This window comes from Oncorhynchus keta, chromosome 37, assembly GCF_023373465.1.
Source record: "Oncorhynchus keta strain PuntledgeMale-10-30-2019 chromosome 37, Oket_V2, whole genome shotgun sequence".
In the NCBI taxonomy this organism is placed as follows: Eukaryota; Metazoa; Chordata; class Actinopteri; order Salmoniformes; family Salmonidae; genus Oncorhynchus; species Oncorhynchus keta.
In genome coordinates, this window is record NC_068457.1 from 399576 (window position 1) to 543754 (window position 144179).

General features: G+C 42.5%; 2 protein-coding genes across 4 annotated transcripts; both read right to left on the reverse strand.

Moving 5' to 3' along the window:
- Positions 1 to 10660: 10660 nt before the first annotated feature.
- or90a1 (odorant receptor, family 90, subfamily A, member 1) lies at positions 10661 to 11786 on the reverse strand. The gene has a single exon (XM_035755269.2). It carries the CDS (start codon positions 11784 to 11786, stop codon positions 10785 to 10787), a length of 1002 nt encoding a protein of 333 aa, XP_035611162.1. The 3' UTR covers positions 10661 to 10784.
- A 25343-nt stretch (positions 11787 to 37129) lies between these two features.
- Positions 37130 to 99671, reverse strand: LOC118370033 (matrilin-4-like). Of its 3 annotated transcripts, none has more exons than XM_052498955.1 (13): positions 99420 to 99671; positions 94610 to 94751; positions 94188 to 94390; positions 93477 to 93867; positions 92937 to 93059; positions 92346 to 92468; positions 77613 to 77735; positions 73984 to 74106; positions 44137 to 44259; positions 42586 to 42990; positions 42130 to 42282; positions 41725 to 41829; positions 37130 to 38274 (listed from the first exon to the last, which is right to left on the reverse strand). In XM_052498955.1, exons 2-13 carry the CDS (start codon positions 94680 to 94682, stop codon positions 38216 to 38218), a joined length of 2004 nt encoding a protein of 667 aa, XP_052354915.1. In that variant the 5' UTR covers positions 94683 to 94751; positions 99420 to 99671; the 3' UTR covers positions 37130 to 38215. The 3 variants fall into 3 exon arrangements, with proteins under 3 accessions (XP_052354915.1, XP_035610681.1, XP_035610683.1); XM_035754788.2 differs by having other exon boundaries at positions 99410 to 99671; XM_035754790.2 differs by having other exon boundaries at positions 94188 to 94363; positions 99410 to 99670.
- Between the last annotated feature and the right edge of the window lie 44508 nt (positions 99672 to 144179).

Genomic DNA, 144179 nt, shown 5'->3' on the forward strand with positions numbered 1-144179 from the left:
GTCAATAGAAAAGGAGAAACAAGAAAGGCGTGCTTCCGATCATGTGCTGGCTTCATGTCTGGAAATTTCCACTGTACACTCATTGAAAGTACTGTATTTCCCTCATTTTTCAGAGTAAAAGCCTGAAACAATGCCTAAAGACTGGCCACATGTAGAAGAAGCCACAGAGATCGTGAACTGGGTCCTAAATCTTTGTATGGTGGATAGGCTTTCAATGGAAAAAAAGCCTTTCAAACTAATAGTACTTTCTGGATGGATCTTCCTCAGGTTTTCGCCTGCCATATCAGTTCTGTTATACTCAGACATTATTCAGTTCTGGAAAGTTTAGAGTGTTTTCTATCCAAATCTACCAATTACATATCCTATCCTATGCATATCCTAGCTTCTGTAGCAGGCAGTTTAATTTGGGCACGCTTTTCATCCAAAATTCCGAATGCTGCCCCCTACCCTAGTGAAGTTATTAACCTGTTGGTACTAGGGGGCAATATTTTCATTTTTGAAAACTGTAAAGATATTGTCTGTGAGTATAACAGAACTGATGTTGCAGGCGAAAGACTGAGAAAAATCCAATCCGTAAGTGCCCCAGGTTTTGAAAGCGCTGCGTTCCAATGAGTCCCTATTCAGAGCTTACGCTTTCTACGTATTCCCCAAGGTGTCTACAGCATTGTGACCTAGTTTTAAGCATTTCTGTTGAAGAATAGCCGTAGGCGGCCACATTGCGTAAGTGTTCACATGGTTGCTCCGAGAGAGATTCTTGCGTAAAATACAGAGGTAGACATTACTCCAATCGGTCCTACTGAAAAACGAATTGTCCCGACAGATATTTTATCGAATAGATATCAGAAAAACACCTTGAGGATTGATTATAAACAACGTTTGCCATGTTTCTGTCGATATTATGGAGCTAATTTGGAATATTTTTCGGTTTTGTGGTGACCGCAATTTCCGGGCGATTTCTCAGCCAAACGTGAAGAACAAACGGAGCTATTTCGCCTACAAAAATAATATTTTGGGAAAAAATTTACTTTGGGTATCTACCTGGGAGTCTCGTGAGTGAAAACATCCGAAGTTCATCAAAGGTAAATTATTTAATTTGATTGATTTTCTGATTTCCATGACAAGGTTGCCTGCTGCTAGCAAGACATAAAGCTATGCTAGGCTATCGATAAACTTACACAAATGCTTGTCTAGCTTTGGCTGTAAAGCATAGTTTGAAAATCTGAGATGACAAAAGGCTAAGCTCTGTCTCAATATATTTCATTTGTGATTCAGTACAGGTGGATCAAAGCTGGGACCGAGAAGAGACTGAAAAACAACTGCTGCTGCCCTATATATATAGACTTGAAATCACTGGTCACTTTAATAATGGAACACTAGTCACTTTAATACACTTTACACTTTACTTTACTTTTTGCTTTACTCATCTCATATGTGTAAATACTGTCTTCTATTCTACTGTATTTAGTCTATGCCACTCTGACATTGCTCATCCTAATATTGATATATTCCTTAATTCCATTCTTTTACTTTAAGGTTGTGTGTATTGTTGTGTATTGTTAGTTCATAATTAATTGTCCATGTATTGTGGGTACAGAGATGAGGTACATTGAGGTACATTGGTTCCTCCTTGTAACTTCCGGCGCCGACAGAGATGGCCGCCTCGCTTCGCGTTCCTAGGAAACTATACAGTTTTTTTTTTACTTGTTATTTCTTACATTAGTACCCCAGGTCATCTTAGGTTTCATTACATACAGTCGAGAAGAACTACTGAATATAAGATCAGCGTCAACTCACCATCAGTACGACCAAGAATATGTTTTTCGCGACGCGGATCCTGTGTTCTGCCTTACAAACAGGACAACGGAATGGATCGCATGCAGCGACCCAAAAAAACGACTCCGAAAAAGAGGGAAACGCAGCGGTCTTCTGGTCAGACTCCGGAGACGGGCACACCGTGAACCACTCCCTAGCATTCTTCTTGCCAATGTCCAGTCTCTAGACAACAAGGTTGATGAAATCCGAGCAAGGGTAGCATTCCAGAGGGACATTAGAGACTGTAACGTTCTGTGCTTCTCAGAAACATGGCTCACTGGAGAGACGCTATCCGAAGCGGTGCAGCCAACGGGTTTCTCCACGCATCGCGCCGACAGAAACAAACACCTTTCTGGTAAGAAGAGGGGCGGGGGCGTATGCCTTATGGCTAACGAGACATGGTGTGATGAAAGAAACATACAGGAACTCAAATCCTTCTGTTCACCTGATTTAGAATTCCTCACAATCAAATGTAGACCGCATTATCTACCAAGAGAATTCTCTTCGATTATAATCGCAGCCGTATATATCCCCCCCCCCCAAGCAGACATATCGATGGCTCTGAACGAACTTTGTTTAACTCTTTGCAAACTGGAAACAATTTATCCGGTTCATTGTAGCTGGGGATTTTAACAAGGCTAATCTGAAAACAAGACTCCCTGAATTTTAACAGCATATCGATTGCGCAACCAGGGGTGGAAAAACCTTGGATCATTGTTACTCTAACTTCCGCGACGCATATAAGGCCCTGCCCCACCCCCCTTTTGGAAAAGCTGACCACGACTCCATTTTGCTGATCCCTGCCTACAGACAGAAACTAAAACTAGAGGCTCCCATGCTGAGGTCTGTCCAACGCTGGTCCGACCAAGCTGACTCCACACTCCAAGACTGCTTCCATCACGTGGACTGGGATATGTTTCGTATTGCGTCAGATAACAACATTGACGAATACACTGATTCGGTGTGCGAGTTCATTAGAATGTGCGTTGAAATATATATATAAAAATATATGCCATTTAGCAGACGCTTTTCTCCAAAGCGACTTACAGTCATGTGTGCATACATTCTACGTATGGGTGGTCCCGGGGATCGAACCCACTACCCTGGCGTTACAAGCGCCATGCTCTACCAACTGAGCTACAGAAGGACCACGCAACGATTAAAATATTCCCTAACCAGAAACCGTGGATTGATGGCAGCATTCACGTGAAACTGAAAGCGCGAACCACTGCTTTTAATCAGGGCAAGGTGTCTGGTAACATGACCGAATACAAACAGTGCAGCTATTCCCTCCGTAAGGCGATCAAACAAGCTAAGCGTCAGTACAGAGACAAAGTAGAATCTCAATTCAACGGCTCAGACACAAGAGGCATGTGGCAGGGTCTACAGTCAATCACGGACTACAGGAAGAAATCCAGCCCAGTCACAGACCAGGATGTCTTGCTCCGAGGCAGACTAAATAACTTTTTTGCCCGCTTTGAGGACAATACAGGGCCACTGACACGGCCTGCAACGAAAACATGCGGTCTCTCCTTCACTGCAGCCGAGGTGAGTAAGACATTTAAACGTGTTAACCCTCACAAGGCTGCAGGCCCAGACGGCATCCCCAGCCGCGCCCTCAGAGCATGCGCAGACCAGCTGGCCGGTGTGTTTACGGACATATTCAATCAATCCCTATACCAGTCTGCTGTACCCACATGCTTCAAGAGGGCCACCATTGTTCCTGTTCCCAAGAAAGCTAAGGTAACTGAGCTAAACGACTACCGCCCCGTAGCACTCACTTCCGTCATCATGAAGTGCTTTGAGAGACTAGTCAAGGACCATATCACCTCCACCCTACCTGACACCCTAGACCCACTCCAATTTGCTTACCGCCCAAATAGGTCCAGAGACGATGCAATCTCAACCACACTGCACACTGCCCTAACCCATCTGGACAAGAGGAATACCTATGTGAGAATGCTGTTCATCGACTACAGCTAGGCATTCAACACCATAGTACCCTCCAAGCTCGTCATCAAGCTCGAGACCCTGGGTCTCGACCCTGCCCTGTGCAACTGGGTACTGGACTTCCTGACGGGCCGCCCCCAGGGGGTGAGGGTAGGTAACAACATCTCCTCCCCTCTGATCCTCAACACTGGGGCCCCAAAAGGGTGCGTTCTGAGCCCTCTCCTCTACTCCCTGTTCACCCACGACTGCGTGGCCACGCACGCCTCCAACTCAATCATCAAGTTTGCGGACGACACAACAGTGGTAGGCTTGATTACCAACAACGACGAGACGGCCTACAGGGAGGAGCTGAGGGCCCTCGGAGTGTGGTGTCACGAAAATAACCTCACACTCAACGTCAACAAAACTAAGGAGATGATTGTGGACTTCAGGAAACAGCAGAGGGAACACCCCCCTATCCACATCGATGGAACAGTAGTGGAGAGGGTAGCAAGTTTTAAGTTCCTTGGCATACACATCACAGACAAACTGAATTGGTCCACTCACACAGACAGCATCGTGAAGAAGGCGCAGCAGCGCCTCTTCAACCTCAGGAGGCTGAAGAAATTCGGCTTGTCACCAAAAGCACTCACAAACTTCTACAGATGCACAATCGAGAGCATCCTGGCGGGCTGTATCACCGCCTGGTACGGCAACTGCTCCGCCCTCAACCGTAAGGCTCTCCAGAGGGTAGTGAGGTCTGCACAACGCATCACCGGGGGCAAACTACCTGCCCTCCAGGACACCTACACCACCCGACGTTACAGGAAGGCCATAAAGATCATCAAGGACATCAACCACCCGAGCCACTGCCTGTTCACCCCGCTATCATCCAGAAGGCGAGGTCAGTACAGGTGCATCAAAGCTGGGACCGAGAGACTGAAAAACAGCTTCTATCTCAAGGCCATCAGACTGTTAAACAGCCACCACTAACATTGAGTGGCCGCTGCCAACACACTGACTCAACTCCAGCCACTTTAATAATGGGAATTGATGGGAATGATGTAAATATATCACTAGCCACTTTAAACAATGCTACCTTATATAATGTTACTTACCCTACATTATTCATCTCATATGCATACGTATATACTGTACTCTATATCATCGACTGCATCCTTATGTAATACATGTATCACTAGCCACTTTAACTATGCCACTTTGTTTACATACTCATCTTATATGTATATACTGTACTCGATACCATCTACTGTATCTTGCCTATGCTGCTCTGTACCATCACTCATTCATATATCCTTATGTACATATTCTTTATCCCCTTACATTGTGTATAAGACAGTAGTTTAGGAATTGTTAGTTAGATTACTTGTTGGTTATTACTGCATTGTCGGAACTAGAAGCACAAGCATTTCGCTACACCCGCATTAACATCTGCTAACCATGTGTATGTGACAAAGAAAAATTTGATTTGATTTGATTTTAGAAGTTGTGAGCTTACAAAATCTGACAGAAAACCTCACAAGAAATAGACTACACAAAAGTACCTGCTCTATCCAGAATAGCCTACTCTCTTTGACAGCTGGGCCTGTTATCTTTTCACCCTCCTCCAAAAAATGCTAATGTTTGCCATTATCAAGAGTGGCACTGGGGCTAAAACAATATCCTACATAGTGTGGGAGGACTGCACCTAAAAAGGCTGGAGACTCATAACTAATCGAAGAGCATGCATGTATATGTCCTGACCAAAAGATGAGGAGTCAGTGGTACTGTAGGGTTCACTTGACTTTGCAGCACAGCAATATTCTCAGTACACCGGGAGCATGGGACGTCAGGAACAATGACCCCATTGTCAGTGTTTCCAGATTCCAGATTATCCTCCTGATAAAAGAAGGTCCTCCACCTGCTGAATAAGGAATGCTCAAAAGAAACAAATCTGTATTAGTGGCGATAAATTTGGCAGCAACAGGGGCTTGATAGTCCAGTGAAAATGGCTGAGTGTTTATGTGGTGTAAATCTTAAAATTAGCAGCTGACAAAACAAGGTTTTTTAAATTCATGCATGTGAGACAGGTTCCATGTACAACAAGACAGGCAGAGAGGAATAGAGAAAAAGAACACAGAACAGTTTAATTAACTCTGGTTACAGCCACTTTTTCCAGCAATAAAGCTTCCACGGCCTGTTCCTTGTACAGTGAGCATACATCTGGCAATATCTACATTTTTGACCCCTTGATCAGCTCGCACACTGAAAGTAAAGAAAATAGCTTTTTTTTGTAGATATGAAAACAATAACTGAGATATGACTATTCAATCTAAAGCAGCAGATGTCATTTTCAGGATACTTCAGCACAAAAAGCTAGTATTGTGGTTTTTCATTTGGTGATGGGAAATATGCAATATGCATACAGGGGGAGCAGGGACAGAGTATTTTTGATGAGCAATGCAACAAAGCTGGATCATTCTGGCAATGATACCTGCACCATCTATACGCTGCAAAGACTCCCTAACTCTTCGCCATTGTACACGAGGGCCCATTGCTTGGAGACCATTCTAAAGACCGCATGGGACATCTTGCTTTAATGGCCTTGACTTTCTGGTCTAACTCTTCATCTGACATATCAGAATAGCATTCTCTGGCAGACATATTGTGTTCTTTCATCCTTCTGTAAAAAAAGCTAACCGTTACACTGTCATGAAATATGATTATACATCGACTATGAAACAAATAGGACATCGCCTGCTTATGAGTTGCCATGAAAGAAAGTTAGATGAATTGAACTGAAAATGGAGAGAACAGTCGTTCGTAGCTAAATGTTTTTGGTGAGCTTGAGAATAATAATTGCATGATTTATCATTCTACAGTATGTATGTATCTATGTAATATAGTAGAATGTTATGAACTGGCACTAAATCGTAGGAGCTAACTACTAGCTATGTAGAAGTTGGACGGAAGAACTCCCAGTGCTGCTTACCTGAGATGCCATCATCACACAGTCCTTCGTAAGTGTCTGTTATGACTTCCTTTGTGTTGGAAAGAAAGGCTGAACAATATTGGTTGTAACCAAACTGACACTCAAAAAATTGCCAAAATGGAGGGTGGTTGATTGCAAAATTAAAGTTTTGTTTTCATATACATGTTTTGTTCTCTAAATATTTTTGGCAAATACATGCAGTTTTACGCTCTATTACAAAATATTTGATTGCAAAAAAATGTTTTTCATTTGAAGCCTCGCTTTTGCTTTCAGAACAATTATTTTTGATTGAAAATAAAACCTTTCTTTCAGAAAAATTATTTTTGATTGAAAATAAAAAAGTTTTGCTCTGGACAACAATATATCAATTTGTTGCTAGTTGGGGAGTGGGGCTTATAGCTGAACAATGGACTATTCAACCTTTACTAAAGCATAGTAAAGCATAGCATCTTATCACAGACCAGATTTGCCCTAACGACCAAGGGGAGTTAGAGCACTGATTATGCTTTTGGGTCCCAATGCACTACTGTGTCTCCAACTGACAATGAATGTGCAATATAAACCAAATAATAAACTGATAATTGTGCACGACTTTGAATAAAACAAGCAGGCAGCAGGTTTCGAACCCTCAACCTTCTTGCCCGAAGTCCAGCGCGCTATCGACTGTGCACCAAAAGCGTGCTCAAGCCGCAGAGTCGATACAGCGCGTCCTTGCGATAGCTTGTTACTCAATGTAATAAATTTATGACTTTTCAAATAAGTTACCTTACAATTTATGTTGGCTGACAATTTGTTAGCTACGCTGACCTTACGAACCACATAGCATATCATTACAGCAGTATGTAAGCTATCTACCTAACGCTGATAGTTTTACATCAAACTTGACAGCATATTAACTATAGGCTATCTAACTACCCAATGTTTATTGACTTGATTATTTCTGTCATTCTTCCTCCCCGTCGGGGAATTGAACCCTGGTCCCCCGTCCGGTCCGAAAATTAATTAAGCAAGTTCCAGTCAAAAGTTTGGGCACACAAACTCATTCCAGGATTTTTTTATATTTTACTATTTTCTACATTGTAGAATAATAGTGATGACATCACAACTATGAAATAACACATAACGAATCAGTTAAGAACAAATTCGTATTTACAAGGACAGCCCTACTCCTTCCTCCCCGTTGGGGGATTGAACCCCGGTCTCCCGTCCGCATGACACAGGAATTCTTTAGCTAAATAGCCCAGTACTGTACTTCTGACCATCACGTTGTACAGCGCCATATTTTCTGTTCCATCCTAATGGAAACCCAGGAAGTTTTTAATTTTTCTTAGAATAGAAACACCATAGAATAATAGTGATGACATCACAACTATGAAATAACACATAACGAATCAGTGAAGAACAAGTTCTTATTTACAAGGACAGCCTACTCATTCCTCCCCGTCGGGTAATTGAACCCAGTCTCTCGCGTGCCCTCCCCGTCTCTGGTAATAACAATATGGAAGACTATCAAATGCTTCTCAGAGATGCCCTCTGGTGGTCAAACTAGCACGAACTTGAATTAGCAGAAAAATGGATGACAATTAAATGACGTGCCATAGTATGACGCAAATTTTAAAGGAGGAACCACTGTAGTCATTCAAAAATCATGTTGAACCCTATTATTGCACATACATTGAGTCCATGCAATTTATGTGACTTGTTAAGAAAATGTTTACTCCTGAAGTTATTTCGGTATGTCATAAAAAGGGGGTTGAATGCTTAATGACTCCACACATTTCAGCTTTTCATTTTGTTATTAATTTGTAAAAAATAAAAATAAAAAATAAATCCACTTTGACATTATGGGGTATTGTGTGTGTAGATAAGTAACAACAAAATGTGTAACAATTCAATGGGTGTGAACACTTTCTGAAGGCACTGTACATGCAGTTATTCATTTAATTTAACCTGTTACTCCTACCCCCTACTTTTTCGAACATTCTGTTAAAAATCGCGCAACATTTCAGTGCCTTGTTACTCAGGCCAGAAATATAGTATATGCATATGATTAGTATGTGTGGATAGAAAACACTCAGACGTTTATAAAACTGGTTAAATCACGGCTGTGACTATAACAGAACGTGCGTTTCATCGAAAAGTGCAGGAAAATCTGATCACTGAAAATGGAAAAATATATCCATCCGCCACTTCAACCCATTGTTATGGGCGAACGACATTAAATGGGGCTGACGTTGCAGTACCTACAGCTTCCACACGATGTCAACAGTCTTGTCATTTACCAATTCTTTGTTTCTTGGTCAAACGAACAAGAGACAGGCTTTTTCTTCAGGTCTCCAACCGGATATTTTGGTTGAGAAATACCCGGACATTATTTCCAGACGGACCCCTATAGAAAACACTTCCTCTCGTGATTAATTTGATCACTTATTAACGTTTACTAATACCTAAAGTTGCATTTACAAAAGTATTTCGAAGTGTTTTGTGAAAATATAACGTCGACTTTTTGAATTTTAAAAAATGACGTTACGTTATAAGACGCTATTTTTTTTAGTTTATCACACAGTCTTCATAGATCGATATCTAGGCTATATATGGACCGATTTAATCGAAAAAAAGACCCAATAGTGATTATGGGACATCTAGGAGTGCCAACAAAGAAGATGGTCAAAGGTAATGAATGTTTTTATATTTTATTTGTGCGGTTTGTGTAGCGCCGACTATGCTAATTATTTTGTTTACGTCCCCTGCGGGTCTTTTGGGGTGTTACATGCTATCAGATAATAGCTTCTCATGCTTTCGCCGAAAAGCATTTTAAAAATCTGACTTGTTGCCTGGATTCACAACGAGTGTAGCTTTAATTCAATACCCTGCATGTGTATTTTAATGAACGTTTGAGTTTTAACTAATACTATTAGCATTTAGCATAGCGCATTTGCATTTCCAGATCTCTAGATGGGACGCCTGCGTGCCAGGTAGGAGTAAGAGGTTAACCGTTATTTTACAAGGTAAGTTGACTGCGAACATTCTCATAAATACCAATTACCTGGGGAATAGTTTGAGGGGAGAGGAAGGGGGATGAATGAGCCAATTGGGAGGGCCAGATTGGGAAATGAGCTAGGACACCGAGGTTAACGCCCCTACTCTTACGATAAGTGCCATGGGATCATTAATGACCACAGAGTCAGGACACCCGTTTAACGTGCCATCTGAAAGACGGCGCCATACACAGGGCAATGTCCCTAATCACGGCCCTGGGGCATTGGGATATTTTATTAGACCAGATGAAAGAGTCCCTCCTACTGGCCTTCTAACAGCTTCTGGTATCCCATCCAGGAGCCAACCCTGCTTAGCTTCAGAGCCAAGCCATCCGTGGGGTGCAGGGTGATATGCTGCTGATGTAACTATATGTAGTCATCCACACACTGGCAATTGTATGTGCATTCATATGCATTGTCTCTCAAGCTTGAAAACTACAGTATCGGTATATTGTTTAGGGAAAGCTATTTTAAATGAGCCAAACTTTTCTCTAGATACAATCCAAAGATATTATGTTGTGGGATCAATAGCAGTGAACCATCCCCCCAAAAATGACTACGCAATTTTCAATTTGAACAAACTACCTCAATATTGTAATTTTTCTTGCATTGCAAGTGACTCGCAATTTTGGATAATGTGTTTTCTTACATTATTTTAACAAAATCTTCTTGGTCAAATATAATGTTTTTTCTATCATAGAGAACTTGAGAGATGTTAAATTCCACATTGGGCAATGGTAAAAACAACAAGTGAAGTACTGAATCAGTATTTCACAATTCAAATAATCATTATTTATTTCAAGTGTTTCTAGTGTAAACTCATTGATATAGTACCACTGATGAATGCATTTAGTTTATTCAACAATTTATTAGAAAAGAGAGAAAAATAACAAAAATCATAATTCTATTCCTATACAAAAAAGTCATACAAAGTTTATATTTACAATACAGTGCAATTCCCTTTAAGTTTATATTTTTAAATATTTATCATATACTGTAAATTGTAACACTACCTACTTTTTATTTAAACCTGCTTTATTTTCTCCCTCTTCACTATGATTGACTCGATGCGACATCCCCTTACACCAGTTACTAACAAAATACCTTTTCAGATACTTCCGGAACTCCTTGTCCCGGACACCATAGATGATGGGGCTGAGGAACCTGGGGAGGATATAGACGATAAGGTAATTTGCGAAGCGAATCTCCAGGATGTGTCCGGGTAAGAGGAAACGCAAGACAGTCTCCACGGTGGGGGAGGTGTAGGACATCATGCACATGAGGAGCTGCCCTCCGTGGAGCAGGATGGTGTTCCTGGCCCGCTGGGCAGACTGCTTCTCTGAGGACAGAACCCTGGCAATGAACAGGATCCGGAGGTAGGTGTAGACCAGGGTGAAGAAGACACAGGAGAAGTAGATGGTGTCGAAGGCTTGCCTCTTGTAGGTCAGAATGGGGTCCTTGAAGACGTTCTGCCTCAGACAGAACACACGTGTGTGGAAGAAGCTCAAAGACTCAGTGGCCAAGGTCACAAAAAGGTCGGTGATGTCGGGCACCACACAGATGAACCAGATGAAGCCGATAAGGGTGTAGGTGCGGCGTGCCGTGCAGATCTGAGCGTGGCGGAGGGGGTTGCAGATGGAGATGTAGCGCTCAATGGCCATGCCAGCTAGGTTGACTGGGGATGTCCTGGTGGTAAAGACAGCCACAAGGATGAAGAAGCAGCAGAAGGACACGTTAATGGTATAGAATATGTAGCTCAGCACGAACAGGGTGATGGTGACAGTGAGCTGGATGGCATCGTTGATGACCATGTGGATGAAGAGGATGTAGCGCGGGTTCCCGTAGAACACACGGTTCATGAAGAAAGTGGCCACCACGATGCTGTTGATGTAGCTGAGGCTGAACCACACCAGCACCATGATCAGGTTCTTCATGAAGGCAGTGGTGAACGTGTCTCTCTCAAATATCTGCAGGGCATAGCTCATATTTCCTAGTAGACCGGCCGATGAGTTCATTGTTCCTAGGCTGGGAACACAGAGAGAAAGAAAGAGAGAGGGATGAGATTGGAAAATCCTTTCAAAAATAATGAATACATTTTATAACCTGTAGAAGTCAAATAACCACAGAATGTCACCTCATTGGTCAGTCCAAACCGTTTGAAATGTCATGTCTAAATACAAAACTGTACAAATTCTGTCATGTTTTTAATCACTATGCCTAACATAGGCTAAATAAACATTGAAGTGGAAACTAGTATGAGTCCTTTTTTAAAAGTTTCTCTTTACTTTTTTTTTTTTACAGCCAATACAGAGCATAAATGTTGAAAATACACACGCATTGTCACGTATGCGCCCTCTCCGGCACCCGAGGTCGCCAGGCTGCTCATTATTACGCACACCTGTCACCCACCATCGTTATAGGCATCATCAGACTCACCTGGACTCAATCACCTGCCTGATTACCATCCCTATATACAGTATGTCACTCCCGTTGGTTCTTTCCCTAGGTGTATTTGTTTCTGTTTTGTTGTTTCATGTCTGTATGCTACTCGTGTTTCTTTGTTTTGTTCCTTGTTATTTATTAAAAGTCACTCCCTGAACTTGCTTCCCGACTCCCAGCGTACACGTTACAAGCCTGTCCTAAAGAACACAGAAGTTTTGGACTAAGAATACGACGGCTTTGAACACTTGCTTCAAGGAAAACAGTTATTGGCATTAAAAATTACATTTTCAAAAGGTCTCACTACAGCAAGGTACAATACGTTGCTGTTAATGTCAAACTATTTTGAAAAGTGACACTAAGCTCCAAATTCATTAGTAGTCATAACAATAATCCAAGTAACGCAGTGTATTTTAAAGCAAATGTTTTTTTTACTGCATTGCAGTACAGGTTAACATCCCTCAGCTTTTTACTGGGGTAAATGCTTTATTGTTTTAACTGCAGATTGCCCACACAACAATCATATAATTGAGGAAAAATTACAGCCTTTAAGTATTCATATGAAATTGAAATCTATGCATATCATACATTTCATATCATACTCCTGGGCCACTGTTTATATAATGGGTTGAACCTGTTTGAAATATCACTGAATACAATTTTTTGCGCTTTAAGTCCCATAATTACATTTGGAATTAATGGCTGCGTTTACACAGGCAGCCAAATTCGGATATTTTTCAAATAGTATTTCGACCTTTCAGATCAGCGCGGATGTGATTGGTCAAAATACCAATTACTGGGGGAAAATAATCAGAATTGGTCTGCCTGTGTAAACGCAGCCAAAGTTACATATTTAGATGCCAAAAAAGTACCTAATTGCAGGTGTATATGCTGAAAGTCACATTCTTTATGGGAAATAAAAGTAATATTGTGGCTTAAAGGCAAAGCTTTGTCATTCAGAATAATGTAGCAGATTGGTATAGACCTGAATGTACATATGAATAGACCACAAATGCTTAGATTGATATTAAATGAGCTTATTTAAGGAAATGGCTTTCTCACTGAATCACAAATTGTATAGCAAGTAAATCTGTGTTCAACATACACAGCACAAATAACAACCTTACACCTCACCTTAGTATCTGTGGAAGGAAAATGTGTATAGTCTTTCATTCCAAGAAATGTCCACTTACCTCATCCAACTTTAGTTGCATAGGTACCAAACAGGTAGGAGCTGTCTTATAAACACTTAATTCTGATGTCATCATTGAGTAGGTAGTAGAGAAAAAACAATCCATAATGCATGTCCAGGGATTGGCTCTGATAAGCATAACCTTAGGAATGTTGCACAACAAACTAGGTGTGCAAAACAATTAAGGCTAAATATAGATAGTTGTTTGAACTGTGTTTGGAATGACAATTGCCATGGAATATGTGAGGAGGCAAGCATTGAAGTTTGTCATGCAGTGAATCTGTGTTTGAAAGCTCCCTTGACGGGCCTTACAGATAATTGTATTTGTGGGATACAGAAATAAGGTAGTCATAAAAAAATTACGTCAAACACTAAGATTGCACACACAGTGAGTCCATGAAACTTATTATGTGACTTGTATTTTTACTCTAGAACTTATTTAGGTTTAGATTAACAAAGGGGTTGAATACTTAATGACTCAAAACATTTCAGCTATTCATTTTTTATAAATTTGTCAAATTTGCGGTATTGTGTGTTAGGCCAGTGGCACAACAAATCTCTTTATCAATTTTAAATTCACACATTAAAATGTGAAAAATTTAAGGGGTGTGAATACTTTCTCAAGGTACTGAAGGTACACTGAAGAACATGTGGCAGCGATTACAGCCTTGAGTCTTCTTGGATATATCGCGACAAGCTGAGCACACCTGTATTTGGGGAGTTTCTCCCATTCTTCTTTGCAGATCCTCTCAAGCTCTGTTAGGTTGGATGGGGAGAGTCGCTGCACAGCTATTTTCAACGTCCAGAGACGTTTATTCAGGTTCACGTCCGGGCTCTGGCTGGGTCACTCAAAGACATTCAGAGACTTGTCCTGAAGCCACGTAAAAAGTAACACAATAACATAACAATAGCGAGGCTATATACAGGGGGTACTGGTACCGAGTCAGTGTGAGGGGGTACAGGATAGTTGAGGTAATTTGTACATTTAGGAAAGGGTGAAGTGACTATTCATATATAATAAACTGCAATTAGCAGCAGTGTACAAAACAAATGGAGAGGGCTATTTGATTCATTGTTCAGCAGTCTTATGGCTTGGGGTAAAAGCTGTTAAGGAGCCTTTTGGTCCTAGACTTGGCGCTCCAGGTATCGCTTGCCATGTGGTGGCAGAGAAAACAGTCTATGACTTGGGTGACTGGAGTCACTGACAATTTTATGGGCTTTCCTCTGACACCACCTATTATATAGGTCCTGGATGGAAGAAAGCCTGGCCCCAGTGATGTAGAGGGCCATATGTTCTACCCTCTGTAGCGCCTTACGGTCAGATGCCAAGTAGTTGCCATACCAGGCGGTGATGCAACCGGTCAGGATGATCTCAATGATGCAGCTGTATAACGTTTTGAGTAACTGGGGACCCATACCAAATCTTTTCAGTCTCCTGAGGGGGAAAAAGGTTTTCTCGTGCCCTCTTCAAGAGACGGTCTTGGTGTGTTTGGACCATGCCTAGGTATATATAAAACAAGAAGATTGTTTGTTGATGATGTTGACACTAAGGAACTTGAAACTCTTGACCCAGCTCCACTACAGCCCCGTTGATGTTAATGGGGGCCCGTTTGGCCTGCCTTTTTTCAGTAGTCCTGGCACCACACTTCCAGTTCTCTGACCTCCTCCCTATAGACTGTCTCATCGTTGTCGGTGATCAGACCTTACCACTGTGTGTCATCAGTAAACTTAATGATGGTGTTGGAGTCTTGCTTGATCACGCTGTAGTGGGTGAACAGGGAGCACAGGAGGGGACTAGGCACACAGGATCAATACGGGGGCCCCTTACCACCTGGGGGTGGCCCATCAGGAAGTGCAGGATCCAGTTGCAGAGGAAGGTGTTTAGCCACAGGGTCCTAAGCTTTGTGGGCACTATGGTGTTGAACGTTGAGCTGTAGTCAATGTGGACATACAGTACCTGGATTGTCCACCCTCGCCGCCGACCATGGCCTAGTAGTCCTCACCCAGAACCCCCCGCAGATCGGGACTGAAGGGCAGCTCGGGACTGAGGCAGCTGGGGACTGAGGGAAAGCTCGGGAGTGAGAGAAAGCTCAGGAGTGAGAGAAAGCTCGGGAGTGAGAGAAAGCTCAGGAGTGAGAGGAAGCTCAGGAGTGAGAGAAAGCTCAGGAGTGAGAGAAGGCTCAGGAATGAGAGGAAGCTCAGGAGTGAGAGGAAGCTCAGGAGTGAGAGGAAGCTACCAGATCCTGGCTGGCTGGTGGTTCCGGCAGATCCTGGCTGACTGGCAGATCCTGGCTGACTGGCGGATCCTGGCTGACTAGCGGATCTGGAAGATCCTGGCTGACTGGCGGATCCTGGCTGACTGGTAGATCCTGGCTGACTGGCGGATCCTGGCTGACTGGCGGATCCTGGCTGACTGGCGGATCCTGGCTGACTGGCAGTTCTGGCGGATCCTGGCAGACTGGCGGATCCTGGCAGACTGGCGGATCCTGGCAGACTGGCGGATCCTGGCCGACTGGCAGTTCTGGCGGATCCTGGCTGACTGGCGGATCCTGGCAGACTGGCGGATCCTGGCTGACTGGCGGATCCTGGCTGACTGGCGGATCCTGGCTGACTGGCGGATCCAGGCTGACTGGCAGACTGGCGGCGCTCGGCAGACTGGGGGCACTGGCGGCGCTGGGCAGACTGGCGGCGCTGGGCAGACTGGGGGCACTGGCGGCGCTGGGCAGACTGGGGGCACTGGCGGCGCTGGACAGACTGGCGGCGCTGGGCAGACTGGCGGATCCTGGCTGACTGGCGGATCCTGGCAGACTGGCGGATCCTGGCTGACTGGCGGATCCTGGCTGACTGGCGGATCCTGGCTGACTGGCAGACTGGCGGCACTGGCGGCGCTCGGCAGACTGGGGGCACTGGCGGCGCTGGGCAGACTGGCGGCGCTGGGCAGACTGGGGGCTCTGGCGGCGCTGGGCAGACTGGGGGCACTGGCGGCGCAGGGCAGACTGGCGGCGCTGGCGGCGCAGGGCAGACTGACATCTCTGGCTGATCCATGCAGACTGACTTCTCTGGCTGCTCCATGTGGGCTGACAGCTCTGGCGGCTTCTTACAGACTGGCAGCTCCTTGCAGACTGACAGCTCCTTACAGACTGACAGCTCCTTGCAGACTGGCAGCTCCTTGCAGACTGGCAGCTCCTTGCAGACTGGCAGCTCCTTGCAGACTGACAGCTCCTTGCAGACTGGCAGCCCTTGCAGACTGGCAGCTCCTTGCAGACTGACAGCTCCTTGCAGACTGACAGCTCTGGCTGCTTCATGCAGACTGACAGCTCTGGCTGCTCCAATCAGACTGACATCTCTGGCTGATCCTTGCAGACTGACATCTCTGGCTGCTCCAAGTGGGCTGAGCTCTGGCGGCTTCTTACAGACTGGCAGCTCCTTGCAGACTGACAGCTCCTTGCAGACTGGCAGCCCTTGCAGACTGGCAGCTCCTTGCAGACTGACAGCTCCTTGCAGACTGACAGCTCTGGCTGCTTCATGCAGACTGACAGCTCTGGCTGCTCCATGCAGACTGACATCTCTGGCTGATCCATGCAGACTGACATCTCTGGCTGCTCCAAGTGGGCTGAGCTCTGGCGGCTTCTTACAGACTGGCAGCTCCTTGCAGACTGACAGCTCCTTGCAGACTGACAGCTCCTTGCAGACTGACAGCTCCTTGCAGACTGGCAGCTCCTTGCAGACTGACAGCTCCTTGCAGACTGACAGCTCCTTGCAGACTGACAGCTCTGGCTGCTTCATGCAGACTGCCATCTCTGGCTGCTCCATGCAGACTGACATCTCTGGCTGCTCCATGCAGACTGACAGCTCTGGCTGCTCCATGCAGACTGACAGCTCTGGCTGCTCCATGCAGACTGACAGCTCTGGCTGCTCCATGCAGGCTGACAGCTCTCGCTGCGCTGAACAGACAGGAGACTCCAGCAGCGCTGTAGAGGAAGAAGGCTCTAGCTGCGCTGAACAGGCGGGAGACTCCGGTAGCGCTGGAGAGGAGGAAGGCTCTGATAGCGCTAGACAGGCGGGAGACTCCGACAGCGCTGGAGAGGCGAGGCGCACTGTAGGCCTGTTGCGTGGTGCTGACACTGGTGGAACTGAACCGAGGACACGCACAGGAAGCCTGGTGCGGGGAGCTGCTACCGGAGGACTGGGGTGTGGAGGTGACACAGGATGGGCTCAACCGTGAAGGCGTACTGGAGATCTTGAGAGCAATGCTGGCACAGGACGTGCAAGGTTAGGGATGTGCACAGGAGGCCTGATGCGTGAGGCTGGCACCAACTTCACCAGCCGACTAACTCGCACCTCAGGATGAGTATGGAGCGCTGACCCAGGTGCCATCAAATCCCCGACACGTTCCGTCGGGCGAATTCCATGCAAAAAGCACCAACACAGCAACTCCCTCATTTCTCTCTCCTCCAATTTCCCCATTAACTCCTTCACAGTCTCTGCTTCGCTCACCTCCAACACCGGCTCTGGTCTCCTCCTTGGCTCGTCACGATAAACAGGGAGAGTTGGCTCAGGTCTGACTCCTGACTCTGCCACAATCTCCCTGAGCCCCCCCAAGACATTTTTGGGGCTGACTCTCAGGCTTCCTTCCGAGTCGCCCTGCTGCCTCCTCATACCGGCGCCTCTCCGCTCTCGTCGCCTCCAGTTCTTCCTTGGGGCGGTGATATTCTCCAGGCTGAGCCCAGGGTCCTTTACCGTCCAGTTCTTCCTCCTCTTTGGGCTGCTCCTGTTGCCTCTTCTCCTGCTGCACCTTTGGGCAGCTACACTCCCCTGGTTTAGCTCAGGGTCCTCTCCCGTCGAGGATTTCCTCCCATGTCCAGAAATCCTTATTGCGCATCTCCTCTTTGGGCTGCTCCTGCCTGTTGACACGCTGCTTGGTCCATTTAGGGTGGGTGATTCTGTAACGGTTTTCTAGGTGTGGTGAAGGAGAGTCGGACCAAACTGCAGCGTGTAGATTGCGATCCATGTTTAATGAACAAAAACGTAACACGAACACTACAAAACAAAGAACGTAACGAAAACCGAAACAGCCTATACTAGTGAAAACTAACACAGACAGGAACAAGGACACTAAGGACAATCACCCACGACAAACTCAAAGAATATGGCTGCCTAAATGTGGTTCCCAATCAGAGACAACAATAAACACCTGCCTCTGATTGAGAACCACTCCAGACAGCCATAGACTTTGCTAGATCACCCCACTAGCTACAATCCCAATATATACATACCAAAACCCCAAGACAAAACACACCACAATACAAAAACCCCATGCCACACCCTGGCCTGACTCAATACATAAAGATAAACACAAAATACTTCGACCAGGGCGTGACAGCTAGAGAATGATGATAAATGCTGCTACGTTGGCTAGTTTGTTATCTGATTGTATCATTGCAATCCGAGATACTTAGCTAGATAGCTAGTTTGCTAATGTTATATGATTTAGCTGGCTAGCTAACAACTTATCCACATCGATGGAACAGTAGTGGAGAGGGTAGTAAGTTTTAAGTTCCTCGGTGTACACATCACAGACAAACTGAATTGGTCCACCCACACAGACAGCATCGTGAAGAAGGCGCAGCAGGGCCTCTTCAACCTCAGGAGGCTGAAGAAATTTGGCTTGTCACCAAAAGCACTCACAAACTTCTACAGATGCACAATCGAGAGCATCCTGTCGGGCTGTATCACCGCCTGGTACGGCAACTGCTCCGCCCACAACCGTAAGGCTCTCCAGAGGGTAGTGAGGTCTGCACAACGCATCACCGGGGGCAAACTACCTGCCCTCCAGGACACCTACACCACCCGATGTCACAGGAAGGCCATAAAGATCATCAAGGACAACAACCACCCGAGCCACTGCCTGTTCACCCCGCTATCATCCAGAAGGCGAGGTCAATACAGGTGCATCAAAGCTGGGACCGAGAGACTGAAAAACAGCTTCTATCTCAAGGCCATCAGACTGTTAAACAGCCACCACTAACATTGAGTGGCTGCTGCCAACACACTGACTCAACTCCAGCCACTTTAATAATCGGAATTGATGGGAAATGATGTAAAATATATCACTAGCCACTTTAAACAATGCTACCTAATATAATGTTTACATACCCTACATTATTCATCTCATATGTATACATATATACTGTACTCTATATCATCTACTGCATCCTTATGTAATACATGTATCACTAGCCACTTTAACTTTGCCACTTTGTTTACATACTCATCTCATATGTATATACTGCACTCAATACCATCTACTGTATCTTGCCTATGCCGCTCTGTACCATCACTAATTCATATATCTTTATGTATGTCATGCATAGGTGTAATAGGTGGCAGGGAAGTCAGGCGCAAGAGAGTCAAATGGAGTGTAAAATGGAGTCTTTTAATAAAGTCCACGGAGTGTGCTCCATTACACTAAACGTACATAAACAAACAAACATGGGTACGAGGACCCGACGCGCACCTATACAACAATCACACTACACTGACAATAAAACAATCTCTGACAAAGACATGAGGGGAAACAGAGGGTTAAATACACAACAGGTAATGAATGGGATAGAAAACAGGTGTGTGGGAAGACAAGACAAAACCAATGCAAAATGAAAAAAGGATCAATGATGGCTAGAAGACCGGTGACGTCGAACGCCGAGCACCGCCCGAACAAGGAGAGGCAAAGACTTCGGGCAGAAGTCGTGACAATGTACATATTCTTTATCCCCTTACACTTGTGTCTATAAGGTAGTAGTTATGGAATTGTTAGCTAGATTACTTGTTGGTTATTACTGCATTGTCGGAACTAGAAGCACAAGCATTTCGCTACACTCGCACTAACATCTGCTAACTAAATTTGATTTGATTTGATTTTATGTTATATGTGCATTTAGAGGAGAAAAATGACCTTTATTTATGTAGCTAATCTGGTGTGTCTTTCAATTAGGGCAATTGCCAGCTCCAGCATCGTATTCACCACAGCACCATGTGGATGTGATAGCCACGGAGGTATGCACGTTACATTCACTTAGGAAAGTGAGACTTTGCTTATCTGTTCTTTCTTGCATAGTATTTACTTAATTTCAATGTAACATTATTGTTTCAAATAGGGCTAGGAGTGAGACACTACAGTGCCAAATTTGGGCAGCAGATATGAAGGTAAGAACATAACTGTTACCAATTTAAATGTAAATACTTATTGGAAATATCTGCCTTTACAGACTGTCAAAATAAATGTACAGTGTGGAAAATATGTTAACATCGTGTGTTCTTTTTCTTCTCTTGAATTTTGTAGATTAGGTTTCTAGCTGTAATGCCAAGGACCTGAAGTTGACAGTGTAGCAGATGCTACCTTGCATTTTAACCATTCTGTTAAACTGTATTGCCATCGCCACAACCTGGACTGCGTAAGGCCTGTTTCTGGGACTTGTTTCTGAAAACCATTCTTCACAGTAAGTTGTGATATTATTAAATATAGTTTTTGTGACTGCACTTGAAGAAACTTTCAAAGTTATTGAAATGTTCCGCATTGACTGACCTTCATGTCTTCAATAATGATGGACTATCATTTCTCTTTGCTTATTTGAGCTTTTCCTTCCATAATAGGGCTATCTTCTGTATACCACCCCTACCTTGTCACAACACAATTTATTGACTCAAACTCATTAAGAAGGAAAGAAATTCCACAAATTAAAACCACCTTCCGGAGACACCTGAAACCCCACCTCTTTAAGGAATACCTAGGATAGGATAAAGTAATCCTTCTCACCCCCCCCCCCTTAAAAGATTTAGATGCACCATTGTAAAGTGGCTGTTCCACTGGGTGTCATAAGGTGAATGCACCAATTTGTAAGTCGCTCTGGATAAGAGCGTCTGCTAAATGACTTAAATGTAAATGTAAATGTAAAAATAACTTTTTACTTGTTAACAACTTAATATGCTATTTAACTGTATTGCAAAATTATATTGAATTGTGTTTGGTTGTCAACGCAACCAAATATCAAATTTGAAGGAGATGTGTCTTTTGTGCCACTGATTTAGTAAGGCACATACTCCAGATTGTCTACAAATGAATAATTTATATGTTGGATTTCTCCATCTCAATCAAAAATCTAAGTTAAAGAATAGGACTAAATCAAATAAAACTTTATTTTTAAGTGCATTTAAAGTTTGATTTGATTTCGTCCTATTCTTTAACTTCACTTTTTGGTTGAGATGGAGACGTGAATCCAACATTAATTATTAACTTGAAGATTACATTATAAATCAACCAAAGATTAAAATCCTAGGCTTATATGTATTGCTTATTTTTAGTTGAACCCTGGATTGAATTTAAAACAATAGCTGTTGATGACTTTACAAAATCTACATACAGTTGAAGTCGGAAGTTTACATACACCTTGGCCAAATACATTTAAACTCAGTTTTTCACAATTCCTGACATTTAATCAATGGTAAAAATTCCCTGTCTTAGGTCAGTTAGGATAACCACTTTATTTTAAGAATGTGAAATGTCAGAATAATAGTAGAGAGAATGATTTATTTCAGCTTTTATTTCTTTCATCACATTCCCAGTGGGTCAGAAGTTTACATACACTCAATTAGTATTTGGTAACATTTGGTAGCTTTGTCCCCATGTGTAGTGGTAAACCGTAGTCTGGCATTTTTTATGAAGGTTTTGGAGCAGTGGCTTCTTCCTTGCTGAGCGGCCTTTCAGGTTAAGTCGATATAGGACTCGTTTTACTGTGGATATACATACTTTTGTACCTGTTTCCTCCAGCATCTTCACAAGGTCCTTTGCTGTTGTTCTGGGATTGATTTGTACTTTTTGCACCAAAATACGTTAATCTCTAAGAGACAGAACGTGTCTCCTTCCTGAGCGGTGTGACGGCTGCGTGGTCCCATGGTGTTTATACTTCCATTCTATTGTTTGTCCAGAAGAACGTGGTACCTTCAGGCGTTTGGAAATTGCTCCCAAGGATGAACCAGACTTGTGGAGGTCTAAAAATTTTTTTCTGAGGTCTTGGCTGATTTCTTTTCATTTTCCAATGATGTCAAGCAAAGAGGGACTGAGCTATGAAGGCCTTGAAATACATCCACAGGTACACAGGTATAGGTACACCTCCTACTATACACCTCCAACTGACTCAAATTTTGTCAATTTTTGTATACCACCCACTACTGTGACCTGTATGCTCTCGTCGGCTGGCCCTCGCTAGAAATTCGCCGCAAAACCCAGTGGTTCCAGTTCATCAAGAAGGCTTTGCTAGGTAAAGCTCCGTCTTATCTCAGCTCACTGGTCACCATAGCAACACCCAGCCGTAGCACATGTTCCAGCAGGTATATCTCACTGGTCATCCCCAAAGCCAACAACACCCCCTTTGGCCGCCTTTCCTTCCAGTTCTCTGCTGCCAATGACTGGAATGTATTGCAAAAATCGCTGAAGTTGGAGACTTATATCTCCCTCACTAACTTTAAGCATCAGCTATCTGACCAGCTTACTGATCGCTGCAGCTGTACACAGCCCATCTGTAAATAGCCCATTCAACTACCTGCCTCATCCCCATATTGTTTTTATTAACTTTTTTTTGCTCTTTTGCACACCAGTATTTCTACTTGCACATCTACATAAATTTGCTAAATTGTAATTACTTTGCTACTATGGCTTATTTATTGCCTTACCTCCTTTTGCCATTTGCACACACTGTATATAGTTTTCTATTGAGTTATTGACTGTACTTTTGTTTATCCCACGTGTAACTCTGTGTTGTTGTGTTTCATCGCACTGCTTTGATTTATCTTGACCAGGTCACAGTTGTAAATAAGTTTTTTTCAACTGGCCTTCCTGGTTAACAAAAGGTGAAATAAAAAATAAAACAATAAAGCCATGACATAATTTTCTGGAGTTTTCCAAGCTGTTTAAAGGCACAGTCAACATAGCGTATGTAAACTTCTGACCCACTGGAATTGTGATACAGTGAATTATAAGTGAAATACTCTGTCTGTAAACAATTGTTGTAAAAATTACTTGTGTCATGCACAAAGTAGATTTCCTAACCGACTTGCCAAAACTATAGCTTGTTAATTAACATGAAATTTGTGGAGTGGTTGAAAAACTAGTTTTAATGACTCCAACCTAAGTGTATGTAAACTTCTGACTTCAACTAAATATTATCATTGATGGTATAGGACTTATAAATTTGATTTGATTTACCCTGTTAAACCTACATTTTGGGATGGCAACATTTGAACAGTGAATCTATTTCGTTTCTAATAAGTCTCATGACTGCACATTGGTTGTAGTAAAATAGATATATCAAAGCAGGGCTAGATTAAAACCCTGGATGGGAGACCAAATGTATAGCCTCAGATAGATTAACTCTCCAGTAGGAGATAGTGGATATAACGTTAAAGTTCTGAAGTTATTTCAAAGGTAAAAGTCAACATATTTTATAGAAGGTTTGTCTTTGTTGAAAGTTGGTTACCATGATGACATAATCCTGTGGCTGAAATGTCACCCTCAAAACAACAATTTACGACTTTTTTCAAATCCAAAGTATTTTCCACATAAATTCCACGTCACAATGCATTGACAAAATACCTTGAAACAACGTTGATTCAAAAATGTTTGTCCCCAGTGGGATGAGACCATAGGTCTACTGATAAAATGCACATGAGGGGGCACCTCAGGGGTACAAAAGGTTGGGAACCACTGGTCTACACAGTATCAAATGCCTTTGTTAAGCAAATGCCTTTGTGTTATTTAGAGTCTAAAGCACTGATTATATAAAACTTTAATGGAGCATTATTTTATTTTTGTAGTTTTTGAGGAGTCACTACCCTTTTAGCAACTAATACAGTAAGTGATTTTTCCAGATTCAGGTACGTCAAGAGACTTGTTGTTAAAATAAAGTATAAATTAAACAATATTTTAAACAATGTGCCTTCAGAAAGTATTCACACCTTGACTTTTTACAAATGTTGTGTTTCAAGGTAGTATTAAAATTGATTTAATTGTCATTATTTGTCAACAATCTACACAAAATACTCTGTCAAAGTGGAAGAAAAATTTGACTTTGGTAAAAAAAATATATATATATACAGTACCAGTCAAAAGTTTAGACACACCTACTTATTCAAGGTTTTTTATTTATTTTTACTATTTTCTACATTGTAGCCAGCATTAGCTAACTAGCTAGAATACTCTAGTCTAGTCCTAGTCCAATGGAAACCAACCCTGCTGGCTACATGGCTAACTAGACGAGTGACAGTGAGGTCCATGAGATTCAAGGCTCTAATAAGTGCCATTGTCCAGAAATAGCTAATTAAATACTGTTTGATGAGCTAACTCAGTTAGCTCGCAAGGTATACTAGTGGGTGAAGCCAGAATCAGCAGTGGGGTCAATCTGTGAACCCAGTTCCTACATTTGAATATGATATGATTTTATCAAACAAAACTATGCTACATTTTATCTCTGAGGCCCTCATGGTGACAAATCAGAGCAATATAACTGAGTGTAGTGCATTATTTACCTTCAGAGGTGAATGTATCAAACCAGTTGCCGTGATAAAAGTGTTTTGTTGTTGTGCACTATTTACAAAATATAGCATGGTATTGTTCTGTGCTTTTACACCTGCATTGTTTGCTGTTTGGGGTTTTAGGCTGGGTTTCTGTACAGCACTTTGAGATATCAGCTGATGTACGAAGGGCTATATAAATAAATTTGATTTGATTTGATTTTGATTTCTGCTCTAATAGCTACTGTAAATTGGACACAGTTAGATTAACAATTAATTTAAACTTTCTGCCCATATAAGACATGTCAACGTCCTGGAATTGGCTGTTGTTTACAACGCTATTCTAGTCACATTATCGCATATTGAGCAACAACTGTCCTGATTCTGGGACACCGGATCTCCAAATATACCAAACATTAAAGTTAAAGAATAGGATTAAATCAGTGGCTTAGATTAAACTCCCAAAGCATTAGATTCATCACTTTTAAATGTTGATATTTGGTTGCATTGTCAACCAAACACAATTTAATATTACCTTTGTAATACAAGAAATAGCCAAAAGTTAAGGATATCTGACAAACTAATGTACCAATAATTATTAACTTCTTATGACTCTCAAACAAGGATCCGGGTGCGTAATCATCGCCTCAAACTAATTAGCATAACGCAGCGGACATAAATCTTCCTAGAAAATCTTCCTATTCATGAAAATTAAATATATTGAGACACAGCTTAGCCTTTTGTTAATCACACTATCATCTCAGATTTTCAAAATATGCTTTACAGCCAACGCTAGACAAGCATTTGTGTAAGTTTATCATGGCATAATGCTATGCTAGGGTCTGCTAGCCGCAGGCAACATTTTCACGAAAACAAGAAAAGCAATCAAATTAAATAATTTACCTTTGAAGAACTTCGGATGTTTTCACTCAGGAGACTCCCAGTTAGAAAGCAAATGTTCCTTTTTTCCCAAAATATTATTTTTGTAGGCGAAATAGCTCCCGTTTGTTCTTCACGTTTGGCTGAGGAATCGACCGGAAAATGCGGTCACTACAACAGCAAACTTTTTTCCAAATTAGCTCCATAATATCAACAGAAACATGGCAAACGATGTTTAGAATCAATCCTCAAGGTGTTTTTCACATATCTATTCGATAATATATCCGTCGGGACAATTGGTTTCTCATTAGAAGCGATTGGAATAATGGCTACCTCAGTACTTTACGCAAGATTTTCTGAGGGAGCCATCATGTGACCACTTGTCAATGTGGGCCCTTACGGCTATTCTTCAACAAATGCGTAAAAAGACGTCACAATGCTGTAGACACCTTGGGGAATACTTAGAAAGCGTAAGCTCATTCGTAGCCCATTCACAGCCTTATAAGGAGTCATTGGCATGAAGCGCTTTCAAAAAATGCGGCACTTCCTGATTGGATTTTTATCAGGGTTTCGCCTGTAACATCAGTTCTGTTGCACTCACAAACAATATCTTTGCAGTTTTGGAAACATCAGAGTGTTTTCTATCCAAAGCTCAATTATATGCATAGTCAAGCATCTTGTCGTGACAAAATATCCCGTTTAAAACGGGAACGTTTTTTATCCAAAAATGAAAATACTGCCCCCTCGTCGCAAAAGGTTAATTGAGACATTTTGAGGTTGCTGTAACTATAAATATCTTATGTAATATTAGAAAGCATATATGTTCAACATAGCATGCAAAAGTCACAGGTCTGTGCAACTCACAATTGCTATAATAATATGCGCAGAATCTCAAACAGCATTGCTCACCTGCACTATGTACTTTTAATGTAATCTCATATGCAATCCAGGTCATTTGGTTGTGCTATTAGATGAAGCACAGCGACAACACATTCAATTATTGTGTGAATACAAAATATCTGTCATTGTATTCCCGTTTGAACTGTGTTGTGCATTGGCTATTCAACAAACTTCTGGTTGTCCTTTTTGAGTGGGTGAAGTAAGGTTGAAATCTCATTGATCAATGTCTCAACCAAATATTACCCACATTTCTATTTTGATTTGAGTCTTCTCAAGTACCCCCTGTTGATAGGCCTAGTACCCCTGGTTGGGATACCACTGTTAGTCTACACCTGTTGTTTAGGAAGGACAATGACACTTCCAGGCTGTGTAAGGGCTATTTGACAAAGAAGGAGAGTGATGGAGTGCTGCATCAGATGACCTGGCCTCCAGAATCACGATCCTCAACCGAATTGAGATGGTTTGGGATGAGTTGGACCACAGAGTGAAGGAGAAGCAACCAACAAGTGCTCTGCATATGTGGGAACTCCTTCAAGACTGTTGGAAAAGCATTCCAGGTGAAACTGGTTGAGAGAATACCAAGAGTGAGCAAAACTGCCATCAAGGCAAAGGGTGGCTTCTTTGAAGAATCTCAAATATGAAATATGTTTGTTTAACACTTTTTTGGTTACTGCATGATTCCATATGTGTTATTTCATGGTTTTGAGGTCTTCACTATTATTCTACAATGTAGAAAATAGGGCTTTTCCAGATACATCATAAATTAAGGCTAAAGTTTCAAACATTCTGCCAGCTCAGTAGACCGGTAGTTTATGTAAAATATTTGACAGTATGGATATAGGCCACAGTATTGCCGTGCGATAGGAGCTCGACATTATAGCCTATTTAATCTCAGAGCCTATGCTAAGGAAGGACATACAGTACATGTCAATAGTTTGGACACACCAACACACGTTTTTTATTTATTTTTAATGTGTCCTTTCTGAACGAGAAAATAACGGGAAATTGTCATGTACCTGTCAGCATAACATTTGAATTCAACTGTTTTATACCCACCTAAATATGATGGACTCGGATGGATGCGGATGCTTAAACATTGTAGGGCAGGCTACAATTTTTTTTTGTTAATTACAGTACTTATTACAGTACTTACAGTTCTGTTTCTCATATGTTTTTGTTTTATTTAACTTTTTTATTTAATTGTTATAGTACTACCGATATTCATTACTGCATTGTTGAGAAAGAGTAAGCAAGAAAGGCATTTCCCTGTACTTACTTGTGCACGTGACAATAAAAACTTTAAACTTGACACATAGGCCTAGTTCAATGTAAAATATCAGTTGCAAAACTTGAAATACATATAGCCAACTATTCACTAGATCCAATTAAATGAGAGATGAGCTTATTTTAGATTCTAAGAATAAAAAGCTCTTCTCAATGGTTTATATGTTTTCCTGTTTGTAGTTTTTTATGAATAAGCTTTTCATCATATCTCCCGTTTGCACATAATACTGTACTTACTTACCAGCTTGCAATGCAAATATTTCAATTGAAAACTGCCACCTACACATATTGGGGTATATTATGTACATATGCACTGTTTATAAATGAAGCCCCAGGGGCCTCATTTGTAAACATTGCAAATGAACAAAATATACTGCAAAACCTGCATGTGCCAGTTTTCACGCAAAAGTTGGCATTTATAAAAACTGAACTTGATGTGCTTATCCTCCCACAAACTTCTAGTGGTTGAAGTATTCTTTTGCATTGCAACAAGGAAAAAGTTGCCTAGTAGCCTTGTGCAAATTAGGAATATATGGTGATTTATTCGTAACAAATAAACAGGTAGATAAATATAATAGCAATATGCAATAATTTGCTGTTAGTGAGAAGAGCGAAAGGATATTCATTTTATCTTTGCATCCTAAAATAATTAGTAATTTATTTCTTATTATTTCTTATTATTTATTTTATTTCCATGATCATTGCAGAATTACATTCCTCACCTTTTCTGACTGTGATGATTTCATACTCCCGAAAGAACAATGTTCAGCTTTTTCATTGATGTTTGTAGGTATAATGCTCATTCACATGCACACAGTTATACAGCAGGTCTGATTTACACTGGACAAAAATATAAATGCAACACGCAACAATTTCTAATATTTTACAGTTCATATAAGGAAATCAGTCAATTGAAATTATGCCCTAATCTATGGATTTCACATGACTGGGAGTACAGATATTCATCTGTTGGTCAGAAGATATATACAGTATATAAAAAAAAGTAGGGGTGTAGATCAGAAAACCAGTCATGCAGCGCAACACATCTCCTTCGCATAGAGTTGATCAGGCTGTTGCTTGTGGCCTGTGGAAAGTTGTCACACTCCTCTTCAATGGCTGTGCAAAGTTGCTGGATATTGGTGAGAACTGGAACACGCTGTCGTAAACGTCGATCCAGAGAATCCTAAACATGCTCAATGGGTGACATGTCTGGTGAGTATGCTGGCCATGGAAGAACTGGGACATTTTCAGCTTCCAGGAATTGCGTGCAGATCCTTGGGACATGGGCCCGTGCATTATCATGTTGAAACATGAGGTGATGGAGGTGGATGAATGGCACAACAGTGGGTCTCAGGATCTGGTCACGGTATCTCAGTGCATTCAAATTGCCATCGATAAAATGCAATTGTGTTCGTTGTCCGTCGCTTATGCCTGCCCATACCATAACCCCACTGCCATTAGGGGGCACGTTGACATCAGCAAACTGTTCGCCCACACATTTTAAAACGGGATTCATCCATGAGGTGCACGCTTCTACAGCGTGTCAGTGGCCATCAAAGGTGAGCATTTGCCCGCTGAAGTTGGTTACGACACTGAACTGCAGTCAGGACAAGACCCTGGTGAGGATGACGAGCATGCAGATGAGCTTGCCTGAGATGGTTTCTGACAGTTTGTGCGGAAATTATTTGGTTGTGCAAACCCACAGTTTCATCAGCTGTCCAGGTGACTGGTCTCAGACGATCCCGCATGTGAAGAAGTCAGATGTGGATGGTCTGGCGTGGTTAAACGTGGTCTGCAGTTGTGAGAGTGGTTGGACGTACTGTCAAATTCTCTAAACGACATTGGAAGCGGCTTATAGTAGAAAGATAAAACATTCAATTCTCTGGCAACAGCTTTGGTGGACATTCCAACAGTCAGCATGACAATTGCAAGATCCGTCAAAACTTATGACATCTGTAGCATTGTGGTCCCCAGCACAAGGTCCACCTGTGTAATGATCATGCTGTTTAATCAGATTCTTGATAGGCCACATCTGTCAGTTTTTTTTAAATTTCACCTTTATTTAACCAGGTAAGGTAGTTGAGAACAAGCATAGCAGTTCGACACATACAACAACACAGAGTTACACATGGAATGAACAAAACATACAGTCAATAAGTTAGAAAAAAAGTAGAAAAAAAGAAAACAAAGTCTATATACAGTTAGTGCAAATTAGGTAGATAAGGCAATAAATAGGCCATGGTGGTGAAGTAATTACAATATGGCAATTAGACACTGGAATGGTAGATGTGCAAAAGATGGATGTGCAAGTAGAGATACTGTGGTGCAAAATGAGCAAAATAAATAAATACAGTATGGGGATGAGGTAGATAGATGGGCTGTATACAGATGGGGTATGAACAGGTGCAGTGATCTGTGAGCTGCTCTGACAGCTGGTTCTTAAAGCTAGTGAGGGAGATGGGAATCTCCAGCTTCAGTGATTTTTGCAGTTCGTTCCAGTCAGTGGCAGCAGAGAACTGGAAGGAGAGGAGGAATTGGCTTTGGGGGTGACCAGTGAGATATACCTGCTGGAGCGCCTGATACGAGTGGGTGCTGCTATGGTGACCAGTGAGCTGAGATAAGGCAGGGATTTACCTAGCAGAGACTTGTAGATAACCTGTAGCCAGTGGGTTTGGCGACGAGTATGAAGCGAGGGCCAGCCAACGAGAGAGTACAGGTCACAGTGGTGAGTAGTGTATGGGGCTTTGGTGGCAAAATGGATGGCACTGTGATAGACTACATCCAGTTTGCTGAGTAGAGTGTTGGAGGCTATTTTATAGATGTCATCGCCGAAGTCAAGGATCAGTAGGATGGTCAGTTTTACGAGGGTATGTTTGGCAGCATGAGTGAAGTAAGCCGATTCTAGATTTAATTTTTGATTGGAGATGCTTAATGTGAGTCTGGAAGGAGAGTTTACAGTCTAGCCAGACACCTAGGTATTTGTAGTTATCCACGTATTCTAAGTCAGAGCCGTCCAGAGTAGTGATGCTGGTTGGGCGGGCAGGTGCGGGCAATGATCGGTTGAATAGCATGCATTTAGTTTTATTTGCATTTAAGAGCAATTGGAGGCCACGGAAGTAGAGTTGTATGGAATTGAAGCTCATCTGGAGGTTAAAACCTCTTAAGGATAGGCGGGACGCAAATGTCTCAACTGGCCAATTGCCAGGGGAAATGCAGAGTGCCAGATTCAAATAAAATGCTATAACATTCAAACTTTCATTAAATCACACATGTAAGATATTCAATTAAAGCTACACTCGTTGTGAAACCAGCCAACGTGTCGAATTTTAAAAAGGCTTTTCGGCGAAAGCAGAAGAAGCTATTATCTGATAGCCTGCACCATCTGCACCAGCAGTGAACAAAAGAGCTAGCAGGCGCTACACAAAATGCTGAAATAAAATATAAAACATGCATTACCTCTTTTGTTGGCACTCCAATATGTCCCATAAACATCACAATTGGTCCTTTTGTTCGATTAATTCCATCCATATATATTCAAAATGTCAATTTATAAAGCGAGTTTTATCCAGAAAAAAACTGCTTACAAAAACGCAATGTCAGTACAAAATATTTCAAAAGTTGCCTATAAACTTTGCCAAAATATTTCAAACTACTTTTGTAATACAACTTTAGGTTTTTAAACGTTAATAATTGATCAAATTGTAGACAGGGCAATCTGTATTCAATACAGCAAGTAAACAAAACACGCAACATTTTCCCTCTTGTGTAACTATCAACAGTGTAACGTTGTTCCAGGATGTACCTCTTCTTCGTTGCACCAATGATTAACTCCAACCCAATTCCAAAGACTGGTGACATCCTGTGGAAGTCGTAGGAACTGTAAAGTGGGCGCTATCAAATTTCCCTTGGCAAAGACAACTGAGGGAACGGTCAGAGGAAAAAAATAATAATAATCTGAACAGTTTCTCCTTGGGGTTTTGCCTGCTACATAAGTTATGTTATAGTCACATACATGATTGAACCAGTTTTAGAAACTTCAGAGTGTTTTCACAGTGTAATCATATGCATATAATATATTCATGGCATGATTAGCAGGAAGTTGAAATTATGCACACTATTTATCAAAAAGTGGAAATGCTGCCCCCTATCCTTATTAAGGACCTTGAGCGTGGCTGAGGTGCACCCATGACCAGCTTGGAAACCAGATTGCATAGTGGAGAAGGTACGATGTGATTCAAAATGGTCAGTAATCTGTTTGTTAACTTGGCCTTCGAAGACCTTAGAGATGCAGGGTAGGATACATATAGGTCTGTAGCAGTTTGGGTCTAGAGTGTCTCCCACTTTGAAGAGGGGGATGACCGCAGCAGCTTTCCAATCTTTGGGAATCTCAGACGATACGAAAGAGAGTTTGAACAGGCTAGTAATAGGGGTTGCAACAATTTCGGCAGATCATTTTAGAAAGAGAGGGTCCAGATTGTCTAGCCCGGCTGATTTGTAGGGGTCCAGATTTTGCAGCTCTTTCAGAACATCAGCTATCTGGATATGGGTGAAGGAGAAATGGTGGGGGCTTGGGATGGTTGCTGTGGAGGGTGCCGGGCAGTTGACCCGGGTAGGGGTAGCTAGGTAGGGGTAGCTAGGTGGAAAGCATGGCCAGCCGTAGAGAAATGCTTCTTCAAATTCTCAATTTTAGTGGATTTGTCGGTTGTAACAGTGTTTCCTCGCCTTTTACGGTTGCAGAAGTCAACAAATGAGGGAGCCTGGGGGATGGGAGTGGAGGTTGACACAGCAGGCCCTGGATTAACCTATACATTACCAGAGCAACAGAGGAGGAGTTGGATAAGGGTACGGCTAAAGGCTAACAGAACTGGATGTCTAGTATGTTCAGAACAGCGAGTAAAAGGAGCAGATTTCTGGGCACGGTAGAATATAATCAAGGCATAGTAGGATGTGAATACAGTGGGGGTAAACCTGTACATATAGTGATAATGAAAGAGATATTGTCTCTAGAAATAGCATTTAAACGAGGTGATGTCACTGCGTGTGTGGGAGGTAGAACTAAATTGTTAGCCGAGGCGTGTTGAGCAGTGCTAGAGACTCTACAGTGAAATAAAACAATAGTTACAAACCAGAACAGCAATCGACACGGCATGGTGACGTTAGGGAAAAGCATGCGTAGCCGGGTGATCATACAAGTCCAGTGCGTGGCTTCAGGCAGCTAGCGGGACGGGGCTAGCAGGCTAACAGAAAGGCCTTAGAGGGATGACGCGACGGAGGAAAGTTGTGGCTCCCTCGTGCAAGATACATCAGCGGACGGATCAGCAGGGCTCCGTGTGGTAAACCAGGCCAATTGGCAAAATATGTATAGTGGCCGAAGAAATATGTCCGAAGGGCCTCTTAAGCCAGCAGTCCAATGTACTTTAGATAGCTAGCAGGCCGCAGATTAGCGGCTGTGCGTTCAGGGGTCGTTAGCCGCTATAATTCCAGGTGGGGATTTTTTTTTATCATAATAAAAAAAATAAAAAAATAGGTTCAGAGCTTGCAGTAGGAATCCGGAGATATGGAGAAGAATAAGTTCGACTAGCTCTGGTTTGAGTCGCGCTGTACAGACTGGCGAGAGTTGTCCGGGATAAAGGTAGCTGATGACCGCTAGCAAAGGATAGCTGACTGCTAGCTAGTGGCTTCGGAATGGATTCGATGGGCCTCGTAAGCCAACAGTTCCTTGTGCTCTAGACAGCTAGCATTCAGGGGACGTTTGCTGCGAAGGTCAGAAGGTGAGAAGGTTCAGAGCTTGCGATAGGAATCTGGGGATATAGAGAGAAAAATGGGTCCGGTATGCTCTGGTTGAATCACGTTGTACAAACTGGCAAGAGCTTTCCGAGCTAGGGGTTAGCTGATGACGGTTAGCTGGCTAATTTATGTTGAAGAGATTCCAGTAATAGAGGCAGAGAAAAATACAGGTCCTTACCACATTGGGTGAGGCGGGTTGCAGGAGAGTATTTTGAAGTAAGGATTTAGAAAAATATAAAAAGATATGCGAAGAAAAATATTTGCAAATATATATACATGGGACACGACAAGACGAAGGACAAATACGTCTGACTGCAACGCCATCTTGGATTATCAGGTGGATGGATTATCTTGGCAAAGGATAAATGCTCACTAACAGGGATGTACAAAAAAATTGTGAACACATTTGAGAGAGGGATCTTTTATTTCAGCTGATGAAACATTGAACCAACATGCTGTGTTTTTGGTTTTGTTCAGTTTTTAAGGAAACATGCGTATGTATGGCATGCGCCAAGTTTATAAATATCAATATTTTTGTGCTTGTGCAGTCTTTTCAGAAACAGCGCAGCAGATACTAGTGTAAAATGTATGCAACGATTATAATTGAGGCCCCTGGGTGGTAGACTTGTTCTCACTGAAGTGCAATACCCCTCATATACCAGTAGGAGGCAATGCTCAGGAATCGTTGGACTGTAACTTCCCATTTTATTACAATAAACATATTTATTTAGGTTGGTAGCATGACATTGAAACAATGAATTTGATTTAAACATAACATTTTACTGTCAACATTTAAACAAGGTGAAATAAAATATGTCTAATCAAGTACATAATTCAACATCATTTCAACCACCAAGTAAGTATATACAGTTGAAGTCGGAAGTTTACATACACTTAGGTTGGAGTCATTAAAACTCATTTTTCAACCACTCCACAAATGTCTTGTTAACAAACTATAGTTTGTCTACATCTACTTTGTGCATGACACAAGTCATTTTTCCAACAATTGTTTACAGACAGATTATTTCACTTATAATTCACTGTATAACAATTCCCACCGGGTCAGAAGTTTACATACACTAAGTTGACTGTGCCTTTAAACAGCTGGTAAAATTCCAGAAAATGATTTCATGGCTTTAGAAGGTTCTGATAGGCTAATTGACATCATTTGAGTCAATTGGAGGTGTAGTTGTGGATGTATTTCAAGGCCTACCTTCAAACTCAGTGCCTCTTTACTTGACATCATGGGAAAATCAAAAGAAATCAGCCAAGACCTCAGAATTTTTTTTGTAGACCTCCACAAGTCTGGTTCATCCATGGGAGCAATTTCCAAAAGCTCGAAGGTACCAGGTTCATCTGTACAAACAATATTACGCAAGTATAAACACCATGGGACCGCGCAGCCATTATACCGGTCAGGAAGGAGATGCGTTCTGTCTCCTTGAGGTGAATGTACTTTGGTGCGAAAAGTGCAAATCAATCTCAGAATAAAGGACCTTGTGAAGATGCTGGAGGAAACAGGTACAAAAGTATCTATATCCACAGTAAAACGAGTCCTATATTGGCATAACCTGAAAAGCGGCTCATTAAGGAAGAAGCCACTGCTCCAAAACCGTGATAAAAAAAGACAGACTACAGTTTGTAACTGCACATGGGGACAAAGATGGTACTTTTGTCCTCTGGTCTGATGAAACAAAAATTGAAATGTTTGGCCATAATGACCATCGTTATGTTTGGAGGAGAAAGGGGGAGGCTTGCAAGTCGAAGAACACCATCCCAACCGTGATGCACGGGGGTGGCAGCATCACGTTGTGAGGGTGCTTGCTGCAGGAGGGACTGGTGCACTTCACAAAATAGATGGAATCATGAGCAAGGGAAATTATGTGGATATAGGTCTTCCAAATGGACAATGACACCAAGTATACTTCCAAAGTTGTGGCCATCACAAAGCCCTGACCTCAATCCCATAGAAAATTTGAAATTGAAAAAACGTGTGCGAGCACGGAGGCCTACACACCAGCTCTGTCAGGCGGAATGGGCCAAAATTCACCCAACTTATTGTGGGAAGCTTGTGGAAGGCTACCCGAAACATTTGACCCAAGTTAAACAATTTAAAGGCAATGCTACCAAATACTAATTAATATATAATAATAATATAATAATAATAATAATAATATATGCCATTTAGCAGACGCTTTTATCCAAAGCGACTTACAGTCATGTGTGCATACATTCTACGTATGGGTGGTCCCGGGAATCGAACCCACTACCCTGGCGTTACAAGCGCCATGCTCTACCAACTGAGCTACACAAGGACCACATAATTGAGGGTATGTAAACTTGTGACCCACTGGGAATGTCATGAAAGGAATAAAAGCTGAAATACATCATTCTCCCTACCTTTATTCTGATATTTCACATTCTTAAAATTAAGTGGTGATCCTAACTGACCTAAGACAGAGAATGTTTACTAGGATTAGATGAAACTGAGTTTAAATGTATTTGCTTATGGTGTATGTAAACTTCTGACTTCAACTGTATATTGAATATAGGATGAAAAAGATTTTCTTTGTTTCTTTATGGAATTCTCTACAGAATTTCAATATATACTGTACATAGATACTTTTTTCAAAACCAATGTATTTTCCACATTGATTCCATGACACAATACGTTAACAAATTACGCTGCAACAACGTCGATTCAACCAGTGTGTGCCCGGTAGGTTGCTACTATGCTGTGTGCCAAAACATCATTGTCTGAGCTCCTCTGTTTCCTGCGCTCACTTGACAATGTTACATCAGTCTGAAAACTTTAGAGGCAATTTGTTGTTGAAAAGCATTTGCTTATGTTCTTCCAAAGCTTCGTGTGAGAGTCGAAGGCCAGGCTACCTTTTGGGACAATTAACATTTCTTCACCAAGGCTTGGGGGGGATCATCTGGCATTTCACATTCTCCAGAGTCTTGGCTAGAAGTCAACAAACACGGCAATGGAAAGAGGAGCTCACCCCCATTAGCCTTAATTAGAAGGTACTTACAAAGGTCATCCATGGTGGAACACTTGTTGTGAAAAGAACACAAGGTATCCCAGGGACTTATTAGACCCTCTATGGAGATAGGAACTGAAGTTCATCATCATAAAGTATGTCTCTGTTTGATAACGATAATGAAGAAAGATCCCATTACACATCACTCGTAAATTTAGTCCCTTGGGGGTACACACCATAACACATCTCTGATCAATTACAGGGTGACTGCTCTCAGGTTGCAATGATCCTACGATTCTGTTTAGAGTTATGAAGAAACAACACAGCGAACAATTTAGTCTTTATTGCCGTCTGTGCCAGAATACAGAGAGCCTTTGAACATAACAAAAAAAGGTTATTAGAAATATACAAAAACTACAGGTAACCAAATATAGGGTTATAAATCTTTCCATCACATGGTCGTTTAATACAAGACTAAACAAAGAATAACAAGAAACTTAAAAGGCCCTCTTGTTCAGTTACATATCTCAGTGACATTCTCTCTGTCCCTCAAACATGCAGTAAAATGCATAACAGAGAGGGATAATTCATTGAACTGTAAAAAGCTCAATCGATTTAAAATTAAACCATAGCAAAAGGTGGGGTATAAACTTCGCTTTGTTTTTGGTGGTATTTTGATTTCACATAATATATCATCAGTAAAGTCATTACCTAATTCAATGTCATACATAGTTCCCCTGTAAGACAATTAATGTGATCAAGTTAATACAGTACTTGATCTCATCCTCTTGACAGTCATGTTTTGATCTGGGTAATTGGGTGATGCTTGGTTTCACTTTTGTAAATCCAGGAACCATTATTTGTACTCTTTTTGATGCTGCTATTGTTCATTCCTCTACAAATATTGCATTATATTACTTTCTACGAATCACTGATTGGTGCTTTGAATTGACCTAGGCTAGATCATAAGGACTGCTAATATTAACACTTCTTAATTTCTCTTTTCTCAGATATCTACTGCCGGTATAAAATATGGCTATAAATACATCACATTTAACAAACTATATAAAACAGATCAAGTATAAATAGGGCACAAAGAAACTGGTATCTGGTGTGTCAATGGAAAAATACTGTGTTTAAGTTATAAACAATGGCTGTACTTTCTAGTTGCCTGTGCTTACGTCTACAGTAAGTAGTGTGCCAACTGTTCCTATTGATGTGTTTGACATGACTTAAGTCCAGTGCATTCATGCTCTGATACGAGATACTCTACATGAAATATTGTTTTGGGTAATTTACATCATGGATATTCAACATTGACAGGACTTGTTTTTCCCATTACATTCTTGACAGGAAGAGTCCTCTATACTCAATGCATCTCCACATCCTTGTTGGGTTACATGGTTGACTCTCCTCATTTCCGTGACAGCAGCTGGTTCTCCAAGTCCTCCAATCGAGCAGTCATCCCCGCCAGTAGAAAAGGGTTAAGGAAATAAACACATCATTCCATTTTATGGTCAAATGGGCTGAACGAATGAAGTTGAGCTGAGTTGAATGATATTGTAGTAGAAGAATCATATGGCTTTTTTTATGGGATTAATTTTGGTCCGAATCCTAAATGTGTGCACTAAACTTGGACTTTGGCATAAATCATGGATTGATGTTGATGGGAAGATCTGTGCAAAAACTTGAGTTACAGACACTGACGTATATGGGCCAACAGTATATCACTTAAATGCATATATATATTAGGTACCTAAAGTATAGTGCCTTTGGAAAGTATTCGGACCACTTTACTTTTTCCACATTCTGTTAGGTCAAAACTTTATTCTAAAATTGATTAAATTGTTGTTGATTTTTCGATTCAATCTACACGCAATACCCCATAATGACAAAGCAAAAACAGTTTATACATTTTTGCTAATTTATAAATAATAACATTTCTGAAATATCACATATACATAAGTATTCAGACCTTTACTCAGTACTTTGTTGAAGTGCCTTTGGCAGTGCTTACAGCCTCGAGTCTTCTTGGGTATGACGCTACAAGCTTGACACCTGTATTTGGGGAGTTTCTCCCATTCTCCTCTGCAGATCCTCTCAGCTCTGTCAGGTTGGATGGGGATCGTTGCTGCACAGCTATTTTTAGGTCTCTCCAGAGATGTTAGATCGGGTTCAAGTCCGGGCTCTGGCTGGGCCGCTCAAGGACATTCAGAGACTTACCCCGAAGCCACTCCCATGTTGTCTTGGCTGTGTACTTAGGGTAGTTGTCCTGTTGGAAAGGGAACCTTTGCCCACTTGTCTGAGACCCTGAGTGCTCTGGAGCAAGTTTTCATTAAGGATCACTCTGCACTTTTCTCTGTTCATCTTTGCCTCAATCCTGACTAGTCTCCCAGTCCCTGCCACTGAAAAATATCCCCACACTATCATGCTGCCACCACCATGCTTCACCGTAGAGATGGTGCCAAGCTTCCTCCACACGTGACGCTTGGCATTCAGGCTAAAGAGTTCAATCTTGGTTTCATCAGACCAGAGAATCTTATTTCTCATGGTCTAAGAGTCTTTAGGTGCCTTTTGGAGAACTCCAAGGGGGCTGTCATGTACCTTTTATTGAGGAGTGGATTTCGCCTGGTCGCTCTACCATAAAGGCCTGATTGGTGGAGTGCTGCAGAGATGGTTGTCCTTCTGGAAGGTTCTTCCATCTCCACAGAGGAACTCTAGAGCTCTGTCAGAGTGACCATCGGGTTCTTGGTCACCTCCCTGATCAAGACCCTTCTCTCCCGATTATTCAGTTTTGCCATGCGGCCAACTCTAGGAAGAGTCTTGTGGTGGTCGTTCCAAACTTCTTCCATTTAATATCGATGGAGGCCACAGTGTTCTTGGGGACATTCAAAGCTGCAGAAATGTTTTGGTACCCTTCCCCAGATCTGTGCCTGGACACAATACTGTCTCAAAGCTCTATGGATAATTCCTTCAACCTCATGGCTTGATTTTTGCTCTGACATACAATGTCAACTGTGGGACCTTATATAGACAGATGTGTGCCTTTTAAATATCATGTCCAATCAAGTTGTAGAAACATCTCAAGGAAACATCTCGAGGATGATCAGTGGAACAGGATGCACTTGAGCTCAATTTTGAGTCTCAGAGCAAAGGGTCTGAATACTTTTCTAAAAACCTGTTTTCGCTTTGTCATTATGGGTTATTGTGTGTAGATGATTTCGAAAAATGTAATCTATTTTAGAATAAACCTGTAACGTAACAAAATGTGGAAAAGTCAGGGGGTCTGAATTCTTTCTGAAGGCACTAACAACTTTATGGTTTAAAAACACATTTATATAAACTACATAAACTATTTTGTTATAGTAATTGTTATCACAAAACTGTAAAATGTTAGGACAAAATAAGGTACTATCTGAAATATCTGGATCAATAGCCATCAGTAAATCTAATCTACTAGCACAAATGTTATAATGGGCGCTGCACAAAAAAATATGTTCTCCCAATGAAAAGTAGCCATGTGCACAGTCAATCAAAAGATACTTATGTGCAATAGCATGATGGAGACTGACGAGGAATTCCACTGCAACAGAAGTGCCATTGTAACTCCTCATCACCTCTATCCCTAAGCATTTACAAGGAAAAAAACAATTGGTCTTTGAAACGTTGTCCTTTCAGATAGTGTTCCCTCTTTGGACGAATCTGTTTCTAGAGCCTTTGAGTAAACAGTGATCCACTTTACACAGTGATGAATATATTAGGTATGCTACGCTTAAGTTAAAAGTGATAGTTTACCATGTAGACCAGAACAGACATGGTCATGCTTTACTGACTCAGAACTGATACATGTTTTTTCATGAATGTTACCTTTTACCGTTTATGAAAGTGATAAGAATCCAACACAAATATATACATATGAGTTTAACCAAATCTTTCTTTTCATTTTGGGCTGGATTCCCGGACACAGTTTTAAGCCTAGTCCTGGAATAAAAAGCATGCTTAATGAAGAATCTCCATTGAAAAACATTTTAGTCTAGTACTAAGCTTAATCTGGGTCCAGGAAACTGGACATTAATGTATATGTTGATAACTGTTTTGAGTATTCATTGTGCCCTTTGATGTCCAATCATTTTTAATATTGTCCAGAGAGCTAAGTAATAATTTAACCAGGGACAGCAAACACGGGTTGATTTTATTTTCAGGCCAATTTTCTGTCTTTGTGGAGACAAAAACAAATGTATGTGGACCACACCACACATAGTGGGGGGAAGATTGTGGCAAGTGCAAAATAAAATAAATAGACTAGAGGAACAGGCACCCTGACAAGTATAAAATGAACAATATTTGGGTGTGTGTTAGCTTTGTCTCAACTACGAGTGTGTATATAAGTCATGCTTATATACTATTCTGCCTGCGGCTATGGAATCCTGACCTGTTCACCGGACATGCTACCTGTCCCAGACATGCTGTTTTCAACTCTCTAGAGACAGCAGGAGTGGTAGAGATACTCTTAATGATCGGCTATGAAAAGCCAACTGACATTTACTCCTGAGGTGCTGACTTGCTGCACCCTCGACAACTACTGTGATTATTATTATTTGACCATGCTGGTAATTTATGAACATTTGAACATCTTGGCCATGTTCTGTTATAATCTCCACCCGGCACAGCCAGAGGAGGACTGGCCACCCCTCATAGCCTGGTTCCTCTCTAGGTTTCTTCCTAGGTTTTGGCCTTTCTAGGGAGTTTTTCCTAGCCACCGTGCTTCTACACCTACATTACTTGTTGTTTGGGATTTTAGGCTAGGTTTCTGTACAGCACTTTGAGATATGAGCTGATGTACGAAGGGCTATATAAATACATATGATTTGATTTGCCACAAAGTTCACCTTAAATTAACAGGAACTGTATATAAAAGGATATGTTTTGTTGTCAGCTGCTCCAGTGTGGTCATTGTGGCTTGCTGGAACTCAACCAGACTCTCACAGGCACATGGGTTTTTTACCTCAATCTCTCCCTGGCTCTCCTCTGAAAACAAACATTTACAGAGCAACTCATTCATCCCACCCCTTCCTGGTACCCAATGGGAATCAAACCCACAACCCTGGTGTTGCAAGCGCCATGCTCAACCAACTGAGCCACAGGGGATCACATACACATTGTGAAAAAAAGTAACTTTCTCTCCAAATGACGAAATGTAAGGAGGTGTCTATTCTGTAAAAAGTATTTAACCTCATCTTCTCGATCAATCTTTGCCTGACTAGATGGTGCTCTAAAATAACACGTTCTGATTATGTTGTGATTTGCTTTGATCATAGAATAGAATACCTGCACAGATGTTGAGCTTGAGGTTCTCTGCTATCTGGTTGATGAAAGTGAAGTCAGTGGTATAAAAGAAGTGCTTGTCGTGTGGCTCCGAGGCAATCTCGCGCAGCTCATCCTCCACGGCCTTCCCAACGCCAACAGCATACATAGTGATACCTGGCACACAGGACAAAGCAGTTTCTCACTGAAGGGGTGGATGAAGTCCTGAATTGTATTTGATTGCAAGCACTGTTTTGTTGAAACATCCAGCCACACACCAAAGTAGTGAATGGCAGTCGATTTGGACATGATTTGTTGTCTTTAAGTAGTAGGCTTTCACATTTCATAACCATGTTATATGAGCTCTCATTATAGAAAGATAATCAAATCTTAATGTTCTTGGTCTTATGGAAACATGACTGCAGAAGCTTTATGATACATTAGGCAAATAAATTACAGCCCTTGTGTCATCTACAGTACCTGCTTCTTTGGCTTTCTTGGCCCACTCGGTGATGTCATCTTGAGAGCGGCCGTCAGTGAAGACCAGGCCCACACGAGGGACATTCTTGCGGGCACCCTCGGCCTCTGAGAAGCTGTTCTCTACCATATGCTTGAGAGCTAGGCCCGTCATGGTGCCCTTCTCCATGTACTCCACATTCATCACCGCCTTCTTGATGTCAACCGCCGTCTGGTACATGTTGAGGGAGAACTCGGTTCGTACGCGACTGGAGTACTGCACTAGGCCCACTCGTGTCCCGTGTGCCGACACGTCCAGGGAGTCCACCACCTGGTTTACAAACTGCTTTACCAGCTCAAAGTTCTGGGGACGCACACTCTTGGAGCCGTCGATGAGGAGGACCAGGTCAATGTTGGCTGATCTGCAGGCTGGGTGGGACAAGGGGCGAATCAGGGTACTTTTCATACAGTAACATGCCCTTGTTGCATTTACCATGCATGGATTGTTGGTCTTTCATAAAACACTGTGGGATTCATCAGAAACAACAGCTCCTTTGGCAGTGTTCTCTTGATGAAGAAAAGGCTTTTTAAAAATATTTTTCCCTGTAAAAATTAACAAACTTACAAAGAGGGAAAGACGTAGGAGGGCTATTCGTACCAAACTTTAAATTGTATTTCCAGGCAACATTTCGCCCCATCCTAATTTGGTTTAGAGATGATTCTTCTGCCCCCTTGCTGAGTATAGAGAGACATGGAAGAGGTGTTCATCACTGATATATCCCTTTAACAATGTAAACTATGCTTTGGTCCTATTAGTGCTAACACAATTTCAATTGGTGCAAAATGAAATGCTATGCTCCGCTATTTGACAATAATGCTTTGTGGTCTGGAGAGCAGTATTTTGCATCCCCCAAATAGTCCAAATGTGGAATCCGTACCCTTGCTGATATCATGGACAGCAATGGTTTGAGAACATTCCAAACACATTACAAATCAAATAATTTTTTCTGTATTTACAATTTAGGTCAGCTATGCTGGACTATGGAGTCCCTTGGGAAACCCAACTACTGACCACCCAATGACGGGATTTATAAATACATTATCTGGGATGGTGACATGTTGGCTGGGCGGGGTTGGGAGAACGAGATGAAAGGTTGGGGGTAGAGGCCACCTTCTTTTTTATTTTCCTGTTTATACTGAATTTATTATTACTTAAACTTTTGAGTGGTAGCCTATGGGTAATGGATCATGTACCTGTAACCTACCGAACAAAAATAATACACTGTGGAATGTGCAGTTATTATGCATTTTAACAGGTCCTTACTGTAAAACTTTCTCAATTACTTACATGGCTAAATATTTTATTTTGCAAGAGGTTTTATTTGTAGGTTATGCAATTCCAGTCCTAGTCCTGGAGCACATTAGATATTAGATATGATTTTCTAGATACTACAGAGGGACAACTGAATGGTAGTAGTTGTATAGAGCCATTGCATCCTGGTGAACCACAGGAGTTTTAGAGGGTATTAGAGGATATTCATTATTGTATTCAGTGGGTGTGTGAGGTATACTTACTTCCGCAGCCTTTGCCATCCTCCGCCAGTAGCTGTGCCTCAGGACAGATGCAGTAGTAGGATCCTGGTGTGCTGACACACTGGTGCTCACAGCCATGCACCACTGTGTTACACAGGTCAAGATCTGTGGAGGACAAACACACATGGAGAGACTGACAAACTGAGGGGCAATGGATGAGAAGTGTGTAGTGTCATAGGTTATGTCCGGGATCAATGGAACACGATGGGTTCAAATAAAATGTGTATTGTTAGGAATACTTTAGTTGCTTTTGATTGAGCTTGCTTGGAGCACTTCAACCAATGACCAATCCCAAATGTGCAAACTGGCACTCCTGACAGGCACAATCAAGTGCTAAAAATATTACAAAGAAAACACATACTATTTGAACCCAGGTCTGATCAAAAATATCAACAAAATCCTGTTGTGTGCAAGTAATAAGGACAGCAAATATGTATTTTGAGCTTGATAAGTACAGGATAGTATGTAGATTTGTTGAGTTTGCAATGTTCACCACAAATCTCACGCAGCAGCCGCCTTAAATACGCTGTTGTATACATATGTCCCTATGTATTCTACTGTTTGGCCTGATGATGGCCTCACTAACTTGAGTTTGAAGTGTTGCATTCACAGCTGAAGGTGCATGGGGAGGCGATACAGATCTGCTTACAGTCATGCACGCATGTCTATCATTGTATCATACAAACAGATACATTGATTACAGCTTGAAGGGAAGGTTGTGGTTTCATGCCCAGGATTCTTCTATTGTTTGAGACGTTCTATACCAACTTGGACTCTCAAGTATTCCTAAGGAAGATCATACTTCTTGGGGATTGTTTTGCCAGGGTCGGCCAGGACCACAACATTTGAAGAGGCATGATAAGAAGGAAGGTGTCAGCAATACCAACTCAAATGGAGTTATTCTCCTAACCAAATTTGTAGAATATGACCTTGTCATCTTGAATCAAAAAAACAAATTCAAAACATCCTGGATGCATCCACACAATGGCATATCATTGGCTATGTCATTGTCTGAGGTAAGGATTGTTGTGTTGTGAACATCCCAAGAGCGATGACGAGTCCCAGCAACTTTTGGAAAGTACAGATCATCCCTTGATCCGCTCCATTATGTCCAGTAGACTAATGAATAAAAAGGGTGAAAATTAGGGCCAAGACGTCTGAGAGATACCAGCAAACTGCAACACCTCAGGATGCACCTCTTGGTGCTGAATTCCCCAAAGAATAACCTGAGGATATCGAAACATACTGGAGCATGCTCAAGTCCACCATGCTCAACACCTTCAAGAATACCATTGTCTATGAGATCAAAAAGCACAAGGACTGATTTGATAACATGACCGAACTTGTATAACCCATCGACACAAAACCAATAAACGTTTGCGCTTGACAGAATGACATAAGATTTTAAGCTAAAAGAGAGACTCACCGCAGAGCGAAGGTAAATGTCCATCCTTGAGTGAGGAACTCAAACACAGGAAAGGCACTGGAGATCCTAAATCTGATGGACCCTGTCGATACCAGAGGCTTCTTCCATGCCACCAAGGCATTATACAAACCCAGTTACTGTAGCCTAAACCCATTCCGCTCCAAAGATGGACATAAGCTGCTGAATGATGATGAATCAATGAAATCCTGGTGGAAAGAACACCTAGAAGCACTCTTCAAACCGAAGTACAACCGTTGAGATGTAGATCATCGACCAAAACCTTCAGCAACTCATAAAGGTAGACATGGGTGAATCACCTAGCAAGCAGGACGTACAAGATGCCACCCAGAAGGTAAGAAATGACAAGGCCACATACATGATCCTGAGAGCTCTTACACCACATACTGTACATGCCTTGCTCTGGTACGGGAATATCATTCCCACACAAATCAAGGACACCCTGATTGTTACCATCTTTAAAACGGAGGTTAAGAAAGTGTGTTCTTTCTCCTTTACACCAGTAGGAAAATAAAGACTCCTACTCCTCCCAGAATCGCATTGCGGCTTTCGTACAACCAGAGGCACAACAGACATGCGAGGAGCAAAAGCAAACAATTTACATGGCCTTTATGACCTTACAAAAGTATTTGAATCTATGAACTATGATGCCCTTTGGCTGACAAACTCACCAGGGTACTGTGATCATTAACAGTGGTGCTAAAAGGTCATCCTTAAAGATGAAACCTGGGGTGAAACTGGATCATTGTCCCCACCCATTCTTCATTGCTGCCATCGTTCACCCTACAGCTCAAATCTGTTTCAGGGAGTCCAAACCTAAACAAATTCAAGACAAACAGCAAATAGGTTTTCATCATGGAGCTCCGGTATGCACATGACAATGCCATATCTGCCCACTTGGAAGAACACATACTGGGCATCCTGGATGCCTTCGCAAAGATGTACACAGTCCTAGTTCTGGCACTAAACATAAAAAAGACACCAAGCCCGACCTGGCAATACCAGACAAGACAACACAGGCCACAACAATATATATTGACAATATCACCCCCGTAAATGTGGATCACTTTCAATACCGTGGCAGCTTTCTCTCAATACCGTGGCAGCTAAATTAGCTGTGGAGCATTTGCCAGACTGTGGAAATTAGTGTTTGACTATGGTGATATTCAGGTCACAACTTAATAATTAAGTCCTCATCTACAAAGCTGTAGTTCTTCCAACCCTACTTTATGGGGAAACCAAAACCACGTACAGTAAGCACCACCAAAGATTCCTCTGCAAAATCATGAAGATAAGATGGGAAGACAGGTGCACCAACACCTGTGTCCTGAAGGAGTGTGGTAGCAGAATCAGAATTAGTTAGGTAACATTGATAAATAAGATGTCTATTTATATAATAATGCTTATGTGATATATTTGTCATTAGAATGTCTTCTTTTGGATAATACTGTTGGCAGTTTGCAGTAATCCCTTCTCTGCTAGGGCTTAGTCACTTGGGCCCCAGAGAGGGGAGAGGTCAGGCTTGTCTTCTTATGGGAATGTGTCTGTAACTATTACATGTCCCCTCTGAGGTTGCCCTTATCTTGATTTAGTATATGACCTAAGAGGCTCACTGTCTTTTCTGATCTTGTCCAGGAGGGGTGTATTTGATATACAGTGGGGCAAAAAAGTATTTAGTCAGCCACCAATTGTGAAAGTTCTCCCACTTAAAAAGATGAGAGAGGCCTGTAATTTTCATCATAGGTACATGTCATTTTCTGGATTTTTTTCTTCTCATTTTGTCTGTCATAGTTGAAGTGTACCTATGATGAAAATTACTGGCCTCTCTCATCTTTTTAAATGCGAGAACTTGCACAATTGGTGGCTGACTAAATACTTTTTTGCCCCACTGTATGCCATTGGATGGGGTAATGTTTTTGGTTCTAAGTGGTACCAAGAACGAGATAATAACTTAGTTTAGGAGACCAAACTGAACGAAAATGTATAGTCAATGCTGTCTGGCTATGTGTGTCTTTGCTATAAAGGATCTCAGTTGCCAATATGTAAGCACTCTCTGAGAATTAATTTATAGACACCGAATTGATCTGAGAGTCACAGGGCTTTGGTGAAGCTCATATAATTAAAGATGGACTTTATGATAACTCTGACTTGTGTGTGGTTTGCTCTCATGATTTGGTAACACAGGAAAGTTCCTCGACAGGAGGCAAACATAAACACTTCTTGATGCACCCATCCCATTAGCGGGATAATTTTCGTCAACATCCGCTGAATTGCAGAGCGCCAAATTCAAATTAAATTACAAAAAATATTACATTTTCATGAAATCACAAGTGCAATATAGCAAAACACAGCTTAGCTTGTTGTTAATCGACCTGTCGTGTCAGATTTCAAAAAAGCTTTTTGGTGAAAGCATACCAAGCGGTTATGTAAGGACATCTCTCTCAGCAGACAATACATTACAAACAGCTAGCAGCCATCTTCGGATGTTTGCACTCACGAGACTCCCAGTTACCCAATAAATGTTCCTTTTGTTCCATAAAGATTATTTTATATCCAAAATGCCTCCATTTGGTTGGCGTGTTAGGTTCAGCAATCCACAGGTTCGAGCGGTCACGACCGTGCAGACGAAAATTCCAAATAGTATCCGTAAAGTTCGAAGAAACATGTCAAACGTTTTTTATAATCAATCCTCAGGTTGTTTTTACAATATATAATCAATAATATTTCAACCGGGCTGTAGCTTCTTCAATAGGAGAGAGAGAGAAAACGTCTGCTCCAAGCTGTTGCACATGCAAAATGCTGCTGGCACCCAGCCATCCAATGACACAATGTGATCTTTCTCAAAATAAAAGCATGAAACTATGTCTAAAGATTGTTCACACCATGTGGAAGCCATAGGAAAATAATCTGGTTGATATCTCTTTAAATGGAGCGAAGGCAGGCAACGGAACAGAGAGCTTTCAGGAAAAACAGCACTTCCGGTTTGGATTTTGGTCAGGTTTGCGCCTGCAATATCAGTTCTGTTATACTCACAGACAATATTTGGACAGTTTTGGAAACTTTAGGGTGTTTTCTATCATTATAATTACATGCATATTCTAGATTCTGGGCCTGAGAATTAGGCAGTTTCATTTGGGTATGTTTTTCATCCAAACATCAAAATACTGCCCCCCTACACTCAACATATTAAACCCTTGTAAGTCTAAACCCTTGGTTCACAATATCTACTAAGCTAACATATGGAATTGTTTTAAGATGGTCATATGATGGATCATTTAGCTATTTGATCAGAAATTTTAGGACCCCTGTAGGTATATTTAAAAAAAATAAAAAAATAAAAGGCCTTTACTGTCATAGCCCATACAAATGTGAATAACACATTTATAAAACAGACAGTAAAAATAATAACAATGAGGAATAAGGTTTTGAAGTGTCTGTCTTATGTCTAGGAGATATATATACAGTATAAGCAACTCAGGATTTTTTTTTTGACCCAAATTTGACCCAAATTTACCCACTTTGGCTATGGAACTTCTTACACCTTATTCACATTGTGCCATTTATATGGTCCGGTACTGGGTTACCGAATGACGACTCCCCTGAAGGTTGTGTGCGTCGTAGAGCAAAATAAGTGAGTGCTAATTGTTACTGAGAGTCATACCTGTCGGTGTTGTTGTTGCTCAAACATTTCTGTCTGGACAGTCAGTTTCCAAAATTAGGTCGTAGGCATCAGAAAGTTCAGACAACTGCCGTAAAGCTTGTGGATGTTGTAGAGCAAAAATAACAACATGGGGTGATGAGTTGCTAGCTCAAACGGTTCGGGTTTACCAGACAATTTCGTGATGATTGTGTTGTTCAGATCAAATCAAATCAAATCAAATGTATTTATATAGCCCTTCGTACATCAGCTGATATCTCAAAGTGCTGTACAGAAACCCAGCCTAAAACCCCAAACAGCAAACAATGCAGGTGTAAAAGCACGGTGGCTAGGAAAAACTCCCTAGAAAGGCCAAAACCTAGGAAGAAACCTAGAGAGGAACCGGGCTATGTGGGGCGGCCAGTCCTCTTCTGGCTGTGCCGGGTAGAGATTATAACAGAACATGACCAAGATGTTCAAATGTTCATAAATGACCAGCATGGTCGAATAATAATAAGGCAGAACAGTTGAAACTGGAGCAGCAGCACAGTCAGGTGGACTGGGGACAGCAAGGAGCCATCATGTCAGGTAGTCCTGGGGCACGGTCCTAGGGCTCAGGTCCTCCGAGAGAGAGAAAGAAAGATAGAATTAGAGAGAGCATATGTGGGGTGGCCAGTCCTCTTCTGGCTGTGCCGGGTGGAGATTATAACAGAACGTGGCCAAGATGTTCAAATGTTCATAAATGACCAGCATGGTTGAATAATAGTAAGGCAGAACAGTTGAAACTGGAGCAGGAGCATGGCCAGGTGGACTGGGGACAGCAAGGAGTCCTCATGTCAGGTAGTCCTGGGACATGGTCCTAGGGCCCAGGCCAGTTGAAACTGGAGCAGCAGCATGGCCAGGTGGACTGGGGACAGCAAGGAGTCATCATGTCAGGTAGTCCTGGGGCATGGTCCTAGGGCTCAGGTCCTCCGAGAGAGAGAAAGAAAGAGAGAAGGAGAGAATTAGAGAACGCACACTTAGATTCACACAGGACACCGAATAGGACAGGAGAAGTACTCCAGATATAACAAACTGACCCTAGCCCCCCGACACATAAACTACTGCAGCATAAATACTGGAGGCTGAGACAGGAGGGGTCAGGAGACACTGTGGCCCCATCCGAGGACACCCCGGACAGGGCCAAACAGGAAGGATAAAACCCCACCCACTTTGCCAAAGCACAGCCCCACACCACTAGAGGGATATCTTCAACCACCAACTTACCATCCTGAGACAAGGCCGAGTATAGCCCACAAAGATCTCCGCCACGGTAACCCAAGGGGGGCAACCCAGACAGGCCGACCACAACAGTGAATCAACCCACCCAGGTGACGCACCCCCAGGGACGGCACGAGAGAGCCCCAGCAAGCCAGTGACTCAGCCCCCGTAACAGGGTTAGAGGCAGAGAATCCCAGTGGAAAGAGGGAACCGGCCAGGCAGAGACAGCAAGGGCGGTTCGTTGCTCCAGAGCCTTTCCGTTCACCTTCCCACTCCTGGGCCAGACTACACTCAATCATATGACCCACTGAAGAGATGAGTCTTCAGTAAAGACTTAAAGGTTGAGACCGAGTTTGCGTCTCTGACATGGGTAGGCAGACCGTTCCATAAAAATGGAGCTCTATAGGAGAAAGCCCTGCCTCCAGCTGTTTACTTAGAAATTCTAGGGACAATTAGGAGGCCTGCGTCTTGTGACCGTAGCGTACGTGTAGGTATGTACGGCAGGACCAAATCAGAGAGGTAGGTAGGAGCAAGCCCATGTAATGCTTTGTAGGTTAGCAGTAAAACCTTGAAATCAGCCCTTGCTTTGACAGGAAGCCAGTGTAGAGAGGCTAGCACTGGAGTAATATGATCAAATTGTTTGGTTCTAGTCAGGATTCTAGCAGCCGTATTTAGCACTAACTGAAGTTTATTTAGTGCTTTATCCGGGTAGCCGGAAAATAGAGCATTGCAGTAGTCTAACCTAGAAGTGACAAAAGCATGGATTAATTTTTCTGCATCATTTTTGGACAGAAAGTTTCTGATTTTTGCAATGTTACGTAGATGGAAAAAAGCTGTCCTTGAAATGGTCTTGATATGTTCTTCAAAAGAGAGATCAGGGTCCAGAGTAACGCCGAGGTCCTTCACAGTTTTATTTGAGACGACTGTACAACCATTAAGATTAATTGTCAGATTCAACAGAAGATCTCTTTGTTTCTTGGGACCTAGAACAAGCATCTCTGTTTTGTCCGAGTTTAATAGTAGAAAGTTTGCAGCCATCCACTTCCTTATGTCTGAAACACATGCTTCTAGCAAGGGCAATTTTGGGGCTTCACCATGTTTCATTGAAATGTACAGCTGTGTGTCATCCGCATAGCAGTGAAAGTTTACATTATGTTTTCGAATAACATCCCCAAGAGGTAAAATATATAGTGAAAACAATAGTGGTCCTAAAACAGAACCTTGAGGAACACCGAAATGTACAGTTGATTTGTCAGAGGACAAACCATTCACAGAGACAAACTGATATCTTTCCGACAGATAAGACCTAAACCAGGCCAGAACATGTCCGTGTAGACCAATTTGGGTTTCCAATCTCTCCAAAAGAATGTGGTGATCGATGGTATCAAAAGCAGCACTAAGGTCTAGGAGCACGAGGACAGATGCAGAGCCTCGGTCCGATGCCATTACAATGTCATTTACCACCTTCACAAGTGCCGTCTCAGTGCTATGATGGGGTCTAAAACCAGACTGAAGCATTTCGTATACATTGTTTGTCTTCAGGAAGGCAGTGAGTTGCTGCGCAACAGCCTTCTCTAAAATCTTTGAGAGGAATGGAAGATTCGATATAGGCCGATAGTTTTTATATTTTCTGGGTCAAGGTTTGGCTTCTTCAAGAGAGGCTTTATTACTGCCACTTTTAGTGAGTTTGGTACACATCCAGTGGATAGAGAGCCATTTATTATGTTCAACATAGGAGGGCCAAGCACAGGAAGCAGCTCTTTCAGTAGTTTAGTTGGAATAGGGTCCAGTATACAGCTTGAAGGTTTAGAGGCCATGATTATTTTCATCATTGTGTCAAGAGATATAGTACTAAAACACTTGAGCGTCTCTCTTGATCCTAGGTCCTGGCAGAGTTGTGCAGACTCAGGACAACTGAGGTTTGGAGGAATACGCAGGTTTAAAGAGGAGTCCGTAATTTGCTTTCTAATAATCATAATCTTTTCCTCAAAGAAGTTCATGAATTTATCACTGCTAAAGTGAAAGTCATCCTCTCTTGGGGAATGCTGCTTTTTAGTTAGCTTTGCCACAGTATCAAAAAGGAATTTCGGATTGTTCTTATTTTCCTCAATTAAGTTAGAAAAATAGGACGATCGAGCAGCAGTAAGGGCTCTTCGGTACTGCACGGTACCGTCCTTCCAAGCTAGTCGGAAGACTTCCAGTTTGGTGTGGCGCCATTTCCGTTCCAATTTTCTGGAAGCTTGCTTCAGAGCTCGGGTATTTTCTGTGTACCAGGGAGCTAGTTTCTTATGAGACATTTTTTTAGTTTTTAGGGGTGCAACTGCATCTAGGGTATTGCGCAAGGTTAAATTGAGATCCTCAGTTAGGTGGTTAACGGATTTTTGTCCTCTGGCGTCCTTGGGTAGGCAGAGGGAGTCTGGAAGGGCATCAAGGAATCTTTGTGTTGTCTGTGAATTTATAGCACGACTTTTGATGTTCCTTGGTTGGGGTCTGAGCAGATTATTTGTTGCAATTGCAAACGTAATAAAATGGTGGTCCGATAGTCCAGGATTATGAGGAAAAACATTAAGATCCACAACATTTATTCCATGGGACAAAACTAGGTCCAGCGTATGACTGTGACAGTGAGTGGGTCCAGAGACATGTTGGACAAAACCCACTGAGTCGATGATGGCTCCAAAAGCCTTTTGGAGTGGGTCTGTGGACTTTTCCATGTGAATATTAAAGTCACCAAAGATTAGAATATTATCTGCAATGAATACAAGGTCTGATAGGAATTCAGGGAACTCAGTGAGAAACGCTGTATATGGCCCAGGAGGCCTGTAAACAGTAGCTATAAAAAGTGATTGAGTAGGCTGCATAGATTTCATGACTAGAAGCTCAAAAGACGAAAACGTCATTTTTTTTTTTTTTTGTAAATTGAAATTTGCTATCGTAAATGTTAGCAACACCTCCGCCTTTGCGGGATGCACGAGGATATGGTCACTAGTGTAGCCAGGAGGTGAGGCCTCATTTAACACAGTAAATTCATCAGGCTTAAGCCATGTTTCAGTCAGGCCAATCACATCAAGATTATGATCAGTGATTAGTTCATTGACTATAATTGCCTTTGAAGTAATAATAATAATATATAATATAATATATGCCATTTAGCAGACGCTTTTATCCAAAGCGACTTACAGTCATGTGTGCATACATTCTACGTATGGGTGGTCCCTAGAAAGGGGATCGAACCCACTACCCTGGCGTTACAAGCGCCATGCTCTACCAACTGAGCTACAGAAGGACCACCCTCTAACATTAAGTAGCCCTATTTTGAGATGTGAGGTATCATGATCTCTTTCAGTAATGACAGGAATGGAGGTGGTCTTTATCCTAGTGAGATTGCTAAGGCGAACACCGCCATGTTTAGTTTTGCCCAACCTAGGTCGAGGCACAGACACAGTCTCAATGGGGATAGCTGAGCTGACTACACTGACTATGCTAGTGGCAGACTCCACTATGCTGGCAGGCTGGCTAATAGCCTGCTGCCTGGCCTGCACCCTATTTCATTGTGGAGCTAGAGGAGTTAGAGCCCTGTCTATGTTGGCAGATAAGATGAGAGCACCCCTCCAGCTAGGATGGAGTCCGTCACTCCTCAGCAGGTCAGGCTTGGTCCTGTTTGTGGGTGAGTCCCAGAAAGAGGGCCAATTATCTACAAATTCTATCTTTTGGGAGGGGCAGAAAACAGTTTTCAACCAGCGATTGAGTTGTGAGACTCTGCTGTAGAGCTCATCACTCCCCTAACTGGGAGGGGCCAGAGACAATTACTCGATGCCGACACATCATTCTGGCTGATATGCACGCAGAAGCTATGTTGCGCTTGGTGATCTCTGACTGTTTCATCCTAACATCGTTGGTGCCGACGTGGATAACAATATCTCTATACTCTCTACACTCGCCAGTTTTAGCTTTAGCCAGCACCATCTTCAGATTAGCCTTAACGTCGGTAGCCCTGCCCCGGGTAAACAGTGTATGATCGCTGGATGATTCGCTTTAAGTCTAATACTGCGGGTAATGGAGTAGCCAATGACTAGAGTTTTCAATTTGTCAGAGCTAATGGTGGGAAGCTTCGGCGTCTCAGACCCCGTAACGGGAGGAGTAGAGACCAGAGAAGACTCGGCCACTGACACCGACCCGCTGCTTAATGGGGAGAACCGGTTGAAAGTTTCTGTCTGCTGAATGAGCGACACCGGTTGAGCGTTCCTACAGCATTTCCTTCCAGAAACCGTGAGAAAGTTGTCCGGCTGCGGGGACTGTGCCAGGGATTTATACTACTATCTGTACTTACTGGTGGCACAGACGCTGTTTCATCCTTTCCTACACTGAAATTACCCTTGCCTAACGATTGCGTCTGAAGCTGGGCTTGCAGTACAGCTATCCTCGCCGTAAGGCGAGCACAGCGGCTGCAATTAGAAGGCATCATGTTAATGTTACTACTTAGCTTCGGCTGTTGGAGGTCCTGACGAATCGTGTCCAGATAAAGCGTCCGGAGTGAAAAAGTTGAGGAAAATAAATAAATATATGAACGGTAATTAAAAAGTGAAACCCGTAAAGTTGTCAGGTAGCAAAATAGGTTGGCAACAAAACGCACAGCAATTCGAAAACAAGCCTGCAAGTTGTGACCGGAAATGACGTCGACCAATAAAGGACTGGGAACTATAGGCTGATCCTCTCATGTGTAGAAAAACACAGCTTTCACAAGCTCCATGTTATGGAATTGTCACGAATCCCGCTTCCTGAGTCTGTGTTTGCCTGTGTTTCTGTCCTGGAGTGTGTTTCCGGTGTCCTGGAATGCACCCTGTCTGGTTGCCGGGCGAATTAGCTTGTTGGGAGATCGATGTTCACCCGCACCTGTATAATATATATATATAAAAATCCCATCAGTAATCTGCACACCTGTCCTGATCAGTCACCTCTCCCCTTCAAAAGCTCTGACCTGACATCCATTCCCTGCCGGATCGTTAGCCATGAACAGTATGTTGTGCCATAGAATCAGCCTCAAGTTGGATAGAATTTGTTTTGTTGTTTTTTACATATTGCTTGCCTTAAACTTACCTCCGTTTGTTCTGTCTTCAGTTACTCACCCGGATCATTTACCCCATTCCCGCCTGGTCGTCGGAGGATTCCGCTACCCCATTGGATCCACCTATTTACTCCCATCAACTCACCCCCGCTGCCCGCTACGCCACCTGGATATATCTACCCATTCACATTCACTTGTAAATAAATACTCACCTTCTTCCTACTCTCCTTGTCCTGGTCTGCTTCTGGGTTCGATTTTGAAAAGAATGTGACAGGAATGGGCACAAGCTTTATATCGATGGAAAATGGGTATTGAGCTGCAGCCACCAAAATAAACGATAAGTCTCTAACATAAACACACAGGAAGCTATTCAATATTCAAAATGACGTGAAGTATTGACTCGTGTTTTTTGAAAGCATCACCACTACCATCACCAGCTCACTAGTATAAGTCCTGTACTCCCAGCTAACCGTAAAGCAATTTGGTGGACAGAAGAAACGCTACAAGTACCAACCTGAAAAAGTGCCCTGTCAACACCACTAATTAGGAGGACAATGCATAGGACAGAACCACATGGCGGAAGACGGTCAACAAGGGAGTTACACTACAAGAACTCTGCCACTCCACAGAAGACAAGTGACAACAATGTAAGGAGAGCTTTACCTCCAAGAAGGCCCACCAATCATCCACCACCATCACATACCCTTGGCCACACTGCAGAAAAATCTTGCATCTCTTGGATTATCCTCTTCAGCTATCTGAAGACCCACAAACAGGAAGCAACAGGAGGACAATAATTCTCAACCTACAGTGATCGTCTATAATGGTAACTTGAGTTGCTTTTGATTGAGCTTGGCCAGTGCAATGGAAGCAATGATATAGTCCAAAAAGTACAATCCATCAATCCTACACTCCAGGTAGGCTGAATCAGACAATCAAAAGTATAAATCATACTATTTGAACTCAGTTCTGCTGAGAGATTTGAACAGAATCCTATTGTGTAGAAGTAATAAGGATGGGGAAAAAAATATATTTATGTTCCTTTAAAGCTACAATATATAACTTTTTGGGCAAATGTGAGTTATAGCTCTGTCATTCTCATTGAAAGCAAGTTTAAGAACTGGTAAATGTTCTGTGTGTGCTATTTCTATGCTTCCCCTTCTTAAGTTTAGTTTTTTACGTCTTTTACATTCGGTTTTGTACACCAGTCTCAAACAGCTGAAAATATAATATTTTGGGTTAAATTAAAATATATATTTCATAGTGGTTTAGATGGCACAATGATTCTCTACATAAATTGCTTGTTTGGTCACAAACTGAAATTAGGCAAAATAAATTTAGCAACCAGGAAATTACAGAGAAAGTTATAATATTGCACATTTCATTTGTAAAAACGTTGTTGTTGTTGTTTTGAAGCATGGATTTCCATTATTCCAATTTTAAAGATGGAGCTCGAAATGGATTAATACAGAGTAAAATGTAGATTTGTTCCACTTGTAATGATCACAACAAAAAATCTCACCCAGCAGCTGGCTCAAATACGATGTTGGGTAATTCTGCCACTAGCTAAATGCATTATATTGTTTAGCCTGATGATGGCCTCACTAACTTGTGCAGGTCTTCTTGTCAGCGAGATTCTGAATTACCTTCTGGAGCTTAAGTTCCTGGTAGGGTCACCCGTAGCGGTAAGGTCGGATGTTACAGGCAAAGTGTGATAGAACAAAGACCTTAACTGCAGAGCAGGCAGAATATAATGGTCACAATGATTGTAAAGGTGGAGGAAGACTGCAGTAGCGAGAGGTCACCAGTCGTTATGGGCTGCATGCCATTGGAGCTGCCAGTAGGATCACCTCTTTAAGGTCAGAAAGCAAACGTTTTAATTTTGGAGCATGGAACGTGCAAACTCTGATGAACAATGCAACCAGTGATCAACCGGAGAGATGAACTGCGATCATTCCAAGAGAACTGAGTTGATATTGGATTCACAGTGCTGCCCTCACCGAAACCCAACTGGCAGATGAAGGGCATTTGAAGGAAGACAAAGGCAGCTAAACCTTCTTCTGAAAAGGTAAACCAGCTGATTAACCAGGAATTCGTGGGGTTTGGCCGGGACCACAACCGTTGAAGATACCAACTAAATTGAGTTATTCTCCTAACCAAATGCAATACACTCTTCTGTCAGATGAATTATGAATTAATGAATGAATCTAATCCTGGTGTAGAGAACTAATTACATTGTTTTGTTTACCTCCATTTGCTTCTCTGTAAACGCTCTGATGGCGATGTGGTTAATGCTAAGAATGTTTTATTTTAATTAACCTTTATTTAACCAGGTAAGCCAGTTGAGAACAAGTTCTCATTTACAACTGCGACCTGGCCATGATAAAGCAATGCAGTTTGACAAAAACAACATCACAGAGTTACACATCGGATAAACAAACGTACAGTCAATAACACAATAGAATTCGTTACAGTCATTAGCAGCAGAGAACTGTAAGGAAAGGAGGCCAAAGGGTGTTGGCTTTGGGGATGACCAGTGAAATATACCTGCTGGAGCACCTACTACAGGTGGGTGTTGCTATTGTGACCAGTGAGCTGAGATAAGGTGGGGCTTTACCTAGCAAAGACTTATAAATGACCTGGAGCCAGTGGGTTTGGCAACGAATATGAAGTGAGGGCATACAGGTCGCAGTGGTGGGTAGTATATGGGGCTTTGGTGACAAAACGGATGGCACTGTGATAGACTACATCCAATTTGCTGAGTAGAGTGTTGGAGGCTATTTTGTAAATTACATCGCCGAAGTCAAGGACCGGTAGGATAGTCAGTTTTTTGAGGGTATGTTTAGCAGCATGAGTGAAGGAGGCTTTGTTGCGAAATAGGAAACTATCTAGCCAGACACCTAGGTATTTGTAGTTGTCCACATATTCTAAGTCAGAACCGCCCAGAGTAGTGATGCTAGTCGGGCGGGCGGGTGCGGGCAGCAATCGGTTGAAGAGCATGCATTTGGTTTTACTAGGATTTAAGAGCAGTTGGAGGCCACGGAAGGAGTATTGAATGGCATTGAAGCTGGTTTGGAGGTTTGTTAACACAGTGTCCAAAGAAAGGCCAGAAGTATCATTGATATATACAGAGAAAAGAGTCAGCCTGAGAATTAAACCCTGTGGCACCCTCATAGAGACTGCCAGAGGTCTGGACAACAGGCCCTCCAATTTAACATAATGAACTCTATCTGAGAAGTAGTTGGTAAACCAGGCGAGGCAGTCATTTAAGAAACCAAGGCTATTGAGTCTGCCGATAAGATTCCGGTGATTGACAGAGTCGAAAGCCTTGGCCAGGTTGATGAAGACGGCTGCACAGTACAGTCTTTTATTGATGGCGGTTATGATATTGTTTAGTACCACGAGCGGCGTGGCTGAGGTGCATCCATCACCAGCTCTGAAACCAGATTGCATAGCGGAGAAGGTACAGTGGGATTCGAAATGGTCGGTGATCTGTTTGTTAAATAACTTGGCTTTCAAAGACTTTAGAAAGGCATGGCAGGATAGATATGGGTCTGTAACAGTTTGAGTCTAGAGTGTCTCCCCCTTTGAAGAGGAGGATGACCACGGCAGCTTTCCAATCTTTAGGGATCTCAGACGATACGAAAGAGAGGTTGAACAGGCCAGTAATGGGGCTTGCAACAATTGCGGCGGATAATTTTAGGAAGAGAGGGTCCAGATTGTCTAGCCCAGCTGATTTGTAGGGGTCCAGATTTTGCTGCTCCTTCAGAACCTCAGCTATCTAGATTTGGGTGAAGGAGATGCCGGGGGGTATTGGGCAAGTTGCTGCGGGGGGTGCAGAGCTGTTGGCCAGGGTAGGGTTGGCCAGGTGGAAAACATGGCCAGCCGTAGAAAAATGCTTCTTGAAATATTTATCGGTGTCCAAAGAAGGGTCCAGTGTTTCCAGTGCTTCATAGCCTCAATGGACTTTACAGTGTCCCACATCTTTTGGGAATTTGTGCTACAGGATATAAATTTCTGTTTGAAAAAGCTAGACTTTGCTTTCCTAACTTCCCTGAAAAGTTGCATATTGCGGGGGCTATTCGATGCTAATGCAGTACACCACAGGATTTGTTTGTGCTGGTCAATGGCAGTCAAGTCTGGAGTGAACCAATGGCTATATCTGTTCTTACATTTTTTGAATGGGGCATGCTTATTTAAGATGGTGAGGAAAGCACTTTTAAGGAACAACCAGGCATCCTCTACTGATGGGATGAGGTCAATATCCAGGTGGATTAGAAAGGCCTGCTCGTTAAAGTGTTTTAGGGAGCGTTTCACAGTAATGAGGGGTGGGCGTTTTACCGCTGACCCATTACGGACGCAGGCAATGAGTCAGTGGTCGCTGAGATCCTGGTTGAAGGTTGAAGACAGCAGAGGTGTATTTAAAAGGCAAGTTGTTCGGAATGGGATCTATGAAGGTGCCCTTGTATTAGGGTTGTACCTGATAAATTCCTTGATAATTCCTGTGAGATTGAGGGCATCAAACTTAGATTGTAGGATGGCCAGGGTGTTAAGCATATTTAGGTCACATAACAGTACGAACTCTGAAGATAAATGGAGGGCAATCATTTCACATATGGTGTCCAGGGCACAGCTTGGGGCTGAGGAGGGTCTATAACAAGCGGCAACAGTGAGAGACTTATTTCTGGAAAGGTGGATTTTTAAAAGTAGAAGCTCGAACAGTTTGGGCACAGACCTGGATAGTATGACAGAACTCTGCAGGCTAACTCCGCCCCCTTTGGCAAGTCTATCTTGACGGAAAATGTTGTAGTTTGGAATGGAAATTTCTGAATTTTTGGTGACTTCCTAAGCCAGGATTCAGACACTGCTAGGACATCAGGGTTGGTGGAGTGTGCTAAAGCAGTGAAAAAAACAAAGGAGTCGTCTGATGTTAACATGCATGAAACCAAGGCTTTTACGGTTACAGAAGTCAACAAATGAGAGCGCCTGGGGAATAGGTGTGTGGTACTGGAGGCTAACCTCTACATCACCAGACGAGGAGTAGGATAAGGGTACGGCTAAAGACTATAAGAACTGGTTGTCTAGTGCGCTGGGAACAGAGAATAAAAGGAGCAGATTTCTGGGCATTGTAGAATAGAATCAGGGCATAATGTACAGACAAGGGTATGGTAGGAAGTGTGTACAGTAGAGGTAAACCTAGGCATTGAGTGATGAGAGAGATTGCATCTCTGGAGGCACCAGTTAAGCCAGGTGAGGTCTCCGCATGTGAGCGGGACTGGGGGGTCTACAGTGAAATAAAACAATAAATACTAACTGAGACAGCAGTAGACAAGGCATATTGACACAAGAGAGAGGCATAAGCAATCACGGGTGTTGATCGGGAGAGCTTAGATAACACCTCGTAAATGGCGATGAATGGGCAGAGAGGGTCAATTAGTTACGCACAGGACCTGAGTTTGAGGCTGGAGCTGACTGATAAACAGAAAGAGGTACCGCGTTAGTGAATTTTCCAACAGGCATGAGCTGTGTAGCCGAATGATCATAGAGTCTGATGAGTCAGAGAGCCGTTCGGTAGTCGCTCTACGCTTGGCAAGCGGGAGACAACGGTGTTCAGAAAGCTAGCAGGCCGGGGCTAGCAGATGGGTCTTTGGCGACATCACAACGGAAAAGCCTGTTGAAACCACATCTGACGATTACGTCGGCAGACCAGTTGTGATGGATCGGCGGGGCTCCATGTCGACTATAAGGGTCCAGGCCAATTGGCAAAAGAGGCATTGTAGCCCAAGAAGTTAGCTGGTATATGGGCCGAACTCTAGGCTAACTGGTGCTCCGTGACAGAGGCGTTATCTAATAGTAGCCACTCGATTGCAGCTAGCTAGCTGCGATGATCTGGTGTAATGGTCTAGAGCTTGAGGCAGGAATCCGGTGACGTGGTAGAGAGAAGCAGTCCGATATGCTCTGGGTTGATATCATGCTGTGCAGACTAGCAGGTATTGTCCGAGCTGACTGGTGTCCGAGCTATAGGTGAAGACCGCTAGCCGTGGCTAACAAAGACTGATAGCTAGTAGCTAGCTAGCTCCTGATGGAGGTTCCAGTTATAAGGAATAAACAAAACAGATCCGTACCACATTGGGTGAGGCGGGTTACAGGAAAGTATATTTAGTTCATAGATAGAGTGAGATTAAAATATATATGAAAAAAAACTATTTACACAGGATAAGACAAAGACAAACACACGTCCGACTGCTACGCCATCTTGGTATGATCATCTTGGTAGGTTAATTAGTTACAGTTGATAATATTTAAAAAAATGACAATAGTAGGCTTATTAAATCATTATGGAGCAGACCAAGCCGTAACAGTTTGAACCCGATGGTTAGTGCAGACAATAGATAGTGTACACTCTTCTCCCTATTATAATTCTATGTGCACTAATCTTCCAACATTACTATTGGTTGTAGAACTGAATTTCGCAACTTTCAGGATGAATCAAACCACTGTATTTTATTCATCAGTATGATTCATAAATATTTGTCTAACTCTAAATAATTTACATGATCAGAGTATTTGTAGATCTACCATTTGAAATGGACACGAATGTGCATATATTTCGATAGATTTTTTCCATTGATCCATAATATTCGGAACCCGTTCTCTCGATATACAGTGTATTCTAATGAGTCTGTCAACAAATTCTAACTAAAAAGGTACACCGTATTTAAAGTGATGGCTTAAGATACAGTACCAGTCAAAAGTTTGGACACACCTACTCATTCCTGTCACGCCTTGGTCTTAGTATTTTGTGTTTTCTTTCATTATTTGTTCAGGCCAGGGTGTGACATGGGGTTATTGTATTTTCGTATTGGGGTTTGTAGTATTTGGGATTGCGGTTGAGTAGGGGTGTTGTATAGGTTTGGCTGCCTGAGGCGGTTCTCAATCAGAGTCAGGTGATTCTCATTGTCTCTGATCGGGAACCGTATTTAGGTAGCCGGGGTTTCACTGTGTATTTCGTGGGTGATTGTTCCTGTCTCTGTGTAGTTTCACCAGATAGGCTGTAATTAGGTTTCACGTTCCGTTTGTTGTTTTTGTATTTTTGTATAGTTTTTTCATGTGTCACTTTTTCCATTAGTCATGAGTAACCACCACGCTGCATCTCGGTCCGACTCTCTTTCTACAAACGAAGAATGACGTTACAATTCCAGGGTTTTACTTTAGTTGTACTATTTTCTACATTTATAGAATAATAGTGAAGACATCAAAACTATGAAATAACGCATATGGAATCATTTAGTAACCAAATAAAAATATATTTTATGTTTTATGTTCTTCAAAGAAGCCACCCTTTGCCTTTATGACATCTTGGAGACTCTTGGAATTCTCTCAACCAGCTTCATGAGGAAGGCTTTTCCAACAGTCTTGAAGGAGTTCCTACATATGCAGGGAGAAGGGCACAACGCAGCACTCCAGGCCAAGGGCACAACGGCCACTGGCCACAAAAGGGTGCATTATGGCCACAGAAAGGGGATGCCGCCGTGAAATTCAGGGCATTATCAAGTGCATGTCAATTTGTGAATGAGTGACTGATGAAGTGTGTACAGCCTTCGCCAAAAACTAAGCAAGAACTCATGACTTTCAAGACACTTTTTTCAAATCACTATTAGAGTCGCATAATGCATCCTTCCAATGTATTAAAAATCAAAACATAAATTACATTTATAACTCTAAATTAAGCATATAGGAGTAACTATTTATTGGTTAACTGCTCAACACAGAATAACCGCATGTGCGCACTCTCTCAAATCATTTGGAGAAAATATCCTTTCACTTTTATTCAGATTTATTCAATTTTGTATTCTTCATACTATAAAAAAAATATAAAATAATGCCATGGAATTCTAAGCAAATCATGTCTGCTAAATTAACTAATGTAGCCCACAGCCTTTTGGCATAGCCAGATCCGGACCTAACATAAGGACAACTCAGAGTATGCTGTTCTGTTCTTCTGAAATAGACTACATTTTCTTCATATCATGTTTCTTTAGACCTGTCTAAAATAAATAATGGATTTATTGTGATGGTGTAGACTATATTACATGGATTTATTAGACTTTTAAAAATGTAGTTCCAAAGGTCTGCATCAGTGGTGTGTAGGCTGTGTGGAAGCCAGGAGATGCTAAATGTGTTTATGTTAATTGCAGTCGATTACCGTGAGACCGACAGTTATTTGCTTGACAGTCACCTGCGGAATACATTTTGTGATCGCCACAGCCCTACCCCTAACCTTAACCCATAACCCCTAGCCTAGCTAAAGTTAGCGACCTAGCTAATGTTAGCCACCTAGCTAGAATTCGTAACATATCATACGTTTTGAAAATTCGTAACATATTATACGTTTATACGCAGATCCGAATATACACTGAGTGCACAAAACATTAGGAACACCTTCCTAATATTGAGTTGCACCCCTTTTGCCTTCAGAACAGCCTGAATTCGTTGGGGCATTTTACTCTAAAAGATTTCAAAAGGGTTCCACAGGGATGCTGGCCCATGTTGACTCAAATGCTTACCACACTACAGCGAGTGAAATCGCTGCAAAACTTAACAAAGATCTGCAGTCAGTTTCAGAATGATTGGCAAGAAATAAGTTAGTCCTAAATTAGTCCTAGCTAAAAGCATTTTATTTAGGACAAACTATTCAGTAAACCCTAAACCTCAACTACATATTGTAATAAATAATGTGGAAATTGAGCAAGTTGAGGTGACTAAACTGCTTGGAGTAAACCTGGATTGTAAAACGGTCACGGTCAAAACATGTTGATACAACAGTAGCTAAGATGGGGAGAAGTCTGTCCATAATAAAGCAATGCTCTGCCTTCTTAACAACACTATTAACAAGGCAGGTCCTACAGGCCCTAGGTTTGTTACAGACTACCGTCCAGTCGTGTGTTCAGGTGGCACAAAAGAGGGCACAGCTGTCCCTTAAATGTACACGGAGCGCTAACAATAATATTCATGTCAATCTCTCCTGGCTCAAGGTAGAGGAGAGAGTAACTTCGTCACTACTTGCATTTGTGAGAAGAATTGACATAAATGCACCAAGCTGTCTGTTCTTAGGGCTAGGGTTTATTTTCCTGAATAAGCCTCGTGACTGACGTGCCCAAAGGAAACTGCCTGTTATTCAGGCCCAGAAGCCAGGATATGCATATGGATAGAAAACACTTTGAAGTTTGTAGAAATGATTAAATAATGTATTCGACTTTAACACAATTGATATGGCAGGCAAAAATCCAAAGATAAACCAACCAGAATTATTTGTTTTGAGCTCCCAGGCTCTTATAATGGAAAGCTATGGGTTCTATGTAATTCCAGCTCCCAGATTGCAATTCCTATGGCTTCCACTAGATGTCAACAGTCTTTGTCCATTGTTTCAGGCTTGTTTCTTCAAAAACAAGCAAGAATTTTTAGTTTTTGTACGAAGAGTCCCAGTTGAAAGTCAGCTAATTTTACATTTCTATTGATGGCGTTAAACAGTTAAGTGTTAGGGGGCGCTATTTTAATTTTTGGATGAAAAACGTTCCAGTCTTAACTAAACAGACTTTTTGGGATATAAAGAAGGATTTTATCTAACAAAACGACCATTCATGCTGTAGCTGGGACCCTTGGGATTGCAAACAGAGGAAGATTTTCAAAAGTAAGTGATTTATTTAATAACTATTTGGGATTTTATGAAGCCTATGCTGCTTGAAAAATATGTTGTGGGGCACCATCCTCAAACAATTGCATGGTATGCTTACGCTGTAAAGCCTATTGTAAATCGGACAATCCAGTTAGATTAACCAAAAACGTAAGCTTCTAAACGATATAAAATACATGTATGTTCATAAATGTTTAATATTACAATTATTTATTTGAACTGCGCGCCCTCCAATTTCATCGGATGTTGTTGACAGGTGTCCTACTAGTGGGACGCCTAGCCTTACTAGCACACAGCTCAGACACCCATGCATACCCCACAAGACATGCAACCAGAAGACTCTCACAATCCCCAAGTCCAGAACAGACTATGGGAGGCACACAGTACTGCATAGAGCCATAACTACATGGAACTCTACTCCACATCAGGTAAATTATGCAAGCAGTGGAATCAGATAAAAAAACAGATATAAATACACCTTATGGAACAACAGGGACTGTGAACAGACACACCCAGGCACAGACACACACATACTAACACATTTACTATACACACACTCACACATGGATTTTGTATTGTAGATATGTGGTAAAGGCCTGAGGGCACATACTTAATGTGCTGTGAAATGTAATTTCATGTAATATTTTTTATTGTTTATAACTGCCTTAATGTTGTTGCACCATAGGAAGAGTGCCAATTAGGATCCTTAATACTGTAGCGACCCGCACAGACAGTCTGTGGCTATCAGTTGGTGGTGTTGTACTTACCAGTACCCAGTGTTTACGGGGTCCGACATGCCAATCAACCTGCTATCTGCCAATCACGGGAATGCCTGGAATGTTGGTGGTTGGCGGAGTGGCGTGAAGGGGGGTTGGGCAGGGGTATGGAGCATTGGAAGTTAAGACCAGGTTTAGCCATTGTTCTCTCTTTTACGTCTGATCTTCACAAGAGAAGCTCACGGGTGGTTTATAGGGTATTATTTGGCGTGGGCTACGGCCAAACAGTAGCCTGTGTGAATTTGGGTTAAACAAACATCCTGGGGCTCAGAATGTATACAAACATGGTGGCTCCCAGTTCCCGGTTGCATCCGTATCTGTTAAGACCCCAAAGTATTCCGGTAAGCTTTTCATGCTCAGTTTAAACTGTTAGCTAATTTTGAGGGGTCGTCGAATGAAGAAAGGGCACTGCAGTTGGCTTTGTGCCTCACAGATGATGCTCTGGCCTGTTTGATATTGATTAGCCCCGAGGACAGATGTGATTATGGGGCTGTAGTGGGAAAAAAGCCCAGGCTGCTGCGCTCCGAACTGAGTAATAGACGCAGGCAGCCTGGATAGCCACTATGGGTGCTAGCTAATGACATTGAGAGCCTCTCTCGGCAGGCATATGCTCACATGCCCCCCTCCTTGCAAGCGAACTTGCGAGCTAGCACGGGACCAGTTCATACATGCACTTTCTCCTATGGAGCTGAGCATACAGACCCAGCTGGCTCATCCTGAGTCATTTCAGACGGCTTTGGAGAAGGAGCTGGTGTGGGCTGAGGCTTCAGCTGGGGCTTTGATGGGGGTGCAGGGAGACAGACCCACTGTGCTGGTCTGCATGGGTGGCTGAAATGACTGAACTAATTCGTGCTGTGTCGCTACAAGCGACAAGAAACACACGCCCTGGTCCCAGGGTCTGCTGGGGGGTGTGGCCAACCGGCCATCTGCACCGGGATTGCCCCATGTCCCCCAGAGCTCAGGGAAACGGCTTGGGATCCGCATAGACAGGGTAGTGCAGACCCCTGGCTTTCTTGCCAAACCACCATCATCTTCAGGAGGAGCCCACCGGCACAGACGGGGAAGCAAGGCTCCACTTACCCCAGAAGCAGACAAGGGCAAGCTGATGGAGCCTGTTGTGGTGGGTCGGACCTGTGTTGGGGACTTTTGTCATGTCGCTGTCACTGTGGAGGGGGTGCCCTGCTCTGCCCTGGGGTACACCGAGTCCACAGTAACCCTGGTGAGGCCGGATATTGTGCCAGGTTGGACTCAGTGTGAGCTCACAACTGTGCAGCTCCACACAGTCACAGGGGACCTGGCAGCCATGAAAGGGAAGGGAATAATGACTCTGACAGTAGGGGGCAGGTCTGTCTGTCATCCTGTGTGGGTGCAGCTGTGCAGGACCCTTGTATCCTGGGATTAAAACAGGCTGCCAGTTAGACCTAAATGGGGGCACACTGAGCTTCCAGGGAGGCCCGGCAGTCACCATGGCTCCCCCTAATTTCACATTCACTCAACCCAACATACCCTTTACTCCAACAGTTAAAGCAGCAGAGACTCATGACTGCCCCCCCTCCTCCACATCTGTCTGTGCCTTTTCCCCAGCCCCCCTGTCACCTACGGCTGTGTGTTACATGCCCCCAGCTACCTCCACAACACATCCCTCCGTGAGCCCGGGCCACGCCACCATAGCCCAGCTACCCCAGATGGTAGAGGAGAGGACACTGTCTGCAGTGGAACTGTGTTGGTGTTGACCACGAGCAGCAGGAACGGTTTCTGTTTGGATTCAGAGACAGCTTTGAGGAAGAGGTGGGTCAGACTCATCTGGTGCAGCATGAGATCGACACAGGTGATGCTCGACCCATCAAGATGCGTCCACACCGTATCCTGCTGGCACGCCAGGAGGCGGCAGACGAGGCTGTGTTGGAGATACAGCGGGCAGACTTCATCGAGCCCTCAGACAGCCCCTGGGCGGCGAAAGTCACCATGGTTCCTAAAAATGCGGGCAAGCTGAGGTTCTGTGCGGACTACAGGCGGCTGAATGAGGAAACCAGGAAGGACTCATACCACGTATCGATGAGTCGCTGGACCTGGTTAGGGGTCCTCCTGGTTTTCCTCACTAGACCTCCACAGTGGCTACTGGCAGTTGCCCCTCTCCCCAGAGTACAGAGCCAAAACTGCGTTCTCCGCTAACCGAGGACCCTGGCAGTTCAAGGTCCTGTGCTTCTGCCTGTGCAACGCTCCAGCTACTTTTGAGCGTTTGATGGACAAGGTGCTGGATGGCTTCCCCCGACAGCCGTGTCTGGTATCTCTCAATGACATCCTGGCCCATGGCAGCTCCTTCCAGTCAGCCCTGGTGGCGCTACGGCGTGTGCTGGAGTGCGTGGCGGCCGCAGGTCTGAAGCTCCACCCAGAGAAGTGCCAATTCATGAGAGAGGTGTCCCTCTCGGCCCACCGAGTGGGGAAGGAGGGCATCAGCACCATGGAGGACAAGGTGAGGGCTGTCTGAGACTGGCCAACCCCCACCGACCAGCGTCAGCTGAAGAGCTTCCTGGGTCTGGCCTCATACTAGAGGCCTTCAACACCCTCAAACGTGCACTGATCGAGGCCCCCCGTGCTCGACCCCCCTGACCTCACCTTGCCCTTTATCCTGGACACATTTGGGCCAGAGGGGGAGAGAGTGGTGGCGTACTACAGCAAAACATTTGACAAACATGAGCGTCACCCGGCAGGAGCTCTTGGCTGTTGTGGCTTCCATCAAACACCTCAGGTACTACCTGGGTGGCCTGTAATGACTGACCACTCTGCTCTCCCGTGGCTCATGTCTTTCAGAGAGCCAGGTGGCACGCTGGTTGGAGGAGCTTCAGCCATATAACTTCACAGTGGTGCACAGGGCAGGGGCACGCCACTCTAACGCCGACGCCATGTCCCATCTGCCCTTTACTGCAGATGGCTGCCTCCACTGTGAGCGGAGAGAGGGACGTGAGAGAGAGCTGTGTGCAGAGGAGGGGCTCTGTGCCACAGTCTGTCGGACGAGCGGGCCTGTCTGCTGTGAGCTGCAGACTGTCAACGTGGCTGAATGGGGGCAGCAGCAGGGACAGGACACAGACCTACAGCCAGTGCTACAGTGGGTTGAGTCACAGGTGAGGCCACCGTGGGAAGAGGTGACAGCATTCTCACTCGCGACCAAAGGATTGTGGTCAAAGTTTGAAAGACTGTGGCTGGCTGATGGCGTGATACAGCAGGCATGGAAGGAGTCAGCTACAGGAGAGTTGAGGTGGTACGTATGTAAATAAGTTATTTTTGTTTTTTTTATATTCAATAACTTTCGAAACAGTTTTTGCTTTGTCATTATGGGGTATTGTATGTAGATTGATGAGTAAAAAAAAATATTTATTAATCAATTTTAGAATAAGGCTGTACCGTAACAAAATGTGGAAAAAGGTCTGAATACTTTCTGAATGCACTGTACACAAGTGGCGGCTCCTCAGAGGAGGAAAGGGAGGACCATCCTGAATTTCAGAAGAAAATAAATTGTGAAACATTATCCTTTTTAGATAAAACTATACTACATATATTCACATCACCAAATAATTGATTAAAACACTGTTTTTCAATGGTCTACAGTAGCCTCAACGGCACTCTGTCGGATAGCACCATAGCGTAGCCGGAGACTAGTTTCCATCCTCCTCTGGGTACATTGACGTCAATACAAAACCTAGGAGGCTCATGATTCTCAACCCCTTCCATATACTTGCACAGTAATTATGACAACTTCTGGAGGACATCCTCCAACCTATCAGAGCTTCTGCAGCATGAACTGACATATTGTCCACCAAATTTAAGGGTCAGAGAATGAATCTAGTACTGAAAGCATAAGCTACAGCTAGCTAGCTCTGCAGTGCATAAAATGTGGTGAGTAGTTGACTTAAAAAGAGAGACAATAGTCAAAGACAATAGTTTAACAGTTTTGAACAAAAAATTAAGGAAAAGCAAGAGATACCTAGCTATATTAAAAAAAAAAATTAATCAGCAAGCTAGCTTAGCCTACTCAAACACCCGGCTCAAACAGAGAGATTGGTATGCTATGTTACCAAGCTGGTTATGGCTATCCAGCACTGGAACTCTTCCAAGTCAAGTTAAGCTTTTAGTTTTAATAATTTATTGCTACTGGGACCCACCAGTGTAACTGCTAAACTGCTTGCTAACTGTGCACTGTACTTACTGCATGATTGTAGCGTGTTTACTAATGCGTTAGTTCTGTTAGCTTATACTAGTTAGCTTATACTAGTAGTAGTATAAGCCACCATATTTGGTGATGATGTAGGCTGTGTGTAGCAGTTTAGCAGTGATGATATGAAGGTTTGTTAGAAAGGTTTTTTCGCCTGGTCACAGACAGCTGATTAGTTGTGCACTGAAGTCCACAAGCGAAGGGAAGAGGTGAAAAGAGAAGAGCGCCTAGATGCGAGAAGGAAGTATCCAATGATCAAAGGGATCATACAGTTTGTATGTGGCTGCTATGACACTGAACTGTGTTTGTGTGTGATCAACGGTGTATTCATTCCGCCAATTTTGCTGAAAATAATGTATTAAACAGAAGCAAACTGAACGAAATGGGGATAAACAATAGGAACTCTTGTTTGCAAGTGTTACACTTATGATTACACCCTAGATCAGCTAGCTGCAGACAAGATGGTGCAAGGCAGTATTGAATGTGTCAATGTCTGTCACCTTGATTACTCAAATTTCGTTGGACCTGTGCACATATGTTGTAAACTTTCATTCATAGGCTAGGTTGTAGTAACCTCATGCTGGGTATAAGGAACATTTTAGTATCATGTAGTAAACCTATTGATGTTAATTTGAGCTGGGTGAATGGAATATGACAGTCATCCAATATGCTGTAATAGAAATAAATCCATGCTCATAAAAAAAATAAAAAATTGTCCTCCCTCATTTTAAACGGCACCGTCCGCCACTCATATACACCATCGCAGAAGCGCAAAAAGCTCGGGACTGAAGTACATTTTCTTAAAAATATAACTTTGCCCTGTGCTTCTACGAGCATGCTCTTCATATAGCCTAGGCCTATAGTAAGTCATGGATATTGTACACCCAGCAGAAAATCAGAGATGAGGGCCGTCATCGGACACACATGAGATACTATGATAAGCAACTAATTCTCAAACCCTGAGCAATATAACATTTAATCGATTACAAATTACATAACCCTCCCCTGGACTAAATAAAAAAAATACTAAAACCTCCCCTTGACTGAAATTGAAAAAGCATGACCCTCCCACATTTTCCTCTGGGTAACTATTGTTTACATTTTTATCTCTCGCTAGCGATTTACTTTGACTATATATCCATAACACATTCATTACACATCCGTAAGCATTTCAGGTACGTGTTACAACAGATCCAAACCACATTATTAAAAGGTTGAAATGAAATATATGTATTTATGCTGCAGTAGTTTGTGTCGGGGGCTACGGCCGTTTGTTATATCTGGAGTACTTCTCCTGTCTTATCCGGTGTCCCTGTGTGAATTGAAGTATGCTCTCTCTAATTATCTCTTTCTCTCTTTCTTTCTCTCTCTCTCTCGGAGGACCTGAGCCCTAGGACCATGCCTCAGGACTACCTGGCATGATGACTCCTTGCTGTCCCCAGTCCAGCCATGCTGCTGCTCCAGTTTCAACTGTTCTGCCTGCGGCTATGGAACCCTGACCTGTTCACCGGATGTGCTACCCATCCCAGACCTGCTGTTTTCAACTCTCTAGAGACAGCAGGAGCGTCAGAGATACTCTTAATGATCGGCTATGAAAAGCCAGCTCCTCCTGACTTGCTGCACCCTCGAAAACTACTGTGGTTATTATTATTTGACCATGCTGGTCATTTAAGAACATTTGAACATCTTGGCCATGTTCTGTTATAATCTCCAGCTGGCACAGCCAGAAGAGGACTGGCCACCCCTCATAGCCTGGTTCCTCTAAAGGTTTATTCCTAGGTTTTTCCCTTTCTAGGGAGTTTTTCCTAGCCACCGTGCTTCTTCACCTGCATTGCTTGCTGTTTGGGGTTTTAGACTGGGTTTCTGTACAGCACTTTGATATATCAGCTGATGCAAGAAGGGCTATATAAATACATTTGATATGATTTGATATTAATACAACCTTTTCCAGTACACAACACACTGACGTCACACACAGATGCGCGAGACTCTTGGCTGCAGTAAGAAAACCATCGCCATCTGCGCCCATTCAACATAGTCTAGATTTACATTTTATTAATTCTATAATGCTTGAACAGTCTCTAAGATTATATTTAGTTGTGCTCTTTACAAAATAACTATCTGGAATGCAGCAGTTGTTAGTTGGAATGCTAACGCTCATTGACATAGGCTGTATCAAAAAAAGCTAGCCAAAGAGCCATTGTACTGGTTGAAGTTTATTATTAAGCAGGACAATCATACGAGCCTTAAAATCCAATTATAATCCAAAAGTAGTGTGCAATGCACTCATAAGCAACATGTAAATAGAGGCTTTTTTTGCTGGCGTTCTATAAGAACTACTGTGTTCTTCCACCACGAATCGCCCTCATATGGCAAAAACTAATGTAGACATTAATACATGCATTTCTAAAGCTTCCCCCCCAAAATTGAAAATGGTAAGGGGAGATGGAGACACTGTGGCTTCAACACAGCGCCTATCAGTCATCTAGTGTATATAGTTTATAAATGATTGGTCTCGTTCCGACTCCCTACCATGGGACACAGTGCCCCCTATCAGTCATCTAGTGTATTTTGTTTATAAATCATTGGTCTTGTTCCGTTTATTACTATGGGACACAGTGGAGATCGAATTTCAAAATTGATGTTGCAAATTATAATGTCTAGATGCTTTTTACAGTGGTGATTAAGTTTATAAATTGCATGGCTGGGCAGTGGGTCTGTAAAAGTAGAAGTAGAAGTAGTGCTTGCTTGGTAACAACGTAAATGATGGCACTTTTTCTGAATGTACTCGCCATGTGGATGGTATTTAGTGTATCATGGGCATGATAAACAGATGTTTTATTATCACATACACCAGATAGGTCTAGTGAAATGTGTTGTCTTACAGGGTCAGCCGTAGTAGTCTGGCGCCACTGGAGCAAATTAGGGTTAAGTGCCTTGCTCAAGGACACATCAACAGATCAGTGTTGCCAACTATTTTTCAGTGAGATCTGCTGTTGGCTCCTTGATTTGTCCCAGAAGTCACTAGATGGCATTTTGAATTTGTTGCTAGAGTCTTTTACCCATAAAAGTCTCTGGAGGGGTCTGAAAACTCACCAAATATAGCAACTAAGTTGCTAAATTGGCAACACCGCAACAGATTTTTCACCTTGACGGCTCAGGTATTCAAACCAGCAACCTTTTGGCTACTGGCCCAACACTCTAACCGCTAGGCTACCTGCTGCCCTAGACTATAATGGGAATTCCAAAACACCCGTTGTATAAATAAGCATAATTTTTGGCATATACGATAACAATGGTATGGCAGAAGCACACTTTTCAGAACAGTCATAATGATGACACTACTTTGTCATTGTAACGATGCATCTATTAAGATGCCTAAATATGAACTCTTGCATAGCATGATATGAATGCGCTATAGATATGCTATGGATATTTTTCATTAATCTTTAATAATGTGGTTGGGACATTTTCATTAAACACTTATAGATGTGTAATGAATGTGTTATGGATATATAGTCAAAGTTAATTGTTAAATATCATTTTGATTGATTGACATTTTAGAACAGATTTTCACTCTTCATATTTTAAAGGCGGGTCTCGGGCTTGACCAATATTGAACAGTATGTAGATTTGTTGTGCTCACAATGATCACCGCAAACCTTAACAAGCAGCCACCTTAAATATGCTGTTGGATAGATCTGCTCCCAGCTAAATACATTTTACTGTTTGGCCTCACTAACTTGTACAGGTCTTCTTGTCATTGTTGAGAGTGTAGCCAGCGTTGCAGTTGCAGGTGAAGACGCCTGGCGAGGCGATACAGATCTGCTCACAGTCATGCTTCCCCTCACCACACAGGTCCATCACTGTGTTTCATAAAAAACAGAGACACTGATTACGGCATGGCTGTGGTTTCATGTACAGAATACAGTTCATTAAGGTCCACACACATGATGCATTATCATGCAGTAAGGAGTTATGACAGTCTTAAAATGTCTTATCATTCCATAATGATCCTGAGGTAAAATCTTTTAAGTCGTGTTGAAAAATTGCCAAAGACAGGAGATATCATGTGTTGACTGTAAAACAGTATGAACTCATACATGCTTATAAGTAGTATTAATGTATTACGCGTGTGCACCTTAGGTGAAGTGATACCCATTTACTTCATACTGGCAGTCCAGCTTACTACTGATCATCCTAACCATCTTGAACGTTATGCAGATTTGAGGATCAGCTGAGAAAAATATTCCGGCAGTCAGTCTAATGTACTTTCTGACTGTTTACCGTTTGAGTTATTGTATTTATCATTTACAACTGCGACCTGGTAATACCAATGATGCAAAAGTATTCATCCCCCTTGGCGATTTTCCTATTTTGTTGCATGACAACCTGTAGTTTAAATCAATTTTATTTTTATTATTAATTTTATTTGGATTTCATGTAATTGATATACACAAAATAGTCCAAATTGGTGAAGTGAAATGAAAAACAAATACTTGTTTAAAAAAATTCGAAATAATAACAAATCGGAAAAGTGGTGCGTGCAAAAGTGTACACCCCCTTTGCTATGAAGCCCTAAATAAGATCTGTTGAAACCAATTACCTTCAGAAGTCACGTAATTAGTTAAATAAAGTCCACATGTGTGCAATCTAAGTGTCACATGATCTGTCATATCATCTCAGTATATATACCCCTGTTCTGAAATGCTCCAGAGTCTGCAACACCACTATGCAAGGGGCACCATGAAGACCAAGGAGCTCTCCAAACAGGTCAGGGACAAAGTTGTGGAGAAGTACAGATCAGGGTTGGGTAATAAAAAAAATATCAGAAACTCACGGAGCATCATTAAATCCATTATTAAAAAATAATAAAATGGGAAGAATATGGCACCACAACAGACCTGCCAAGAGAGGGCCACCCACCAAAACTCAGGGATCAGGCAAGGAGGGCATTAATCAGAGAGGCAACAAAGAGACCAAAGATAACCCTGGAGGAGCTGCCAAGCTCCACAGCGGAGATTGGAGTATCTGTCCATAGGACCACTTTAAGCCGTACACTCCACAGAGCTGGGCTTTACGGAAGAGTGGCTAAAAAAAGCCATTGTCTAATGAAGAAAGTAAGCAGACACATTTGGTGTTTGCCAAAAGGCATGTTGAAGACTCCCCAAAAATATGGAAGAAGGTACCTCTGGTCAGATGAGACTAAAATTGAGCTTTTTGGCCATTAAGAAAAATGTCATGTCTGGCACAAACCCACCACCTCTCATCACCCCGAGATATCATCCCCACAGTGAAGCATGGGGATGGCAGCATCAGCATGATACATGTGGGGATGTTTTTTGTCGGCAGTGACTGGGAAACTGGTCAGAATTGAAGGCATGATGGATGGCACTAAATAAAGGGATATTCTTGAAGGGAACCTGTTTCAGTCTTCCAGAGATTTGAGACTGGGACAGAAGTTAACCTTACAGCAGGACGATGACCCTGTCACGCCCTCACCATAGAGAGCTCTTGTTTCTCTATGGTGTAGTAGGTCAGGGCGTGACTAGGGGGTCTTCTAGTTTAAATTTTCTATGTTGGTGTTTCGTATGGTTCCCAATTAGAGGCAGCTGGTAATCATCATTATTTAAGTAGCCATTTTTCATATTTAAGTAGCCATTTGTGGAATATTGTTTATGTTTAGTTGCCTGTGTGCGCGTCATGACTTCACGTTTAGTTGTTTGTTTCACGGAGATTAAAAATACGTGGAACTTTACTCACGCTGCGCCTTAGTCCGCTCATTACGATGATCGTGACATACCCTAAGCATACTGCTAAAGCAACACTCGAGTGGTTTAAGGGGAAACATTTAAATGTCTTGGAATATCCTAGTCAAAGCCCAGACATCAATCCAATTGAGAATCTGTGGTATTACTTAAAGATTGCTGTACACCAGCGGAATCCATTCAACTTGAAGGAGCTGGAGCAGTTTTGAAGGGACAATGATCCCAGTGGCTAGATGTGCCAAGGTTATTGAGACATACCCCAAGAGACCTGCAGCTGTAATTGCAGCAAAAGTTGGCTCTACAAAGTATTGCACGCTCAAGTTAAGTTTTTTTGTCTTATAATAAAAAATAATTCAAAAATATTTAGCATTTTCAAAGTGGTAGGCATGTTGTGTAAATCAAATGATACAACCCCCCCAAAAAATCTATTTTAATTCCCATGTTGTAAGGCAACAAAATAGGAAAAATTACACGGGGGTGCATACTTTCGCAAGCCACTGTAATTGTAGACACGTCTGGCACAAATAAATAACAAAACAGTACAAAAATATTGATATGGCAAGTAAGCATTACCAGGAGATACTCACAAACATTTATGCAAGTATGCATGCGTGCATGTGATGTACCAATTGGAGAAATAACCAACATACTTTTTTTGGCACGTGTATGATGATGAATGAATAAATGAATAAAGGCTTTGATATTATGTTTGGCGGTATAGTCATCCATGGATGTGGCCTGGGGAAAATAGAAGGTTTCACTTCATGGGAACCATCTGTCAAAGAATAGATTGATCTTGGGATTTTCTTGAATATTTCTAGGCAAGTGACCATATCCAGTTGAGTCCAGTGTATATTATTATTGGATAACAAAGGCTTGGCTGGATAGCTTTTTTTGTTTGTTTGTTTTTAAGTAGAGAGGAGTAACTACTGTAGCTCATACCACTTATTAAATTAGTGTTTATTAATCTAATTTTTGTTCATTAGATTAACAGTACACACAGATAATGGTCACCACTTTTTATGAAAATCCAATTTAGAGTATTTTTCCCCCCATGTAAAATAAAACAGTTGTACACCCAAATGGCTATGTGTAGACTAATGTAAAAAATGTTTGTGAATTAATCTTACATAGACTTCAATATTTGGGTTCAATAGCTGAAGCGTGCTCCTGGCTTTATAAAGATTCAAGCCTCTTAAAGGCCCAGTGCAGTCAGAAATGTGATTTTTCTTTGATTTATATATATTTCCACAATGTGAGGTTGGAATAATATTGTGAAATTGATGATAATGCCCTTTTAGTTGAATAGAGGTTTGGCCTGCCTGTTGACATCACCTGGCAGTAAATTATCTAATAGATAAATAAGAGAGTTCCAAACCTCTGCCAATAACAGCTAGTTTTCAGTTTTCCTTTCCCCACTCAGACCACTCCTAAACAGTCCTAGCAAAATACTTACTTGAGAAAATGCTCTTTGCTGTTTATTTTTTAACCATTTTAATTGAAAACAATCACAGTAAGGAACTGTACTTAATTGTTACCCAGAAATGATTTGATATTGAGATAAAAGCAGCTGCATTGGCCCTTTAAAGAGTGTAGAAACTTACTCTGGCAGGTCTTTCCATCCTCTTGGAGCATGTATCCCTCAGCACAGCGGCAGAAATAGCCATTGAGTACATCCACACAATCATGCTGACAGCTGTGATTCCCAAACGAACAGTAGTCGATCACTGAAGGAAGGAAAATGCAAGAAAATTATATGCTTATAGAAATTCATTTATAATGCATAATATTAAATAGTATTCAATAATGCTCTTGATTGTATTTGTCACATACTTATGTAGTGCTAATGAAGGCTTTATGAAGGCTTCATAAGTTGCACGTCATTTAAAGCAGGGCCCTTAAGTCTATGGGAAATATTGTTTTAATTGTGACTAGGGGGCAGTATTTGAATTTTTGGAAAAACAACGTTCCCATAGTAAACGGGATATTTTGTCCGGACAAGATGCTAGAATATGCATATAATTGACGGTTTAGGATAGAAAACACTCTAAAGTTTCCAAAACTGTAAAAATATTGTCTGTGAGTATAACAGAACTGATGTTGCAGGCGAAAGCCTGAGAAAAATCCAATCCGGAAGTGCCCCATGTTTTGAAAGCGCTGCGTTCCAATGTGTCCCTATTGAGCAGTGAATGGGCTACCAACCAGATTACTCTTTCTCCGTATTCCTGAAGGTGTCTACAGCATTGTGACGTAGTTTTACGCATTTATGTTGAAGAATACCCGTACACAGCTACATTGCGCAAGTGGTCACCTGATGCTCCCAGAGAGATTCTCGCGTAAAATACAGAGGTAGCCATTACTCCAATCGGTCCTACTGAAAAACTAATTGTCCTGATGGATATATTATCGAATAGGTATTTGAAAAACACCTTGAAGATTGATTATAAACAACGGTTGCCATGTTTCTGTCGATATTATGGAGCTAATTTTGAATATTTTTTGCCGTTTTCGTGACTGCAATTTCCGGGCGAATTCTCAGCCAAACGTGAAGAACAAACAGAGCTATTTCGCCTACAAAAATAATATTTTGGGAAAAAATGAACATTTGCTATCTAACTGGGAGTCTCGTGAGTGAAAACATCCGAAGCTCATCAAAGGTAAACAATTTAATTTGATTGCTTTTCTGATTTCCGTGACCAAGTTACCTGCTGCTAGCTGGACAAAATGCTATGCTAGGCTATTGATAAACTTACACAAATGCTTGTCTAGCTTTGGCTGTAAAGCATATTTTGAAAATCTGATATGACAGGGTGATTAACCTTTGCGACTAGCAATCCCGGATCTGGGAGCGTAATCATAGCCTCAAACTAATTAGCATAACACAGCGGACATAAATACCAGTAGAAACTTTTCCAATTCATGAAAATCGCAAATAAAATATATTGAAACACAAGCTTAGCCTTTTGTTAATCACACTGTCATCTCAGAATTTCTAAATATGCGTTACAGCCAACGCTAGACAAGCATTTGTGTAAGTTTATCATGGCATAATGCTATGCTAGGCTCTGCTGGCAGCAGGCAACATTTTCACGAAAATAAGAAAAGCAATAAAATTAAATAATTTACCTTTGAAGAACTGTTGAAGGAATTCTAAATTCCTCTGTTTTAAGGTCAGTCAGTGTAGATGAGCATTCTAGACAGTCTGGAGATAGTCCGTCCCTGCCATCTGGAGATAGTTCATTCATTTGTACCAAGGCATTGTTCTAAACTCCTGACTATATTATATACAATTGGGAATGGGAGCAAGAGAGAAAATTCATACATGTACAGTACATAATAGCATTTGGACTAGTCAGTCCTGATTGAATTTTATACATAATTAGTCATCATTGATAAAAATTCCCTTAACAAGAACATTGGATGTTTTCACTCAAGAGACTCCCAGTTAGATAGCAAATGTTCCTTTTTTCCAAAAATATTATTTTTGTAGGCGAAATAGCTCCCGTTTGTTCATCATGCTTGGCTGAGAAATCAACCGGAAAATGCTACCACTACAACGCCAAACTTTTTTCCAAATTAGCTCCATAATATCGACAGAAACACAGCAAACGCTGTTTAGGATCAATCCTCAAGGTGTTTTTGACATATATATTCGATAATATATCCTTCGAAGCAATTGGTTTCTCATAAGAAGTGATTGGAAAAATGGCTACCTCAGTATTTTACGCAAGATTTTCTGCGGGAGACACCATGTGACCATCTGCTAAATATGGTCCCTTACGGCTATTTTTCAACGGAAATGCGTAAAAATACGTCACAATGCTGTAGACACCTTGGGGAATACGTATAAAATGTAAGCTCATTCGTAACGTGGCAAACGTTGTTTATAATTAATCCTCAAGGTGTTTTTCAAATATCTATTCGATAATATATCCATCGAGACAATTAGTTTTTCAGTAGGACCGATTGGAGTAATGGCTACCTCTGTATTTTACGCGAGAATCTCTCTGAGAGCATCAGGTGACCACTTGCGCAATGTAGCCGCTTACGGGTATTCTTCAACATAAATGCGTAAAACTACGTCACAATGCTGTAGACACCTTTGGGAATACGGAGAAAGAGTAATCTGGTTGATAGCCCATTCACTGCTCAATAGGGACGCATTGGAACACAGCGCTTTCAAAACATGAGGCACTTCCGGATTGGATTTTTCTCAGGCTTTCGCCTGCAACATCAGTTCTGTTATACTCACAGACAATTTTTACAGTTTTGGAAACTTTAGAGTGTTTTCTATTCTAAACTGTAATTATATGCATATTCTAGCATCTTGTCCTGAAAAAATATCCCGTTTACTACGGGAACGTTTTTTTTCCAAAAATGAAAATACTGCCCCCTAGTCACAACAGGTTTGAAGTGTTCTTCGTCTTCATTAAAAAGTATGTATTCATCTTACGCTGAGCCTTGGTCTCCTCCATTCGACGAACGTGACACATGAGTTGGGATTATGGCTCATTGTTAGCTAGCTACACGTGAACAAAAGACTCTCATCTGAGTTTGCCAGATCGCTGAATTGACTAATGCTCAAAACCCGCTGAATATGGCCGGTGTCAGTAAATGTTGGCCAAAAATCGTAATTACATTGTTGCCAGCAGCACAGTTACAATCCCCAACGTTCTAGATAACATGAAAACAACCAAACCAGCTCTGCTATGGCGATTAAAATGGTCAGAGTGGGGTGTTCTCTCATTTGTGTCTGGAAGTAGCTAGCAAGCTAGCCAATGTTAGCCAGTTAGCTTGGGTGCTTGACTGCCGTTGTGAGGTCAGAGTGTTCGGATCAACCCTACTCATTGGCAGACAATCTGACAGCACAGTTGCACTCACCAACACTCTGGATAACATATCAGCCTAACCAGCTCTGCTAGTGGGAGTTATGTTCAGTGAGCTGTTCCCTCATTTTTGTCTGAAAGTAGCTAGCAAGGTCATTTGGGTGCTTGACTGCTGTTGTTAGTACAGAACACCTGCATCTACTCTTGGTTGTATGGCATTGAACTCCTACTACTCCTATTCTTCACTTGAAGAGGAAGAGTCATATCCGGTCACAACTTGCAGGCTTGTTTTCGAATTGCTGTGTGTTTTGTTGCCAACCTATTTTGCTACCTGACAACTTTACGGGTTTCACTTTTTAATTACCGTTCATATATTTATTTATTTTTTCCTCAACTTTTTCACTCCGGACGCTTTATCTGGACACGATTCGTCAGGACCTCCAACAGCCGAAGCTAAGTAGTAACATTAACATGATGCCTTCTAATTGCAGCCGCTGTGCTCGCCTTACGGCGAGGATAGCTGTACTGCAAGCCCAGCTTCAGACGCAATCGTTAGGCAAGGGTAATTTCAGTGTAGGAAAGGATGAAACAGCGTCTGTGCCACCAGTAAGTACAGATAGTAGTATAAATCCCCTGGCACAGTCCCCGCAGCCGGACAACTTTCTCACGGTTTCTGGAAGGAAATGCTGTAGGAACGCTCAACCGGTGTCGCTCATTCAGCAGACAGAAACTTTCAACCGGTTTTCCCCATTAAGCAGCGGGTCGGAGTCAGAGACCGAGTCTTCTCTGGTCTCTACTCCTCCCGTTACGGGGTCTGAGACGCCGAAGCTTCCCACCATTAGCTCTGACAAATTGAAAACTCTAGTCATTGGCGACTCCATTACCCGCAGTATTAGACTTAAAGCGAATCATCCAGCGATCATACACTGTTTACCCGGGGCAGGGCTACCGACGTTAAGGCTAATCTGAAGATGGTGCTGGCTAAAGCTAAAACTGGCGAGTGTAGAGAGTATAGAGATATTGTTATCCACGTCGGCACCAACGATGTTAGGATGAAACAGTCAGAGATCACCAAGCGCAACATAGCTTCTGCGTGCATATCAGCTAGAAAGATGTGTCGGCATCGAGTAATTGTCTCTGGCCCCCTCCCAGTTAGGGGAGTGATGAGCTCTACAGCAGAGTCTCACAACTCAATCGCTGGTTGAAAACTGTTTTCTGCCCCTCCCAAAAGATAGAATTTGTAGATAATTGGCCCTCTTTCTGGGACTCACCCACAAACAGGACCAAGCCTGACCTGCTGAGGAGTGACGGACTCCATCCTAGCTGGAGGGGTGCTCTCATCTTATCTGCCAACATAGACAGGGCTCTAACTCCTCTAGCTCCACAATGAAATAGGGTGCAGGCCAGGCAGCAGGCTATTAGCCAGCCTGCCAGCATAGTGGAGTCTGCCACTAGCATAGTCAGTGTAGTCAGCTCAGCTATCACCATTGAGACCGTGTCTGTGCCTCGACCTAGGTTGGGCAAAACTAAACATGGCGGTGTTCGCCTTAGCAATCTCACTAGGATAAAGACCACCTCCATTCCTGTCATTACTGAAAGAGCTCATGATACCTCACATCTCAAAATAGGGCTACTTAATGTTAGATCCCTTACTTCAAAGGCAATTATAGTCAATGAACTAATCACTGATCATAATCTTGATGTGATTGGCCTGACTGAAACATGGCTTAAGCCTGATGAATTTACTGTGTTAAATGAGGCCTCACCTCCTGGCTACACTAGTGACCATATCCCCGTGCATCCCGCAAAGGCGGAGGTGTTGCTAACATTTACGATAGCAAATTTCAATTTACAAAAAAAAAAATGACGTTTTCGTCTTTTGAGCTTCTAGTCATGAAATCTATGCAGCCTACTCAATCACTTTTTATAGCTACTGTTTACAGGCCTCCTGGGCCATATACAGCGTTTCTCACTGAGTTCCCTGAATTCCTATCAGACCTTGTAGTCATTGCAGATAATATTCTAATCTTTGGTGACTTTAATATTCACATGGAAAAGTCCACAGACCCACTCCAAAAGGCTTTTGGAGCCATCATCGACTCAGTGGGTTTTGTCCAACATGTCTCTGGACCCACTCACTGTCACAGTCATACGCTGGACCTAGTTTTGTCCCATGGAATAAATGTTGTGGATCTTAATGTTTTTCCTCATAATCCTGGACTATCGGACCACCATTTTATTACGTTTGCAATTGCAACAAATAATCTGCTCAGACCCCAACCAAGGAACATCAAAAGTCGTGCTATAAATTCACAGACAACACAAAGATTCCTTGGTGCCCTTCCAGACTCCCTCTGCCTACCCAAGGACGCCAGAGGACAAAAATCCGTTAACCACCTAACTGAGGATCTCAATTTAACCTTGCGCAATACCCTAGATGCAGTTGCACCCCTAAAAACTAAAAAAATGTCTCATAAGAAACTAGCTCCCTGGTACACAGAAAATACCCGAGCTCTGAAGCAAGCTTCCAGAAAATTGGAACGGAAATGGCGCCACACCAAACTGGAAGTCTTCCGACTAGCTTGGAAGGACGGTACCGTGCAGTACCGAAGAGCCCTTACTGCTGCTCGATCGTCCTATTTTTCTAACTTAATTGAGGAAAATAAGAACAATCCGAAATTCCTTTTTGATACTGTGGAAAAGCTAACCAAAAAGCAGCATTCCCCAAGAGAGGATGACTTTCACTTTAGCAGTGATAAATTCATGAACTTCTTTGAGGAAAAGATTATGATTATTAGAAAGCAAATTACGGACTCCTCTTTAAACCTGCGTATTCCTCCAAACCTCAGTTGTCCTGAGTCTGCACAACTCTGCCAGGACCTAGGATCAAGAGAGACGCTCAAGTGTTTTAGTACTATATCTCTTGACACAATGATGAAAATAATCATGGCCTCTAAACCTTCAAGCTGTATACTGGACCCTATTCCAACTAAACTACTGAAAGAGCTGCTTCCTGTGCTTGGCCCTCCTATGTTGAACATAATAAACGGCTCTCTATCCACTGGATGTGTACCAAACTCACTAAAAGTGGCAGTAATAAAGCCTCTCTTGAAAAAGCCAAACCTTGACCCAGAAAATATAAAAACTATCGGCCTATATCGAATCTTCCATTCCTCTCAAAGATTTTAGAGAAGGCTGTTGCGCAGCAACTCACTGCCTTCCTGAAGACAAACAATGTATACGAAATGCTTCAGTCTGGTTTTAGACCCCATCATAGCACTGAGACGGCACTTGTGAAGGTGGTAAATGACATTTTAATGGCATCGGACCGAGGCTCTGCATCTGTCCTCGTGCTCCTAGACCTTAGTGCTGCTTTTGATACCATCGATCACCACATTCTTTTGGAGAGATTGGAAACCCAAATTGGTCTACACGGACAAGTTCTGGCCTGGTTTAGATCTTATCTGTCGGAAAGATATCAGTTTGTCTCTGTGAATGGTTTGTCCTCTGACAAATCAACTGTACATTTCGGTGTTCCTCAAGGTTCTGTTTTAGGACCACTATTGTTTTCACTATATATTTTACCTCTTGGGGATGTTATTCGAAAACATAATGTAAACTTTCACTGCTATGCGGATGACACACAGCTGTACATTTCAATGAAACATGGTGAAGCCCCAAAATTGCCCTCGCTAGAAGCATGTGTTTCAGACATAAGGAAGTGGATGGCTGCAAACTTTCTACTATTAAACTCGGACAAAACAGAGATGCTTGTTCTAGGTCCCAAGAAACAAAGAGATCTTCTGTTGAATCTGACAATTAATCTTAATGGTTGTACAGTCGTCTCAAATAAAACTGTGAAGGACCTCGGCGTTACTCTGGACCCTGATCTCTCTTTTGAAGAACATATCAAGACCATTTCGAGGACAGCTTTTTTCCATCTACGTAACATTGCAAAAATCAGAAACTTTCTGTCCAAAAATGATGCAGAAAAATTAATCCATGCTTTTGTCACTTCTAGGTTAGACTACTGCAATGCTCTATTTTCCGGCTACCCGGATAAAGCACTAAATAAACTTCAGTTAGTGCTAAATACGGCTGCTAGAATCCTGACTAGAACCAAAAAATTTGATCATATTACTCCAGTGCTAGCCTCTCTACACTGGCTTCCTGTCAAAGCAAGGGCTGATTTCAAGGTTTTACTGCTAACCTACAAAGCATTACATGGGCTTGCTCCTACCTACCTCTCTGATTTGGTCCTGCCGTACATACCTACACGTACGCTACGGTCACAAGACGCAGGCCTCCTAATTGTCCCTAGAATTTCTAAGCAAACAGCTGGAGGCAGGGCTTTCTCCTATAGAGCTCCATTTTTATGGAACGGTCTGCCTACCCATGTCAGAGACGCAAACTCGGTCTCAACCTTTAAGTCTTTACTGAAGACTCATCTCTTCAGTGGGTCATATGATTGAGTGTAGTCTGGCCCAGGAGTGGGAAGGTGAACGGAAAGGCTCTGGAGCAACGAACCGCCCTTGCTGTCTCTGCCTGGCCGGTTCCCCTCTTTCCACTGGGATTCTCTGCCTCTAACCCTGTTACGGGGCTGAGTCACTGGCTTGCTGGGGCTCTCTCATGCCGTCCCTGGGGGGGTGCGTCACCTGGGTGGGTTGATTCACTGTTGTGGTCGGCCTGTCTGGGTTGCCCCCCTTGGGTTGTACCGTGGCGGAGATCTTTGTGGGCTATACTCGGCCTTGTCTCAGGATGGTAAGTTGGTGGTTGAAGATATCCCTCTAGTGGTGTGGGGGATGTGCTTTGGCAAAGTGGGTGGGGTTATATCCTTCCTGTTTGGCCCTGTCCGGGGTGTCCTCGGATGGGGCCACAGTGTCTCCTGACCCCTCCTGTCTCAGCCTCCAGTATTTATGCTGCAGTAGTTTATGTGTCGGGGGCTAGGGTCAGTTTGTTATATCTGGAGTACTTCTCCTGTCCTATTCGGTGTCCTGTGTGAATCTAAGTGTGCGTTCTCTAATTCTCTCCTTCTCTCTTTCTTTCTCTCTCTCGGAGGACCTGAGCCCTAGGACCATGTCCCAGGACTACCTGACATGAGGACTCCTTGCTGTCCCCAGTCCACCTGGCCATGCTCCTGCTCCAGTTTCAACTGACCTGAGCCCTAGGACCGTGCCCCAGGACTACCTGACATGAAGGCTCCTTGCTGTCCCCAGTCCACCTGACTGTGCTGCTGCTCCAGTTTCAACTGTTCTGCCTTATTATTATTCGACCATGCTGGTCATTTATGAACATTTGAACATCTTGGTCATGTTCTGTTATAATCTCTACCCGGCACAGCCAGAAGAGGACTGGCCACCCCACATAGCCCGGTTCCTCTCTAGGTTTCTTCCTAGGTTTTGGCCTTTCTAGGGAGTTTTTCCTAGCCACTGTGCTTTTACACCTGCATTGTTTGCTGTTTGGGGTTTTAGGCTGGGTTTCTGTACAGCACTTTGAGATATCAGCTGATGTACGAAGGGCTATATAAATAAATTTGATTTGATTTGATTTGATTTGATTTGATGAATTTGCCGGAGGAGATGGCTTCCGTTTTAACCAATTGTGCTATTGTGTGTTTTTTCACGTTATTTGTAACTTATTTTGTACATAATGTTTTTGCCACTGTCTCTTATGACCGAAAGAGCTTGTGGACAGCGATTACTCACCTCGTACTAGACAAATATTTTTTATTTTTATTTAACGAGTCAGACGTGAAGGATTTACTTCAGACGATGGACAAGGCCCAAATCCCCGCCATTCGCATGAAGAAGAGACTGAGATATTGGGGACATAGGTTGGGGTGCCTTGTAAGGATCTGACGGCGAGTGAGTAATCCCCCTCTACCATCAGTCCTATTAGCCAACATGCAATCAATTGATAACTAAATGGATGAGCTACGATCAAGACAATCCAAGCAATGGGACATTAAAAACTGTAATATCTTAAGTTTCACAAAGTAGTGGCTGAAGCCGACATGGTTAACATACAGCTGGCTGAGTTTTTGGTCCATCAGCATAATAGAACAGCTGAACAAAATCTAATATTAAGGAAGTCTTAAGGTTTTGCTCATCTGAGGTAGAGTATCTCATTTATATATTTTTATTTTATTTATTTAACTAGGCAAGTCAGTGAAGAACAAATTCTTATTTACAATGACGGCCAAACCCTAACCCGGATGATGCTGGGCCAATAGTGCGCCACCCTATAGGACTCCCAATCACGGCCGGTTGTGACGCAGCCTGGAATCGAACCAGTGTCTGTTGTGACACCTCTAGCACTGAGATGCAGTGCCTTGGACCGCTGAGCCCCTCTGGATCAGTGGAATGATAAGCTGTATACCACACTATTTACTTCAAGAGTTTTCATCTATATTTTTTCGGAGTTGTCTATTTACCACCACAAACCGATGCTGGCACTAAATGAGCTGTATAAGGCCATAAGCAAACAAGAAAATGCTCATCCAGAGGCGGAGCTCCTTGTGGCCAGGGATGTTCATGCAGGGAAACTTAAATCCATTTTACCTAATTTCTACCAGCATGTTAAATGTGCAACCAGAGAATAAACAACAACTCTAGACCACTTTTACTCCACACACAGAGACGCAGAACAAGCTCTCCCTCACACTCCATTTGGAAAATCTGACCATAACTCTATCCTCCTGATTCCTGCTTACAAGCAAAAACTAAAGCAGGAAGTACCAGTGACATGCTCAAAAGGAAGGGGTCAGATGACACAGATGCTAAGCTACAGGACTGTTTTGCTAGCACAGACTGGAATATGTTCCGGGATTCTTCCGATGGCATTGAGGAGTACACCACATCAGTCACTGGCTTCATCAATAAATGCATTGATGACGTCATTCCCACAGTGACAATAAGTACATGGATGACAGGCAACATCAGCACTGAACTAAAGGGCAGAGCTGCTGCTTTCAAGGAGCGGGACTCTAACCCGAACGCTTATAAGAAATCCCGCTATGCCCTCTGACAAACCATCAAACAGGTAAGAGCATCAACTGTTCCGGACGACTGTGTGATCACTCTCTCCGTAGCCGATATGAGTAAGACCTTTAAACAGGAAAATATTCACAACGCTGTAGGGCCAGATGGATTACCAGGACATGTACTCTGAGCATGCACTGACCAACTGGCAAGTGTCTTCATTCACATTTTCAACCTGTCCCTGACTGAGTCTGAAAATACCGACCGGTTTCAAGCCATGTAATGCTATGAGAGGCTGGTCATGGTTCACATCAACACCATTATCCCAGAAACCCTAGACCCACTCCAATTTACATACCGCCCCAAAAGATTCACAGATGATGCAATCTCTATTGCACTCCACACTACACTTTCCCATCTGGACAAAAGGAACACCTACGCGAGAATTGACTACAGCTCAGAGTTCAACACCATAAAGCCCTCAAAGCTCATGACTAAGCTAAGGACCCTCGGACTAAACACCTCCCTCTACAACTGGATCCTGGACTTCCTGACGGGCCGACCCCAGGTGGTAAGGTTAGGTAACAACACGTCTGCCACGCTGATCCTCAACACTGGGGCCCCTCAGATGTGTGTGCTCAATCCCCTCCTGTATTCCCTGTTCACACATGACTGTATGGCCAAGCACGACTCCAACACCATCATTAAGTTTGCCGATGACACAACAGTGGTAGACCCGATCACCGACATCAATGAGACAGCCTATAGGGAGGAGGTCATAGACCTGGCAGTGTGGTGCCAGGACAACAACCTCTCCCTCAACGTTATCAAGACAAAGGAGATGATTGTGGACTACAGGAAAAATAGGACCGAGCACACCCCCATTCTCATCGACAGGGCTGCAGTGGAGCAGGTTGATAGCTTCAAGGTCCTTGGTGTCCACATCACCAACAAACTATCATGGTCCAAACACACCAAGACAGTTGTGATGAGGGTACGACAATGCCTATTCCCCCTCAGAAGACTGAAAAGATTTGGCATGGGTCCTGTCATGGAAAATTACATAATTAGTCACAATGCTATCCTGTGTTTTACTGCTTAAAGAATAGTCTCTTGTTATATGCTAGTGTTTTTTCTAACCTGATTCAAACTTGGATTGGTGTGACTTAGTCATGAGACATTTGGGTGCAAATCCCATGGGTTTACTATCTACAGAAAGTCACATGCATGGAACCTTGCAGAAGGGAGTACAATATAGTGTTTGTTGTTGTGAATGCAGTTAAACGGTTGAGCCCTCGGCTATCAAACTTGTGCTATCTTAACTTTAGACAGACAACGGATGACCTTTTAGACACTATCTGCTGACTGCCACGTATACAGAAAGGGGTTGTATGTATTTTCTCTATAAAAGCATTGAACCGGCACTGTTCGTTGATCTTTTCAACTATCACTGCTGAGTGGGTAGTTGATTCTCCATTTGTACAAATCTCATAATAAAGTGTTGTTTGAAAGAATCAGAAGCCTCTCTTCCATTTGATTAGATATTCCCACAACAGTCCTCAGATCCTCAAAAAGTTATACATCTGCAACATCAAGAGCATCCTGACTCGTTCCATCACCACCTGGTATTGCAACTACTCTGCCACCGACTGCAAAACACTACAGATGATAGTGCTTGTGACCCAGTACATCACTGGGGCCAAACTTCCTGCCATCCAAGACCTCTATACCAAACAATTGCCAGCCACCCTAGTCATAGACTGTTCTCTCTGCTAGAGGTACCGGAGTGCCAAGACTAGGTCCAAAAGGTTTCTTAAAAGCTTCTACCCCCAAGCCATAAGACTCCCGAACAGCTAATCAAATGGCTCCCCGGACCACCCCCATTTTTACGCTGCTGCTACTCTCTGTTTATTATCCATGCATAGTCACTTTACCTCTACCTTCAAGTACATATTACCTCAATTACCTTGATTAACCGGTGCCCCAGCACATTGACTCAGTACCGGTACCCCATTTATATAGTCTCGCTACAATTATTTTATTGTTACTCCTTTATTGTTACTCCTCCCCCCAAAAGTCTAAACGAAGTTTATTCTGAAGTGTCATGAAACCTTTTTTTTGTATGTATTTAACCTATTATTTTAGGTTCTAAACTATCTCCATATACAGTGCCTTGCGAAAGTATTCGGCCCCCTTGAACTTTGCGACCTTTTGCCATATTTCAGGCTTCAAACATAAAGATATAAAACTGTATTTTTTTGTGAAGAATCAACAACAAGTGGGACACAATCATGAAGTGGAACGACATTTATTGGATATTTCAAACTCTTTTAACAAATAAAAAACTGAAAAATTGGGCGTGCAAAATTATTCAGCCCCTTTACTTTTAGTGCAGCAAACTCTCTCCAGAAGTTCAGTGAGGATCTCTGAATGATCCAATGTTGACCTAAATGACTAATGATGATAAATACAATCCACTTGTGTGTAATCAAGTATCCGTATAAATGCACCTGCACTGTGATAGTCTCAGAGGTCCGTTAAAAGCGCAGAGAGCATCATGAAGAACAAGGAACACACCAGGCAGGTCCGAGATACTGTTGTGAAGAAGTTTAAAGCCGGATTTGGATACAAAAAGATTTCCCAAGCTTTAAACATCCCAATGAGCACTGTGCAAGCGATAATATTGAAATGAAAGGAGTATCAGACCACTGCAAATCTACCAAGACCTGGCCGTCCCTCTAAACTTTCAGCTCATACAAGGAGACGACTGATCAGAGATGCAGCCAAGAGGCCCATGATCACTCTGGATGAACTGCAGAGATCTACAGCTGAGGTGGGAGACTCTGTCCATAGGACAACAATCCGTCGTATATTGCACAAATCTGGCCTTTATGGAAGAGTGGCAAGAAGAAAGCCATTTCTTAAAGATATCCATAAAAAGTGTTGTTTAAAGTTTGCCACAAGCCACCTGGGAGACACACCAAACATGTGGAAGAAGGTGCTCTGGTCAGATGAAACCAAAATTGAACTTTTTGGCAACAATGCAAAACGTTATGTTTGGCGTAAAAGCAACATAGCTCATCACCCTGAACACACCATCCACACTGTCAAACATGGTGGTGGCAGCATCATGGTTTGGGCCTGCTTTTCTTCAGCAGGGACAGGGAAGATGGTTAAAATTGATTGGAAGATGGATGGAGCCAAATACAGGACCATTCTGGAAGAAAACCTGATGGAGTCTGCAAAAGACCTGAGACTGGGACGGAGATTTGTCTTCCAACAAGACAATGATCCAAAACATAAAGCAAAATCTACAATGGAATGGATCAAAAATAAACATATCCAGGTGTTAGAATGGCCAAGTCAAAGTCCAGACCTGAATCCAATCGAGAATCTGTGGAAAGAACTGAAAACTGCTGTTCACAAATGCTCTCCATCCAACCTCACTGAGCTCGAGCTGTTTTGCAAGGACGAATGGGAAAAAATGTCAGTCTCTCGATGTGCAAAACTGATACCCCAAGCGACTTACAGCTGTAATCGCAGCAAAAGGTGGCGCTACAAAGTATTAACTTAAGGGGGCTGAATAATTTTGCACGCCCAATTTTTCAGTTTTTGATTTGTTCAAAAAGTTTGAAATATCCAATAAATGTCGTTCCACTTCATGATTGTGTCCCACTTGTTGTTGATTCTTCACAAAAAATACAGTTTTATATCTTTATGTTTGAAGCCTGAAATGTGGCAAAAGGTTGCAAAGTTCAAGGGGGCCAAATACTTTCGCAAGGCACTGTATATGGAGATAGTTTAGAGCCTAAAATAATAGGTTAAATACATACAAAAAAAAGGTTTCATGACACTTCAGAATAAACTTCGTTTAGACTTTTGGGGGGACTGTCTGTTTATCCATGTAAGAAGCTGTTATTCAAAGTGTTTCTATGGGCTAATAGCAGCAAGGCCAAATTCAGTGTTTCACAATGCTGGGAAAATACTTTTGCCCATACTGCAGACGTTATATCGGTCTGCTAATACAGGACTATTAATAGCCCAGTGCACTACTTTTGTGAGAAAAAAATGATAATAATAATAAAAAAAATCTAAAAATAAATAATTACATTCTGGCTAAAACCAGCGCTGCAGCTGCAATAAATGAGTATAGCAATGTGTTCCTATAAATTAATTATTATGCTCACTCAGCTGTGCCTCGGAAGTAATAAAACATATGATTTAGGTATATACCTAAATTTTTTGAAAATAATGTCTAAATGGTCTGAGAAGAACAACATTGGCAGGGTAATTCAAGCATAGCCAATATGCAGTGATAATGTATTCGGCCTATTGCCTACTGCACAAACCTCATTGTTACATAACTGTTTTTAATTGGTTAATGTTTCATAGGCTTTTAAGTAATGTTTAAAAAAAATCTGAGCAGTATATCCCTGCTTGCAATTTGACTCAAACTGTTCTTGACCAAGAAAAGGTTGGTGACCACTGGTCTATGGATTTGGATGGATTATGCTATGATGGCCTCACTAACTTGTGCAGGTCTTCTTGTCGTTGTTGAGGGTGTAGCCAATGTTGCAGCCGCAGGTGAAGGCTCCAGGGGAGGAGATACAGCTCTGCTCACAGTCATGCTTTCCCTCAGCACACAGATCTATGGCTGTATCATACAAAGAGACAAAAATCACGGTTGATGGTAAATCAGTAACTGCTGAATCCTAACTTGACCTAGGGCTCTATTCAATCGGAATCGTTTCAGATTCTGTGATAAAAATGTGAAGATAATTTCCATTTGAGATGACATATGCAGCGCTTACCGTGAATTCAGTCCCCACTTAAGCTAGAACATTGCCTTTAAATTTCAATGACGCTGTAAAGCTGAACTTCCACAATGCATATTGAATAGATACATGGCTACATGCTCACAATTAAAACTTTCTTACACATTTCCCATTGGCATATACAAGAACCAGGCCCAGTTACTGTTAAATTCAAGTGATGAAATTAAATTCAAGTGATGAAAATGAATACACTAGAGTTATGCATTCACTTGACTGACATTATATATCGTTAATTAATTTTAAAAAATTATTAAGTTGTCTCATGTCTAGCCCAATGGACAGCCTACCTATGCAGGTCTTGGAATCCTTGTTGAGTGTGTACCCTGGCCGACACAGGCAGTGGAAAGAGCCAGGGGAACTCTCACAGAGGTGCTCGCAGCCATGGTCAGACTCCAGGCATAGATCCATCCCTGGAACCCCAGCAGGTGAGCAAAGAAATCTACCTTCAATCACTCTCATATCATTGACATTAGGAAATATCAAGGATTTGCTCATACTGTTTTGGAAGATGATCAAGTTCCCAAAAGCTAGAATTAGAATTAAATTCTTGATATTGTGCTGCCAAGGATGTAACTTATAGCGAGAGCTGAAAATGAGTTGAGTTTATGAGGACAAATTAACGGATAAACGTTTTACAAGCTTTAAGTCTCAGGTACGAATACATACCTTTGTGAACACTGATGACCTTGACACTTCAGCAACAGTAAAGTGTGATTTTCTCAATTTGATTGAAACTGAGTGGTATCTTGATAATTGCTTACATCGCGCATATTGCTGTACACACGTTTGATGATAATTCAATAATATTACATATCAACCCAACCCACCGCAGAGCTTGTCCTGGAACTGCAGGCCAAACTGGTGGATCAGGTCAAAGGACTCCACCAGGAAGACATGATCCTCGAAGGGTGGCGATGCCATGGCGCGCAGTGAGGTCATATCCGCCCGGGCCACGCCTACTGTGTAGATCTCGATGCCCTTGTCCCGAGCCTCGGCCGCCACTTCCGCCACACGGTCCTGGGGCCGTCCGTCCGTTACAATGACAGCTACATTGGGCACCTTGGGTCTGTCACCCTCAGCTGCCGTGAAGGCATGGTTCATGACGTACTTGATGGCCAGGCCCGTCATGGTGCCCTGTGCCAAGGGGATGATCTCATTGATGCCTTTCACCATGCCCTGCAGCTTTGCGTGGGTCTTGAGAGAGAATTCGTTTTGAACCTAGAGTCATAGAAGCATACAAAGTATCAGTCACCTCTTCATCTGCAGGGTTTGCATGTCTAACTATCTATATTTAGGTACAACTGAGTGAAAAAAACTTTTCAGTTAATTAAACCCTAGGAAAAAAAACATGTGCATCGCAAAAGCTTTTAGCCTTTAGTAATAGTTCTCTAGACTTTGTGGAGTTACAATAACTACGATTGGAAATGGAAGACAAGATAAGAAATACATGCCAAGAACTATCTTCCCTCTCCAAGCGTAGTCCTTCACTAAGGTGTAAAAACACAGATAAATTGAGAATTAGAAAAGAGGTTGTGGACCTGGCTGGAGTACTGTACCAGGCCCACCCGGGTAGCGTTCGATCCCACGTCCAGGGTGTGGATGATGTCGATCATGAATTTGCGCATGGTCTCAAACTCGTGGGGTCGCACACTGCGAGAGCTGTCAATAATGAACACCAGGTCCACTGGGCCAGACTTGCACTTCTGCTCCGGTGCTGGATTGGAATTTAGTTGAAAATCAGCTGCAAATTCATCACAAGCTACATGAATATGAAATTATCTACGGCATAAGCATACAATTAAACAGTCATTTTGTTTCAATTTCATTAACTTCCTTGCAAAGCCAGATCTCATTCTAATTGAATCTGACACAACATTTTGAGGTAAGAAGCAATTGAATGTGTGCCGAACTGCAATGCATTCATGGTAATTTTATTACTTCACTGTTGGATTTGGCTAACCTGCTTTTGGCCTAGCCACAGCCAGGGTGGCCAAGACTAGCAGAACAGATACACAGACACACAGCTGTCTCATGTTTAGGGTGCTGGGCTGGGAGCTGGACCTGTCGGAGCTGGTCTGGGTTTAGGCAGGCTTCACACTGCACTGCAATGAGAGAATACAAAACAAAACATGTCAGAGACATCCATGGGTACTTTACCACCAGCACATTCCTGCCCAGCTCTGCCATAAAAACTCTTGACGCCACAAAGATGGCGGAGGTATACAGGAGTCAGTCCTATCCTGACAGCTGCACCTTCAAATCACCACATGCAAGGGATTCAAACGCAGCACAAGAGTAATCAGTGGAAAAGAGCAATGTCTGGGACATTACAAAAAGCACTTATTTTCTTGGGTCCTGAGAGAGGGGTCCTGGTGAGGTTTATCGTTATCACTTAGATAGCTGTACCTTGAAAAAGTGCTTGTTGTAATTCATTAGCCTCATTTTGGTCAATTTGTGAATGCCCAATGGAAGCTTCCTCAGAGAGAGTAGAAAGATACCACATCAAAAAACAACTGTGGAGTGTGCTATGCCTACTTGGCAGCTAAGTTTTAGTGAACCATTAAACCGATGCCAATTGACATGAGCCATGAATCCTTCTGATATGAAAACGTATGTGAAATCCCACAGACTAATTTCATAGATAACAAGAGAGAGATGGAAAGAAGAAAAGAGGGATACAGACAGAACTAAGTGTGATGACAAAGATGGATCAGGACCTCGCAAAGAGCCCAGATTCTGCTCAGAGAAAGCCTTATGCATTATGGACTTGATCAGTCTCACTTGTTCTCCTCCCAGACTCAGTGCAGAAATAACTCTAGATGTGTGTTTTAGAAGCCTCCTGCCGTAACCCTGTGCATGTGTCTGTGTGCAGGTACAAAGAAGCTTCAGTGTGCCCCACTACCAGAGTATGTGATCGGAGTTCTGCTGTTGGAAATCCTTTTGGAAAGTGCTCAGCATTTAAACATTTCTTTGCATTAAATCACTATAGTCTATAAATTGCACATATAGGCTGTGACGTACTTAAAATTGAATACAAATTAAACAAAAAATTACTTATTAGTGCCTTTGAATTAATTTTTAAAACACGAGTTTGGCCAGTCTGTGGCTTCAGGCTCATGCTATGGTGATTGGAGAGCAGGAGAGCAGGCCAGCAGCGGAGAATATCATCCACACTTGCAGAGCCACTGGGGATGCTTAACATCCCTTTGGTCACTTTTGCCAGGCTGGGCAGAGATGCAGTTTTTTTTATATAGGTAGTCCTAAAGGTTTTTAGGCAAAATAAGCCAATCAAAACGGAAAGCTCCTTAAACGTGGCAATATGCCAGGCCTATTGGGCCAAAATCCATTATGGCCTATTGATAAGAATGGGATTCCCATTTTAAATATATATATATATATATATATATACTACCATTCAAAGGTTTGGGGTCACTTAGAAATGCCTTTGTTTTTGAAAAAAATGCAATTTTTTTGCCTTATTTAATAAAATAACAGACAATTGAACAGAAATACAGTCTAGACATTGTTAATGTCGTAAATTACTATTGTACCTGGAAAAGGCAGATTTTTAATGGAATATCTACATAGGCGTACAAAGGCCCATTATCAGCAACCGTCACTCCTGTGTTCCAATGGTATGTTGTGTTAGAAAATCCAAGTTTATAATTTTAAAAGGCTAATTGATCATTAGAAAACCCTTTTGCAATTGTTAGCACAGCTGAAAACTGTTGTGCTAATTAAAGAAGCAATACAACTTGCCTTCTTTAGACTCGTTGAGTATCTGAAACATCAGCATTTGTGGTTTCGATTACTGGCTCAAAATGGCCAGAAACAAAGAACTTTCTTCTGAAACTTGTCAGTCTATCCTTGTTCTAAGAAATTGCCAAGAAACTGAAGATCTGGTACAACGCTGTGTACTACTCCCTTCACACAACAGTGCAAACGGACTCTAACCAGAATAGAAAGAGGAGTGGGAGGCCCAAGAAGACAAGTACATTACAACTGAGCAAAAGGACAAGTACATTAGAGTGTCTAGTTTGAGAAGCAGATGCTTCACAAGTCCTCAACTGGCAGCTTCATGAAATAGTACCCGCATAATACCAGTCTCAACGTCAACAATGAAGATGCTGGCCTTCAGGATGAGTTCCTATGTCCAGTGTCTGTGTCCCATCTTAATCTTTTATTTTTATCAGTCAGTCTGAGAGATCGCTTTTTCTTTGCAACTCTGCCTAGAAGGACATCATCCCAGAGTCACCTATTGAATTGAGAAATAATAACTATGAATTACTATGTCAGATTGACAAAAATGTTTTCAGGTAATCATGTTTAAACTCAAGTACCTCCCAAATTAATTCATTGTGTCAGTTCTAGCTCTTTGAGTTGTGTTCGTCCTAGCTACTAAATGAAACACTTCTTTACATTCAAAAGATTTATTTCCAGTTAACTGTCACGCCCTGACCATAGACAGCCCTCGGTTCTCTATGGTGTTTAGGTCAGAGCGTGACTGGGGGGGTTATCTAGTTTATAGATTTCTAGGTTGGTGGTTTGTGTGGTTCCCAATTAGAGGCAGCTGGTAGACGTAGTGTTTGGGCACTACGTCCTCACGGTCTTTGTAAGTTTTGTTATTTTGTTAGTTTCACTTAACTTAAACAAATATGTGGAACTATTCTCATGCTGCGCCTTGGTCTGCTCATTTCCAAGATCTTGACATTAACAATGGATGGTAATAGTGAAGATTTCAGTAGGGAGCTTTATGCTCCCATCTGCCCCACATAACAAAATACTCCTGTTTACAAAAAAATACTATGGTGCTTACTATAGCATTCTATAATAGTAAACTGTAGTATGCTATACTCTTTAGTATATCTCGATCATGTGTAGTTCGTATTATAGAATTTTGTAGTATACTGTAGAATACTATACTACGCACTGTAGTATCCCTCAATCATGTAGTGCTTACTATATATTTTTTTAAATATACTGTAGAATACTATACTACACATTGTATTATCCCTTGATTGTGTAGTGCTAACTATAGAATGTTGTAGTATACTGTAGAATACTATACAATTTGCATATGCCCTTTCCCCTCCTTCATATTTGTGACTATATATTTTGTTCCCTACAGGTTAAAGAAAAGAGCAGAAGAACTGAACCTAGCCATTCATTCCCCAGTCCTACCTACTTACAGGTTATGGAAAATGTGCTATTTTAGTATTTGTCCGGTAGGTTTCTTCAAGGAGAAATCCCCAAAAAGATCATAAAAAAGGATAATAAAAGAATAAAATAAACAGACTACAGTATGCTACACTAATGTCTGCAAAAACACTACAGTCATATCAGCAAAAACACAACAGGAAATAGCACAGTGTTCATTGTAATGTTTTCGTGCAAAAACACCAGTGAATAGTATAGTATATAAATATAGTAATAAAACTATTTTTCCTGTGTGGCTTTTTTCTCACCGATGAGCTTCTCCTCCAGTTCCTAAGCCAGCAGTTGTTAAGGTAAGGTTGCGAAATATGCTTGGTATTATTCTAATGAGTTCTACCCACCCAAAAAGACAAGACAAAATTTGGTCAATTAATTTCTACATGAATGAATCTGGTGCACATCAAGTTCCACCAAGTTAATTAAGTAAATTCTACAAGAGGGGAGAAAGAGGTGGGAGAGGAAGGGGGAGAGAGGGAGGAAGGGAGAGTGAGCTACACATTCATAGTGAGTGAAGAGAATAGACAGTTGTGGCTGGCTCTGTGGCTGGAAGGGAGTTGAGTGACAGCTTGAGCACATATTCAGATTAAGACACAGCAGCTTCTTGTTCCTTCTCGATTGGAAGCAGATGTGGACTTTGCTACTGTTAGCAGTTTCTCCTGCCTCTTCTTCTCCAGGCAGTCACTGTGCACCCACACATACCGGCAGTTAGCACCCTCAATATACTCACTCTACAATACACAATGTTGCATTGATAACCAGGTCATATAAAATCACTTGTTGTTTTTTAAACTAACCGCAATTCTCATTATACACAATTTCACTGAGAGATGTGGGTTTGTTGGATATTATCCTGTTTGATGATAGTTTCTAAATAATGAATTGTACTAAATGATAGTGTAAGCCAAGTTTTGTTTAATGTATACTTTTTAAACTGCAATTTAATAATATCATTTTATCAAACCATTAGCCTAATAAGCACAGATTGGCAAATATAGATTTGACTAATTCCATCCTATCCCAATGAACTCTTTAAAGATAATCATTATCTAGTCCAACACAAACCGATAGGCTACCAGCAACTGCTGCTGCAATTTCTACTACAGTAATGCATTTGCCTAACACTAATACTAACAACATAAGTTGTAAATATTTGTAATAGTTTTTCTACAAATCATTTTTTATCTTCAAGTGTAGACTACCGTGACTGCACAGTAGTGCATACATAGCTTTGATATGACTGAGCAGTATAGGTGTATATAAATTAGCGACACCTCAGGGATAGACTTCATATTGGCAACTCTTATTATACCTATGATGGTAACATCAGAAATGACAATCCCATAGTGCCGCTAATGAAGGGTCAGACAGACATTTCCTTACTGGGTCATGTTGCCTGTTTGACCAAAATATTTATTTGCCTATAGAGTAGCAAAACAAAACACACTGATACTGGTCTATAGATATGCAGTCAGTGAATGCTGAAAAAAAACATGCTCTCTCCATTACATTTTCAGCATCGTTGCAGAATTCCATGGACCCTACTCACCTGTACCCACCCGGGGATTTGCTCACTCTCCTGGGAATGATGCTGGGTAGGACGGAACCTTGGCCGTTGGAATGGAACAGGTAAGCTACTGCTGTAAATGCAACTTTTTAAAACACACAAAATGCCTGTTGTGACTCACAAAAAGTCCAAGTAAAAGCAAAGGTATCCAAGATTCAAGTCACGAAGCTGGGAGGATTGAGTGTTCCTGTGAGGTTTTTGCCTCGTCTCAACTGGTATTCTGTCATGGAATGAAGGAATGGAGGCTCATGCAGGTATTAAAATACAGGCAATGACAGTGCAAGTGTAGACCCCACCCCCCTTTGAAATAGGAACCGCTGGGAAGGCACAGGAGGGACACATGCCAGGACTGGGATGATCTTGCTCCTTTTGTGTGGAATACAATAAATTCAAACTTACTGAGATGACTAAATAAAGTTTAATTAAACTATTTAACTCTAGGCTACCCACTGTGCTTTTCCAAATGACCAATGCTAATACTGTAACAACGACTTACCAATGACAACATTAACAGTAATTTTGCCCTAGTTTCGTAACTGTTGGAGTGCATTTTGTTTACTTCATGCCTTATGTAGCCATGCATGGTGTAAAAAAACAGTAGGTCTGTGCTCCTGATGCCGTGACCTCTAGGAGAAAGTCTAATTTAAACTCTTGGCACCCTGGTGTTTAGGCAGACAGCTCAAGTCAACTGTGAACCCAGGGTCAAATAAGAGCTCAGTGATCTGGACAAAACATTCCCTGAACTTAGAGCCCCACTCACCTCTTAAAGTCTAAGGGGAAAATAGTTGTAAGAGTGAAGTTATTGTGAGACAATTCAATGAGACATTTTAACATGCATCACTATGTCTACAGAAACGAGACGAGCATATAAAACTGAACTGGTACATAAAGTCAGTGGGAAAACTACTGTACATACAGTAAGCTTGGATGTTTTTATTGTTTTGCTATAATGTGTTTGGCCTAGGGATTTGCCGGTGATGGACAGTTGTTGTCCTGTGCGTTTAAACCCCAATTTTATTATACTGTGCCCGGTTTCATGTTAGCAATGGAACTTGGGCTTCTGAGTGTTTTGTGTTTATCTTTCCAACACAACGGTGTTCCCCAAAACACTACGCAGAGAGAACGATTGCTAAGTGGGTTGTTGAGGCATATGTCGATACTGATACAGATGTTAGATCTTAACTCGATCACTATTTTGCCATAGAGAATGTTCCTGATGCATCAAGGCTGAATCACAAACGGCCGTGATTGGGAGTCCCATAGGGTCAAGCATCGTCCAGGTTTGGCGGGTGCAGGCGGTCATTGTAAATAAGAATTTGTTCTTAACTGACTAGTTAAATAAAAGGTGAAATAAAATACAATCAAGACGGATATAGGTCTCCACTAATCTATGACAAACAAGTTTCTAGTGTATCCGAAGGTTATGAATGAACTCAAAATGTAGTTCAACAGTGGTCTGGGGTGGTCTAGCGGTTAGGGTGACTGCATTCAGTATGCACATATAGACCTACTGACTTGATATGGGTTTGATTTAGTTACACATTTCCAATATGGACAGACCAGGGTTATTTTATCCCCAATGTTCATAAGAAATGACCATACCAGACACTTTTGGATAACATAAATAGGAAACGAATAAAATATGTCAGTAGGCTACACCAACATTCAAAGTGTGTGGTATGCGTGATAAACAAGGAAGTACTTTATTTCTATTGTACGAAATGCTTGCAAATAGATAAATCGCCCATGGCTTATTCTGACCCTTTACTCAGTACTTTGTTGAAGCGCCTTTGGCAGCAATTACAGCCTCGAGTCTTCTTGGGTATGACGCTACAAGCTTGGCACACCTGTATTTGGGAAGTTTCTCCCTTTTCTTCTCTGCAGATCCTCTTAAGGTCTGTCAGGTTGTACGGGGAGTGTCGCTGCACAGCAATTTTCAGGTCTCTCCAGAGATGTCCATCAGGTTCAATTCCGGGCTCTGGCTGGGCCACTAAAGGATATTCAGAGACTTGTCCGGAAGCCACTCCTGTGTTGTCTTGGCTGTGTGCTTAGAGTCCTTGTCCTGTTGGAAGGTGAACCCACACCTCAGGCTGAGGTCCTGAGTGCTCTGGAGCAGGTTTTCATCAAGAATCTCTCGTAGTCCCGGTCACTGAAAAACATCCCACAGCATGATACTGCCACCACCATGCTTCACTGTATGGATGGTGCCAGGTTACCTCGAGACGTGAAGCTTGGCATTCAGACCAGAAACTTCAATCTTGGTTTCATCAGACCATAGAATCAGACCATAGAACTTTAGGCGCCTATTGGCAAATTCAAAGCGGGCTGTCATGTGCCTTTTATTGTTGAGTGGCTTTCGTCTGGCCACTCTACCATAAAGGCCTAATTGGTGGAGTGCTGAAAAGATGGTTGTCATTCTGGAAGGTTCTCCAATCTCCACAGAAGAACTCTAGAGCTCTGTCAGAGTGACCATCAGGTTGTTGGTCACCTCCCTAACCAAGGCCCTTCTTCCCCGATTGCTCAGTTTGGCTGGGCAGCCAGCTCTAGGAAGAGTCTTGGTTGTTCCAAACTTCATCCATTTAAGAATTATGGACTCCACTGTGTTCTTGGACCCCTTCAACGCTGCAGAAATGTTTTAGGGCGGCCCGTCAGGAAGTCCAGGATCCAGTTACAGAGGGAGGTGTTTAGTCCCAGGGTCCTTAGCTTAGTGATGAGCTTTGTGTGCACTATGGTGTTGAAGACTGAGCTGGAGTCAATGAACAGCATTCTCACATAGGTATTCCTTTTGTCCAGGTGGGAAAGGGCAGTGCGGAGTGCGATTAAGGTTGGGGCGGTATGCGAATTGTAGTGGGTCCAGGGCAGTGGTTCCCAAACTTTTTATACTCTCGTACCCCTTCAAACATTCAACCTCCAGCTGCGTACCCGCTCTAGCACCAAGGTTAGCACACCCTCAAATGTAGTGTGTTTTTGCCATCATTGTAAGCCTGCCACACACTATGCGATACATTTATTAAACATATAAGTTTATTACAACCAGGCTCGTGGGAAGTGACAAGGCTCTTACAGGACAAGGGCACTAATAATATAATAATAATCAATTATTTTGCTCTTTATTTAACCATCTTACATAAAACCTTATTTGTTCGACAATTGTGAATATCTCACCACAGGTTAATGAAAAGGGTGTGCTTTAAAGGATGCACATAAATCTGCAATATTGGGTTGTTTTGGAGAGTCTCAGTCTTAAATAATTTTCCACACACAGTATGTGCCTGTATTTAGTTCTTGTGATATTGAGGGCCGAGAATCCACTCTCACATACAGTGGGGCAAAAAAGTATTTAGTCAGCCACCAATCGTGCAAGTTATTCCACTTAAAAAGGTGAGAGAGGCCTGTAATTTTAATCATAGGTACACTTCAACTATGACAGACAAAATGAGAAAAAAAATCCAGAAAATCACATTGTAGGATTTTTAATGAATTTATTTGCAAATTATGGTGGAAAATAAGTATTTGGTCACCTACAAACAAGCAAGATTTCTGTAGGAAGCTGTGAGAATACTTGATGATATTAGTATTGTAATGAATTTCCTCCTCTTCTTCCGAAGAGGAGAGGCGAAACGGATCAGAGGACCAATACGCGGCGTGGTAATTGTCCATGGTTCTTTTTAACACGTTAAGGTACACATGAACAACTGACTACAAAAAACAAGCAATGTGAAAACTCAAAACAGTCCCATCTGGTGCAAAGACAGAGACAGGAACAATCACCCACAAACACACAGTGAAACCCAGGCTACCTAAGTATGATTCTCAATCAGAGACAACTAATGACACCTGCCTTTGATTGAGAACCATACTAGGCCGAAACATAGAAATACCCAAATCATAGAAAAACAAACATAGACTGCCCACCCAACTCACGCCCTGACCATACTAACTAAATCCAAAACACAGGAAATAAAGGTCAGAACGTGACAAGTATGGTTGATTTGCGGTCTTCCACAAACCATAGCCCTCTAGGTACGGTATTGAATTGTATAGCCTCCAAATACCACATCCAGCTGCCCACTGGCAGCGATTATATATTTAAATATTTCTTCAAATCCTCCTGCTGCAGGATTATTTTCCTCCTGTGACGAAATGGGTAATATTAAGATGTGACATCTGTAAGACTGAAAGGCAGCACTGCTCTCTGATCAGCTTTTGCCATTCAAATCTGACCTTAGCGTTAGAATAATTCCACATTACTGACGACAGATCAGCTTCTAGAAACATTTCACACATGGCTGCAAATATTTTATATCTTTGCACACGTTGTTACTCATCATATATTTGACAGATAGGAAAAATTACAGATAGTAGCCTAAAAGTAGCGACTCCGGGATGCTGGCCTTCTAGGCAGAGTTCCTCTGTCCAGTGTCTGTGCTCTTTTCCCCATCTTAATCTATTTTTATTGGCCAGTCTGAGATATGATTTTTTCTTTGCAACTCTGCCTAGAAGGCCAGCATTCCGGAGTCGCCTCTTCACTGTTGACGTTGAGATTGGTGTTTTGCGGGTACTATTTAATGAATCTGCCAGTTGAGGACTAGTGAGGCGTAAAATAAATAAAAACCATATGGGGATGAGGTAGGTAAAAATGGGTGGGCTATTTACCGATAGACTATGTACAGCGGCAGCTATCGGTTAGCTGCTCAGATGTTTGAAGTTGGTGAGGGAGATAAAAGTCTCCAACTTCAGCGATTTTTGCAATAGTGTGTGTATTTGTCACAAATGTATAAGTTGTACAGTTATTTATGAACAATTAAGTTGTTAAATTTGACGCTGTAAAACCTAGCAGTCTATTTATTTATCTGAGAGTGAGGCAGATATATAGAATTTAGCAAAAACATGATTATTTGTATCTCTGAAATGAAACCATAAAGTAATAGATTTGTCATGAACGACCACATGCCATGATTAGATAGCGAAAAAACACATGGTCTTTCATAATTTCTTTAAACAATAAAGCTAATTTACCAATATTTCTGAAAAAGGATATATAGCGTTTTGGAATGAAACTCTTCAATTTCAAAGACATGGCAACATTGTATTTAACAACGCACTTAGCTGTTCTATGAGTGTTCTGAGGCAGTAGGGGAAACAAGCATTTTCAAGTGCAACTTTAGTAATGATGGTTTTGGGAAACAGCTCGGAGATTTGCTCTTACGAAGGTTCTAACGATTAATTTAGCCTTAAGATGCTTTTGGGAATCGGCCCTGATCTGCTATCCAAGCACTTGTCTTGGAATTTTCTCACAATGTCTTTGGTTGTGTGTAGTTTGACTTCTCAAAAATTACGAGAAGGCCCTTTACAGGAATTATTTTACTCAGGCCCTATGCATAACAGCTACACCAAGAGTGTGCCAGTGCCAATTATGGGTCCTCCATCCTCAGAACAGTAACCTGCTGTTTGGTTTATTTTCCCTCTTTCCTCTGTCTCTATGTCCACCTCTCCACTCATATCGGAGAACCTTTTCAAAACACCAAAATATGAGGCACATTTCATGGCCCTGTGGGTAATAAGAAAATACTCTTTCTCTCTCTCAAGAAACCTTGAATGTGGTTGTCTTTGTTCAGAGAGCTGAGTGGTGCCATTTAGTTATGGCAAAGATGATCTGTATACTGACAAGATACTCAACTGACCACTCTAACAATGGAAATAAATGTCAGCAAAGGTGGAAGGCCGGCGGGAGGAGGCGCAAACATTCTAGCATGTGCTTGCTGTTTGGGGTTTTAGGTTGGGTTTCTGTACAGCACTTTGAGATATCAGCTGATGTACAAAGGGGCTATATAAATACATTTGATTTGAACAACAGCCACAATATCAATTTATATCAGTACATTCATAACAACCTAAACATTACGAAACTTCTATTCAATCAAATTAAGACTCACATAGCAATTTAAGCTTATGTTGACCAATGTCGACACTCTCATTGACCACAGATTTGGAGGCGGAGTCAGCTCTCTCGCTTCACCTCTTCCTCTCTGGTTACGGTCTTTGTTTTAATGGTCACATCTTGTTCATATTTTTTTTAAGCAATACTTTTTTAAAAACAATTTGTAAAACAAGTGCATTCTATCTTGTAATGGGTGAAGTTTAGTCAGGAATTAAAACACACAATTTCTCTCCTACCAGTCTGTACACCTAAAATCATAGTGGGAACCATCTTAGGCATCTTTTGTATGTATTATAACCTACTTGCTTTGCCAAGTACCTGTATTAATGGATCACTCATCCTTTGAGAATATGCTTATATCATAGTGGATTCAGAACTATTCAGAGTGAAGGCATGCCAAAGTCACACTTCCATGCAATGGCGAACAAGAAAGAAAAGGTTTTCATAATGGTGGGCTAATTTGTTGATTTTATTTTGATATGAAAAAAAACAAGTTCACCTAAATCAATCATGTAATTGTAAAGCTGTTTAAATTATTAGAATCTTGAATTCTGGGGAGTAGCCTACATTGGAAGTGTCAGCCATTTTTCATAACTTCACTCTTCTAAAAACAACAATGGAGAGTTTGTCTATTTTTTGAATTGAGTTCCATTCATTCAGCAGACCGTACCAAAGTTTCTCTCCACTGCCAAGAGTCAGCAGGGAGTCAGTGAGACAGTATCTGCAGTTTCACCCTGAACAGTCTGTACAAATAATCTGTGCAAAGGTCGCCCAAAAATCCAGTCGACAAGGCCCCCACCGGTTAAACATCCTCCAAATGTCTCACATCTCTCATCTAGCTCTGTCTGTGACCCATTGCCTGGTTGAAAAACTTTACTCAACCTCCATCATAAAGTCTACATTATACTGAACCTAAGTCACTGTTCTGTACCAGAGTCACGGAACACTGTTCACCTTAATAATGTTTACATACTATTTTCATTCACTTTACATGTACAGTGTCTTTGGAAAGTATTCTGACCCCCTGAATGTTTTCACATTGTTACTTTACAACCTTAGTTGGGTAAAAAAATGGGTAAAAATAAAAACTTCCATCAATCTACATAAAATACCCCATAATGAAAAGGGAAAACAGGTTTTAGAACATTTTGCAAATTAATTAACATTTAAAGACAGAAATACCTTATTTACATAAGCATTCAGTCCCTTTGCGATGAGACTGGAAATTGAGCTCCGGTGCATCCTGTTTCCATTGATCATGCTTGAGATGTTTCTACAATTTGATTGGAGTCCACCTGTGGTAAATTCAATTGATTGGAAATTATTTGGAAAGGCATACACCTGTCTATATAAGGTCCCACAGTCGACATTGCATGTCAGAGCAAAAACCAAGCCATGAGGTTGAAGGAATTATCAGTAGAGCTCCTCGACACAATTGTGTCGAGGAACAGATCTGTGGAAGGGTACAAAACAATTTCTGCAGTATTGAAGGTCCCCAAGAACACTGCGGCCTCCATTCTTAAATGGAAGAAGTTTTGAACCACCAAGACACTTCCTGGAGTTGGCCGCAAGGCCAAACTAAGCAATCGGGGAGAAGGGCTTTGGTCAGGGAGGTGACCAAGAACTCGATGGTCACTCTGACAGAGCTCCAGAGTTCCTCTGGCAGTATCCCTACAGTGAAGCATGGTGGTGGAAGCATCATGCTGTGGGGAAGTCTTTCAGCGTCAGGGACTGGGAGACTAGTCAGGATCGAGGGAAAGATTCATGGATTAAAGTAAAGAGATCCTTGATGAAAACCTGCTCTAGAGCGATAAGGACCTCAGACTGGAGCACAGGTTCCCCTTCCAACAGGACAACGCAGGAGTGGCTTCGGGACAAGTTGCTGAATGTCCTTGATTGGACCAGCCAGAGACTTGAACCCGATCGAACATCTCTGGAGAGACCTGAAAATAGCTGTGCAGCGACACTCCCCATCCAATCTGTCATACCTTGATCTGTTTCATCCGTCTTTGTGCATGACTCCACCCCCCCTCCATGTGTCGCCCATCTTCCCCATTATCTCCAATATGTTTATACCTCTGTTCTCGGTCTGTTGCCAGTTAGTTTTGTTTCGTCAAGCCTACCAGCGTTCTTCCTGTGCTCTTGTCTTTCTCTAAGTTCCTGTTTTCCCAGTTTTGGCCATTCTGCCTGCTCCGAGCCTGCCTGCTGTTCTGTACCTTGTCACACCACCCTGGATTACTGACCTCTGTCTGCCCCCTGTTTTTGTAATAAACTTTTGTTACTTCGAAACGGTCAGCATCTGGGTCTTCTCCTGAGCCTTGACACAATCTGTATCTACAGAAAAGAATGGGAGAAACTCCCCAAATGCAGGTGTGCCAAGCTTGTAGTGTCATACCCAAGAAGACTCCCGCTATCTCTCTCAGAATGACCTTCTTGATCCAAATCAGTCAGGTTTCAAGACTAGTCATTCAACTGAGACTGCTCTTCTCTGTATCACGGAGGCGCTCCGCACTGCTAAAGCTAACTCTCTCTCCTCTGCTCTCATCCTTCTAGACCTATCGGCTGCCTTCGATACTGTGAACCATCAGATCCTCCTCTCCACCCTCTCCGAGTTGGGCATCTCCGGCGCGGCCCACGCTTGGATTGCGTCCTACCTGACAGGTCGCTCCTACCAGGTGGCGTGGCGAGAATCTGTCTCCTCACCATGCGCTCTCACCACTGGTGTCCCCCAGGGCTCTGTTCTAGGCCCTCTCCTATTCTCGCTATACACCAAGTCACTTGGCTCTGTCATAACCTCACATGGTCTCTCCTATCATTGCTATGCAGACGACACACAATTAATCTTCTCCTTTCCCCCTTCTGATGACCAGGTGGCGAATCGCATCTCTGCATGTCTGGCAGACATATCAGTGTGGATGACAGATCACCACCTCAAGCTGAACCTCGGCAAGACGGAGCTGCTCTTCCTCCCGGGGAAGGACTGCCCGTTCCATGATCTCGCCATCACGGTTGACAACTCCATTGTGTCCTCCTCCCAGAGCGCTAAGAACCTTGGCGTGATCCTGGACAACACCCTGTCGTTCTCAACTAACATCAAGGCGGTGGCCCGTTCCTGTAGGTTCATGCTCTACAACATCCGCAGAGTACGACTCTGCCTCACACAGGAAGCGGTGCAGGTCCTAATCCAGGCACTTGTCATCTCCCGTCTGGATTACTGCAACTCGCTGTTGGCTGGGCTCCATGCCTGTGCCATTAAACCCCTACAACTCATCCAGAACGCCGCAGCCCGTCTGGTGTTCAACCTTCCCAAGTTCTCTCACGTCACCCCGCTCCTCCGCTCTCTCCACTGGCTTCCAGTTGAAGCTCGCATCTGCTACAAGACCATGGTGCTTGCCTACGGAGCTGTGAGGGGAACGGCACCTCAGTACCTCCAGGCTCTGATCAGGCCCTACACCCAAACAAGGGCACTGCGTTCATCCACCTCTGGCCTGCTCGCCTCCCTACCACTGAGGAAGTACAGTTCCCGCTCAGCCCAGTCAAAACTGTTCGCTGCTCTGGCCCCCAATGGTGGAACAAACTCCCTCACGACGCCAGGACAGCGGAGTCAATCACCACCTTGCGGAGGGAGACACCTAAAACCCCACCTCTTTAAGGAATACCTAGGATAGGATAAAGTAATCCTTCTCACCCCCCACCCTTAAAAGATTTAGATGCACTATTGTAAAGTGGCTGTTCCACTGGATGTCATAAGGTGAATGCACCAATTTGTAAGTCGCTCTGGATAAGAGCGTCTGCTAAATGACTTAAATGTAATGTAAATGTAAAGACTCGAGGCTGGGTGGCGCAGTGGTTAAGGGCGCTGTACTGCAGCACCAGCTGTGCCATCAGAGTCCCTGGGTTCGTGCCCAGGCTCTGTTGTAACCGGCCGCGACCGGGAGGTCCGTGGGGCGACGCACAATTGGCCTAGCGTCGTCCGGGTTAGGGAGGGCTTGGTCGGTAGGGATGTCCTTGTCTCATCGCGCACCGCTGACCCCTGCGATGAGACAAGATAGTCGCTACTACAACAATTGGATACCATGAAATTGGGGAGGAAAAAGGGGTCCTTTTTTTTTAAGTAATAAAAAAGACGACTCGAGGCTGTAACCACTGCCAAAGATGCTTCAACAAAGTACTGAGTAAAGGTCTGAATACTTATGTAAATGTGATATTTCATTTTTTAAATTCGAAAAAAATGTTTGTCATTATGGTGTATTGTTTGTAGATTGATGAGGAAAAAACACATTTTAATTTAAGAATAAGGCTGTAACGTAACAAAATGTGGAAAATGTCAAGGGGTTGAATTCTTTCCGAATGCATTGTATCCTAGTCATGGCTCATCCTATATAATTGTTTTTTTTGTGCTTGTGTATTTATATTGCTAGGTATTACTGCACTGTTGGAGCACCTGCAATAAAGTCTGCAAATCTGTGTACTCAACCAATAAACAGATTTGTCATGAACATGACAAATGGGGTAATAAGTCATATCAATGCATGATAAAGGATTTAACACGGTCCTGTCATCATGATGCATGCGGGGAGTTTAGTTTGTTAGGTTGTCGACAAACTAACCTTGGCCAGTTTGCAGTTGCTTTTAGTATGGTATGAAGGAACGTTGTGTATACAATAGGTTGTTTTACCCTCCTTGTGTTTACATCAGTAGCTCAGGATGGAAACTGAAACAAGACCTTTTCCGAACTTTAGAATGCATGTTCCCCCACATATTTGGCATTTCTTTCATTCTTCAGTATTCAATTAATGTCTTGTACTACATGATCTGACACAAGTTCTGTAATCTTACCCAGCCGCTGGTGCAGTGGACTGCTACAGACTCTGGTTATATGGGCCTGGACAGCTCCAGTGACACTAAGGCAGACACTGTCAAACTAGCCTTCAAGGACCAACCTGATGCCTGGGTGAGAGTTGTAAATCTAAATAAAAAAAGATCAAGGTGAAAAGCGTCTCCCATTTTATGACAAAAACATGTCCTTTTGCGTTTCCAGCCCGAAAACACTGACCGCTGTATTGACCCTCTCAAAATATTTTATTACAGAAGACTGTTGACAGTGCGAACACAGCATCCAAGGCATTCCTGACCATTTTAATAAATGTCTTTAGATTGTTGCATGTGCCAAGTCCCTCTACATCTCCGACACAGACAAAAGGACGCACTTTCACCTGGTCCTCAAGCTCTTCCTCTGCATGAGCAGGAGATTGACTCCTTTCACAGTAAGCTGATGAAAGTGATCTCCAGCCGTCCCAGAAGAGGGAGTCAGTCTATGAAAAATGCTGACTGAATGACAGGTGATCCTAAGGTGCCACAGTCCCCAGGGTCACGGCAGGGCTAGAGTGGAGGTACAAGCTGGTAGGTTGATGTTTATTGTCATGAGTTGCCCTGGAGGCAGAACTGAGCAATTTCCCATGTTACATTTGAAAAAGTAGGGGTGGGGGGTCTTTGTGGTCTTAGTTTAAGGTTAGTGTTAGGCATTAGGGTTAGGACCACTCTGCTACAAGTTACCACTCCTAGTTAGTCCAGATATTTGACCTTATGATCCAGGAGCACACAATACGAGTCTGGTTGTAATGACATGTGCTCCTGTTCCTTGCAAGATAAAAAGGAGAGGTGCCCAAGAGGCTTGACAGCTGAAATCACAAGTGAGGTAATTTAGAATTTCTCATGTTGCTGTGGGAGAATGCACCAAGGCGCACTGTGTGTGAAAGTAAAACAAACCTATGTTTGTTATGCTTCGTCAATCATTGGTAAGAAGGGTGTATGCTTATTTGTGGGCATACAGTGGGGCAAAAAGTATTTAGCCAGCCACCAATTGTGCAAGTTCTCCCACTTAAAAAAAGATGAGAGAGAATGTAATTTTCATCATAGGTACACTTCAACTATGACATAAAAAATGAGAAAAAAATCCAGAAAATCACATTGTAGGATTTTTAATGAATTATGGTGGAAAATAAGTATTTGGTCAATAACAAAAGTTTCTCAATACTTTGTCATTGCCAACAAAGGGTATATAACAGAGGTCAAATGTTTTCTGTAAGTCTTCACAAGGTTTTCACACACTGTTGCTGGTATTTTGGCCCATTCCTCCATGCAGATCTCCTCTAGAGCAGTGATGTTTTGGGGCTGTTATTGGGCAACATGGACTTTCAACTCCCTCCAAAATTGTTCTATGGGGTTGAGATCTGGAGACTGGTTAGGCAACTCCAGGACCTTGAAATGCTTCTTACGAAGCCACTCCTTCGTTGCCCGGGCGGTGTGTTTGGGATCAGTGTCATGCTGAAAGACCCAGCCACGTTTCATCTTCAATGCCCTTGCTGATGGAAGGAGGTTTTCACTCAAAATCTCACGATACATGGCCCCATTCATTCTTTCCTTTACACGGATCAGTTGTCCTGGTCCCTTTGCAGAAAAACAGCCCCAAAGCATGATGTTTCCACCCCCATGCTTCACAGTAGGCATGGTGTTCTTTGGATGCAACTCTGCATTCTTTGTCCTCCAAACACGACGAGTTGAGTTTTTACCAATTTTATATTTTGGTTTCATATGACCATATGACATTCTCCTAATCTTCTTCTGGATCATCCAAATGCTCTCTAGCAAACTTCAGACGGACCTGGACATGTACTGGCTTAAGCAGGGGGACACTTCTGGCACTGCAGGATTTGAGTCCCTGACGGCGTAGTGTGTTACTGATGGTAGGCTTTGTTACTTTGGTCCCAGCTCTCTGCAGGTCATTCACTATGGTTCTGGGATTTTTGCTCACCGTTCTTGTGATCATTTTGACCCCACGGGGTGAGATCTTGCGTGGAGCCCCAGATCGAGGGAGATTATCAGTGGTCTTGTATGTCTTCCATTTCCTAATAATTGCTCCCACAGTGACCTCACCCATTACAACCAGCATGTCCAGAGATACAACCTCTCTTATCATCACCCAGGCTTACCTCCGCTGTACCCACACCCCACCATACCCCTGTCTGCACATTATGCCCTGAATATATTCTACCATGCCCAGAAATCTGCTCCTTTTATTCTTTGTCCCCAACGCTCTAGGCGACCAGTTCTGATAGCCTTTAGCCGCACCCTCATACTACTACTCCTCTGTTCCGCGGGTGATGTGGAGGTAAACCCAGGTCCTGCATGTCCCCAGGCACCCTCATTTGTTGACTTCTGTGATCGAAAAAGCCTTGGTTTCATGCATGTCAACATCAGAAACCTCCTCCCTAAGTTTGTTTTACTCACTGCTTTAGCACTCTGCTAACCCTGATGTCCTTGCCATGTCTGAATCCTGGCTTAGGAAGGCCACCAAAAATTCGGAGATTTCCATACCCAACTATAACATTTTCCGTCACGATAGAACTGCCAAAGGGGAGGAGTTAGCCTGCATACTTTCCAGGTCCATACCCAAACAGTTCGAACTACTAACTTTAAAAATTACTCTCTCCAGAAATAAGTCTCTCACTGTTGCCACCTGCTACCGACCCCCCCTCAGCTCCCAGCTGTGCCCTGGACACCATTTGTGAATTGATCGCCCCCCATCTAGCTTCAGAGTTTGTTCTGTTAGGTGACCTAAACTGGGATATGCTTAACACCCCGGCAGTCCTACAATCTAAGCTAGATGCCCTCAATCTCACACAAATCATTAAGGAACCCACCAGGTACAACCCTAAATCTGTAAACAAGGGCACCCTCATAGACGTCATCCTGACCAACTGGCCCTCCAAATACACCTCCGCTGTCTTCAACCAGGATCTCAGCCTCATTGCCTGTATCCGCTACGGATCCGCAGTCAAACGACCACCCCTCATCACTGTCAAACGCTCCCTGAAACACTTATGCGAGCAGGCCGTTCTAATCGACCTGGCCCGGGTATCCTGGAAGGATATTGAGCTCATCCCGTCAGTTGAGGATGCCTGGTCATTCTTTAAAAGTAACTTCCTCACCATTTTAGATAAGCATGCTCCATTCAAAAAATGCAGAATTAAGAACAGATATAGCCATTGGTTCACTCCAGACCTGACTGCCCTCGACCAGCACAAAAACATCCTGTGGCGGACTGCAATAGCATCGAATAGTCCCCGCTTTCTGATGTAGATCATCAAAGGTAAGGGAATATTTATCATGTAGACGCCATCTTTGCGGCTGTGGTGTTTTTAAATTGAGCGCCGTCTCAGATTATTGCATTTTTCCGTAAAGGTTTTTGAAATCTGACACAGCGGTTGCATTAAGGAGAGGTATATCTATAATTCCATGTGTAGAACTATATTATCATCTACATTTTTGATGAGTATTTCTGTTGAATGATGTGGCTATGCAAAATCACTTTTGCTTTTGGAACTAGTGAATCTAACGCGCCAATGTAAACTCCAATTTTTTTTTATAGAAATATGAACTTTATCAACCAAAACATCCATGTTTTGTGTAACATGAAGTCCTATGAGTGTCATCTGATGAAGATAATTCAAGGTTAGTGTTTAATTTTACCTTTATTTCTGGTTTTTGTGAAGGCTATATTTTGCTGGAAAATGGCTGTGCTTATTGTGGTTTGGTGGAGACTTTTTAAAATTTATTTTACCTTTATTTAACTAGGCAATCAGTTAAGAACAAATTCTTAATTTCAATGACGGCCAAGGAACAGTGGGTTAACTGCCTGTTCAGGGGCAAAACAACAGATTTGTAACTTGTCAGCTCAGGGATTTGAACTTGCAACCTTTCGGTTACTTGTCCAACGCTCTAACCACTAGGCTACCCTGCCTATGTTGGTGGAGACATGAGGCTTTGTTTGTAGTGCTTTCGCTGAAAAGCCTATTTGAAATCGGACACTTTGTTGGGATTAACAACGAAAATAGATTTAAAATTATATAAAACACATGATTTAGGAATTGTAATTATGAGATTTCTGTGGTTTGAATTTTGGCGCCCTCTATTTTCACTGGTAGTTGTGATATCGATCCCGGTATCGGGATTGCAGTCATATGGCTGCAATCCCGATATCGGGATAAGTGTCGTCAACAACTGCTGAATAGCATAGCGCTACATACAATAAATATTACTATAAATATTTATATTCATGAAATCACAAGTGCAATATAGGAAAACACAGTTTAGCCTTTTTTTAATCCACCTGTCAAGTCAGATTTTGAAATTATGCTTTTCAGCGAAAGCAATCCAACATTTGTGTAAGTTTATCGATCGCACAATGAAACATTAAGTACACTTAGCATCAGGTAGCTCGGTCACGAAAATCATAAAAGCAATCAAATTAATCGTTTACCTTTGATGATCTTCGGATGTTTTCACTCACGAGACTCCCAGTTACACAACAAATGTTCATTTTGTTCCATAAAGATTATTTTTTTATATCCAAAATACCTCAGTTTGTTTGTTGCGTTATGTTCAGAAATCCACAGGAAAGAGCGGTCACAACAACGCAGACAAATTCCGAATAGTTTACATAATGTCCACAGAAACAGGTCAAACGTTTATAATCAATCCTCAGGTTGTTTTTAAAATATATAATCGATAATATATCAACCGCAAATGCCTTTCACAGTAGGCGAGGGAAAAGCAATACCTATTCAAACTCTGTTGCGCGAGCAAAACTCATGTGACCACTTGACGCGATGTTGTCGTTCAGGCTCATTTTTCAAAATAAAAGCCTGAAACTATCTGGTTCATATCCCTTTAAATGGAGCAGAGGGAGGCTATGGAACATGGAGTTTTCAAAATAGAAGCAACTTCCTGCTTTGATTTTCCTCAGGGTTTCGCGTGCAATATCAGTTCTGTTATACTCACAGCCAATATCTTGACAGTTTTGTATTCTATCCAATACTAATAATACTATGCATATATTAGCAACTGAGACTGAGGAGCTGTCAATGGGCACCTTTTCATCCAAGCTACTCAATACTGCCCCTGCAGCCATAAAAAGTTAAGTGGTTCCTGGACGGCCCCCGAGGTCTCCTTAGAGCACTCCTCCACCGCAGGAGCCTCGGTCTGACTCTGATGCCACGGTGTCAGGACCGGCTGGTAGCCCAACGCGCATTGAAACGGTGATATATTGGTGGAGGAATTCTGTAATGGTTGTCGTCGCCTGATGAGGAAGAATCGGACAAAAGTGCAGCGTGGTAAGTGTTCATGACTTTTATTAAACTGAACACTGAAACAAAAATGACAAAACGAAACCAAAACTGTCCTGTCAGATGCAGAACACTAAACAGAAAACAAAACGAACAAAATAAAAACATGTGACCAACAGGGAGCTCTGGGTGAGTTTGGTGCTGACTCACCTGGGGTGACCGAGAAGTGTTCTGCCTGCCCTCTCGACTTCCAGACAAGCTCCTCCAGCACCGGTCGGAAGTGTGTCCTCTCCGACCACAGCTGGTGCAGGAGGAGCCTCCTCCTCCGGTCCCCCTCGATGCCGCTCCCCTCTAACTCCATAGGTATGGGAGCGGGAGGGCCAGGAGGTGGAACTGACAGGGCCCTTTCTGAACGCCAGCGGGCAGCTAGCAGATTGTCCAGTCGGATCGACATGTCTATGAGCTCATCGACAAGCTAGCTCCCTGTGGACATCCTGCCGGAGGCTATACCTGTAGTGGTCCATCAGGGCCCTGTCATTCCACCCCGCCCCAGTGGCCAAGGTCCGTAACTCCAGCGCAAATCCTGCGCGCTCCTCATCTCCTGCCTAAGGTGGAACAGCCGTTCCCTGCTCGGCCCTGTGGAGGGTGGTCAAACACGGCCCGGAAATGGCGGGTGAACTCTGGGATGAAAACTTTCTTGGTAAATAGAATACCTCATGATAGGCTGCTATTACTAATTCAGGCAAGCAAAAACTAGAGACTTCCTGAACATTGGAGATCGAGCAACCTTCCTCTCTTAGTCTTACCGAGTCTGCCCTTCTGTCTTGGCAATGCATAGAAAAACCATTGAGCTGTATATCCATGTCCTTGTTCAGCCATGATTCTGAGAAACATGGGATATTACAGTTTCAGGTTTGGTGATAGGATAGTCTCGAATGGAGCTTATCCAGTTTGACTTCAAAACTATGGATTTGTACAATCATACACAGATATCCATTGCAGAGAGGACCTGTGTGGTGTGCAGTGTTTATCAGGGGCATGAGGACCCAGCTTATCCTGCCCAAACAGTTCATAGAAAAGATTGCTCATGAAGGATTTTGGGTTGCCCGCTTCGACATCAGTTTCAAGTCTTGTGGCCAGCACATTGAATTTATGGGAATGATGAGTGATTTCTTAAATATTTTTTTATGAGATTCATTTCCCGTTCTAGCTTGGTTTGCGTTGTTTACATGTCATGGAGTCGCACCTCTGTCACATTGGCCGCTGTCGCCAAACTTTCCACTTTAGTTGAGTAGGTATCCACTTTAGAAATGAGCAGTGGGAGAGATTAATTTAGCATTTTTAAGCACAGCTCTACATTTTTAAAGACAATTTAATTGTGACAATGTACACATTCACAGTGGGTCGTGTGGATGTTGGCTCAAGCAGAAATTGCTGCAGTCCATTGCAGCATACAGGTTGTTCCGCTGTATTTGAATCCCAGCCTAAACACTGTCTAATTTAACGTTGGTGAGAACATTGGGGTGTGTTTTCTCTATACCTGCAAAAGAAGCACATTTCAATTAACCAGTTTAAACCCTAAAAAACAAACTCTACTTTACTTCTATCACCACAACTTATTTTGCAGTAAGTGACCAGGCCTGGAATGTACAGAAAGAGTTGCCCGACTCACCTCGCTATTGTCATGCTGCAGGTCACCAAAGTCCATGCTGTGTGTGGTTCCATAATTTTACGTGTTCAATGTGGAGTGGAGTTGGCTGTGGCACCCCATCACCATTTCTGTCTCTCAGTCTGGAAGGTCTTATCTACAGATGCACCGGCAGCTTCACCTGCACCCCCACAATCAATAGGAGTGCTGAAAAATGTCCCAGACTCTGCCACCTTCAGACTTGATCCACCAAGAGTTCACTCGCGCCAACTTCCACTTGTTCATGCAGAGCTTGCTAGCATTCCGATTCTCTACCCCTCTCCCGAAGTGTGCACTCATTCAGTCCCTCTCATGCATTTAAAAGCATTGGTTTGGAGTACGTTTCCACCATATCCCTCACCATATCCCTTTTAAATCTATTAGGGAGAGTGTACAAGTGCACACTTCGAGAGAAGGGTAGAGAATTGGAATGTAGCCCTGGTGCCCATACAGCTAGCGCTAAGTATAGCTAGTGCTATCCCAGAGCATTTTATCCCTCGTACAGCATACTTGCTAGCATTATCAGAAAACTGACACATTTGTTATGTTATGCTGATGGCATGATACATATACAGTAGTGACATAGCCTGGGTGGTGTTGTTCTGTTTCCCACTTGTTCATTGTCTTACTAAGACAACAACACAGCATTGTTAAGTGCAGAAACAGTTAAGCACCCTGGCTAATTTTAACGCTTCATGACAGAAGGCTTCAGACTCTAAGCTAACCTGGAGAGAAATGCAGTGAGTCACGCTCTTTTGACCCAGTCACACCTCTTCCAGTAGAGATCCATTATACTGCCTGTTCAATAGCACTTGTGAAAAAGAAACATGAGTGGAAAATTAATTGTGAATGCATTCTAAGAAAAATGTAAGTAGAGAAGGAAAGCGCATGTGGCGACAGAACTGAGGATGTTATTTCAGGAGAAATGACAGCCATCTTTGAAACATGAATGTTATGAGAGAAAGCAGAGAAATACTGCCAGCTCCATATATCATTACACCAAGAAACTCCTTTCAAGCAAATATATGTGGAAAGATGGAGGGATACATGTAATTGAATCTTGATTTGTGACTGCATTGGACTGAGGTTGTATTACCCTTTATAACTGTACAGCACTGGCATTGTAATAATTAACTTTATATATTTTCTCTCTTATTTTCTGCTAATCCAGTAGACAAAGCACGTTTACTTTTAAATCTGTATCAATTTATTTTAATTTAGCAATGGAGCAATGTAGTGCAGTCATAACTTATTAAATAGACAAAATAATATGATCCAAATTCAATTGTTCTAAGTAGTTAGTAGTTTAGTAACAGAACTTAATTTTATGAAGTGCTTTTTTGTTCCTCAGGAATTGTGTGTACATTTTGATAAAACACTCAATGTAACAGTTAATATAAATCTATAACCTAAACCATGTCAAAAAGTTTAACAGCAGTTAGTTTTCATTCAAATAAATTGTCTTCTCTGTAATCCCTATTTTGGCATATCCCACTATTTACATCCAATTTCCAGGGCGATTTTAAAACCACCTAACCAAGATTTTCACCTAACCAGAGTTTTTACTATCATTGTAAATGCCTAGTTATTTGTGTTGCTTTGGGAAAGTAATTTCTGAAGATTTTTACTTATTTAAATGTCTCCCTCAGATGAGCTGGTTCTAGTCTTTTTTACCATTTTCTGGTGTTGTGTGTCAGAAAACTGAGGGCATCGAGCATAACACGCCAATGCTATTACCCATAGATAACAAAAAAATCCTACGCTTGCATTCAGTTGCCTCTCCCTGTTGCACACAACAAGCTCCCATTCCCCTTGTCACAAGTGGAAAGATTGAAATAAAAAATCCTGTTATGGTCAACCCTGTCACTTTAATAGCAATTTTTCTTAATTTAAAACCTCTTCAGATAATAAGCAGTCCTGTATGGCTCAGGTAGTAGAGCTTGGCACTTGTAACTATAGAATTGTGGGTTTGATTCCCAGAGCCACCCATAAATGAAAATATATGCACGCATGACTAAGATATTTTGGATAAAAGCTTCTAAATGGCATATATTATAAAGCATGTTTTTAAATGCCAAATTAAGCAGTTTTTTTATCGTAATATCAAATCATTTCAGGGTAGCAATTAAGTACCTTAATGTGATTGTTTTCAATTAAAATGGTCAAAATTAAACAAATATCTTCTTGACTAGAGCAATTTCTCAAGCAAAAATGTTGCTTGGACTGTCTGAGAATGGTCTGTTATTGGCAGAGAGGTTTTGACCTCTTTGTTGGTCTACTAACTAATGTATCACCTGATGTCACCAGGCAGGCTAAAACTCAGATTTCAGACTAGATCCTCATTGGTTGGCTGTCCTCTGCTGCTGTGGAGCAGATGTCCTGAGCTGTCCTGAGAGCGAAAGGCAGATAGTTGTCACTTTACTTGGGAATACCAGCAGGCCTGAGAACAAGAACAATGCAGCCTTGTCATACACCAGCTAGGCAGGGTGTGTCTTTCTGGGCAAATCATCTATGATGTAATGTGTTCACTAATATTGATATATATTACCAGAAATGTTTTTTTGGTAGTAGAACATTTAAGTTGTTGGCTAGTAATTTCCTTTGCACAAATGGGCATTAGCGTAAAATGGCACAGATCTTCTGAAATAATGCTTCTGGACCCAGTAGAGCCCAGTCTGATTTAAAATCAAAATAGATATTCACAGACGAAGATGGAAAGCCTGATAGAATATGTGATTTCACATATGTGATCATCTGGAGAGAATGGAGAGGCATGTGGCCCTCTTCCCTTCATCATTAACAAGACAAACATGCGTGAGAGGAGGCCGACTGGCACAGGAGATCTCTGTAGTCCCACTAATCTGTATCATGTGTTGAGGAATAAAAAAAACTCTCAAACTGATTCACATGCTGAAAAGAAACCCGCAACATGAAAGGGCCCATTCTTGCACTTCCATTCATATCTTTTCCCCTCCTGTTTCAAATAAGGGGTCTCCAAGGAACCGAGGAGTACATTTCCGTCCTCAATCCCAGCCTGTGTGTGCTTGCGTGCGTGTGTAAGACTGAGTGTGTGTGCACGCATTTGTACTTACGGGTACTGTCCTGCAGTGTTGAGCCAGTGGTAGTGCCCCCAGGAGCGTTCTTCTGGCAAGTGTCAACCGGTCTGCTACCTACAGTTTAGCCCAGAGGCTCCTGGATCTCTGTGTTCCACTGGCTGGATAGAAGGGGCTACTGCCTAGCCAGTCTTCTGTCACAGCAGAGGAATTTTCCAATAACTCATCACCTTCATATCAAACAGCACTCAGTACCTCTGGTCTGGAGGCTGAGGGATAACAGATCAATTGAGAAGCTGCTCACAGCTGGGTGATGTTGAAAAACACTGTCTAAAAGGAATCCCGAAAGGTAGAAATATGAGAACAATGTTAATGGTGATTGCTCCTTGTGATCTTCCTGCCATACAGTAGGAGTGAGAGACTGATGTATATGACCTTAATTGGCCCTCAGAGAATATAACTTGACTATGGGTATGTCCAAATACCCCTCATTTAGACAGGTAAAGTAAAACATAACTCTGTGCTACTTCAGTCCTTTCTTTACATGAGCAAACACGGAACCAGATTCCACTTGTACATGAAGAGGCACACGAGGCAAAGAGAGCAATGTTAATGGGGTAGAGCAGGCTCAGAGCTGAAATAATTTATGAGCATAAGCAGACATGAAATACTTGTAATGGCTTTACAGCGATTTGAACTAATTCACAAGCACTTCAGGCAAAACAACACGATATAAAATACTCAATAGATTGAGCCATAGTTAAATACTCTACCTACATTTTTTTAATTTAACCTTTATTTAACTAGACAAGTCAGTTAAGAACAAATTCTGATTTTCAACGATGGCCTATGTGGGTTATGTATAGGGGACGCTTGCGTCCCACTTGGCCAAAAGCCAGGGAAAAGGCAGCGCGGCAAATTAAAATAAAATGATATAAAAATCAAACTTTCATTAAATCACACATGTAAAATACTAAATTAAAGCTACACTCGTTGTGAATCCAGCCAACATGTCAGATTTTAAAAAGGCTTTTCGGCGAAAGCATAAGAAGCTATTATCTGATGATAGCACAACAGTAAACAAAGAGAGTAGCATATTTCAACCCTGCAGGTGCTACACAAAACGCAGAAATAAAATATAAAACATGCCTTACCTTTGAGCTTCTTTTGTTGGCACTCCAATATGTCCCATAAACTTCACAATTGGTGCTTTTGTTGGATTAATTCCGTCCATATATATCAAAATGTCCATTTATTTCGCACGTTTGATCCATAAAAAAAACAGCTTCCAAATTGCGCAACGTCACTACAAAATATCTCAAAAGTTGCCTGTAAACTTTGCCAAAACATTTCAAACTACTTTTGTAATACAAACTTTAGCTATTTTTAAACGTTAATAATCGATCAAAATGAAGACGGGTTTATCTGTGTTCAATACAGGAAGGCAACAAACCAACGCTACTTTTCAAGTCTTGCGCAACTCTCAACAGTGTTACCCGGTTCCTATTTTTATTTTATTTTTTATTTCACCTTTATTTAACCAGGTAGGCTAGTTGAGAACAAGTTCTCATTTGCAACTGCGACCTGGCCAAGATAAAGCATAGCAGTGTGAACAGACAACACAGAGTTACACATGGAGTAAACAATTAACAAGTCAATAACACAGTAGAAAAAAAGGGAGTCTATATACATTGTGTGCAAAAGGCATGAGGAGGTAGGCGAATAATTACAATTTTGCAGATTAACACTGGAGTGATAAATGATCAGATGGTCATGTACAGGTAGAGATATTGGTGTGCAAAAGAGCAGAAAAGTAAATAAATAAAAACAGTATGGGGAATGGCATATATTATTATTATATTAAGTAGGTAAAAATGGGTGGGCTATTTACCGATAGACTATGTACAGCTGCAGTGATCGGTTAGCTGCTCAGATAGCAGATGTTTGAAGTTGGTGAGGGAGATAAAAGTCTCCAACTTCAACGATTTTTGCATTTCGTTCCAGTCACAGGCAGCAGAGAACTGGAACAAAAGGCGGCCAAATGAGGTGTTGGCTTTAGGGATGGTCAGTGAGATACACATGCTGGAGCGCGTGCTACGGGTGGGTGTTGCCATCGTGACCAGTGAACTGAGATAAGGCGGCGCTTTACCTAGCATGGACTTGTAGAGGACCTGGAGCCAGTGGGTCTGGCGACGAATATTTAGCGAGGGCCAGCCGACTAGAGCATACAGGTCGCAGTGGTGGGTGGTATAAGGTGCTTTAGTGACAAAACGGATGGCACTGTGATAGACTACATCCAGTTTGCTGAGTAGAGTGTTGGAAGCAATTTTGTAGATGACATCGCCAAAGTCGAGGATCGGTAGGATAGTCAGTTTTACTAGGGTATGTTTGGCGGCGTGAGTGAAGGAGGCTTTGAAGGAGCCGACTCTAGATTTGATTTTCGATTGGAGATGTGTGATATGAGTCTGGAAGGAGAGTTTACAGTCTAGCCAGACACCTAGGTACTTATAGATGTCCACATATTCAAGGTCGGAACCATCCAGGGTGGTGATGCTAGCCAGTCGTGCGGGTGCAGGCAGCGAACGATTGAAAAGCATGCATTTGGTTTAAGAGCAGTTGGAGGCCACGGAAGGAGTGTTGTATGGCATTTTTCATTTCATTTCATTACAGTACAACGGTTTGATTTGTTTGATCGTAGCTAGCTACATAGCTAGCTACATAGCCGTCTTTGTATCAAAGATAATTGTGTAGTCTAGAGCGATTTTCTAGGTTAGCTAGCCAGCTATTGTCGTTCTTTTAACGCAACGTAACGTAAACAACACTGCTAGCTAGCCAGCTAGCCCCGAATAGCAGCACTGCAGAAACTATTACACTCAACGGAACGACTTGATTAGTGTAGTGTCAACAACGCAGCCACTGCCAGCTAGCCTACTTCAGCAGTACTGTATCATTTTAATCATTTTAGTCAATAAGATTCTTGCTACGTAAGCTTAACTTTCTGAACATTCGAGACGTGTAGTCCACTTGTCATTCCAATCTCCTTTGCATTAGCGCAGCCTCTTCTGTAGCCTGTCAACTATGTGTCTGTCTATCCCTGTTCTCTCCTCTCTGCACAGACCATACAAACGCTCCACACCGCGTGGCCGCGGCCACCCTAATCTGGTGGTCCCAGCGCGCACGACCCACGTGGAGTTCCAGGTCTCCGGTAGCCTCTGGAACTGCCGATCTGCGGCCAACAAGGCAGAGTTCATCTCAGCCTATGCCTCCCTCCAGTCCTCGACTTCTTGGCACTGACGGAAACATGGATCACCACAGACAACACTGCTACTCCTACTGCTCTCTCTTCGTCCGCCCACGTGTTCTCGCACACCCCGAGAGCTTCTGGTCAGCGGGGTGGTGGCACCGGGATCCTCATCTCTCCCAAGTGGTCATTTCTCTTTCTCCCCTTACCCATCGCCTCCTTTGAATTCCATGCTGTCACAGTTACCAGCCCTTTCAAGCTTAACATCCTTATCATTTATCGCCCTCCAGGTTCCCTCGGAGAGTTCATCAATGAGCTTGATACCTTGATAAGCTCCTTTCCTGAGGACGGCTCACCTCTCACAGTGCTGGGCGACTTTAACCTCCCCACGTCTACCTTTGACTCATTCCTCTCTGCCTCCTTCTTTCCACTCCTCTCCTCTTTTGACCTCACCCTCTCACCTTCCCCCTACTCACAAGGCAGGCAATACGCTGACCTCATCTTTACTAGATGCTGTTCTTCCACTAACCTCATTGCAACTCCTCCAAGTCTCCGACCACTACCTTGTATCCTTTTCCCTCTCGCTCTCATCTAACACCTCCCACACTGCCCCTACTCGGATGGTATCGCGCCGTCCCAACCTTCGCTCTCTCTCCCCCGCTACTCTCTCCTCTTCCATCCTATCATCTCTTCCTCTGCTCAAACCTTCTCCAACCTATCTCCTGATTCTGCCTCCTCAACCCTCCTCTCCTCCCTTTCTGCATCCTTTGACTCTCTATGTCCCCTATCCTCCAGGCCGGCTCGGTCCTCCCCCTCCCGGCTCGACGACTCACTGCGAGCTCACAGAACAGGGCTCCGGGCAGCCGAGCGGAAATCGAGGAAAACTCGCCTCCCCTGCGGACCTGGCATCCTTTCACTCCCTCCTCTCTACATTTTCCTCCTCTGTCTCTGCTGCTAAAGCCATTTTCTACCACTCTAAATTCCAAGCATCTGCCTCTAACCCTAGGGAAGCTCTTTGCCACCTTCTCCTCCCTCCTGAATCCTCCTCCCCTCCCCCTCCTCCTCTCTGCAGATGACTTCGTCAACCACTTTGAAAAGAAGGTCGACGACATCCGATCCTCGTTTGCTAAGTCAAACGGCACCGCTGGTTCTGCTCACACTGCCCTACCCTGTGCTCTGACCTCTTTCTCCCTCTCTCTCCAGATGAAATCTTGCGTCTTGCGACGGCCGGCCGCCCAACAACCTGCCCGCTTGACCCTATCCCCTCCTCTCTTCTCCAGACCATTTCCGGAGACCTTCTCCCTTACCTCACCTCGCTCATCAACTCATCCCTGACCGCTGGCTACGTCCCTTCCGTCTTCAAGAGAGCGAGAGTTGCACCCCTTCTGAAAAAACCTACACTCGATCCCTCCGATGTCAACAACTACAGACCAGTATCCCTTCTTTCTTTTCTCTCCAAAACTCTTGAACGTGCCGTCCTTGGCCAGCTCTCCCGCTATCTCTCTCTGAATGACCTTCTTGATCCAAATCAGTCAGGTTTCAAGACTAGTCATTCAACTGAGACTGCTCTTCTCTGTATCACGGAGGCGCTCCGCACCGCTAAAGCTAACTCTCCCTCCTCTGCTCTCATCCTTCTAGACCTATCGGCTGCCTTCGATACTGTGAACCATCAGATCCTCCTCTCCACCCTCTCCGAGTTGGGCATCTCCGGCGCGGCCCACGCTTGGATTGCGTCCTACCTGACAGGTCGCTCCTACCAGGTGGCGTGGCGAGAATCTGTCTCCTCACCACGCGCTCTCACCACTGGTGTCCCCCAGGGCTCTGTTCTAGGCCCTCTCCCATTCTCGCTATACACCAAGTCACTTGGCTCTGTCATAACCTCACATGGTCTCTCCTATCATTGCTATGCAGACAACACACAATTAATCTTCTCCTTTCCCCCTTCTGATGACCAGGTGGCGAATCGCATCTCTGCATGTCTGGCAGACATATCAGTGTGGATGACGGACCACCACCTCAAGCTGAACCTCGGCAAGACGGAGCTGCTCTTCCTCCCGGGGAAGGACTGCCCGTTCCATGATCTCGCCATCACGGTTGACAACTCCATTGTGTCCTCCTCCCAGAGCGCTAAGAACCTTGGCGTGATCCTGGACAACACCCTGTCGTTCTCAACTAACATCAAGGCGGTGGCCCGTTCCTGTAGGTTCATGCTCTACAACATCCGCAGAGTACGACCCTGCCTCACACAGGAAGCGGCGCAGGTCCTAATCCAGGCACTTGTCATCTCCCGTCTGGATTACTGCAACTCGCTGTTGGCTGGGCTCCCTGCCTGTGCCATTAAACCCCTACAACTCATCCAGAACGCCGCAGCCCGTCTGGTGTTCAACCTTCCCAAGTTCTCTCACGTCACCCCGCTCCTCCGCTCTCTCCACTGGCTTCCAGTTGAAGCTCGCATCCGCTACAAGACCATGGTGCTTGCCTACGGAGCTGTGAGGGGAACGGCACCTCAGTACCTCCAGGCTCTGATCAGGCCCTACACCCAAACAAGGGCACTGCGTTCATCCACCTCTGGCCTGCTCGCCTCCCTACCACTGAGGAAGTACAGTTCCCGCTCAGCCCAGTCAAAACTGTTCGCTGCTCTGGCCCCTCAATGGTGGAACAAACTCCCTCACGACGCCAGGACAGCGGAGTCAATCACCACCTTCCGGAGACACCTGAAACCCCACCTCTTTAAGGAATACCTAGGATAGGATAAGTAATCCTTCTCACCCCCCTTTAAGATTTAGATGCACTCTTGTAAAGTGACTGTTCTACTGGATGTCATAAGGTGAATGCACCAATTTGTAAGTCGCTCTGGATAAGAGCGTCTGCTAAATGACTTAAATGTAAATGTAAATGTAAGCTCGTTTGGAGGTTAGATAGCACAGTGTCCAAGGACGGGCCGGAAGTCCTAGATGGCCGTACTTTTCATTGCACAAAGGAATAACCTCAACCAAATTCCAAAGACTGGTGACATCCAGTGGAAGCGGTAGGAACTGAAAACAACTGCCTAAGAAATATCGTTTCCCATTTAGAACTCACTATACAGACAGAGACCTCAGACCAGAACATACCAGGCCTGTTTTTCTCTCCATATCCCCGGATTTCAACCGCAAGCTCTGGACATTTACACCTGGATCTCGCAGCTAGCTAGCTGCTATCCATGTGACTATTGGCTTACGTCGATCTCAGAGCAAACATAAATTATTCCGGAGCTATCCAGCTGAAGAGTTCCATCAGCCACTCCTGGGCTACAATCACCTATCCGGACCTGTTTTACTGCCGATGCGGAGCCCCAACGGGCCTTCACGACTGGACTACAGACGTTATCTGCCCGAGGGAGTTATCCAACTGGCCCCTCTGTCGCGACGTTACCTGAACGCCTATCTGCGGCCCGTTAATCGTTAGCTGTCTTATCGGCTGCTATCTGAATAGGTCTATCGGACAATTTTTCTTGGGTCACTATAACTATATCTATTTTGCCAATTGGATTGATCCCCTCTACCACACGGAACCCCACTAATCTATCAACGGAAACAAAAGAGGTGGCTAAAAACAGACCTCCATCCTATGCTAGCTTGCTACCGATGGCCTGGCTAGCTGTCTGAATCGTCGTTACCCCAAGCAACTTCACTACTCACTGGACCCTTATGATCACTCGACTAAGCATGCCTCTCCTTAATGTCATAACGTCATATGCCTTGTCCATTACTGTTCTGGTTAGTGTTTATTGGCTTATTTCACTGTAGAGCCTCTAGCCCTGCTCATTATACCTTATCCAACCTTTCAGTTCCACCACCCAGACATGCGATGACATCACCAGGTTTCAATGATGTTTCTGGAGACAATATCTTTCTCATCATCACTCAATACCTAGGTTTACCTCCACTGTATTCACATCCTACCATAACCTTGTCTGTACATTGTACATTATACCTTGAAGCTATTTTATCGCCCCCAGAAACCTCCTTTTACTCTGGTCTGGATGTTCTAGACGACCAATTCTCATAGCTTTTTGCCGTACCCATATCCTACTCCTTCTCTGTTCCTCTGGCCTTGCAGTGCCTAGCTCCATTCCTATTCCCCAGGCGCTCTCTTTTGATGACTTCTGTAACCGTAATAGCCTTGGTTTCATGCATGTTAACATTAGAAGCCTCCTCCCTAAGTTTGTTTTATTCACTGCTTTAGCACACTCTGCCAACACGGATTTTCTAGTCATGTCTGAATCCTGGTTTAGGGAGACCACCAAAAATTTTGAAATCTCCATCCCTAACTACAACATTTTCAGGCAAGATAGAACGGCCAAAGGGGGCGGTGTTGCAATCTACTGCAAAGACAGCTGGCAGAGTTCTGTCCCACTATCCAGGTCTATGCCCAAACAATTTGAACTTCTAGTTTTAAAAATTCACCTCTCTAAAAACAAGTCTCTCACCGTTGCTGCCTGCTATAGACCACCCTCTGCCCCCAGTTGTGCCCTGGACACTATATGTGAACTGATTGCCTCCATCTATCTTCAGAACTAGGCGACCTACACTGGAACATACTTACTTAACACCCCAGCCATCCTACAATCTAAGCTTGATGCCCTCAATCTCACACAAATGATCAATGAACCTACCAGGTACCACAACAAGGCCGTAAATACGGGCACCCTCATAAATATAATCCTAACCAACTTGCCCTCTAAATACACCTCTTTAATGCTGTTTTCAACCAAGATCTCAGCGATCACTGCCTCATTGCCTGCATCCGTAATGGGTCAGCGGTCAAGCGACCTCCACTCATCACTGTCAAACGCTCCCTGAAACACTTCAGCGAGCAGGCCTTTCTAATCGACTTGGCCGGAGTATCATGGAAGGATATTGATCTCATCTCGTCAGTAAAGGATGCCTGATTATTAAAAGTGCTTTCCTCACCATCTTAAATAAGTATGCCCCATTCAAAATAAATGTAGAACTAATAACAGATATAGCCTTTGGTTCACTCCAGACTTGACTGCCCTTGACCAGCACAAAAACATCTTGTGGCGTATTGCATTAGCATCGAATAGCCCCCGCAATATCAAATCAAATCAAATCAAATCAAATTTTATTTGTCACATACACATGGTTAGCAGATGTTAAATGCGAGTGTAGCGAAATGCTTGTGCTTCTAGTTCCGACAATGCAGTGATAACCAACAAGTAATCTAACTAACAATTCCAAAACTACTGTCTTATACACAGTGTAAGGGGATAAGGAACATGTACATAAGGATATATGAATGAGTGATGGTACAGAGCAGCATACAGTAGATGGTATCGAGTACAGTATATACATATGAGATGAGTGTGTAGACAAAGTAAACAAAGTGGCATAGTTAAAGTGGCTAGTGATACATGTGTTACATAAGGATGCAGTCGATGATGTAGAGTACAGTATATACATATGCATATGAGATGAATAATGTAGGGTAAGTAACATTATATAAGGTAGCATTGTTTAAAGTGGCTAGTGATATATTTACATAATTCCCATCAATTCCCATTATTAAAATGGCTGGAGTTGGGTCAGTGTCAATGACAGTGTGTTGCAGCAGCCACACTGTTAGTGGTGGCTGTTTAACAGTCTGATGGCCTTGAGATAGAAGCTGTTTTTCAGTCTCTCGGTCCCAGCTTTGATGCACCTGTACTGACCTCGCCTTCTGGATGATAGCGGGGTGAACAGGCAGTGGTTCGGGTGGTTGATGTCCTTGATGATCTTTATGGCCTTCCTGTAACAACGGGTGGTGTAGGTGTCCTGGAGGGCAGGTAGTTTGCCCCCGGTGATGCGTTGTGCAGTCCTCACTACCCTCTGGAGAGCCTTACGGTTGAGGGCGGAGCAGTTGCCGTACCAGGCGGTGATACAGCCTGCCAGGATGCTCTCGATTGTGCATCTGTAGAAGTTTGTGAGTGCTTTTGGTGACAAGCCGAATTTCTTCAGCCTCCTGAGGTTGAATAGGCGCTGCTGCGCCTTCTTCATGACGCTGTCAGTGTGAGTGGACCAATTCAGTTTGTCTGTGATGTGTATGCCGAGGAACTTAAAACTAGCTACCCTCTCCACTACTGTTCCATCGATGTGGATAGGGGGTGTTCCCTCTGCTGTTTCCTGAAGTCCACAATCATCTCCTTAGTTTTGTTGACTTTGAGTGTGAGGTTATTTTCCTGACACCACACTCCGAGGGCCCTCACCTCCTCCCTGTAGGCCGTCTCGTCGTTGTTGGTAATCAAGCCTACCACTGTTGTGTCGTCCGCAAACTTGATGGGAAGTTAGGAACCAATATACACAGTCAGTTAAGGAAAGCAAAGGCTAGCTTTTTGAAACAGAAATTTGCATTCTGTAGTACAAATTCCACAAAGTTTTGGGACATTAAAGTCCATGGAGAATAAGAGCACCTCCTCCCAGCTGCCCACTGCAATTAGGCTAGGAAACACTGTCAACACCGATAAATCCACGATATTCGAGAATTTCAATAACATTTTTTTATAGCTGGCCATGTTTTCCACCTGGCTACTCCTACCCCGGCCAACAGCTCTGCACCTCATTCAGCAACTTGCCCAAGCCCCCGCCTCGCTTCTCCTTCACCCAAATCCAGATAGCTGATGTCCTGAAAGAGCTGCAAAATCTGGATCCCTACAAATCCCTAAAGATTGGAAAGCTGCCTCGGTCATCCACCCTCTTCAAAGGGGGAGACACTCTAGACCCAAATTGTTAGACTTATATCCATCCTGCCCTGCCTTTCTAAAGTCTTCGAAAGCCAAAATAACTTTTTAGGGATAGGGGGCAGCATTTTCACTTTGAATGAATTGTGTGCCCATACTGAACTACCTCCTGCTGTGTCCCAGATGCTAATATATGCATATTATTATTAATATTGGATTGAAATCACTATGACGTTTCTAAAACTGTTTGAATTATGTCTGTGAGTATAACCGAACTCATATGGCAGGCAAACTTCCAAACACGAAGTGGAAATTCTGGAGCTGGTTGATTTTCAGCTCATCGCCTATTCACATCCCAGTAATATATGGATCTGTTCGCACTTCCTACGCCTTCCACTAGATGTCAACAGTCAGTAGAACGTGGAATAAAGCCTCTAGTGTGATGTGGGGCCGGATGGCAGCTATTTGAGTCAGTGGTCTGGCAGAATGCCAGTTCCTGGTCAAGCGCATTTCTCATGATATCGCCATGCGTTCCATTACTCTTTAGACAAAAACAAATGCTCCGGTTGGAACGTTATTGGATATATATGATAACAACATCCTGAAGATTGATTGTCTACATAATTTGACCAGTTTATTCGACCTGGAATATAACTTTTTGAAGTTTTCGTCCGAGTTCGCCTGGACTGGTACCATCGTTTGGACATGTGAACTAAATGTGCTAGCAAAAGTAGCTAATTGGACACTAGTAATGGACATTATGGAACAAAACAACGATTTATTGCGGAACTAGGATTCCTGGCAATGCATTCTGATGAAAGATCATCAAAGGTAAGGGAATATTTATGCTGTAATTTCGGATTTCTGTTGACTCCAACATGGCAGAGAAATGTTGTGTACCTCTGAGCACCGTCTCAGATTATTGCATGGTATTCTTTTTCCGTAAAGTTTTTTAAAAAATCTGACACAGCGGTTGCATTAACAAACAGGTCACTGACCAATTAGAATCCCACCGTACCTTCTCCGCTATGCAATCTGGTTTCCGAGCCAGATATCATACGATATCATAACCGCCATCGATAAAAGACTGTACTGGCCAGCCGTCTTCATCGACCTGGCCAAGGCGTTTGACTCTGTCGATCACCGCATTCTTATCAGCAGACTCAACAGCCTTGGTCTCTCAAACGACTGCCTCACCTGGTTCACCACCTACTTCTCAGACAAATTTCAGTGTGTCAAATCGGAGGGCCTATTGTCCAGACCTCTGGCAGTCTCTACGGCGGTGCCACAGGGTTCAATTCTTGGGTCGACTCTTTTCTCTGTATACATCAATGTTGCTTTTGCTGCTGGTGATTCTCTGATCCACCTCTACGCATACGACACCATTCTGTATACTTCTTACCCTTCTTTGGACACTAATTAACAAACCTCCATACAAGCTTCAATGCCATACAACACTCTTCCCGTGGCCTCCAACTGCTCTTAAATGCTAGTAAAACTAAATGCATGTTTTCAACTGATCACTGCCTGCACCTGCCCGCCCAACCAGCATCACTACTCTGGATGTTTCTGACTTAGAATATGTGGACTACTACACATACCCAGGTGTCTGCTTAGACTGTAAACTCCCCTTCCAGACTCACATTAAGTATCTCCAATCCAAAATTAAATCTAGAAATCGGTTTCCTATTTCCCAACAAAGCCTCCTTCGCTCATGCTGCCAAACATACCCTCGTAAAACTGACTATCCTACCGATCCTTGACATCGGCGATGTCATTTACAAACTAGCCTCCAACACTCTATTCAGCTAATTGGATGTAGTCTATCACAGTGCCATCCGTTTTGTCACCAAAGCATCATATTCTACCTACCACTGCGACCTGTTTGCGCTCGTTGGCTAGCCCTCGCTTCATATTTGTTGGCAAACCCACTGGGACCTGGTCATCTATAAGTATTTGCTAGGTAAAGCCCTGCCTTATCTCAGCTCATTGGTCACCATAGCAACACCCACCCGTAGCACGCGCTCCAGAAGGTATATTTCACTGGTCATCCCCAAAGCCAACTCCTATTCGGCCACCTTTCCTTCCAATTCTCTGCTGCCAATGACTGGAACGAATTGCAAAAATCACTGAAGCTGGAGACTTAGATCTCCCTCACTAACATTAAGCATCAGCTGTCAGAGCAGCTTACTGATCACTGCACCTGTACACAGCCCATCTGTAAATAGCCCACCCAACTACCTCATCCTCATATTATTTATGTTTGTGCTTTTGCACTTCATTATCTTTACTTGCAATTCATCACCTGTGCACCAATCACTCAATCACTAAATTGTAATTATTTCGCCACTATGGCCTTACCTCCCTAATCTTACTACATTTGCACACATTGTATATAGATTTGTCTATTGTGTTATTGACCCAGTTTGTTTATCCTATGTGTAACTCTGTGGTGTTGTTTTTAATCGCATTGCTATGCTTTATCTTGGCCAGGTCACAGTTGTAAATGAGAACTTGTTCTCAACTGGCCTACCTGGTTAAATAAAGGTGAAATATTTTTTTCTTCAAAATAGGTCCCCAAAACACAGTGGCCTCCATCATTCTTAAGTGGAAGAATTTCTGAACTACCAAGAGCTGGCCCTCTTGCTGCAATCGGGAGAAAAAGGCCTTGGTCAGGGAGGTGACCAAGAACACGATTGTCACTCTGACAGAGCTCCAGAGTTCCTCTGTGGAGAGGGGATAACAATCCAGAAGGACAACCATCTCTACAGCACTCTACCAATCAGAACTTTATGGTAGTGTCCAGACGGAAGCCTCTCAGTAAAATATACATGACAGCCCACTTAGGCACATATAGGACTCTCAGACCATGAAAAACAAGATTCTCTGGTCTGATGAAACTAAGATTTAACTCTTTGGCCTGAATACCAAGCATTACGTCTGGAAGAAACATGGCACCTATGGTGAAGCATGGTGGTGGCAGCATCATACTGTGGGGATGATTTTCAGTAGCAGGGACTGGGAGACTAGCCAGGATGAGGACAAGATGAACGGAGCAAAGTACAGAAATCCTTAATGAAATCCTGCTCCAGAGCTCTCAGGACCTCAGACTTGGCCGAAGTTTCAGCTTCCAACAGGACAATGACAATAAGCACACAGCCAGGCCAACACAGGAGTGGCTTCGGGACAAGTCTCTGAATGTCCTTGAGTGGCCCAGCGAGAGCCCGGATTTGTACCCAATCGAACATCTCTAGAGAGACCTGAAAATAGCTGTGCACCGACACTCCCTATCCAACATGACAGAGCTTGAGAGGATCTGCAGAGAAGAATAGGAGAAACTCCCCAAATACAGGTGTGCCAAGCTTGTAGGATCATACCCAAGAGGACTTGAGGCTATAATCACTGCCAAAGGTGCTTCAACTTACTGAGTAGAGGGTCTGAATATTTATCTAAATATATCAGTTTTTTATACATTTGTAAACATTTCTAGAAACCTGTTTTTGCATTGTCATTATGGGCTATTGTGTGTATATTGATGAAGGGGGGGAACAATTTAATCCATTTTGGAATACAAAACAAAATATGGAAAAAGGTCAAGGGGTCTGAATACTTTCCGAATGCAATGTGGATGTATTCTGTGGTGCTTGGAGCACACGTGTAGTACCCAGTTGTCTTGCTTGAGTAAAAGTATAGATACCTTTAATAGAAAGTTACTCATTTAAAAGTGAAAATCACCCAGTAAAATACTACTTTAATAAAAGTCTAAAAGCATCAAATTTAAGTATCAAAAGTACATGTAAATTGCTAAAATATACTCAAATGTAAAAGTATGAATAATTTCTAATTTCTTATATTAAGCAAAGCAGACGGCACCCTTGTTGTTGTTTAAAAAATGTACAGATAGCCAGGGGCAACATCATTTACTAAATATGCATGCGTTTAGTGAAATCTGCCAGACCTTAAGCAGTAGGGATGACCACATTTTCTCTTGATAAGTGCATGAATTTCACAATTTTCCTGTTCTGCTCGAAGCATTCAAAATGTATTGATTACTTTGAGGTGTCAGGGAAAATGTGTTGAGTAAAAATTACAATATTTTCTTCTACAGAAATAAGCACTTTTCCATAAACAAGCTCTAAATCATGTTTGATGCAGGAATGTAGTGAAGTAAAAGTAGTCAAAAATATAAATAGTAAAGTACAGATACCCCAAAGTACTACTTAAGTAGTTATTTGGACTATTTATTCTTAAGTACTGTACTTTACACCACTGGGGAGGAAGGCGTTTTGGGCAGAGGGAACTCCCTGGCTCTGTTAGGGTTTCTTTAATGATACCTGACCTGAGATGAGGCACTGACCTTCACATCCTTCCGCCAGCCTGCCGAGAATCCCTCACTTCCGTGGAGATCAGAAAGACTTGGACAGAGGCACACATTGTCCTCACATTTCAAGGCTGCGTTGAGACTGAGATATCTGACCCAAGCACTGCTCAGATAATCCCTTCCATTCTGTCACTGAGTTGTCATAGTGCTGCTGCAAATGAAGTAACCTAATTTATGTCCCTCTAACTCCCATGAATGTCTCTGTCAATCCAACAATTGTATGCAGTAATCATGCTCCCATGAGTTATACTGTTAGCACTGAGGCAGCTCACTCTGCACCATCAGCTAAAACATAAATATCACGGTCATGTCTACCTCTGATAAGCAATTAAAACGATCAAGAATTCTAGATAAGTGCTAAAAATAATCTCCATTAACATATGTAGTCTAAGAAACAAGGTTCATCAAATCGATAACTTGCTAGTAACATAACATTCATATACTGACCATCTTTGAAACTAAGATAATTTAATAATAGCAATACATGCCAATTGTGCTGTTGTGCATGTTCAGAGTCATAGTTCTCTAATGCTCTTCAAGTAATATGGCTACATTTTCACATGCCTCACTTAAAGCCCATTCTTGTGGGAAGCTGCAATAGACCAAGTGCTAATAGTCAGTATCTGGATTATATGTGTGAAAAGCTTGATAATGTATGTGATAAACAGGGGTATATTTTCTGGGTGACCTAATTATTGACTGTCTTTCATCAAGCTGCCCACTCAAGACTAATAACAAACATGGTGCGATACAAAACAAGATAAGAGTCTAGACATGAAAACACAAGCACACACACCACCCGTAGCACACGCTCCAGCAGGTATAACTCACTGGTCACTCCCCAAAGTCAATTCTTCATTTGGCCGCCTCCCCTTCCAGTTCTCTGCTGCCAATGACTGGCATGAACTGCAAAAATCTCTGAAGCTGGAGACTCTTACGTCCCTCACTAGCTTTAAGCACCATCTGTCAGAGCAGCTCTCAGATCACTGCACCTGTACATAGCTCATCTGTAAAATAACCCATCCAATCTACCTCATCCACATACTGTATTTATTTATTTATTTATCTTGCTCCTTTGCATCCCAGTATCTCCCCAGTATCTTCTGCACATCTTACCATTCCAGTGTTTAATTGCTATATTGTAATTATTTTGCCACCATGGCCTATTTATTGCCTTACCTCTCTTATCCTACCTCATTTGCACATGCTTTATATAGATTTGTCTACTGTATTATTGAATGTATATCTGTTCATTCCATGTGTAACTCTGTGTTGTTGTGTGTCGAACTGCTTTGCTTTATCTTTGCTAGGTCGCAGTTGCAAATGAGAACTTGTTCTCAACTAGCCTACCTGGTTAAATAAAGGTGAAATAAAATAAAGAAATAAACATTACTACATACAGCCATTGCTACACGGAACTCTATTGCACAAAGTAACTCATGCAAGCGGTAAAATTAGATCAAATAAAAAAGATAAATGCACCGTATGGAACAGCGGGACTGTGAAGAGATACACACGCACATGCATGTACACACACATACACATGGATTTTGTGTTATAGGTATGTGGTAGAGTAGTGGCCTGCGGGTACAAACTTAATGTATTGCGAAATGTTGTGTTGTGAAATGTTTTGTAATGCCTAAAAAAATATGTATAACTGCCTTAATTTTTGCTGGACCCCAGGAAGAGTAGCTGCTGCATTGGCTCATGGGGAACCATAATAAATACAAACACGTGTATCATTAAACTCTAGAACAGTGGTCACCAACCTTTGAGTGGAATTCACTTTCGCAGACAAAAAGCGTGACCGCTCAGATTTCTTTTAAACATTAATTTTGTGCACAAATTTGTTTACTTAGCTGTTAGTGAGCATTTATCCTTTGCCAAGATAATCCATCCACCTGACAGGTGTGGCATATCAAGACGCTGATGAAACATGATCATTAAACAGGTGCTGGTGATAATAAAATGCCACTTTAAACTGTTAACTTTTGTCACACAACACAATGCCACAAGTTGAGGGAGCATGTAATTGGCTTGATGACTGCAGGAATGTCCACCCGAGCTGTTGCCAGAGAATTGAATGCACATTCCTCTACCATAAGCCGCTTCCAATGTTATTTTAGAGAATTTGGCAGTACATCCAACTGGCCTCACAACCGCAGACCACATGTAATCACGCCAGCTCAGGACCTCCACATCTGGCTTCTTCACCTGCGGATCATCGGACACAAGTCTGCCGGAAAGCTGATGAAACTGTGGGTTTGCACAACCAATGTATTTCTGCACAAACTATGTGCTTGCTCGTCGTCCTCACCATGGTCTTGACCTGACTGCAGTTCGAAGTCGTAACCGACTGCATTGGGAAAATGCTCACCGTCGATGGCCACTGGCACGCTAGAGAGGTGTGCTCTTCAGACAGCGTGTATGGTGTCGTGTGGGCAAGCGGTTTGCTAACGTCAACGTTGTGAACAGAGTGCCCAACGGTGGTGGTGGAGTTATGATATAAGGTATAAGGTACAGTGCCTTGCGAAAGTATTCGGCCCCCTTGAACTTTGCGACCTTTTGCCACATTTCAGGCTTCAAACAAAGATATAAAACTGTATTTTTTTGTGAAGAATCAACAACAAAGTGGGACACAGTCATGAAGTGGAACGACATTTATTGGATATTTCAAACTTTTTTAACAAATCAAAAACTGAAAAATTGGGCGTGCAAAATTATTCAGCCCCCTTATGTTAATACTTTGTAGTGCCACCTTTGCTGCGATTACAGCTGTAAGTCGCTTGGGGTATGTCTATCAGTTTTGCACATCGAGAGACTGAAATGTTTTCCCATTCCTCCTTGCAAAACAGCTCGAGCTCAGTGAGGTTGGATGGAGAGCATTTGTGAACAGCAGTTTTCAGTTCTTTCCACAGATTCTCGATTGGATTCAGGTCTGGACTTTGACTTGGCCATTCTAACACCTGGATATGTTTATTTTTGAACCATTCCATTGTAGATTTTGCTTTATGTTTTGGATCATTGTCTTGTTGGAAGACAAATCTCCGTCCCAGTCTCAGGTCTTTTGCAGACTCCATCAGGTTTTCTTCCAGAATGGTCCTGTATTTGGCTCCATCCATCTTCCAATCAATTTTAACCATCTTCCCTGTCCCTGCTGAAGAAAAGCAGGCCCAAACCATGATGCTGCCACCACCATGTTTGACAGTGGGGATGATGTGTTCAGGGTGATGAGCTGTGTTGCTTTTACACCAAACATAACATTTTGCATTTTTGCCAAAAAGTTCAATTTTGGTTTCATCTGACCAGAGCACCTTCTTCCACATGTTTGGTGTGTCTCCCACTTTAAACGACACTTTTTATGGATATCTTTAAGAAATGGCTTTCTTCTTGCCACTCTTCCATAAATGCCAGATTTGTGCAATATACGACTGATTGTTGTCCTATGGACAGAGTCTCCCACCTCAGCTGTAGATCTCTGCAGTTCATCCAGAGTGATCATGGGCCTCTTGGCTGCATCTCTGATCAGTCTTCTCCTTGTATGAGCTGAAAGTTTAGAGGGACGGCCAGGTCTTGGTAGATTTGCAGTGGTTTGATACTCCTTCCATTTCAATATTATCGCTTGCACAGTGCTCCTTGGGATGTTTAAAGCTTGGGAAATCTTTTTGTATCCAAATCCGGCTTTAAACTTCTTCACAACAGTATCTCGGACCTGCCTGGTGTGTTCCTTGTTCTTCAAGATGCTCTCTGCGCTTTTAATGGACCTCTGAGACTATCACAGTGCAGGTGCATTTATACAGAGACTTGATTACACACAGGTGGATTGTATTTATCATCATTAGTCATTTAGGTCAACATTGGATCATTCAGAGATCCTCACTGAACTTCTGAAGAGAGTTTGCTGCACTGAAAGTAAAGGGGCTGAATAATTTTGCGCGCCCAATTTTTCAGTTTTTGATTTGTTAAAAAAGTTAGAAATATCCAATAAATGTTGTTCCACTTCATGATTGTGTCCCACTTGTTGTTGATTCTTCACAAAAAATACAGTTTTATACCTTTATGTTTGAAGCCTGAAATGTGGCAAAAGGTCGCAAAGTTCAAGGGGGCCGAATACTTTCGTAAAGGCACTGTATAAGCTACAAGCTACGGACAACGAACACCATTGCATTTTATTGATGGCAATTTGAATGCACAGATACCGTGATGATTTCCTGAGGCCCATCCACCACCACGACCTCATGTTTCAGCATGATAATGCACAACCCCATGTCTCAACACAATTCCTGGAAGCTGACAATGTCTTCCTGCATGCTCACCAGACATGTCACCCATTGAGCAGGTTTGGGATGCTCTGGATCGATGTGTACGACTGCGTTCCAATTCCTGCCAATATCCAGGAACTTCGCACAGTCATTAAAGAGTGGGACAACGTTCCATAGGCCACCATCAAAAGCCTGATCAACTCTATGCGAAGGAAATGTCACACCACATGAGGCAATGGTGGTCACACCACATACTGACTGATTATGATCCACACTCCTACCTTTAAGGTATCTGTGACCAACAGATATCTGTATTCCCAGTCTTGTGGAATCCATAGATTAGGCCCTAATGATTATTTCATTTTTTAAATTTATTTCACCTTTACTTATCCAGGTTGGCCAGTTGAGAACAAGTTCTCATTTACAACTGTGACCTGGGCTGATTTCCTTATATGAACTGTAACTCAGTAAAATTGTTGCATGTTGGGTTTATATTTTTGTTCAGTGTAGAAACACCGGCTTTTGTCTTAATTTTTTTTATTTTGATTAATTATGAAATTATAACAAAAATTAATAACATTCCACCAATGAGGCCAAAGAGGGCATTTTCAGTCATTGACTGCAGGAAATGGTTGTTTCAAATTATCATCATGGGAGTGGAACTGTGCTTTTTGTAGTAGTAGTAATAATAATACAATTCTTAGTTTTTTGCTCAATCTGATTTGGTGGGCCTGGCAGGGCCTAGCTTCCCAGTGGGTGGGCCTGTGTACTGGTAGATAACAGAAGTTAAAACGCCTTTCCTACCTACGACTACCGATGCCATTCTTCTGTGAGCTGCTCCATGCCAAAGCAGTTGAGTGCTGCACTCTTGCTGCCTGCAGATGATATTCCGCTGACACTAGGCTGTGTGCAGCATGCATGTGAATATATTTCACGTGCTTTGCGATTGTCTAGGCTACTTTTGTGCAGGGTTTCACTATTGTACTACATAATCGATAAGTCGCATACCTCCACTTCACTACTTTGATATGCATCAGTGGGGATTAAGAAGTGAGTGTAAGCAATTCCCACTGAAAACAAGTGGGTATATTGCATATTACTGCATATAGCCTCCACTACACACTGGCCCTTTGTGTTTTACAAAAAGTGCACTCTCCTACAGGAGACTGGTATTACCGTTGCTGTCCTTTATGCATCACAAACCTGTCACACACACACTGAAGGCCAAAGTCCAATAGGTTCACCACTGAGCAAACATGTCTATGAGACTGAGTAAAGTGAGTACAAATGTATCTGACACTGACAAAGTACTACAACACTGGTTATAGTTACATATATTGTTAACAAATGACAAGACAATCATATAAAACAATTTGTATATTGCAATGTGAATAAAACACTTAGACAGAATATGTATACAAATTGAGAGTGATTCGGTGCAGTGAACAAGTGACAGTGAATTTGTTTGTTGTACTCAGTCAAAGCAAAAATTCCTTAGAGTTTTGAAACAACATTTTTTATGTTTTGTGTTTAGAGAAAATGTACCACATAATAGCACCAAAGTCTGTTCTCACAGGAGCTCCACAGTAATCCCACTTACACTTGGCAGTATTCCTGCAGGTAACGTTTTCCTGGCAGAAACTAGGTCCCTTTTCAGTGTCAATATGCCTCGACATTCGTTACAACTTTACACGGTCATACATACAAACAATAAAATAAAGAGACTAACATTCACTCATACTTAGGCTAAACACACACTCCACATATGCTCCCACATGCTAGTCTGATCTGTGGCAGAGAAGTAAAGGCAGGGGCTCTTAGGAGGCACTTGTATGAAGGGTAGGGGAGTCTCTCGTAGACCCTTTGTATGTCATTGGACATACCACAGCTTCGTGGTATTAATTAACTAAGACAATCTGTATTAATATATCAATTTGCTCATTATTTTACAAATATTTGTTAATCAAATAGCATGGCTAAACAGAAATATGCTCTGAATTCTCTGAATGTACAAAATGAGATGGAAGTAACTAAAATACACTTATCGCCAGAGTACAAGTTAAAATGTATGATTACTTTTAGCTTTAAGAAGTTGATACAACTGTATAAAAGGAGCCATTCATCTGGCAAGATCCATGAATGAATGCTGTTAGCCAGTCTTTACCATGTGGTAAAGCTACAGCAAGAGAAGGCATTATCATCTCTCCCCGCAGACACAAGGCTGAATAGACAGAGTGACTCATCGCAACAAAGTCCTTCCTGTTCTAGTGGAGATTAGGTCAACAGTGAAATGGAGATTCTCGCAGAACCACTGCAAGGTCATTATAATTGTATTTGCTCAGTCTCGGATGTGAGTATTTTAAGACCATTGAATATATAAAAAGTGCACTCAGTCTGAAGATATTTTGGAGTCATAAAGACTTGTTTGACAATTGAGAGAAGAAATCATATGCATTGGGAAAATGATACTAATAACTGACGTTTGACTTATAGTCACAAGCCCTACCACACAAGCTTATAACTTACCTAACTTTGTTGCTAGCGTATAAAATAATGAGATCCAAAAACCAGGGTTGGTTAACCCTTTGTATTCCTCGGGTCTCCATGGAATTAGCTAAACCCTCTCCACCTTTTTGGAATCACTTACCAAATTAATTATATCCGTTTTGCCTGGTGCCACTAGGACATTTTAAAACCCTGATGATAAATCACTTCACCAAGGTATGCAATTGTTTTGATGGATTAACTTGTTTATGATGGCCATGATGTTCTAATGTAACTTAATTTTAAAAAATCTTTTTTTATAACTTTATTGTCTCAGAGCATTATTGACAATGAGACCCTGGATTACCAAAAAGTTGTCAATTACCAGAATCTGGAGATCAAATGCCCTATTTTCCTATATTAAGTGAGCTCATTAATTTAGTTTACCATACTACTGTTTCTATGTAGTGTGGTTCTATGTGTTTGATGTGATGAATTGAAAGGGTACCTTTGTGTCCTCTGTTTGGATGTGGATGGCCTCATGGTGCGCTTTAAGGGAAGGAAGAGGTGGAACTTTTTACTGGAAAAACAGTCAGATGGTCTGATATTGCCTCTCGGCACAGAACTGTTTTTCACAAGTATTTCCTCACTAAGTTATCAGTTCAAAGGTAACATTTAAACCACTAAGTCATTTTGATTCAGGGAATATTCAGCTGTCAAGCTAAATATGGCACCTTTAGACCTCAGTATTTGTATTTATTATGGATCCCAATCTTCCTGGACTCCTGCAACATAAGACAGTTACATAGTTTAAAATACATGACATTACATTTCATAAACACCTTACCCAACACAATCAGTATGTTCCCTCTGGCCACCACCACATATCTACAATACAACATCTGTGTGTACATGTATTATTTGGGGATTGTGAAAAGACCTTTGGTGACATGTCTTGTGGGCTATATGCTTGGGTGTCAGAGCTGTGTTTAAGTAATTTAAAACATACATCAGCATGTCAACACATCTTACAAAAACAAGTAATGATGACGTTAATCTATCCTCCACTTTGAGCCATAAGAGATGTACTTGGATATTATTAATGTTAGCTCTCAGTGTACATTGAAGAGCCAGCCGTGCTGCCCTGTCCTGGGCCAATGTAATTTTCTGAAGTCCCTGTGGCACCTGGCCACATGACTGAACAATAGTCCATGTTCAACTAAATGAGCCTGTAGGACCTACCTTTTTGATATTGTTGTTAAAAAAGGCAAAGCAGCTACAACATATTTTGACAATGACAGTTTTAAAATCCAGGGTTACTCCAAACAGTTTAGTCACCTCAACTTCCACATGATTTATTACAAATATTTAGTTGAGGTTTATGGTTTAATGAATGATTTGTCCCAAATACAATGCTTTTAATTTATGAAATATTTAGGACTAACTTATTCCTTACCACCCATTCTGAAACTAATTGCAGCTCTTTGTTAGGTTTTGCAGTGATTTCCCTCGCTGTACTAGCTGACATATTATATAGTGTTGTCATCTGCATACATAGCCACACAGGCTTTACTCAAGACCAGATGCATATCATTAGTAAAGATTGAGAAAGGGCCTAGACAGCTTCCCTGGGTAATTCATGATTCTGCCTGGATTCTGTTGGAGGCTTCCATTAAAGAACACATTGTGTCATGTTAGACAGGTAACTCTTTATCCACAATATAGCAGGGGGTGTAAAGCCAGAACATGTACGTTTTTCCATCAACGGACTATGATCGATAATCTCAAAAGCCGCACTGAAGTCCAACAAAACAGCTCCCAGTCTTATAAATTTTTCTCAGCGAATTATCAGTCATTTGTGTAAGTGCTGTGCTTGCTCAATGTCCTTCCCTATAAGCATGCTGAAAGTCTTGTCAAATTGTTCACAGTAAAATAGCATTGTATCTGGTCATACACAATTTTGTCCCAAAGGTTCACTAAGGGTTGGTAACAGGCTGATTGGTCAGCTGTTTGAGCCAGTAAAGGGGGCTTTACTATTCTTAGAAACTGGAATTACTTTTCCTTCCCTTCAGGCCTGATGGGACACACTTTTCTAGTAGGCTTAGATTGAAGAGATGGCAAATAGAAGTGGCAATATCGTCTGCTATTATCCTCAGTAATTTTGTCAGACCCGGTGGCCTGTCATTGTTGATAGACAACAATACGTCTTCCACCCTCACTTTATGGAATTTAAAATTACAATGCTTTTCTTTCATAATTTGATCAGTTATACTTGAATGTGTAGTGTCAGGGTTTGTTGCTGGCATGTCATGCCTAAGTTTTCTAAACTTGCCAATGAAAGAAATCATTAAAGTGGTTGGCAGTATCAATGGGTTCTGTGATGAATTATCAATCTGAGTCGACAAATCTTTTACATTTTTTTTTTATTTTACTCGGCAAGTCAGTTAAGAACAAATTCTTATTTTCAATGACGGCCTAGGAACAGTGGGTTAACTGCCTGTTCAGGGGCAGAACGACAGATTTTGTACCTTGTCAGCTCGGGGATTTGAACTTGCAACCTTTCGGTTACTAGTCCAATGCTCTAACCACTAAGCTACCCTGCATGATGGACCCGAGTTTCCATTTTTGCCCAAAATGTAATTTAAAGGTGCTCCAAAGCTTTTACTATTATTCTTTGTCATTTATCTTGGTTTCATAGTGTAGTTTCAATTTTATTCATTTTATTTCACATGATTTCTAAATGTTTACCAATCGGTTGTTAGTATTGTAAAGGATTTAAGTAGTACTTTAAAGTATTTTTGCTTAGATTTTGGGGATTATTCTTTTACAACTTTTAAGAAAATATTGTACTTTTTACT

What these genes read in the sequence shown, in the direction of transcription:
- or90a1 (XM_035755269.2), bottom strand. Translation starts at nt 11,786, where the DNA reads ATGAACTCATCGGCCGGTCTACTAGGAAATATGAGCTATGCCCTGCAG.
- LOC118370033 (XM_052498955.1), bottom strand. Translation starts at nt 94,682, where the DNA reads ATGAGACAGCTGTGTGTCTGTGTATCTGTTCTGCTAGTCTTGGCCACC. An exon ending in GTTCCAGGACAAGCTCTGCG is followed by an intron (nt 93,060 to 93,476) that starts GTGGGTTGGGTT and finishes CTGGGGTTCCAG; the next exon opens with GGATGGATCTATGCCTGGAG. An exon ending in GGATGGCAAAGGCTGCGGAA is followed by an intron (nt 42,991 to 44,136) that starts GTAAGTATACCT and finishes TGTCCCACCCAG; the next exon opens with CCTGCAGATCAGCCAACATT.